The sequence below is a fragment of the Dicentrarchus labrax genome, unplaced genomic scaffold (assembly GCF_905237075.1).
Source record: "Dicentrarchus labrax unplaced genomic scaffold, dlabrax2021, whole genome shotgun sequence".
Classification (NCBI taxonomy): domain Eukaryota; kingdom Metazoa; phylum Chordata; class Actinopteri; family Moronidae; genus Dicentrarchus; species Dicentrarchus labrax.
Window position 1 is genome coordinate 5,637,809 of NW_026136708.1, and position 130,009 is coordinate 5,767,817.

Below are 130,009 nucleotides of genomic sequence, written 5' to 3' on the forward strand. Positions count from 1 at the left end.
TTTAACTGTTTATAGGATCCTGTCAGTGTCTGAGCAAGTCTTGTGATTCAAAGAAAAACCAAAAGTGGAGTGATAAAAATAGTAGTGAATATGGTTATTTTCTGCTCTTCTATGCAATCATGTTTGTGCAGAGCTGCCAGCTCTCACGCTTTCACCGTGTGACACACGGTTTTGCCTGTTTTCACACGCACTCACGCCACACATCCAATTTCTCACGCAAAAAAATTCCAATCTTGGGCCGTTTCGGTCCCCTGCACTTTTTACCGTCCAAAAACAATGTCAGCTATAGTAAACAGAGTCTCATCAAACACTAGGACCAAGAGGAAAACGGCCGCTCAAGTTGAAGCCTGTTACCTTTAGTTTAGACCGCCCAAAAGGTCCTCGATTGGCTCTGATGTTTCTTGTGTGATTGGCCGTCCGCGCTGTCTCACTCCATCTTGCTTGCACACCGGTCTGCTGGAGTTGCCCAGGTAATACCAGAGGTTTCATTTACATTCACGTTTCGGTGTCCATGTGCGTATGTGCGTGCGTGCGTGTGTGTGTGCGTATGTGTCCAGAATGTTTATTCTATATTTACATTTACATTCTTTGCAACCAGTCAAACCAAAAAAGGGAACAGTAAACGTAAAAGTAGTAAAAGAAAACTAGAAGAACTACTATTGGGGGCGCCCGCCGGTTAGCTCAGTTGGTAGAGCTGGCGACTCACATACGGAGTTGCTGCAGCAGCGCGGGTTCAAATCTGACCTGCTGCCCTTTGCTGCGTGTCATCGCCTCTCTCTCCACCTACCATCACTGTCTCCCTACAGCTGTCTCTATAAATAAAGCCATCAAAAGGCCAAAAAAACAACTTAAAAAAAAAAATACTTATGTCCCCACCTCTGAAATCAAAATTTCATCCTTGATCTGAGCTGAGACTAGGTATGTAACAATGAAATATCGTCCAACTGAGTACTCACTCTCTTAAACTTTAAATCTTGAAATAAATTATTTGTTTGGGCGTGTGAACATGATTTAGTGTGGTGAAATCTGTCATAACAAGCAGCAGGAGAGCACCTTGTTAACGTCGTGGTATACTGACTGCTCAAAATATCAGCTCATTGCATTGTTTATTTACTCACAGTTTAATACCATTCTAATCAAAATATCAATCAACCTACAGGTACCTAGGCCAAATCTTAAACACTGGTCTATGAATAAGGCTTTATTGTGATACAGGCAGTCATTTAGGCGCAACAATAGTTTTCTGGTTGAATGTTCAGCTCAAGTCTAGAAGGCCCTACAAGTTATGATGCCAGTCCATCTCCAGTAGGCTGCCCCTATCAGCGGCTTTGGGCCTCCCCACAAACCACCAGAATGCAGCGTACAACATGGGTACAACATCAAATTAATTCCAATTCTCTGATAGCTGAGCCACCAACTTGTGTGGCTGCGTGCGCGGCATAATTTTGGTCACCCCCGACAAAATCTCACTCTAAGGTTTTTGAAAAGTTGGCAGGTATGTTGTGTTACTTTTCTTGGTTGAATGAATGCTGGAATCAGTGTATTTGCATGGGGATAAAACTCAGGAGATGAGATAAAAAAAAGTTCACCCCTCAAAGACGCGAGATGCAATTTGCTTGTGTGCAGGTGAGATTATACCCCAAAAAAAGGTGTTATATAACATATCTCCTCGCTAAGCAAATACATAAACAAAACCACTGACTAGAAAATGTGTGAATGTGTTACAGAATGCAGGAAATTATGTTTCCCACTTCAGCATTTTTACTCTTGAGAGTTAAGGCTTCTTATCTCCATACTAATGTCCCTGCTATGCTCATAACCACTCCTGTCACTTCTCAAATTAAGGGCACTTAGTCACCTGAGGAAAAAAATAAATATAAAAAGCTTTTTCTAAAAAGATGCTCCAGTCAGAACAAAATGAACCTCCTCATTAATTACTTCAAGTTGCCAGGTACGCACATTTTCTCTCTTGAGTACCTTACTCAAGAGGAAAAAATTATATAATGGGGATTCTGTTCCAGCCTGAATATTACTGGCGACCAGAATTTGAATCTAATAAAATATCATTCAACATCGTTCATACAGTCACACTTGGTCCCCTCAGGCCTGTGCAATTGTACAGTCACAGTAATCAACCAATCACTGGCAGCAATTTAGCAAAATTACTGCAGTTTTTCTGCAGCGAATGTGACCAACAGAATAGCCAGAGTCAAAGTGGTTGTAATACACATATCTGTTAATTAGGTGCCAGGAAAAAATAGCTCTGCTTCTGTAATTGCCGCCAATCACAGCCTGTTCTTGGACATGTATATGATAGAGCTAAGATGAAGGTGGATTCATGGGAAAGTGCGATGTAAAACGTGTAAGCCATGTAAGACTTTTCAGCACCTTTTCTTCACTGTACTGTACTATTTAACCTGCGTCTTTGGTGTTCTCAGTCAAAGGAACACAAAGACTAGCTCCAACGTCAAAGGGCACATTTTGAAACGGCCCAATTCCTCAGATAGCCTCAATATACCAGAATTGTATACCATACTGTGATATATGGAATCCTGTCAAGTATTCCACTCTCTGGGCAGAATATACAAGTATATCTCACAATCCCCTTGAGGAGGAGGGACCCGCCTTTGAACAATGCATCTTCATACATATAACCCAGTATATTTTGAATAAAAATCTTTGCTGACTAACATTACATTTTGTTGACCGGGGTGCTTTTTTATGCTCAACCTTTGCTTTTGATGAGGAGGATACAGCCTCCTTCAACTATGCATTAAAGTCATTGAATATTTGAAGTCGGGGTAAAAGATGGAGATCCTGAACATTTCCCTACAATATCTATGTAATTGAAAACTGCAACACTATCTAGTGCGCCCTTGAAGAGGGTCTTAAGCCTAGGCAGCAGAGGCTTGCACGGGTCCAGTTTTGCAAACCCGCACGCGCAGAGCTCAGTAACAGAACTGATCCAATACCCGCAATTCCCTCCAGGTTAAATCCAGACCCAAAATGACCCGTTAATACTTAAAAATAGTAACATGTAGAAATATTAAATCACCAATTGTTGCTACTCACTATGCTGCCGCTGCGTCCACACGGCTAGCTGGGCACAGATGTCAATCCAGTCCTGTGTCAGTTCGCTAAATCCATCTCCACAGGCAGTTTCAACAATCTGATGTCCCAGCATACAAACGTTACAGTTATCTGGGTTACAGCGTCCTTGTCTTGTCTTCCTACTTTGGCATTTTGAGAATTGTTTTCTCAAAAGTTTCTGTCAACGGACACAGAACCTGTGCCGCTGCTGCAGCTAAATGTTTCCTTGGAGAGGATATGCGAGCTTGTGGCTTCCATAGTAAAGGAAAAACCTGGACCCTAATTAGGCTTGATAATATTTAGCTGATTAATATGTTAAATATAGCCAACACAGTTATTTTTCATTCTAGATTTCTCCAGAAAAAAACACATTTTTGTTCTCACCCGCTGCCCGCCCGCATTTAGTACCCGACCCTGTGCAGAACTCTGCTGGGCAGTCTTGTTCTGACTCTGAGGAGGAACGGGTGGTGTGAAAAATGATTTGAGAGACTCCTTGTGAGATATAACCATTGCTGTAAACACGTCAAATAAAGTGAACTAGTCTTACTCGTTCTTTGGCTCGTTGAATACAGTTCATGTTACTGTTAGGGTGTAACACGGTTAATAGGCTTCCATTTTGCTTCTCCAAAGGTTAGGACTGTCAATACCGCTCACTATTGGTCAGTGCAAAAAAATTGCATGGATTTACTTCGCCCCTACTAATTGTCCACTTATTGCAGTAATTCCATTGGAATCAGTCGCTGCAAAACTTCAACTTTTTAAATGCTGGTATGGTGGTTTTTGTGTGTTTAAAATCAAGTTCAAGTAATATCATATAAAGTTAGCACATTTTTATTATTAGACTTTGTAACCCAACCTTGACTGTCTTGTGCAGTTTGTCACCTTCTCTAAACTAATTAATTTTTGAAAGAGAGATAGAATGCAATTTTATACTCCTAACTGCCTTAATTAGCTACTGTGGTAAAGTTCACCTTCTCTCCTCTCTCTTAAGAGAAATCTGCACTCTTGAGGGTTAGAAAAGGTTAGGGCTGGTGAGTAAAGTGGTCAACTACCGTGTGAATGTGTACAAATGTGTGTGTGTGTGTGTGTGTGTGTGTGAGAGAGAGAGAGAGAGAGAGAGAGAGATTAAAGGAGACATTGATGAAACGATTCCTTTCTGTTGGTAAGCATGCAGAGAGAAAACAGACAGTGGGATGCTTGACACCCTAAACCCCTGTGCTGGGTCTCGCCATGGGAGGGCCCTGCGTCGAGTGTGAGTAATTACATGTGTGAGCACTTCGCTGCCCTGTGGCTTCTAAGAATCCCCTTCATAATGATCTCCACAGACAAAGTCACAAACGTACACACACACCAAAACCACATTCATATTGTTTCAATCAGTCTCTCAGGCGTGCTCATTATGGGACTCAAGAATCGATTTTCGTCCGTCCTTGTTGGTTGCGCTCATATTTTAACGAATGGAATGACTTTTCGTGGGTTTAATGGCTGTGATAGTCACAATATACACACTGTAGTTATTAGGTCATTAATCTTCTGTAATCCTGAAAAAACTCTCATATACATCACGTTCTATTTCTGACTTCTTCAAGGAAATGAGGGCAGGATGTGATGCGATTCTTGTCCCATACTGGGCGATCAGATTTGCTTAGGCGAACAGGCCGATCGCAGCCGATTCCTTTACAGTACAACACATCCCCAATGAAAGCACACGTCTCGGTTACACTTAGACAATTGAGGCGAGCTTTCCCCCCTAATCCATAATGAGATTCCTGGCGGTTTTACAATTGATACTGCATGATGAACTTTAATGAGATGCTTTTGAAAAGATGAGCCGAAATCAGCACTTTTGCTTGGATTACAGGCGGGCGGCGTGGAGGAAGAAGAAGGGGGGGAAAAGAATCTTTTGCCAAGTGAGGGGAAAGCCGTATTGATCCATATGCATTGTCTCGTTAATTTTGCTAGAGGTGTGGATTCCTTGTGATCAATATCCAGCGACTGCATCTTTATTCTTCTGCGTAACCTATTACTGTCTCTGAAATGCGAGGCCCACACCACAATTAGAGCTCTGGAGCAGGCAAGGCCAATCAATAGCATAGACGTATGATGTGTACAGCAGGAAGCAATAACTAGTCAGAGGTACAGGGGATATTCTTTCAAGGCTAAAGGCTAATCTGGGTGAATGACTCCACCTTAGTCAATAGTCACCATAGTTCCCTAAAGTGTGGACTTAATAAGAAGTGGAGCCCTCAAGGATTTACCCAATAGGGCTTCAGGCTCCAGGGTCATATGCATCTATCTTGTGCTGTTATGAAAGTAATCATCTGCTGACTTATTTGCCTTTTGCATGATGCACTGGAGAACAAGAGAGGTTACACAAGCTCCCAGAGCAAACATGGCTGAGGAGAGGAGGGTATGAAGGACAAAACACAAACTTTTCCAAATTTAGAAATGCTTAAAAAGCAAATAAGAGAAGTAAAACAAGAGGAAGAAACATTAGGATAAAGGAAATTAAAGAACCCTGTGCTAGTCAGAAAAATGCCCCCCCCAAAAAAAAAAACCCCTCACACACACACACACACACACACACAAAAAAAAAATATATTTTTAAAAAAAAAATAGCAATCAGCCATATAATCAGATGAAAATAAGAATCGTTGTGTTTTTGTTACCTTGGAATGAAACAGTTTTATCTTTAGTCCACCATGTTTCTACAGTAGCCCAGAACAGACAAAACCAAACACCGACTGTAGATAGGACAATTCGTGTTTTCTGCGACTACTGGAGTTTCTCCTACACACTTGGAAGGTGAGCGGTATTCAGTTTGTTGCAATCTGCAACTTCACCACTAAATGACACAAAATCCTACACACTGGTCATTTAAAGCAACATCTATCCAAAACAGTGTGCGGATAAAATGTCTAAATAATAAAAAGGCAAATGAATAGGGAAACAAGTTTCAAAGGTTTAGATAATGCTAGTAATGCTAATGTAATACCCATAATGACCGATCCAAATTTTATATAGTAATTGCTGCTAGTAGTCACTGTGTAAGGTTGTGTTAACTCACGTATTAACACCAGTGAGTTAGCATTAGTAACATTATTTAACAACTGCTTTTTATAAACACTTACACTAGCTGATTAGTGTTTTACTCATCCAGTCACACTCCTTGGCTCAACAAAAAAAGCAACAACAGTTTGCATCAATCTTTTTGAGTTATGGCAACTTCATGAAATTATGTTCAACAAATGTGTTACATTGAGTTAGGGGAATTAGCTTTTCCTCTACAATCAAAGGTGTTGTTAATTACCACTTAATAATTGGTAGCATAAACACATACGTTTAATTGACTTTTTTTCCTCATGTTATTTATGTCATCACAACTTATAAAAAGAATGTTTGCAACTGAAAAGGTTTATCTAAATCAATAAATTAGAACTTTCATCTGCAACCATGCATTTATTTAAGTAGTGACAATAAGTCCACTAAATTACTTTTTAGAGTGCAGCTCTTTGTAACTGAGACCCAGTCTGGGACCCAAGTTGGGCTAGATCCAAGTTAAATTCAGTTAAGCAAGACAGGCAGTCTTAACTGTCAACTGCAGGGGGAAATGACATGTTTTGGATCAGGTCTAATTATCCTCAGGTCTATTTCGGACTGGTTCTGACTGTTTGTTATGGATTGAGTCTCTTCATTTTGGGAAGTTTTTCCTCTGGTGCGTGTTGGACCTGTAGAGACCTCGACAACCAATGCCACCACTATTCCCAACAGTTCAGGAGTCTATAGGAAATATGTCATGATTATGATAATGTTGATAAGCATGAAAGAGCAAACTAATTAGGCTTTTAAAAATGTTGATGATAATATGAATACTGATGACATGAGAGCTGGTTATTAAGCCAATGGCATCATGGTTTTCTATGGGATGATGTAAATGTTTCCATGCAATCAGCGTTGCCAAGCTCAGCTGATGACAGGACTGCAGCTGCAGACTGAGATGACATCGCTGCATAGCTCAAAGCCTCCTCGCCCAGCTGTATTTTCATATCAGCAGTACAGTGGCTGTTAGCATATTAGGCTGTCCTTTTCTGTCACTCCCTGCCATGGTTTACAAGTAAACGGAATGACTATAAATCACTGCTAAATCACACAGCAGAACTAAGATTATGTTTAGAATAATGCTGTAGCTATAAATCTTCCATGCTGCTGACTGGACTAGACAAAAACACCAGTTTATTCTGGGGTTTGTAATATAATTTCCAATTCAGATTAGCCTGACATTGATGGATTGTATCATCATTCTCTCAAAATGCAAACTGACTTTTTTTGTTGACAGGATGACAATTTGACATTAGTTTATTGTGTGGGTGGGCTGTTCTGCCAATAGTTTGGGGGAATAAAAATCAAATTAAATAGATTGTCAGATTTAGAAGTTTTCATTAACTCTGAGAAAAAGTTTGGAGGAGAAACTTTACTGCTTGTCATTTAAACATGTCTCCACATAGTATTATGCATCCCATTGCCTGTGTAGTAACAGAGAAGGAGATTATAGATATTGGTGAATTGTGTATCTAACAGCATACTGGCTTTCTCTTTCTGAGTGCAGAGGCACTTACTGGAGAACAGTGATGGCTGTTGGTCATTTGTATATGGATTTCACTGCCACGTTTGAGAAGTTGCGGCTCTCAGGTATTCACTGCAGCATGAAAAGCAATAAATAGCAGAGCTATCTCACTGTTAAAGTCCACTTACCTCTTGAGGGCCCGGCGCTCTATATGTAAATGAGAGTGCCTTGTAACAAGTATGCACACACACACACACACACACACACACACACACAAATAGGTATTCTCCCTATTTCTTTCATACTCAGAGACACACAAACTTTCACGTGCACACACACTCAACGACAAGTGATTCCAACTGTGTTCTGCCTTAGATGAAAACAAAATACTCAATGAAGTCCTTTCCTCCGGCAGAGGTGGACGCGAGGTGACTGCGTCCTCCTCCACCATTCAAGTGTGATGCCTCTGTTTTCCTCTTGTTTTCCTTTCTTTTCCTCCACTTCACACTGGCTCAGAAACAATTGAATTAGACAGTGTTTGCCAAGCTGTTAATATCCTGAAAATCATTGGGTGGTTTGGAAGGTACGGAGGCCTTCTTTGTTTCCAGATCAGAGTGCTTGCACAAAGCAGGCCTTTCAGCTTTCAATCACAATATTCGGACCAGAGATGAAAGCCAGAACTTTGTTTTCGACCCCACCCCTCTGCAGTGTGGACCTGAAAAGTCTGAAGGTAATGCCAGTTAATCACATACATCAGTCAAACTAAAGAGAAAAGCAGCAATGACCCTGCGTGTCCACCGCTCATTCCCATGGCATCCTCATGACAGAGGGTCAGACAGGGAGCAGCGAAGAAAAACAAACTTCAAATATGGAGTGGGTATTTAATTAACCATGACAACGTAGTTGGGCTTAACGAGCATTTCTTCCCCGACTTAAGTCTGCCAACCATTCTCTGCAGCCTCTCGCAGTTGCTCAGGGAGACTCAACATCTTCACCAGTTAGCCACAAAAATGAGTGGGACGCTTGCCAAAGCTTTGTAAATATACACGAAGATGAAACAGCTCTGCCAACATCCTCCTGGTACACTGAGAATGAAGCTTTAATGAATGTATTTCATGCTAACTATTTTTAATAGAGGCCTTGGTTTCCTGAATGACGGTGCACAGCTGGCAGACATGTGTGGTGCTTTTTATTCCTTCTTATTTCAGGCTGGTACTGACCTCCAAACAATGCTTTACTTCTACACAAACAATGTCCAGCGAGAGTGATTTTATGTTACAGGCTCACAATGAATTAGATTGGTGCCCCACATGTAATAATAGGGGTTAGCTGTGCAAAACATAATTATGACAATAGTCAGGAACACTGTTATCATTGTTTGGCATTAACATGCATCACTTCTGCTAGCTCTTTAGGATGTGAACACTCACATGTGTGCACTGCACTAAACTAAATACTGTTCTCTTTGAGTACAGGAATCACATTAAACATACAGACGTGGCAGAAACATTGGTTCCCTTGCATTTTATTAAAACAGTGTTGAAATGAAATATTATCTGTGTTTGGTTTACAGCGGAACAAAAAAAGAACTGCTTATTCTACAAAGACATTCTAAAATGAATGTTTGAACAAAATCATCAGTATACCCTTTAGAAGTTATTTTGTTGGGATATTTCAAGCCAACTATTGCATTTTAATTAGCATCGCAGCTGTTTCAATCTTATAATCACTCGTGCAGCCAGTTTGAAAGGAGAAATATATTCACTCTGCTCTCTTGTACCACTGCATGCATCACACTGAAAGTGTAAAATGCAGTGAAGTGGTATGAAGAGATTAGAAAAGGGGTAAAAGGTAAGCGTGGTCAACGTTAAGGTTGCAAGACCATCTCTCCGAAGAGCTTGACATTCCTGTGACCACTGTTGGCAATATTATTAAGAAGTTTAAGGCCCATGGGATTGTAGCCAACATCTCTGTATGCGGTTGCAAGAAGAAAATTGGCCCGAGGTCGAACAGAAGGATTTCTTGGATGGTCGAGAAAGAAGGAAAACTGCAAAACAGATCCAAGCTAATCTTCAGGTTCAAGGTACAATAGTTTAAAGTTGCGCCATCACATAACTTAATGTGCATCAGCTGTAATCTGCAAGAGCAAAGCACACTGGTCATACATAGTGAAGCTCACAACACCCTCTGACTCTTTGGCTGTCAGCTTTAAAAAAAAAGGGGGTTTTCCAATATCCATTACTATTTGTGACCCCATCTTAACACAACATTCATTCATGTGTATCACAAATGTAATGTAAAACGTTAACCCTACACACAAACAAAACTGAGAATCTGTACACTGGTAAATAACGGACTGCTGTAGTAGTAAGAAATTCAGCCGAGATGTGTCACCATGTAGGAAAATTTCCCAGAATTAAAGCTGCATTTCTGAGTTTGTAATTACAAAAGCTCAAAACCATTAGGCAGTGAAAATATAGAGATCTTTGTGAGTGAAACTGGTGTCGTAAAGGAGAGCCACACTCTGCAGTCTTTCAAGGGCAGCCGTGTGGCATTGACAATGCATGCTGAGTCTCACCTAGAGGGCAAAGTACCAAAACAGCAACTTTTTTTTAATCAACAGCATGAATTCATTTCTAAAGCCCTCTCCCTACTGTTTTAACTTAGACGTACCTCCTCATTTTTCCAAAGCACAGATCATTAAAATATCTTGAAATAGTTCTGGTAAAAACTGCCCACAGCAATGCAACTGTGACTCACTGTGAGATATGACTTTATTTCCCTTAGCTGTTAAATTAGTTTTTCATGTTTAAGTTGTTTTATTTAGGGAAGCTTTCTGGTTGAGGCCTTTCTCGTAAACTTCAATTCGCCGCAGGCTATCACTTATAAAAAGGGGAGGAAGTGTGCGTGTTGAGATTGAAGCCAGCTATCTCCGCATACAGAACAGTGCTTCACCCTCTCGTTCTGAAGAAATAGGTGCAAAAAAAAAAATCGCTTCATATAAGCGTAATATCCACTATGACAGGATTTAGTGTGGGTGAGCAATTTTAGAGCAAGCTAACCACCCCTGTCTGTCTATCTCTGTACAGCGCTGCATGCAATCGTAGCCCATGCCCAGCTCGATCATAAATGAAAGTGACTTTGAGAGCAAACAAACAAACAGAGCTTAAGTGAATCAGTTAGGCAGAAAGAGGCATGTGGCAGGCAGGCAGGTGATGGATGGTGGCGCTTAGGAGCCGTGGCTTTTGGGTAAGTGACAATGACACACATAAAGGTCCACCATTACCCATTTTAAGATGCGGTTAAAATCCTTATCGACCCGCCCGCCTCACTTGCCAATATGCCAGAGCATCACGCCAGCTGGAGCTAGATTGCAGGCAGGGAATGATTTGCATTGACGAGAACCACTCTCTCTCTCTCTCTCTCACTCACTCACATGCACACTTTATACACAGACAAGTTTATGTGAGCAGGGTTTGAACCCAAAAGAGCAAAGCACCCGTAGTAGCTAATCATTGGCGGATTCCAAATGCTGTACTCCGCTATTCGTCACAAGCGCACTTCAGAGTAAAGTGTGCTGCAGAGTCAAATTAATACCTGACACCAATTTGGTCGAGGAGGCTTTCTTCCACATCTCCCAATGCTGCTACAGACACTCACCTGTGCCAAATAATTGCATGAAATTACAGCTTCTTCTACAGCTTTCTGAGTTTTTCGGCACTTAAACCAAGTTCAAACGTCATGTGAAGCATCAGTGCATCGAGCAGTAAACCACATGGTGCTGGGTGTTGTTTCAATCAGCCAATGACAAACACACCCATCCTATATTTTGATGCATTACTTCAGAAAGTCAGTTACTAGTTACCTCAGAGGTTTACCCCTGAAGGAGTGCAGCAGTGAAAACAGCAAGAGAGTTATCATCGCTACGACCATTCCTGTCATTCTTGAAGACAATCTTACAAACTGGAAACTAGTAAGTGTAATCTGGGTTGTGCTTTCTAGTGTTTCACTGCTTCCTTGAGTGCTCTTAACACTCCTCTCCTTTCTAACCTATAAAAACAGTTCCAACAAACTAGCTGACTGTTTGTGCAGTTTTTTGTTTTTTCACTCTGATAACTGCTGCTGATGAGCTGCTTCGGTGAGGGATGGGTGAACAGCACGAGCAGCTCAGCACTCAAACTAAGACACGAACAGAGTGTTAGTTTGGAATTATGTGGTGTTATTGATGTTAAGTTTAATGCTCTGGATGTTATTTTCTCGGGGGAAGAATTTAAATTAAGAAGACTTTAAAATAAGGCATACACAACCCTGAATAGTGGCTAGGGTTGGAATTTTATGGCATTTTACTAAATCTGTTATGGAACGTCTTCTTACTTAATCAGAATCCTTTTGAACCCTTATCAAATCAATTTAAAGTTCAGCTTTCAACTTTACTAAAGTCAGAAATTACTAAAAGATTTAATAAACGTTCATTTAGTTTGCTGAGAATTTACAGTTTACAGAACAGTTTCAGCTGCAACCTGAAAATGAGGTGAATAGTATAGTTATAGTATAATAGTTGAATTGTCTCACTGAATTAACTTTTTCCTCGCAAAGCAATGCAAATTGTTTCTTTTTAATTACAATTATGTGTTTTCATTGGGATGCCAGAATCCACCTCAGGCCAGTGTGCCTGACAAGTTTCCAGTAAGGCTGTGTCATGTGGAAGACTGAGCCAAATATTCATATTGGGAAAATTACTAGTCTGTCAGTTACTTTGTCAAAATTAGCTCTATGTTGGCGTGTTGGTATTTTTGAATGGGATTGGATTATATTTGTTATTTTGTCCTCAAGTACATACCCATATTAGACAGAAGTTACTTCCTGTCCACCCCCTGAGTTACTCCAACCAACCTCTTTCTCTCTCTCTCTCTCTCTCTCTCTCTCTCTCTCTCTCTCTCTCTCTCTCTCTGTCATGGTTGGATTTCCAAGATGATCTACAGAAAATTACAAACAATTTACCTTCAGCTTCAGGTGGGAATGCAAGACAGATAAAGGGTCTTTCAAGGAGAGTGATGAAAGACACGTATGTTATGTGAGTTTGTACCTACATAAACTGGATAATATGGATTTAATGCCCCAATTTAGCCCCATTAAGATCAATTATAAGATAATTACATTTGGTTTGTTTCATCCGGCCTCAGATTTGTTTAATCTGACGGCGCCAGAGCGTTTGTTAAACAGAACAATCTTGGATGTCGTCGTTGGAAAAGGGCAGGCACTTTAAAAAAAATACTAAACCATGCCCGTAGCTGCCAGTAGTTCCTCATAGGATGCTGACTGGTACTACTGTGAATAGACAGTGCGTAGTCTCAAGCCTGGCAAGATGGATTCTTGCAAGATTTGTTAGCAGGAAGAAACATATTAATTCTGTTTGAAATTTGAGCAATATATGTGTTCAGTCACCTGAACAACTGAACTGTGACTGTATTTAGGAACCTGATGTGTGTCATTTAAGGTTTTTAAAACTTTTAATACTTTTATGTATAAATATATGATATATTATAAATAAATAACTATAGTATAAATAATGTATTTCACTTGCTGTTTTAATTTGCAAGACATGCTTTGATATTATATTTCACTTTATTTATTTGATTTGTAAGTATACAGTAGTTTCATAAATATTCTAAGACACATTTAATGATTTTAGAAACATTATGTAAATTTAAATTGATCTTACTGTCATTTACTTTTAGGAAATGTTTGTGAGTTATCGTTTTTCTTTTAATGAAAGCAAAAGTTTAGAACTTTGTTTACATGTTGTAGCAATATCATGTTTTATAAAAAGGTTGTGTAAATAAAGAAAAGCCATGAATGTAACTAAAATTCAATCCCACCTTTTTAGATAAGGTGAATCAAGTGTTCATCTTATCTAAAAGTGATTTAATATCTGACGTTTATTAAATGTGACGAGTGCTTTCAATGCCAGGCATCAGTGAAGAGTCAATACTTCTGTCTGTCAAACCTTCACTGTTGATTCAAATATATTTTGTTTTCTGGCTAATTAAAAGCTACTTCAAAGGTGAGTGCAAGATGCTTTACATATCTGTGTTGACACACTGAGCCCTTAATGAATCATCCTTGATTTGCTCTGAATCAGCTGCTAATTTCCCTCAAACATAATTAATCATTACCTCCATATAATGCAATTACTATTTTGGTATCCTGTGCAGCATTATTTGCATTAGCTGTCAAGTAGCTACTAAGTTAGATCACACACAGGAGAATTCCCTAGCAAATATGTTAATCCTCATATTGATAGCATATTTGAATTTGCACATATTATATCATCTCAATGTAATGCAAAACTTTCCTGGAACTTTTTTTGGGACTGGTGTTGATTGAAGTGAATGGTAAATTCTGAGGCTGTAGTGTTGTATTAGATTGCATTGTCACTTCTTCTTGAATGCACTGTTGTCCACAGAGTCATGAACAGGTGCCCTGTGCCCTGCCCCTATCTGACAATCCTGCCTGCCCCAAAGTAAATCGTTTCTGTGTGAGTGGGACCGATTCCAAAGGCCCTCGGTCAAGACTGTGGTGGAGATGAAATGGATAAAGACTATGAATAGAGATCCCATTTCCCCACAAGCAAGAGCATGACATACAGATACACGGCGCTAGAAGAAAATCCATAAATGCAAATGGTGTTTTGGATGCACTGTGGTGGCTGCAGGACACAAGGAACTTCATATTATAGCTCAACAAGCTCATTGGTTTGTGAGCAGCCGAGTGGGTGTCGCATTGATTTCTGGCAAATGTCTTGTTGTTGATTTGCTTATTCCAGGGCTTTTTTTTGTTCCGGTTGTCACGTGTTTTTGCTGATGCAAGCCCTGCTAATGTTTTGCACAACCATAGCAGGAATTAGCATACTATAAAACGACAGTATTACCACACATAGGTGTTTCTGTAGTTACTATCTGAACCAGTAGGATAAAAATACTGCAACTCAATATGTGACTGAAAATAATTTGTTTTTCTTTGTCATATATTTAAATTATATATTACCCTTTCTGTCTTTTGAAGGATGAGGCTGGGATTTGGTGCTGTTATATCACCGTTCGACTCCCTTTCTGGCTCCTGAAATCTGAATTTCTGCAAATGGCCACACTCTGCACTTTGGTGAAGATACACTGAGACTATGAATAGAAAGTTCTTTTAACCCCCAGCAACAACATGACACACAGATACACAGTGCCAGGAGAAAATCCATAAATGCAAATACTGCCGTGTTTATTGTGGTAGCTACTGAACAAGGGGATCTTCATATTGAAGTCCGCTAACTGGTTAATACACATGCAGTCCAATGGGTTTCACATTGATTTCTGAAAAATATCCTCGTAGATGCTGATGTTCTTCTTCCAGGATGTTGTTTATCGTCCTGCTTTTTTGACTGAGAGCGATTTCGCTAATAGTCCTGCGCCTAAACCAACCTTCGGCATGATCATTTCAATAAAATAAATCTATTACTTTTATTTTACTTGATTCATCTTGCTCCCATTTGACATCTAGTTGGGGAAAAAAGTTTTAAAAGAGCACCAGCCAGAGCTAAACATATAAGAAAATAAATTCCAAACAAGGACACTGGCCAGAAAATCTCTTTCTTTTCTCACATTTGCAACATCAGAGTTGCCATTGCATCATAGTGTCAAGTCAAAGATATTGTATAATTTTCGTATTTCTTCCTAACTGAATAATACTGGCAACAAAAGGCCAACTTCTCGCTCTGACAGTTTTATTTGTAGAAAAAGCATGTGTCCAAGATGTTATCATATTAATCTGTATTGATTGTGCTTAAAAGTGTATCCAGATTCCCTCTTTGATGTTATCCTTGTCACTATGTAAATAGATAATACCCAGCTCAGGCTGAAGCTCATCTTCTTATATGCCAGTTTCTGTATGGAGAGGGAGTTTCTGTACTGTATGTAATGCATCATTTATAGATCAGAGTGGGGAGTGAGTAGCCTCAGACCAAGAGGAATCTTATGTTTTATTTGGTCTGCGTCTGGCCACCCTCACAATCAGACAGATTTCCCCCAGTCCTAATCCAGTCAGGCCAGTAGGTCATATACAAATGACTGTACAGAGGCACAACCTTATTGGCCGCTGAGGCCTATATGTAAATAACCAAGACACCTGCTGCTGATCTGGAACTGTTTCTGCTGAAAAAATCACTTAAGTACGAACTGGGCGGTATATTTCCTCTAAAATAAGAACAAACCACTGCACTTAAAGGACCAGTGTGTAGGATTTAGATGACGTTGCAGACAGCAGCCAATTGAATACCCATCACCACTCACTGGGTATTTGGCGACAAGAGAATGAGACCAGGTTGCCCAAAAGCACAGGAACATGCACTTTAATGAAAGCCTGTTTTAGGTCTGAATCCCTTCTTAGGGGCACAGAGATGCAGCACTAGAAATGCGTCGCCTGCAAAACCATTGTTTTCTTAAGGTTCTTCTGTTTTCCAGCGTTTTTCTTTAGATGTGCATAAAGGTTTTCAATGCTAGTCAAATCAAGGAAGAGGCAGGCTTTATTACTTTACCACTTTCTTCCTGTTTTGATGGTGGTTAATAAGTCTGCTTGAATCCACTTTTTTCCGTGGTAATATATGATCGCCCGGTTGCGCATGCAGCTCCGCTCCACAGGCGCACCAGCTGTTTTTTCCCGGCGCTCCTTGCCAAAGCGTTTTTGAAGTGGCCGCGCCTGTAGCATTGTGTCTCTGTGTTTATAGTCCTACTTTCACATTGAGTGCAACTCCTTCAAGGGATTCTTGGGACACTTGGTAAACACGAGTCCTGGTCCCATGTTGGCTGTGGTACCTGTGCTACATCCTGTGCTAATCATTGGAAGAGCTATCTTTAGAATAGCTTCATCTACTTGGCCTGTATGTGCTAATAAATGTACACTAATTAGAATAACACTTGGATAAAATGCAAATTTCAACCTACATATAAATACAGAAAGAATATGAAAATATTTCATTCATGGAGACATACTACTTACTAATGTTTACTAATGCATAAGTTAAATGAAAAGTGTATAAATCTACAGTGACATTTACATTGCAATGCAAAAATTATGAGAGAATAGAGAGAAACAAGGCTCTGAAAGTGTGTTAACAAATTAAACTTTGGAATATGTTAGTTCACTTATTTTTTACTGTGAATGTCAGCTAAACTACAATCATGGATTATTTATTGCCACAGTCAACATCTTCTCCACATGCTTGCACATGACCAGTGTGAATGTAATAACTGATTAGCCAGTGCCTGATGAAATGCTTTGGGCAGCCCACAACATTCGTATCTGGGAGGTCTAACATATGCCATCTAAACTGTGCCAAAGTAAAACACTTACTGACCTAAAATGTTCAAGCATGAAAAACAAGTGGCACTCATCTAGAAAAAAAGAGAATGCAATTTATTTCTTCCTTTGACATGTGAAATGACTTTACTAACAGATGCAATTACCAGTGGACTCGACAACCTAAATGAAGTAAACAATTATGCATCAGTTTTTCTCTGAACAAGTACAGAGACGAATAATTACCACGTGTACTGTCTCTGCAATTAAAATATTCCAGAACAAGCATTAAAAAAAAGATATTCAGTGGAGAAAATGATTAAAAGCAAGTGTCGGCCCTTCCCCTGTTAGCACACGATGCAGGCAGAGAGGACTGCAGCACTCTGTGGTGTGCATGAGATGGAATTAGTCTGAAATGCGTACAGAAGTATTGACTGCTGAAACCAGGCTGATTCAGCAGCTGAACAGGTGTTAGAAATATATCAGACAGAATCCATACATATTTAATTTCACTCAGCCATACATGCTTTGCATTAGGCAACATAAAATCTACAGAAGCGTTTGGGCTAATTGCTACCCTGACTCCATGATAACACTGAACACAAAATCTCATCACTTCACCCTGATGAAACCCACCAGACCACAAAAGCACAAACCGAGCACTTTTAAGAGAAGTTAAAGAGCAAGTTGAATTAAATTAATTATTCAAATAAATAATAAATAAACAGATTCTATCATGTTTCAAGAAAACACAAACTATATAGTCTAAATATGCCAACTTCCTGGGCTGATTCATCTAAAATACATATTGCTACATTTCCTATAACTTCCCAGCATTTTGATAGCTTATTTAAATCTATAATGTGTGACAAAATAGCTTTAGAACAAAGTACTGTAGTTTTGAAGCAATGCCTTGGACAAAACATCTTTGTTTTAGTATAGACCCAAAAAATGATGATGAATGATTTTAAATTGTTTCTGTGAAAATTAAATTTGGGATACAAAAATAATCATTCCCACACTAATCACAAATCACATTGAAATACCTCTCCAAATAATCGCAATATGATGTTTTTACCACATCATGCAGCCCTACTCATTTCATTCAACCCTCACTGCCTGATAAACATGCACATCTTTAAAACTCCAGACCATGAGTTTGTAACCCAGGCCCACAGCCCAAAGTGGCAGACTGACATTGCCACGGGGCAAGCATGGCTAAAAATCACTTGATTTTGTTTTAGAATTATTCGTTTCATACCAAAATATACCTGATTTTCAGGTCATTTACATTTGAAGAATCACATGTTGGCCCAGTTCAGACCAAAGATACACAACGAGGCAAAACCTTTTTAGAGCAGAAAAAGTTACAACAGTGTGAATTGACCTCAGCTCGACTCAAGCCAGGCTGATAGCGCTGCCTCCGGAGCATTGCAAAAGTTCCAACTCATCATTGGGAATCTTTGGTCCAAACTGTTTTTTACTTTACTTTTTACACATTGTGTTTAAAAGGACATGGTTTGGATGTAGTTGGGTTATGCTGGAGAACAGCAAACCGAGAGTTGTGTAACTCTACAGTGAAACAACGGACATCATTTTCATCATAATTGATTGGCATGTTGGCAAAACCCAGAAAAATAAAAGACATATTTTGAAAATAACTGTTATTATCTTTTAAGATGAACTCCAACGGGTTTTGTCAAGCTGGAGAAGGATCCAGATCTTTGCCAAAACCTCAAACCAAACAGAACCTCCATCACATTCCTTCATGCACCAAATCCCAGCAGAAACTGGCCTCATTTCTTTGAACAAACGTGGCAAACAAAGTGACGTTAAGAGGGTATCAGCTGACCCATGCAGAAACCGGACGTCATTTTAAACCAAACACGATATTTCTACTGTATGGGGCTCCAGGGCCGTTGTTACCACACAGCTCAGAGCAGGACTGCAATAACCTGCGAGCCCAATTCATCTGGTGTCCCTGTTTTTGATTTATTGGGGCTTTCTGCAAGGTTAAAAAGTTATGGCTGAGTTACTACTTGTCTTCCATATTAATTACATAAACAGAATGGTGTGAGAGGCAGAGATGGGTACTGATATTCCCTGAAGTTGCACAGATCAATCAATATTGATCAACAATACCTTGATGTATGGCAACATCTCATGCCTGAGACCTTGGGCAGCTTGAGTGATGATGGCATACAGAAATGGTGCTGTCTCTAAAACAATTCCCCCCCCAAAATAGATAGGATGAGATTGAGATCTAAAGGCGAGCGCGCACACACACACACACACACACACACACACATACACTTACAAACACATTTGCTCCCCTCATGGTTTTTCCCTCTTTCTTTCTTACTTTCTCTCATGCAAACACTACTTTGTCTCACCACCACATAAAGACAAGCTCTTATGCATCTTTTTTCTCTGGGGTTGGCCTGATGAATATGAAATAAAATCCATATGGTTCTGTCAATAACATAGCTGCCAACACGGCTCCATGACCATTGTAAGTGGCTACACCTCGGGCAATACACAAACTAATGAATAGCGCAAGCAACCAAAACGAAACAGTACTTCATAGCCTCGCCATAAATGAATAAACATGAGTGCGAGTGTGCAGGAATGAAATGTTTACTCATAAGAAATCCTGTTTCACTTAAACACATTTTGGATTTTCATCCTGACACTTCAATTTAACTGGGTGGCTTTTATTTAAATCAAATCAGAGGAGAGGAGGGAAAAAATGGAAGAAAAGAGGTTCAGAGTAAACACACACACATCTATTTCTATACACTCACATGACCACACACACATTCAAGGACAGAGGGGAATTAACAGCAGGCAGAGGCAGGTCTCTCTCCCTGGATGCTTCAGGCTATTTCAGGAGGCTATTTCAGGTCCTCTGTCTTCTTCCTGTGTCTCTTCTCTCCATATATCCATCTGACTGCAGCTGAGGGAGGGCATGGGAGTATTTTTAACACTGTATTTCTCTCAACACCATTTTTTTCAGATGTACCTCTGTTCACAGTTTACCACTTTCTGTAACGCGAGATGTTAAAAGGGCCCTTTGAACTTTAACATTTAGACGCAAAAATAACACAAACATTTGACCAGCGCCGACACACACACAGAGGTTTTTTTGTGTGAGTTTTTTGCATCGTCCTGACTACCAGGAAAGTGTCAAACTCTCCAGAGAACGTAAACATCCGTATGATTTAAAAGTTTATGGGAGCAAAGAAAAGGTGTTGTCAAGATCTTTAGGGATGCTCGATATTGGCTTTTCTGCCGATATCCGATATTCCGATATTGTCCAACTTTCAATTTCCGATACCGATATCACCCGATACCGATATATGCAGGCTTTTTACACCAAAACTGTTGTTAGGTAACAACATAACATATCTCCTATTGTGGAATTAACACATTATGCCTAATTTTATTGTGATGCCCCACTGGATGCATACATAAATGCAACATGGCTTTCCAAATGTAAACACTGTCTGTGCAAAATAAGAGAACAACTTCAACTTTCATTGTATTGACGCCGGTAAACGTCCCATGCTGCGTTCATGCAGGCTCGGAAATGCTGAAGCCTAGAGAACAAACATCGGTTATAAAAACCCGATACCGATTATCCCCAATATTACATTTTTCAGTGAATATTGGCCGATAATATCAGGGACATCCCTAAAGATCTTAATCTTAAAGGTCCACATACTGAATTCATAGTACAAACAAATTGGGGGCAGCAAAAGCACATTCAGTGTCCCTCTGTCCTTCTTTCAACAAACAGCTAATTAGCCAACATATTAACACTGTCAGTAACGTTACACAATTAGTTACCCTTATAAGCTATCACTAAATAGCTAATGTTAGCATTAAGAGGCTAGAAGAGTCTAACAATGGTTGTGAGTTCTGCATCAAACTTCATCCCTTTATTTATGAAGAGCGGTGGAAAGTGACACTAACGTTAACTCTTGCTTTACTTCTATTATGTCACTTCTTTCTTTGCCGTCAAAGACGGTTTTCTTGTGGCAGGGCTATCCCGTCATCCTCTCATGTTGGAATGAGGACTGGATGCTACACTGACTCACTATCGTCTCTTAAGGTACAAAGTGGTATTACGAGACAGGACGGGCCGGGCGAGCTGGTTATTAAACCAACTTCAGTAGATATTTCTGCAACACAATACCTAGATGTCTTTGACATAACATCAAGACTGTTATTTCTTCACATTCTGTTGATATTTTTTGTTCATTTTTGAATGTTGAACTAAAATTCTTACATATAGCTCCTTTAAAATCTTACACTTCTTTCAAACAAATGAAAGTTGTCCATGCAGTGTGTGGCAATTAAACTTATTTTGAATGCAAATCAGCTATTTTCAAGAATTCTTTTATACTAGCTATATCCTAATGCTTTAATGGTTAGTTTTTGCATTCCATAGTTCTTTAATTTTACATTACATTACACTACTTGATACTGTATATTCCAACTGTAGGCTACGTACATAACCTCTCTCTATCACTCTCTCTCATATGTGTGTGTAAAAATTCAGTTGACTGAAGCAGGTTTGACCAGTAATTCATTTTTATTATAAATCAATGCCCAAAGAAGAATATGGCTCAAACGATATCTGTATCGTAGCACAGTGAAAAACATTGCTGCATGACTTATCGCCAATTTACTGCTGTCTGATCCACTTCTTTCATATTCCCTCCATGGGGTTTTAGAGGTATTCACATGTTAAAGGATATTTATAATGAAAAACGCAGAGACTCTGCACTTCCCTGGAATGTATTTCCACTTTCAACTCCTCTTAATTCCAAATCCTGTGTGTGTGTGTGTCTGTTTGTATTCCAGTTTTGTCTCTGTACTCTGCAGCACACCACCGGTTACTTTTAAATGAGAAGCTGATCTTTCCTAGGTTTCCGACTCTTATCTTCATCTCTTATAAAAACTTTGCCCAGCAGCTTATAAAATGCACATTTTAACACCTAGCTCACGCCAGCTCATCGATTCAGTATGAAGCTTTCTGATTCTGTAAATGTAACACCTGCTCCTCTGCTGTTGGCTTAACACACCCCTACTTGTCTGTCCTGCCTTGTTTCTTCTTGGTTCTAGTTTTGCTGTTCACCCCTTCTTTTTACACTGAAAAGAAAATTATGTTGTTGTAGCTTCAGCTGCCGCCAACATTGTTATTCTGAGAAGTTGGTTGCAACCCAGCTATGATTTACTAAACTCTTGGACCATTATTTACTGTCACAGCTCCAGCCAACTCTTAGTCACACATTGTCTTGTCTGCTCTGTGTTTACTCTGCCACATACTAACTCTCCTGTCATTTTGGTTCCAGCCACTCCCTCCTGCCATGCACTAACCCCTTTCACACCATTCCCTATCACCTGACCTCCCCCGCCTACCTGCTTGCTTGTTCCCACTCTCCCTCATCAGCCCTGCATTATATGTAACGGTCCATTTCCCTCTAGTTCCTTGCCAGGAGTCTATTGTGCTGCTGTTTAGCTTGTTCTGCCTGGCTGACCTTGCCTGCAAGATTCCCTGCCTGACTTCTGCCCCTCTGCCTGACCCTTACTTGATAAGTTTGCCTGTTTTGATCTGCTGACTTGATTTTGACTTTTTCCTGTTTTTTGACCATGAGAAAACATGAACTTTTACTTATGCTGCTTGTCTATGAGTCGTGCATCTGGGTTCAAATTCAGTTTCAGTTTCTGTACTGATCCATTACAACTTACAAAAAAAACTGGAACAGTCAACAGCCAAGCTATATGATGCTAATTCTACTACGCTTGATTATTGGTCCCATGCTGTCAAATTTACCAGGGTCATAATGTAATCCTTATTGGGGTTTTGGTGTGTGTAATGCTGAGATATGGTTAAATGATATATCAGATGGCATGCCTTGCTGCGGCCAGTAGGCTAGATCCTTCAAACTTTGCTGCATTTTCGTTTTTCATCTGTTATTATTATTTTATTTTTTTTGCTGAAACATGTGCGTACCTGTGACATAAACATCCTATAGTCACTGCAAAAGGAAGGACAGAATGGGATTCAAATTACCAAATTGGTCCATCATCATCCGGTATTAAGCACACAAAGCCAACAGAGCGCAGGACAGGAGGAGGCATCAACATCGATGAAGCTTGGTCCTCAAATGCAGTCAAAGTGGATGGACTTTTTATAACTATATTATCATCACCGTCTGGTTCTTTCTGTTTATATTACCCCAGATGCAAATTTAAAAAAAGCACTGCAGAAATATTTCTAGGGTGTGTGTGTGTTGTTAAAATACAATCGACTGCCATTTTATAAACTATAAACTAGGATACCTTCGTTGTATGGCAGGTTCACTGTAGGCCTACCTGTTTTAGGAGAATCCAGCATGCATTCAAATAATCATGATAAGCTCAGTCGGGATCACATCATGTTCAGGATAATGATGCAGCAATCAGACTCATATAGCGCTGACATCTGTGTTTCAATGACATTCAACAATGGCTTTGTCATACTGTATGATGTACAGAGACAAATGAAATCTCACACCTCTGGCACATTTTGTTTTTCACTTGCTGTGAGATAATTGGATCAAATAACGTGGCTGGATGAATATGACGAACAGCAGGGTCCTTTCTGGAGTAGTGCATTGGTTTTGTGACTGCTGTCCTGTTCAGACATGTCTTGTATCCAGATATGTCTACATTTGCTTTAGATCAGTTTCTGTTTGCACCTGGCATCAGAGTGTACCTCTCAGATGTCTGTAGAGTGACAAGTTGTGATCACATTTCTTTTGGCTCGCTGTGAAACTGCAACTACTGCAATACTGAAAAGAACACATGCATACGTTTGGTTGTACAGCTGGCAGTGGGTGTTTGGTACCTTGCCTCAGGTACAGACTTCACAACCTTGTCCCAGTTGCTTGGCATAGACAAATTAACTGTATCCAAATGTGTCTGGGACTATACGCAAACTAAATAAGTTGACTAGGCAGTCCTTCACTGTGGTCTGGGACATTTTTATTTAGATTTTGTCCCCACTTGTGTTTTCTGTTTTAAGAGATTTTCACTGCGGTTTTCAGTAATGAGCTCCTCTGACCCTGTTGTCATTAGTTCTGCTGGTATTTGTATTGGTAACATTGAAATTATGGGCACCATGGATACTTATCACAGAAATCCATCCGTAGTTAAGAAATGTAACTTGAAATAAAACAATGTAACCTCATGGTGGCGCTAGAGGAAAAGTCAGGGGCTCACCAAACTCATTAGGATTCGTCCTCTTGGAAACACAAATGTGTTTACAAAATTTAATCTCAATCCATCCAGTCACTAAAATATTTCAGTCTGGACCAAAGTGGTGAGCTGACTGACAGACTGACATTGCCATCACCTAAAGCTACACTGCTAGAATGACAAAAAATGTATTCTTAAATCAGTTTTTCAATATTTAAAATAAACTCAGATCAATTCTAGGATTTAAAAAAAGACTATACTAATCCAAAATAATGACGCCTGCTCGACCTACCTACTGCTTACGAATCTGATCCCAATGCATCATCAGTACATTTAGGTGAAATCACATTTGGACCTGTCTACTTGTGATTAGATTATTCTAGACACATTGTGAGGCTAAATTTGAACAGGGCCTGATGGTTATGAAGATATACATGTTTATTCACACCACAGTCACGTATGGTTCCCTGTAACATCCCTCATTGGTTTAGAAGTCCTCAGTCAACGCTCCTCGTGGGCAATATCAGCTCACACAAAAACAGACGTTGGGTAGCAGCGCCTGGCAGTTGACGGGGGGGCCACAGCTGCTTTATGGAACTTTGCCATTTTTCTTCACATTTCCCCACAGGCTTAGTGACAAGCTGACCAGAAAAGAGGAGAACAGGACGTATTGATCAGTAGCTAAGAGTAGAACAGAGCCACTCAGAGTATCAAACCCAGAGGGGGAGGACAGAAGAATTGGCACTTCTCCCCTGCGAGTGTGAAGGACTCCAGTGGGGTCTTTTGTCTCCGGTCTGACAGGGCCCCTCGGTGCCTCATTACAGTCAGCCCTGCCTGTCTCCAAACTGACGTTTTTAGCTCAGGTTTTTCACTGGACACTTCTGTCTTCTCTTACAGCTCTTGAACCAAATAAACTGTTGACTTTCTGAGGGAGTGATCTGGAGTAAATGTTAAACACTGAGCCATAACACAAAGCAGCCCTTTCTCGGTCTGTCTGTCTGTCTAATCTGCTTTATAGTTCTCAGTGGATTAGGAACAAAGCAAACCACGTACATGTTTGAAAGGTAATCAGCAGTGCTGTACTGATTGTAGCTGTGGAGGGAAAAACTCATTTCATTTCATTTTCAAAGCGGACGGCTCTACAGCACCTTGCCTCGGTAATTGTTACCCACGGAGAGCTGCCAAGAGGTTTGATGGTGTGCCAGATTAGCTGTGTGTGGTTTGTCTCTCACTTGGGCCCACCTTGTACCCGGCCTCTCGCCCAGGCCTACGCTGGCAGTGGCCCCTACCATCTGTTAGAAACCTGGGCTTCGAACTACTTCCCCCTTTCCCGTGTATAAAAAACGAATAATTCCGATAGACAAATGGTAACAAGTGACCGAACCAGACTTGAGCTAGCATCACTAGATCCCGCCACACTCAGTCCTTTCGTCATCTTGAAGAAATCTTAGAATTAAAGGGTGGAATCACCCATACTTTTGAAAAAAAAGTTTCATTTCAAAAACATGCTCTGAACAACCATGAATGAGAAATATTTCTTTAGCAGCCAGTTATGTTCAGTTACATTGCTGGGTCACCTCAACTCCCCCCCGACCTTTTTCCATATGTGTGGAAGTAGTTGTTAAAATCATGTCAACAGTGACCCAGCTAGCAGTTGACCGTTGCTGACCCATTTTACTTGGTTGAAAAGCTCAAGGAAAAAAAGAGTTATTCCCAGAAATAGAAGCATCTAAAAGCTTCCAAACAAGTATAGTTAATGCATTCAATGCTGCAGCTCTGCAGATAACAACCAGAGAGGAGAACCAGAGCAGCGAGACCACAGCCCGGTGAAAACACCAGTCAAGGTTTTACAGCTGAGGTGGTAGGCAGAGGAAAAACGAGAGGTTTGATAAGCAGGGTGAGGTTATGTAGCTCAGTTTTTTTTTTTCTTGTTTCATCAGAAATTCTAATATGCTAATTAACCAAAACATTGAGTATTTAGTCTGTGATTATCTCAGAGCTTCGTTACAGTAGGATTCACTGAAAGCAGTAAAGCCACTGAAATTAATTATGTTGCTGTAGCTCTATTGTCCAGTTTAAAATCTAATCTTACACTGATACTTGTAGTGACTATATAGAGAGTGGGACATGAAAAAGAGAAAATATGTTTTTATTTTGTAATTTGTATGAATGTCAATGACGTTTTGAAATTTAGCTGTATATTGTTAATATATTGTCACATAATACCAGATATTTTCATCATTAATTGTCCATGTTAGACATTAGCAATAATAAAAGAAAAGAGTGACATAAAGGCATCAGTAGTTGGAAGCCTGTCATTTCTAATCACCCCCTGCAGCAGGGTCAAAACATGGGACCTTACTAGCTGCAGTTGGCAGACGACAAGCACGCTTGAGAGACAACAGACAGTCTGGATCCAAAGCCCTCCAGGGAGGGGCAAAATGTGTCAGTAATATTCTCTATTGCCCACGCACACACTCGCACACATGCCCATCCATAGATACTCAACCTCTTGTACCCATCTCCCACATTACACCAAAAAAGCCACACCTGCTCGTCAAAGCCATGGTTTGAAACCACCTGATCACTGGTGCAGATGGATGGTCATGGACAACCAGTATGCCTTAGGAGAGGGGGGACAGAGATGAGCGAGGGAGAGTGTCACTCTGATGTACATGCTGCAGCTCTGGCCCTCAGAGGAACACGTCGGATTTCACAGACAGTGACATCAAACAAGGTCCGGCTCATGTGTATAAAGGCTTCATTTCTCATTTGCACACACTCTTCTAGCCTTTGCAGCTCCTAATTATGTGCATCTAATAGCAGAGTATCATTTATAATTCCTACTCTTTCATTCGGCTATCTCAAAAGCATACTCCCTCCTCCTCCTCCTTCTTCTCCTTCCCCAGTGTGGAGGACAGAGGATGCAAATGTCATGGCTTCCTCCCACCAAAGCCCTTTAAATAAGTTGTAATTATAAAGCAGATCCATGCAGGAGAAGGGCACCTGTTGAAGTTGCATAACCTTCCTTGATTGGCTGGAAAAGTATCAACCCACAACAAGCAATGGCCTAGCATGCACGCTACATTAACTGGTACAAGGCCTATACTGTAGGTACATGCAGTACTACAACAACTGCTACAAAGTGCTACTAATGGGATCCATTATTTTCTTACTGGGGTTAGTTAGAGGCTAAAAGGACCAGATAGTGTTGGATTTGGGGGCGGTTCAACATGGCAGACTCCGTAGAAGAGGACCAGCTCATTTTATTGTGACAAAAACACACGATTCTTATTTTTTAAGGTGATTACACACTACCCTTTCAGAGTGATCTATTGATTTAGCATGCACTCGTGTAACACTGTCAGACTCATGATGGACAGCAAAGAAAAAAGTGTTAAAATCGATGCACTACCAGAGATATCAACTTTTTTATTCCACTCATTCTTCTCCCTTGTCAAAACCTGACACAGTTGTTACCCACAATGCAACTCTACCCCTCGCCAGTTGGAGATTTGGTGTGTCATGCTAGTAGCAGCTAATGTAGCCTCGAGCTGTTGGCCTCAAGCAGAGATGAGGAGCAGGTTACAGAGATCTGGTACGCTCACTTCATTCTAACTACACAACCCCAGATCTTTTCTTTCCATTGTCATTCCATATGTAGTCTTCCGACCCAACTGACGCTGACTCAAGCTCCCTCTGGAGCCACAAAATCCGACATCATTTTGTTTATCAAATGTCTGGTAATTTCTTGGCCTCCAACTCTTGGTGGGTTTGTTGTCCCATCTAGCCCCACCCTCGAACTGCCTAGCCTCAGATGCACATTTATGAATATCATGAAATGCTGAACTGAATAAATTAGTGTTGGTTTTAACGTGTACCAGAAACGCATTCCCTGAGCTGAAGCCATAGCTTTTTTTATTATTATTATTTGGCAGATATGAGCAGCAGTTTTTTGTCTGTTTTTGTTTTGTATTTTATTGTGCATGGACAGTCTATTGACTCTCGCTTGTTGTCTTTGGCATTTGAAGGATATTGACGTCCTCTGTTTGTTCACGGTCGCTGAAAGCAACTACAGATCCAAGCATTCCCCTTCATTTTTCTGCCATCAGGTTGTGTATGTGTGTGTGTGTGTGTGTGTGTGTGTGTGTGTGTGGCATTGTGTGAGAGTAAAATGAAAGACACACACTACACACACACACACACACACACACGCATATAGTGTAGTGTGGTATTTGCTTTCTCCTGTTTTAACAGCAGCCCATAAAAAGTTTACTGAGAGCCCTCCCTTCTGCTTTCATCAGCATATCACTTTGAGCTCCTATTATGCAAATGAAATCACAGCTCTATAAACCATATGTAAATGGAAAACACAAGCATGTCCAGACGAAATTACAGTCATAAATTTGATCAACAGCGCTCTAATAATCAGAACAGTAAGTGAAGCTTTCCTGCTCTGTACTGTTTGGTGAGATCCTTTCCATTCATCAGTGTGATGTGCCAGCCGAGACGTGTCAAATTGCCAGAATTTGAAGGTTGATTGTCAGGATATTTGCTTGCAGCTCCAATCATTTTGTGCCGCATTTCCAAACATCTTTTTCAACCGTTCAAAGTACTCTGAAAATACACTCATGGCAGATAAAAAGGCAGACAGCTCGTGTCCGTCAAATCAGTCAAACATGCATGATTGAGTTCTTCAGCAGTTCCATTTAATCTAAATGGATCTATGTAAAATAGTCCCAGCTGTAACTCTGATGTATTGATCAGCTGGGCACAGAATGATATTCCAAATTACACATAAAATATTTATATTTGAAAGCAGTGAGAGTTAAAAAGCAGCAACACTTCAAGCAGAGAACAGAGTGAGATGGAGAGCTAGATTTAAAGGCCACGTGGGCCGAATGGATCCCGTAAGCTTCTGATGTCCAACAACATTAATAATAAATACAGCCACAAGCGACCATTAGTGGGGTCCGAACCCGTGAAGCAAATGGTTTGGCAGTGGGAAGATATAACTGATTAATCATTTTGGATAAGTGCTACCTCTCTGAGATAGAAACGACAGCAAATGCAGATGAAATGGTGTCTAACAAATTTCCATTTGAAAAATTGCCAATTTTGGTGAAGCCACTGGATGCAATCAAATGTAGTCTTGCACACTCTTAAGCACTACTCAAAATTATTAAGTTTGCTGCTGGTGCTGAATTATGCATTCCTTCTTGTTTGCGTGTTGTTGCGTCAACCATTTTTTTTTTCCAGTAGTGAAAAGTATGAAAACATGATACAAAGACGATGTTAAGGGTTGAAATAACAATAAAACATGATCAAAAGATACAGTTGCTCATGGTCAAATACGCAGTACATGCTGAAAACTAAAATGGTGCAAAATAACTTTTAAATAAGTAGCTTAGGTCTTTGCTACTAGTGAGGAATAAATGTGATGTTACCTAGTTAACATGCAAATTTTAAGCATTTTAGCATGTTGGATAAATTGTAAATATTTTATTTGTGCTCTCTTTTTTGGGTTTCCACCAACTCCTTACAAAAACATCTGGCTCTGACTCTAGCTAGTGGCTAACGTGGCCTTATGAACCCTTTATGCCAATGAGTCTGTCATGTTGAACCGCTATGTTTCTGCAGTAGCCCAGAAGGGACAAACCAAACACTGACTTTCGAAACAGACACTCAAGTTTTTCGCACGTTTCGCAGCCACTGTCGTTCCTCCCCCTGGAAGGAGAGGGTGAAGCGAGGGAGTTGCAATCCCTAGATGCACAAAATCTTACACACTGGTCTTTTAAATGATTAAAGAGAGTAAATATCTTTGAACATACTCTCTCTCAGTCTCAAAATCCTACTTAGAAAAGCTCGCCATTTATAGGTTTCAGTGATGGACTTATTTTGGTGATAAGTAATATAATAAGTAACCCTCCATTAGGGGAAAAATATGCAAAATAATGAAGCAACAGAGCATGAACATCACTGTGTAAGTGAAGGCTTGACAATAAAGCACTGTCTGCTGTAGGTAAACCAGGAGCAGAAAGTCTGGCTGCTATTGTGTTAATGGGCTCTGGTCCAGAGAATGACCTGCCCAGCATGACACTGGTTACTTTAGCTTTCACACAGACTGTGGCCCTGTCACCTTTACAGCAGCTTCACAAGTGACTGACCACTGTGTTTGTGTGTAGTCGGAACAAAAGATGAGAGATTTATCTTTCTATCTGTTGTCTGTAATAACATACGCAGTGATACAGAAGGTTAATGTTGGCACTGAAAAACAATATGCCCTTTTTGGGAAAATTACATTTTCATGGGATTTTAAGCATATGGTTAAGCAAAGGAATTAATATATTGTGATATATGTATTAAGGGTTTAATGGTCAAATGACTTAATGGCTAAATACATTACACCATAGTTTATATCTTAAAGGGTCTTAATTTTTGCAGTTAAGGTGAATTAAGTTTCCATCAGTTCAGCTTTCCTTGTTAAAGGCTTTTTACTTTAAACCCTCTAAATTCCCCTTAATATATTATAATACCTGAATGTATCCATTGATCAACACTGTGCAAATTAAGGGTGTAACTGTAATGTTACTGTATGCATTTGAAGGGATTCTTATTTAATCTGTTATAACACCTTAAATCCACCATGAACATATTTACCAAATATGAATGTGCAAATTAAGGGGAAAATTCTGGCAGCACTAAAAAGCTGTTAATTTATTTATTTATTATTAAATTGGAATTGTATTTATTTAAGGATCTCTACTCTCTGACTATCATAGCAAACATTTTGAATTAGATTTCGATGTTTGGTATGATTTCGGGGGTTAATTAAGGGTATTGTTGTTTCGTAGTCAGCTTTATTATTATGTCCTCACAGGAAATTAGTATTTAAAAAATAATTTTTTTAAATAAGTACAAAAAAAAAGTAACTGCAAAAGAGAAACGCATTTCAGAGCAATTTCGGGAGTGTAACCTCCAGCTATTCAGCCATTTTAATACCTCTTCTTTGTCCCTAGAAGCTCATTCACTCAAGAAAAAACTGTGATGGAGATGAGTTGTGAGAACTGATGTTACCCTCGGGCCTCTAGCTGCCTATTGCTGTTATAATATATAATAAGATTTTGCATATAACCGTGTTCATAAAGCACTGCAGCATTTTATGGACGCATCAAAATCCATTTTGTTTCATAAAAAGACAATCTCCTGTCAGTCTTCTGCTTTCTAAAATGACTTCCTGGCTCTGAGCACCAGTGGGCAGGTCTGAACCCTGACACGTTATTGGCGTTAATGGTTAATCGCGTCCGAAACAGCAGTCTGACCTGGTCGTGCTGAGACACGACGGCCCCTCTAGGTCTCGCACAGACTGTCACCTTTAAGGGAGGGTTCACAGACTTGGCACAGCGGCAAGCGGTCTACGCCCATTTGCTTTCAGCAGTCACGCACAACATGCACGTAGCACCTTCTACAACCTACTTGTTAAAAAAAAAAATAACATCAAAATTCCACACACATATGGCTTAAACATACACAGATGAGAACACAAGGGGACACACAACTGACCACCACCTGCCCCTCACAGACACATACACACACACGCTCTCTCACACACTGGCTCACACAAATCTCAGGCCCTATCTAGCCTGAGGGCTGATCAAAACCACCGTATAAAAGCTGTCTTGGTTCCCAGAACATAGACACTCTCTTTCTCCCCTGAGGCTCCTGAACCGTCCTGCCCTGCCATCCTCCACATCTGAGGCAACCCAGAGATGAAACAGTAATTACTCACATATTGAGGTTACATGTCACATATCAAACAATATGGATTTGGCTAGTTGGGTGTGATCAGATATTGGCCTCGTAATAAAGCGCTCCTCACTGCATTGCACTGAGTTGCTCAGCTCAGAAACGCTCCCAAATACGATCCAATTATGTTCAAATGAAATGTTAAAGTTTTAAGGTTTAAACATATTTTATCCTCCATGCTTTCTATATTTTCTGTAATCCTTTACTCTGTATAGAATCCATGGCCATTTTTTTCCTCACAGGGACTGTTGAAGTTTCATCTCATCATTTGCAAATACACTCACTATTTGAAGGAAGTACATGTTATCATACATCCAGTAATGGAACTAAAAGCATGACGGCCCCACCAAGGTTATTTGGCTGCCATCTCCACACAATTTCAGTTACATCATAGTCTGTACGAGAGGACAATTTTGTCCTCTTTTAGATGAGAAGAACACATTGCCAATTTTCAGCCCATACATCAAACATAAAGACACACTGGATGTAAATATAATTCTCAGTGAACATGGAAATCCAACTGGAAACTAAAGACTCATGGTTAACATGTTACATCAGACAGTTTACTCAGCAGACAGGGAATGTTAAGGCCAATTTTGCATATATACTCAAGATAAGGTCTACAAATAATGTAATTGCATTTAAACTACGAGCCATATCTCACTAATAACATAAAAGCCTTTAAAGTGTTCATACAATAGAATATAACAGTTTTTTTTTCTATATGTCAATCCAGTTTGATATTTCACAGCTTTCCCCATTATTATATCATTTAATAACTAGCCCATATTGGATGTACTGTAAGGCTTTGAAATAGAATATAATATTCATACATATGTTTTCAATAGTGTATAATCGACTGAATATAGGAATCATTACGTCTTTATTACCTTAGAATGAGCTGTTTTTATGTACAGACTAGAGACGGCGTTACAGACAGAGTATGCCATGTTGAACCACCAGGTTTCTACAGTAGTAAACACGGGCTCTAGATAGGGCCGTTCGCGTATTTCGCAGCCACCTTAGTTTCTCCTCCACACTTGGAAGGGCACAGTGAAGTGACAGAATACGAAATTTCAGTACACTTAAACTGAACTAAAGGAAATGACAGGAAAAGAGAGAAAGTGCATACAAATGTGCCCATCTGACAAAAAAACAACACACATGCAAATGTAGCATGCATTAACACACGGCCTCACCAGGTGTATGGAACATATTAAAAACCTGTTTGAAAAGACTTCGATTTATGTTCAGAGGTAATTCTTACTGAACACACGCCCCTGCCAGTAAAAATCTCAGCTCCTCCAGTGTGATGTCCAGTAAAAATAACCTCAGGTAAAAGTAGTGTGATCCAAACTGACAGCCTTGAAACTGTTGGCAAAGTTTTGCATGTATTTCCTCTCACACTGAACGGATGTGAACCATCTGTTCAAATTGCACTTGAAAGCAGCATGCGCCCCCAACTGAGATGAGACCAGATCCAAACTTTATTCTACATATGATCTCTCTCCACCCCAGCAGCCCCGCTGTAATGTTTGAGCATGTTAACACCAGCTGCTGGAATTATGTATCATGCATTTTAGGTGTGATAACACATAAATGAAATGGACATGTGTGATTTTAGGGAGTGACTGCAGACTTCTTTCATCTGGTGCAGTTTGGCATTCACGTTACAGACGTTACATCATGTAGGCAGAGCTTCTTCATAAATCAGCGATTCATAAACAGATTTGTTCATAAATCCTGACATGAGGATTGAGAAATATTCCTGTAGTAGTAAATTTACGCCTGAAACCTGACCATGTGAGTAAATGTACTTCAAAATGTTTTTCACAAATTATCACATGGTATAAAGCAGCAAGAAACTAGCAATCATTTGTTGATGTTTTCAGCCAATGGCAAATCTAGGTTATTTTATTTGTTAATAGGATTAACTATTTAAATATATACATTTAATATAAATATATATGTTTATATGAGAGATCCCAAATGATCTCGAACTGGAGCAGTAACACATTTGTTAACAATCAAAGGTTATAACGTCGCTGACCCCATCTGGAACAATGCCAGGGTACAGACACATTCCCACTGAGGCCACAGTGTGATCATGAGTTTGGAAGAGCAAACTAACAGTTGCTATTTTGTCTCCTCCTGTGCCCTTGATTATACTTTGTGTGACAAACAATGCTCTTTTAACCCGTTTTTTAAATCTGCAACACCTGCTGTCCTTTTTCTTCCTCCCCTGTCATTCACCTGCTGCGTGATCTCTCTAAAGGGAAGCCACATTTGCTGGGTTGTTTTTTCAACGCCACTGAGAATGATGAGTTTCTGCTGATATTAATATTTCATTTTCTTTCTTTCTCTTGTGTACATGTTCTTCGTCCATACTGCCTAGTCCCATTATATTAAATCACAAGGTCCCATGAACATTCCTGCCATTTAATTTGGAGTCATCAACACACTCTCAATCTGAATGAATGATTTTGAGCATTCGCTGAATAGAGCATGTGCTTTTGATTGGCATTATCTGAAGTGCAAATACTATATAGTAGTGCTGTCAAACGATTAAAATATTTAATCGCATTAATATCATAGTTAACTTGCAATTAATCGCACATTTTTATCTATTCTAAATGTCCCTTGATTTCTTTTTGTCCCATTATTTTTTCTCATTTTAATGCTCTCATCAACATGGAAAAGTGGATCGGCTTGCTTTGTGCAAATGTTGTTTTTATTGAAAAATCATCCATTGACGCCTGGCTTTGGCGAGGGGGCGGAGAATTCGAATCAGCTGTGTGCTTGGCCATCAAGTGGTATTTCAGACTGGACGTGCTGCGATGATAGCTCAGTTCACAACGACAAAACACACAGATCACTTTGGTCTTGTGAATGGAACTATTTGGCAACTTTTTAAAAGTAAACTTTCCATTCAGAATATTATTGGCATCCATTTCGGCGTCTCGCGCTCGCCATCCACTCAAAACGTAACGTCTACTGCTCTTAAACAAGTGTGTGTGGCGTGCCTGTCGTTTTGTTTCCAGTCTAGCTAGATCCGGTGTGGTGTTGTAGTTTTTCTAACGTTACTAGTTGTTGCAACAGCATGTGAAAAAAACTACAAAGTGTGCAAGGCCAAAAAGAACGTTAATCTTGCGATAAAAAAATTGACGCTGTTAAAATGGGTGTGCGTTAACGCCGTTAATAACGCATTTAACTGACTACTATATAGCCTACCAGAAATTAATAATGTAGCCTGCTGGTACACGAGGCCCAGAGTTTCAAAGAGTAATCCCATTCAAACAGAGCTCTTGAAGCAGCAGTTGAACAGTTTGGGTAAATTTGTTATTCACTTTCTTGCCCAGAGTTAGATGAGAAGATTGATAGCACTCTCATGTCTGTCTGCATAATAAAGCAGCCAGGCCCAGGATACAGTTAGCTTAGATTAGCATCAGGATTGGAAGCTTGGCTCTGTTCAAAGGTAACAGAATACTAGCACCTCTAAAGCTCACTTTTTATTAATTATTTCTTTTGTTTAATCCATTGAAGTGGAAAAACTACTATTTCCTATTTCTTGGCCATCACTGCAAAAAGCAAGTGATTTGTTGCTTTTGTTACTCATAATTATGAGATAACATATTCATTTGTGATACCTAAATACGCTGGTAGGTGGTAGGCTTTTTTTATCAGCACCCACCACATGCCAGCAGTTTTCCCATTTATCATCTTTATCCTATGCTAAGCTAACTGTCTCCTAGCCCCAGCTTCATATTTAACAGATAGATATAAGAGTGATATCAATTTTCTCATCTAACTCAGAAAGCAAATAGGCCTGTTTCCCAAAACATTCCTCTAAGATACAGACACATACACACATAGAAAATCTTCCCACTCATGTAGGCTAAGTAAGGAAATTGTGTAAAAACTATATAAGTGGCCTATTTAGTTGCAGTTTTTGATTCTTTTTTCCCCACATCCATTTAACAGTTAGTGTTGTGTATAGACAGGGGTAAAAATAGCAGCACTTTCAGCTGCAATCTTAATGGTCAGACCTGTAGCTGAAACTGAAAACAGATGCCTAAATATGTTCCTCCCGCTGCTGTTCATATCAGCCTCTGACAGCAGTTCCTAGAGATAATCATAGTCCGTGAAGATCAGATGGTGAGGCGTTAATGTTGGACGACACCGTTTGGTGTAGAAATGGAGAAATCTTTAGAAGGCAGCGATAAAAGGTGAACAAATCCCTGCTGGGAAGACAGAATGGGATTAGTGCTTTCTGTTGAATGCATTACCAAACCAGCATATTCAAGTGCTGTCACTTTCAAATTAAAATCCTGTTGTATGTGTTTTTTTCCCCCCCTCTAAAATAGCCTTGTGATGAATCCTTATCACAAACCATTGAGGTTACTAAGGTCTAAAGCTGTGTTATGTATGATTTCCAATTTCAGAACCACTACAATTTGTCCCACAAAGAAAAAAAAAACTAAATCAAAACCTTGGGATGGATTTATTGGTTTCTCCACATGAGTCCCGCATACGCCTCCACCCCTTCAATTTGCTTTGTTCTACTGAAGTGCACCTTCATGCTTGCCTTTGCAAATTGCAGTTTTTACTTAACACAACGCTTAATTGCAGGCACATGCTTGAGTGGTCACGGTGCCCATCAGAGGCAAAATGAGTCATAACAGCACAGCGTAGATTATTCTGGAATCAGCAGCCGTGGGTGCCAGGTTCCCACTCTAAGCCCCCTGGTTGCAAACCAGAGCCGAGTCCATCTCTTGGGCACCGGCACCAGATGGCAGAGCCAGTAACAGAGCTGGGGAAATAAGTGGTGAGGAGGAATGAGGAATAGAGAGAGGAAATGAGAGAAAAGTCAGGGATTGGGGAAAAAAGAGAGGATGGAAAGCGCCTGGGTTCGGTCTGATCATTAGATTTCTAAACTCAGACGGCTGCTGATGGATTTGCATAGCCTAGGGTTGGCAGTGGCCCACTTTCCCCTTGCTGTCTTTCTGAAAGACTGCCAGTGCATTCCATTATTTGTGTCAAGGCGGGTTCTGTGATGAAGAAAATAACAGTGCTGGCACATAGTCGGTCTCTCTTCCCCCCCCGGTGTTCACTGTGACTGGCTGATTCCTGAATGCAACCCAGATATCTGCTGAGGAGGGAGGGCCGACACCAAACAGAGAGAGGCAGAAAACGACAAATACAGCGGGTGAAAGAAAGTGTAAACAAGATGAAGAGCGAGAATGTGTTACAGAATGAGAGAGATAGAGAGATCAGTGCAGGACACACACTTTCTACAGGCAGGGCTCGAGGCCTGGCTCCCTCTGAAGAATGGGGAGCCCAGCCGGAGACCAGCCCCCACAGTTCAAAAGGCTTTTGAGACATTACTTTCCTATCTAGCTCTTGTGCTAATGGAATAGCAAGGACACACAGACATGCATCCATATGCGAGATGCTAGCTGAGCAAGAAAGATGGACTGCAGATGTTGAGATATTGAAGTTTCTACAGAGCAATGAATCAAACATTATATATTCTGTCAGTCAACTTATGAACATTGTAGCATAGTAGCATAATAAATAAGCATTTATGTGTTAAGCAAAAAACATAAATCTCTCTCTTTGAGTGTAGTTTTCATAGATGACTGTTTATTGTAATACATTTTTTGAGTTTATTGTATGCAACCATATTTTACACCTTGCACTAAGAGTAAACTAGTAGTTTCACATTATGTATACTTTAGGTACAAAATACACACTATGAGTAAACTATTGTACACTTTAAGTAGACTGTCAGGACAAACTACTCACTATAGGTGCTCTTGTATGTTTCCTTTAAGTATACTCAGTTCAGTTTGAGTATGTGGAAAGTACAGAAAAAGATGATGACGGTAAACTAGTTATGTACTACTGAGATAACTTTACATAAACTTTACATAAAAAACCTAAATACTAACCTGTGACCTACAGAAGTAGAAGTGCACTTGTAAGCTCACTTCCAGTATACTGTCAGTATCAGTTCAAAATACACATTAGTACTCCTGTATGTTCACATTAAGTATGCTTCATTAGTTGTACACTTGCAGTGTACTTGCAAGTTCAATTTAAGTTCCTGTTATGTTCAAAATAACATGAAAGAGAGCACCAGTACATTTATATAGTATCCTTATTCAAGGAAATAGATATATATTTTTGGCTTTATTTTTATAGCGACAGCTGTAGATTGACAGGAACGGTGGGTAGAGAGAGAGGGGTTGACACTCAGCAAGGGACCGCAGGTTGGATTTGAACCCAGGCTGCTGCAGCAACTCTGTATATGGGTTGCCGGCTCTACCGACTGAGCTAAGCGGGAGGCCAAGGAAATATACTTTATGGCACACTTTAATATGATTGTAAACTGGCTGTGTACTTTTATGTTCTACACTAGAAGTGTATTTGCAAGTTAAATTTAAGTTTATTTTTGTTCGAAATAACGCAGAATCATTACACTAGATGAGTATATGTACATATTTACTTTTAATATATCTGTATATGTATATGTGTTGATTTAGTTTCAGTTTAGGTTTGCTTTACACACAAAATAAAACTGCAAATTGTAAGTGCGCTTTAAACATATAATAAGAAATATTTCTGCATTGGTTATGACTAAACCTATGTCGTATATTTTTTAGAGTTTACTCACGTTATCCCATATGTTTCCAACAACTTTCAAACCCAGAAAAATCTATTATTTTATTCAGGTAACAGTACATTTCTTACTTGCCTAACTCACTTACTTACTCATAACACAGCACAGAGTGAGAGGAAGTCAGGAGTTTCACGTCAGATAGAATTTCATCAGCACTGATGGATGTCTAACAATGAAATTGTTTTATTGTTGATTTCACGTGAGAGAGAGCCCAGGTAGCAGAAATGACATATTATATGTTTAGGTATACTTGAGTTACAAAAGGAGACATAGCTGTAGCGTAGTAATATTAGTTATAAGTACACCTAATGTATAATTTGAAGAACACTTACACACTAAAAAGTGTCTACTACCAATATTTACCATCTGCCATTATCCTACGCACTATTAACAAAAGTATACTTATTCACAAAAGTGTACTTAATGATGTATACTTGAAATGAACTAGTTTTTTGTGAAGGGAAAACGTGCTTGTGTTTGTGTGTACTGCATTTACACATGACTGACATGTCAGGCCTTTGGTCGTGTGCCCATAATTTTAATATTTATAATGTCTTATTATTTACTGTGAGTCAAAGCCCCTTCTCTGATATTCTGTGTATCACAGTGGCTGTATTCCTCACAGGAGGCTTTTGCGGCATGAGGCTATTGTTATTCATGGACCAAGGTGTTTTCACTGTCTCTGCATATTTTTAGGGATTTGAATAACCATCCCCCTGTGGCTCAGAATCTGCTGACCTAATGAGCCAACCTGACTGATTGACACAGGAGACCATCGGGGCAGCCATTCATCATCTCCTGCGGTGAATAAACATTGGATATTTCATCCCCCCAATGTATGCTTGATAATGGATCATTTTAATCCCGATGGAAAAGAAGAATCCTATACAAACTGCCAACATGTGCCTGACAATGCCTGATCGTGGTCCCACGTCTTAAATTCACATGGGGAGGGTGTGGAGGCTGCAAAGAATTTCAAAAATATGAAACGGTGATTGCTTTTTAGGGTCACAAAAGAGCTCATTCTACTATAAAATTGCTGGTGGCAATACAAATTGAAGAAGGAGAAATGTTTGTTCTTTCAAAAAAGTAACTTCAGTTGACAAGTTTGAAAAGGCGTCTTTAGGAGAGCGATGAAATGCAGCACGAGTGACAATAGTGTGAGTGAAATGCACTGGATGCTTTTTAAATTGTTTTTGTCACTTGTGTATTCAGAGACACACATCAAGCTGTCACTTAACAAGACTTCTTGTTCAAAATCACTGCTGTTCTGGCTTTGCCTCATAAGAGGTTGGATAGACCCGAACTTCCTAAATCTGGCATTATCCTGTCAAACTGAAGATTAGTGGATAATGTGCATACGCCTGGCCTGTTTTCTTTTAACATTTTGCCAATGTTCAATGCAAAACAAATCTAGAATGAATGATTGGTCTTTCAAAGATGAGAGGGAAAATAGCACTGCAATTATATAAATCCTTAAACAAATTTTACATTGCTTAAGTCGCTTTCTAGGTTAGTGCATGGTCAACTGAAAAACTATTCAAATTGAATAATCTGTCTTTCGCTCCTTTAAAACCCTTACAGTGCTGTAATTTAATTCAGACTTGACCAGATATGGCTTTACATTGTGTAACCAAAGCCAATATGTGTGAATAGTGGAAAATATGTTGGACAGCTATGTTGTATGGATGTTTTGCTGCTGTTTAAAGATCCAATGTGTAACATTTAGAAGGATCTATTAGCAGAAATGGAATATAATATACATAGGTATGTTTTCATTATTGTATAATCACCTGAATATCCAAGGAAGCATTGGGTTTAGATTAAAGAGCAGCAGACCTTGAGACAATCCACCCAGCCAGATCAGCCGGACCGGGCTACCACAGCAGATTCTGTGATTGCCCCAGGGGCACAGGAAGAGCCCCACTAGGAGTCATGCTGGCCCAGCTTGGACTTAAGGCTGTTCCTGGTTAACGTCCGGTCCAGACGAAATAGGACTAAACAGTCAGAGACTGTTTGAATCTTTACAGAGTCCTATTCCATTAGCATCACAGATCAGCACTTGATGGACGGCCTGTGTTTACTTCGATGATGCTTGGTGCTCAAAGTTGATGGTCACTCTTTATGTGAAAATTAAACCATCTCATGCTGTTTACATTCCCTGCAAATTAAAAAAATGTATGGACATATTATTTGCTGGATGTAAATGTATGGATATATGGATAGAAACAACTGTATATCTTGTTTTATTTATTTTATGTTACCCTGTTCTAATATAAATGTAATTATCTATTATGTTCTAGTTGTGTAGAAAAAGAGACGTTTCATTGTACAACCTTGTGTTGTTGAATAAATTGCCTTGATGTTTCCACTCTTAATGCTAAGCTAAACTAACCAGATGCTGGGTATAGCTTTGTAGTTAGCGTCTAGACATGAGAGCAGTATTGCTCTTCTCATTTTAATGCTTGGCAAGAACACCAATGAGCGCACTACTCAAAATGTCAAACCATTCCTGTGAAGAAATCATTTCTCTGTGCGTGACTCTGTATGTTCTGTTTACCAAATATTTTGTCAAGTAAAAAATATGCAATACATCTAGTTTCAAACAGGGTATTTCAGAGGAAAGTGGATGCTTATTTTGAGTCCAGTAATCAGCAGTGAAAAGGGCCTGGTGTACTGCACTTCTGATTCTGCTTAAATGTTTAGTGCAGAGGCTGTGGATTTCAGAAATTACATATAATAGTTGTTTGATGAAGTGGTCATCAACAGTCCTCTTCGCTCCCTTTCATCATCAGCATTTCCCCTTGTCATACACATGTCATTGACACAGTTTATATAGTAAAGCTGGCTCTTACAGAGGAGTGTCTATCATCTGTCAGCAGGAAAATTGTGGTTCAAGGAACAGTTGCTACAATTTATACTGAGACATGGCTTTAATTTAATTTAACAATTTGATGGTGACTGGAGTTTCCTGAAACATTTATGTACACTGTCTGTAGTGCCTGTCTCAATGCTGAGGGTGACTTGAGCACAGAGTTACTTCAGAAACTGCTTAGACTGGAAAACATACAGTAGGCTTGCCCTTTATCTTTGGCAGTTCAATCCAAAAATCCCTTAGGGAGGCACACACCCATTTAAAGGCTGTTAAATAATGATTGATGAGGCATCCTCACAATGAGCGTGCCCCCTTCCACTACTTTGGAAACAATCTGTTATCCCCAAAACACCAAAAGCCGGGCCACTTTGTTGTATTTGGCCCCCTAATTTTCTTGCATCAAGGGAATGGGAGCCATTAGCCATTTAAGTGACAGCAGAGAGCTTCGAAGGGCAAGTTGTTCAGAGATGGAAAGTCCTCATTCTAACTGGAGGTCAGAGGGCTGCTAGTTTGTTGTACCCCTCAGGGGCCTCACACAGAACACTCACATGCTCCCTTTCAAAGATAGCTCAGGAGAACATATGGTCAGGAGGAAATATCAGGGAAAAGAAAATAGCAATTGAACTAGTAGGTCATGTTGTTTACTTTTCAGTTCACTGAATCTATTACGGAAAGTGTGTGCAAAAATATTACAGACTATTAGTCAAGATGTCTGCTTCTTTGTCTCATGTTTCTTAGTTGTAGGCCTTTATAAATAAATAAGTAGCTCTTCAGATTTATTAGTGTGTTCATGCTCAGTACGCTTTTGCAGTTTTGCATCACTTACATGATTTTCATTTTCACATATAAATGGGAGTTTCTTCTTCCTAAAATTATATTATTGTTTTGTTGTTTTATTATGTTTTGTTTTTCTTTTTTATCTGTAAAAACAGTTGATTTTTTGTAAGTAAATGTTGTAATACTCATTTTTGCTTAGACGTTTTCTTCAGTTTATAATTTCTTATCTTTTTTTTAATTCACTTGTTTTCATAGATGAAAAAAAATGAAAACTTAGAAAACAATAATTTTTCACCTGATTTTACAGATAAACGGTAATAAAACTTTAAACTCACTTAAAATTACGTACTTTCATGGCTTTATCATGAAATTGCATCAAATTGCTACCAACTTCCATACATGTCTGCTTCGAAATGTCTGCTCGTCAGTGCTCACAGTTTGCTCTACAGTAACATGCAATGCTTTCAACGCTGGCATAAATGGAGGAAAGTAAAGTGAGCCTTTTGGTTCCATATGTCTGTAATAGTTGATGCAACCTCCAAATGGAAATTGCTTGACTTAGATATGAGGCACAAACAAACTATGGCTTTTCAATGATGTTCTGAGCACAGAGCATGAGCATGGTTTGAATCACCAACCATGTGATCCGTAGGCGACTAGCTCTTGAGCCACAGCCGAGACGCAGCAAAACGTGTTCTGACAGTCATGATATCACTCTTTATTTGGTTAGCCCTTGTGTTGGCAAACCGTACACCCTGTGCAATGCTTCTCTTGTGTCGGCATTTGAAACCTTTTAGGCCGCTGCTAAAGTGAACAGAAAGATGAGATAGAAGGAATGTGAACCATTGATTGAGACAAGCACAGACGTACTACTGAAGAACATATCTGCAAATTGGAGATGAAATCAACAACGAAGATAAATTGCAATTCAAGACAGAGTGTAGAAGCGAATTGATTGTCAGGTTGGTATTTCCATCCCCCCCCAATTGTCGTAATAAATTGTCCACTCTGGACTAGTATTGATGCCCCTCAGCAAAGGTACAGTATTTGAAAATAAGGGAGAGAAATAGAAATAAGCCATAGGAGACAGTGAGAGATAGATAGGAGAATACAGAGGCAGAAAAAGAAAGAATTTCACAGGGAAGAAGAATTACCAGGAGAAAAACAAAGACAGCTAGAAAACAGAAAAAGAGAGAGAAGCGAAACAGTCCCTGCACCCAATAGAAAATCTGTATTGACTTCAGCAGCGTGAAAACTTAAACCCTTTAAAGGATTTTTTTTTTCATCAATGCAACTAACACAGAATGCCCTGACTTATCAGACAAGAGCCCACTGAGCCCTTTGCCCTCACATTACAGATTTCCTACTGAGAGCAAATGGGAAAAGTCGATCCTTTGTTTCTGCTCTCTCTGGGCCTACAAATCTCTTTCTGATCACTGGATGCGTGTGGGGTCTCCAGCATTATTGGGATATTGTATTTCCCTTTACCAGAATTGCTGCATGAATTTGGTCGAACACAGACACAACAGAGAAAGCTGGGAAATGATTCAAAAAAAGATTTAAATAAAAAAATAGAAACTGTTGTCCTAAACAAGTCAGTGTGTTTTTCACCAAATGCATAATATGTAATGCCATTTTAACAACAAAACAAAAGAAATTATCTTTAGTGTCATTTTTTCCCACTGGTGCTCAGTAACGTAATGTTAGTTTTTCATGGTTCTCTCCTGCAACTTGATTGGATGCTGTCAGGATTAGTTCAAACAATGTGGATCTGTGGATTCAAGTGCAAATAAGGGCATACCATCGTCTTTTAAGTTTATATGTTGAACTCCTGACTTATTTAGAGTTGTGTTTCTGGCCACCTGGCAAACATAAGTTAATAATATTCACTATTGTTTCGGTTGGTTTTGCATGGTCTCCGCCAACTGCTAAATATAAAATATTTGACTTTTTAGTTGCAAAATATTCCACTATGTTCAGCAGCTAGCTGCTAACTGTGCCTGCCTGCTGTTTGGTGCTGAGCAGGCTGTGTATCGTTGGGTTTTAGAGCTAAAAGCAGCCGCCTGCTGTTTCCAAAATGGACGCGATAAGCATGCACCAGAACAGTAAAAGCTGAGCTAAAAGACACCATAAAGCTGCAAAACTGCATGTGATCCATTTGTGGGTAGAAGTCATGTCATCCATTGTTCATGTAAAAATATTTTACATTCGACAAGATTCACTTCTGTTTATGATGAAATTAAAGCTGTCGATACACCGTGGCCAAGGGAAATACATCTTTAACAGCCTCCAGTGACTCATGTTTTACTTCACATACTTACTGTCAGTCCTTGTATCACAGCATACTCAATCATTTTATGAATGCAAAATATATTCAGTTCAACCGGCCAAGTAATGAGACAAGTCAACGATTCTGGATTTGGCCTGTAAAAGTGGAACGTCTGAACTCTCGGCTTGGTGCTGGCTGGGTGGTGAAACAGGCAACTCTCACATACTCATGATCAATTCAGCATCCACCCACTCCCAACCACATACCTCACTGCTCTCTTCGCTCTCTCCCTCTGTTCTTCCTCCCCTGCCCTTTCCGTGCCCCCAAACCCCATCCTCTTCCTCACCTCTCACCTCCCTTGTCCTCTTGCATCCTGAAATGAAGGCCTCGCACCCAACCCCCCTCATCCTCGCGCAGCGCACACAAGGCTGTTCTTTGACCTGAAGTCCACGGACACACTGCCTGTCTGATTATGTCAGATTAGCGACTTTTTTGAGTCTCTGTCTCTTTCAGTTTGTCTGTAACTTTGTCTTACTGTGTCTATTTGCTTTGTTAAAAGAGTGCATGGAAGGGAAGGAATCAATGGGATAAGGGAAGAAGAAAATGAGCCCATGGGGAAGGGGCTGACATGATGGCCATTATCGTTGCATGACGGCCAATTATAACCTCTTCTTCACCATTTGTATTGATGCAGTAGACAGGATTTCAAAGTGTAAGCGAAGTGCTGCTTCTTTAATGACAGTTTACAGTGAGTGTTTTTCTTTTTCACAAAAGCTTCCGTCACACAAAGCTAAAAGTGTCAATTTAGCGCAGCATCTCTCAGCCCAAGGCAGTTGGCCACTGCACACCAAAAAGGAGTATGCTTGTCATTGTGGAGCTGCCTCGATGACAGTTTAAAGTAAAAGTTGGAGAAAAAAGGAAGTGAAATTGGAGTAAAGTCTTTTGAGATCAGTATGGTTTAGAAGTTATACTAGAACTCAGTCTGATCAACAACAATTTTGGGGTTTTTATTTTGACAGTTTGAGTTTATTTTAAGGTCAAAGTGCCATATAATGCTGCTAATCCTGGGAGCCAATCACTTCTACTGCTCAAAGTTATTCACAGTAGAGAGAAGTATAAAAACTTGTTCCTTCTTTCTGGACTGAAGTAACATTAGTCACCCTCATGTCAGGCCAAAGTATCAGACCAGAGCACGGTGACCCTGAATCTTTCCACAGGGTTATCTTGACATTTAAATACAAGATGTAATCAAGGGACAAAATCCATGCACCTCCTACCAGTACCCCACTTCTACCTTTCTGCACAGAATGTGTTCAGCTCTTCTCAGCTTAGAGTCACAGAGAGAGCTGCATGCAGACTGATGACGCAGACAGTCTTGATGGTAGATTCACATTCTGCCATTAAGGGACTGTGTGAAAATGATCGGGACTGGGAGGGGCGTATTTAATCTTTCAAAACAGCAAGACAGCAAGACTTCCACAGCATTAATTCAATGTTTGTTGTTGTTTGTTGTTAATAAAAAAACACACATTTTTATTTAATTATATACTATTGGAAAACATGCTAACATGCTCACAATGACGATGCTACAATGCAAGTAAGCATAATGTTTATCATGTTAACTATCCTAGCTTAGCGTAGTAGCATGCTAACTTCTAGTAATTAGCACTACCAAAAAAAGCACTATAGCTGAAGTTGCTGTGAATGTCATTAGTTTTGCAGGAATTTGATGAACCAAAGTATTCCATAAATGTTTTGACCTGATAATGGTGCTCGATCAAAAGATAGGGGATCGTTAAAAGTTGTCATCCTCTGGGGAGCCTAAATATCTGTACAAAGTTTCATGGTAATCCATTGGACTGTTACATTAAATGTAAATACCCATGTCAAAGAATACAGGTTAACTTAATATAACACATTAGAGAAGCTATAGGGTAGCAAAAAATAATCTCTCTGGAGAGATAATGTTTGATTACTAGTAACTATAAAAATCTATTCAGTCTTGCAAAACATACATATTGGTCTTAAAATCGGATTGAATGAGGAAGATAAAGCCCTGAAAGGATTGTTGTCTGTACCCTTATGACTCCCAGTACTCATAAAACCCATCTTTTGTTGACATTCTTTTTACACAAAATCTAAGGGAAGAATGAAATAAGATGGAAAAAAAGTTCTCCCAAAAATGTTAGATTACTACTCCCTATAGCAAAAAGGCAAGGTGATAATTTTCATACAGTCCCTAACCTGCTGGTGATTTAGATAGAGTTGTGTGTTTGTGTGTGCAGACATGCGTGATTGTGCAGCTGACTTTGTGTGAGGAGGGATGAAAGAAAATGAGACATGCTGAAAGACTGTAATAGAGTTGGTTTCTATCAGCCGTTGAGGGCACCTTAATGACTGGAGACACTGAAAATGCAAAATTGGAATTAATGAGAAAACCTCCTAAACATTTACAAATCCTCTTAATATCACAAATTAAAGCTTACATCAAATCACAAGGACTCTATCTCGAACAATTATGATCGCAGGAGTGGTATCATATAATATCACAATTGCCTTTTCTGATTAATTGCCCTCCAGATGTGTACTGCATATAGCCCAGCACTCAACTGAAGGACAGCCACCTGGCGTCTGCAGTGTGCTGTGCAGAGAGCTGCCTGCTCATCACTGTTTGATCCTGCAAGCGCCAGCAAACCGGTGTTTTATCAGGACGGCTAATTATAGGCAGAGAAGGATGTGGAAACGGCATCCTGCCTCCAGAGGAACGCAGCGTGCCCACACATTCATTTGTACACACACGTGCTGAGAGGCATCTAAAGCCTGGCACATGCGTTTGTGTGATTGGGGAGTGCATGTGCATACACAGGGAGAAGTCTGAATTTCCTCTGAGGTTCACCACCATCCATCTATCACGGAGACAGGACAGCAAAATGACACAGCTAACTGCGCTGCTGTGGTTGGTCAGTGACACAAACATTTCTCTGGCCCCAATTTGGGGCCCTTGAACTCTGCGGTATCCTCCCATAACCCTGGGTTTCTCTATTGTAAGGAGATTTGTTGAGGTTGAGTCTAGTTTGGGGAGGTAAACATCTCTCTGGGCTTCAGTGGAAGTTGCTCTTGCATGCAGAGGTTACTCGAGTGCACCTGGGGCTGAGTTCATTTGCTGTGTTACTTGTTGATGAAATCAAAAGGATTGTGCCTTTAGCCATGACACTAACAGGAATGATGAATATTGTTTTGCTATTATTCACGTGGAGTTCTACATAAATTAGAAAACCTTTTGCTGGAGTTAACAGACAAATACAATGGTACATTTCTAATCATCCATAATTTATAACAGCCTAATTACTTGCTCTTTTGTTTATTTGCTTTTTATCTAAAATGGCAAAGAGGAAAATGAATATGACAAAAAAAACCAAAACAAATAAAAGAACAAATTTTTCAGTTTCCGGACAAAATGTCAGTGAAAGTGAATTATTACAGATGAATTTCAGCTCCAGATTCAGTGCTGAGCATCAGTTCATTTAAACTGAAGTGTTTCGGCCTTCAAACATCATCCTATCCGTCTTTTCAGGTTCCTCTTTTATTTGCCAGTCACTCAGCGCAGGTTCATAAGGTCTGTGTGGAGTTGAAATGAAAATAATCCTCAGATTTTGTGTGATTATGTGTGTGCGCATGCATGTTGTATTCTGCTTTCTGTTCAGACACACTCCCAGCGTCTCAAGGATGTCAGCAGACGTCGCTCCATCCTTGGATGCTGACTTCAGGGCACGAGTCATAAAACTGCTACTGCTACAGTAAAGTTTCTTTCACATGCTTTGAGCCCATTTCCTCATGTTTCCTCCATGCCAAATTTCCAGCATGTTGCAGAAGCGCACTCACGTCATATAAATTATTGTAAGTAATTTTCATGGTCATGACAGAGCAGCGAGGGGAACTTGGCTCCTCTTTGCAGCAGAGGCCCCTCCGTAGGGCCCCCGTAGTGAGCAGAAGATGGAAACATTGATGTGTGCCATTCATCTTTGTGTCAGATGTGTGTGTGTGTGTGTGTGTGTCGGCCTCTCTGTGTTTGTGTGCATATGCGCGGGTTGTGTTCTGCGAATACGTGTGTGTGTGTGTGATGTATTTTATTGATAGATGTTCTGACAGCACAGTCGTCTTCCAACCTGTCTGAGGAAGAAGAAGCAGCCTGTTCTGATTTGGGAAGAGCTCAGAAGCTGCAGATGTCAGAAACCAGAACAGTGAGCGGTTTGTGAATCTCTTTCTCTCTCTCTCTCTCTCTCTCTCTCTCTCTCTCTCTCTCTCTCTCTCTCTCTCTCTTTCTCTCTCTCTCTCTCTCTCCTTCTCTTTTTCTCTTCTTCGTTTTATACATGAGCATACAGAGTGGAGGAGAGAACTCGGAAAGATTTTGTATTTACGTGCTCAAACAAATTTCTACCATATCTACTGAATAAATGAATGAATGACTTAAAAGAGGCATTTAAATTTGGCTGTAGCTGCAGCTGGAAGATACAGTGCATATGAGAGCCTCATAAACTCAAAACCAGAAAGATTAAATTGAGTTAATACAGTATGCTAATATGGTAAGGCTAAATGGTAAACGTGATCAAGAGTGATGATCAGATGGATTGGTAACTGGGATTTGCATCATTGTATGCAATGGCAAAAAAGTGATTTTTAAAGGGGAACTTGGCAGCTCGAGCCATTTCTTCGCTGGTTTTCACTTTTGTCGTAGCATGTTTTCTCAACGAGCTCCCCCTACAGCTCTGGGATGTATATTTCACAAAACTGTCGTAAAAAAACTCACTTGCGGCAACCTCCTCCCCCTTTCTACCGCTGCTGATGTGCATTTGTTGCCGGGCAACTTTTTCGTGTGGAGCAATGTCTACCAAGGTGGGTAATACATTCATCGTCGCTTGTTCTTATAGCCGGCGTGGCTAACCAGTATTGAGGGGGGCGTGTGCGTTTATGGGGAATTGCCATTAAGCAGTTTGTGTTTCTCGCTCGTTCTCGCTTCTCACGATACTTCCTATTTCCAACACCAGAACAGGTCATTTAACCATCCAAATGATTTCTAAACGGGTTTATTAAGTTGAAATAGTTGCCAAATTCCCCTTTAAAGTCGCCCCTCCCCTCAAAATGTATCAATATGTTTTTCTTCTTGTTCATAGAGTGTGATGTTTGAGCTTCACTGTGCAGAATGATGGATGTGCAGAGTTTGACGGTAGAAGGAGGGTTTCACATTCATCTGCTGAAAGTGAAAAGTGTCTCTGTGCTCACTCTGATTTTGAGGGGTGGGGCCTACAAGCATGATTTGTGATATCACAAAGAGGTTTGAAGTCAGTCCTGGTCCAGTATGGAATTTATATAAGCCAGAATATCCCGCAAACGACCACTGCCAACCTTCACTGGTGACGTCATTTCGAGTCTGCGCATTAGTGACCGTGGTTGGAGAGAAAGGTGCCAGGGCTCAGCTGACTGATTCTACCAAACATATCAGAAAACACTGAACACCTGAACATACATCAGTGTGATAAGAACTATCTAAAATGTCAGAAACCATCTTAGGGGAAATTTTACTTGACGTGTACATTGATTTTTTTGTCCCATCTGTTAACATGGAGGCGGATGGCTTTATGACATATACTGCAGTCAGCCACCAGAGGGCGATCAATATGTTTTGGCATCACTTGGGGAGCTGTCATGTTGTCCATCTATATATGTTGATAGACTTTACAGTGAAGTAGGAGACATCTTGTGTCCAGCAGGAAAACTTTAGAAATAAAGAAAATTGCATATTCATAGATGGATTTGTTAACGAGGTAGAGGAGGTAGATACATTTTGAGGATTTTTAATGTGGAAATTATACTTCTTTTGTGTGGGAAATATCAGACACTCATGATTATTCCAAGCAGACCAGTTGTATATACGTCTTAATACGTGTCAAGAGGGGATCTTTAAATAAAATGTTGTTTTAAAGTAATACAACCCCACCCTAATGTGGTTCTGGCGTCACTTCATCGTCAACAGCAAGCCTCATTGGTTGGTCCTGCCCCGCAGCAACCACACCCACAATGTGGGCCTGGCCACATCCCCTGCTGCTGAGGTGTCAGTTGAAGTAAATCAGACACTCCAATGTTAAGAATCTGAACATATCTGGGGAAAAACATGTCTCAAAAAACGCATAAAGTTTAAAAAACCATGAAAAGTTCCTGTGTTCAAATTGTGATGTATTTTACATAAAGTATGAAGGTTTCTCAAAGGATTAGAACAATATCTTGTCTTACAATCCAATACTAACACCTAACCCTACTTTATAAATATATTAGAGTGAAAAGAATGAGCTGAATCCCGTTGACTCCATCCATCATTGTGCACCACTCTCATTCAAATAACTGAGGATGGTCATTCTTTTGGCTTATACGGCACAAAAAGCAGAAATGAAAATGATTTTGAAAGCTATCAGCTTGATCAGGCTGGTGAAATTCATTTTATGGTGGACGTCACCATCACTTCCAGCTCCTGCGCTGTTTATCGCTTCATCCTCTTATTTCACAACACAACGAGTTTAATCCTTCTCCTGCCAGCAACACACAAGATAAATAAATCAGGAGGTCGACCTTGTGAACTGATCTGAGAACGCATCTGGACACAAACAACCCAGCTGGTACAAATACAACTGATGCATACATTTAAGCTCTGCATTTTAAAGCTGCAAGTGGCTCAATCCATTTGATTAAAACTGCCAAATTTTGATGTAATTTGTCTCCTTATATCCTGTACACTGCATTTATATAATCACTGAGGCACTCTTGCATACTGTTTAAGTATATCCAAATCAATGAAATTGATTTTGATGCCTAATTACTTTGTTTCAGTAACAGTAATGGGGGTAGCTGAGTGTGTGGGAGCTCTGCCATCTAGAATGAAACCACAAGGATGAATATAAGGAGAGGGGTGAACAGATTTATACTCTGTAAAGTGAGAAAATCAACCTCCTGCTCATAGTTTCCAAAAAATTTTATTTATGATGTCTGCACCATTCAGCTTATCTTTACTAAACCTGTAAATAATTTCCGCCAAGGCTTGGTGTCTCTTTAAAGTATTACACCTTTCACAAATATCAATACATTTCTGTCTGCAACATACTGAATGCCTCAAAAACTCATTCAGCACTGACAGCACAGATTAAATGTATTTGAGTTTGACCTCAAAGAGGTATTTTGAGTCAAGGAAATGTTTCAAGTGCATTAAAATGATTCAAATTCCACAGTGCAAGTAGTCATAAATAGGTTTTTTTGTCACTCGCAGTACATGGCTTTCTCTGCTTGGAGTGAAAATGATTATATCCTTGCCCTTTTGCTCTGTTGATTCAGTTGTAATGAGCTGCTTTAATATGCCCATACAAACACCGGGGCCCTGAGTTAACTGGGTGTTTTGATGTCTGGACCCAGAATGCAAACATGGGGAAATTAATTTCTGTGATAGGCAGTTTTCTTCGGAGGTGGGATTGATAAGAGCAGATAAACACCTTGGAGAGTCAGAAGCGGTGATTAGGATACACAGGATGTAGCATGGATTGTTTTTTTCTGCTTAAAACTAGGTGCTGATGAATACAAACGCACGTACTTGTTCATACACGTACACTTGGAGAGGTGTGCTTCATGCTTCAAAAATAAGCTCCAGATAAAACACCACACGCAAACACATGCATCATGGCAGGTTGTTTGTTTTTTTCTGCATCATGGTTTGTGCTCTATTAACAATTCAAATTCATCTGCTCCGGCCACCAAACTGTAAAAGGCGTATAAACCCCTGATACTCGTGTGTCCTTTTCTAGCTTTCCATTCTGCTACGGTTACATGGCTTGCAAAATCCACCCAAAAACAGAGTAAGAAATGAAAGCCTTTTATCAGCGCAGCTGGTGCCCAAATATCCCGTGAAATAGTATTTAATATTCCGTCCTGCTTCCTTGCCCAAGAGATGCCACCTCATTTCCTTTGTGTTGCTGTAATTCAGAAAGTCCGGCCTACATGTGCTTAACTTGGAAGGCTCCTGCTGCTGGTTTTAAAGTCTCTTAATTCACATATCACTCCTCCAGTTTTAATTGGCAGTTATCTAAACTTCACTCACTCACAGTTATTGTGCAACTGTAACTACATGGCATGCTTGTTTCTCCACATCTTAGGAGCAGCCTGTGTGAGGCTGTAATGAGAGAGACACGTTTAAGAAATTTGAAGGATTAACATCTGTTTTGCTTTTCTTAAACCAAAAACACAAGAGAAGAGTGGAAGAAATGGGGCTGAATTGCTAACCTCTGTTACCTTACCATTACATTAACCAGGGACACAGTTGAGGAGCGTTTCATTAGTTTATAGTGTCATTCGTTTTCTTTAAAAATAAAAGGCCCATACCCAAATCCATCCACTGAAGCTGTTCCTGGATGCTCTAAATATAGCAGTTCTGTCTTTATATTTGATGTGTTTCAGGTTTACACTTCAGCCAAACTTGTTACTTAAGATAGCAGGACATTTGCCAAACACATCGGTCAATGTTCAACCTCCGAGCCTTTTCTTTTGTAACATTAGAAGTGAAAACACACCGGAAGCAAGTCAGCCTGAAACATTCAAAAGTCAGCTGGTGAGTGTTGTTACCAACTCATGGAGCAGGAGTTAGTTTAATTAGCTAGCTGGGTACAACTGAAAAAAATCTGCCATCAAAAGCTGTCATTTCAAATAGCAGGGTTCCCAGCTAAGCTGCCAGGTAATGTTGAAGGCTGCTTTTGTCTACCTCTGTTTAAAAAATTATTCAACATTTTTAAATCGTCCACTGTTACCATTGTACACTGCATTATGTCAAGTGCCAAGTGAGAATGGGAAGCTTGATAGGCCTTGAAACAGTAGCAGCCTATTGCAACACAGAAGTCTTTCTTTAAATGCCTTTTCATAGATAAGGCAGGGTTACGAAAATACAAAGCTTGTGTTTGATTAGAATTATATTGAGTGAGAAAGGGGACTTTAACTTTATTTCAAGCAACATCATTCACTAATTCAGCCGTTCAGTGTCACTAACCTTGAGCCAAAGCGCAGAGAGAGCACAATAACTGCTGGGCATGTCAGTTCTAAGACATTTGTGAAAGTGTCACAGTGTATGAGGAGTGAGTCAGTGATTCATTCCATGTCTGACTAATGTCACTTTCATTAGTGAAGTGAATGGGGGAGGTCAAAGCAGAAAGGTCACTTTTGTTTTTTCCCTAGAAGACGTGTTCTGTAGTGCCTTTACGATCTTGGAGTCTGTTTATTACCTGGATGTAACCATGCAAACCGTACATTTTATTTCAGCTCCTTTTGTTGATTCACCGCCTCTCAAAGCCCTCCCGTGTCTGTTTTGTAGAGCTGTTAACAACACTCCTACAGTCTTAGTGAAAAGCATGTGCGAGACCTATAACTATCTGAAGGCAATGGGCCAGTGAAAGGGATGATTCACGTCGACAGCAGAGCTCATATCACCCAGGGTGTAAAAGGGACATCGCTGGAAAGGAACGTACCATAATACTAATAACGTCTGGGAGAATGATGTGTTTAGCATAAGGCAGAGACAAAACATGTAGTAGAAAACTCAAGTATGCACAACATAGACACATATCATGCACACAACTCTATTGCTCCTGCACACACACTATTTCCACAGAGCCTGCACAGGACACCTGAATAAACTTTGCTCAAGGTTTAGGAATAATAGCTCCGTGCAATCCTAATATCTGCACCCATACCTCCATCATTTGAAAACCATTATATTTGAACTGATTTCATAAATATGCTCTTATCCTGTCTGGGCAGTAGGTTTACTGAAACACGAACGACTTTCTCCCGAAGCCAGAGAAGGTGAACACATCCACAAACCTGTTACCACTTAGGCTGCTTTTTACACCTTATTTGGTGCAGCTGAATCAAATTCTGGACTGTTTGTGCTCTTGGTTTTGGCTCACGTTAGAAGTGGAGAACGCTCCAGTCGAATCAGATCTGCATGAAACAACAGCGCCGCAGCCTAGCCTGACACACGTGATTTCACGCCACTTTCAAGTGAATCCTGGAGAGGGCAATTTAAGGTGAGAATCCAATCAGAAAAATGCACTGTCTCTTACAAAACCCATAATAAAATTGATTTACTGATTCTTTTTGGCTGCTGTAACTTTCCTGTACTTGTCCAAATGCCTCCCAGATCATGACTTTGTAGTTTTAAAGTCACAGCAAAATTAAAAATAACTGCCAAATATGAACTATTTGTATGCCCTTGCTTTTTATTTATAGTACTTAGTAGACAAAGATCCGTTTTTGGTGGTTACAAATCATGTGTGAGCAGGCATAACACAAAAATCCATCTATTAGTACAATAACAGCTCGGGACATGCAGCTTTTCGAAGTTCAATGACTTGCAACATCATGATAGCAGTAACCTTTTCCATAAGACACAACAGATGCATTCCTGTGCTTGTTATTTTACCCTTTTAAGAAATCCATAATTTTTGACAGCTGAAGATTAATAATGTTTTGTCCAATAAACAGCTGACCTGAGCAATCGTGTGACTGATTACAAATAGCCTGCTTAAATGCCGTTGTCAGTTGCTAATGGGAAAAAAGATGGAGCCAATGAAAAACTGCAACACAACTTCTGATTTGGGCCAATCCAAGCAAACTAGGTGAGAAGAGGTGAAGCTGTAAAGATCCTTGGAGAGCGCAAATTTAATATCCACAGAAATGGAGAATGATGCTAGGAGAACCGAAGTGTGAGAAGATTCAGGGATATTCTGGAGATGAAGGCATATCGGCTAATAATGATTAAAACTGTTTAAAAACGTGGCTGATTTCCTTGTGAACCTCAAGCAAACACTTGCGTGAAGTCACAAAATGAGGCTGACTTGCATTTTTTATGGGAAGACGAGAAGAAGAGTTTTAACATCCAAAGACATCACTGGACAGTGAGTGTTGCGATTCGTGGTACATTTTTACTTTGCAGCTCTCCAGGGAGAGAGCAGGTAACTGAAGAGTGATCATTGATTATAGAGTAGATTTAAAGGGTTCTGCTGATTATCTGCATAACTCAGGATTCAGACCCAAATAATTCACTGCCCACTCAGTGACACAGCTGCCTCAGAGGAGTTCAGTTCTGTGTTGGATGAAGCTCTACTGACACCTAGTGGCATTAAATAGTAAAATCAGGGTTGAAACAATTCACAAGCTTTCTGCTTTACCTCAGAGAAAATGCTGAACTGGATGAAAAGTTCACTTTCTTTACTACTATGAAGTAGTAATTCCTCAATTTAATGTGAAAAGTGCAATCAAAAGCTTAAGCTTAAATAAAGGTACAGAAGTAGAATCAGCTAAATGTAGTAACAAAAGTAGATAGTAGCAGCTGCAGTAATAAATATAGATTGTAGGATTATTATGAAGTGAAACCGATTTTAACAACTGCTTTACCAAAAAGTGGTGTTTAATCTGCAAAAACCCTCTGCCTTGTGAAGGCATTTCTGTCAGTAATTAAGTCCTGAAACCTTTATTTTACATTAAATAGTTTATAAAATATTCTGGATATATAAATTGGTGCATTTTGAAACAAGACAGAATATGGCTATACTGCCACTCTAAATGTATATAAAAGTAAAAGTATTTCAGAAAATTCTTGAAACAAGTTTATTTGTGCAAAAACAAAACTGAAATATTCATAAGCAGTAGTTTTAACAATATCTCCCTCTGGTGGAGTAGATGTATACAATTGCACAAAATGGAAATACTCAAGCACAATAGACTAACTCAAAACGGTATTTAATTACATTACATGAGTAAAATTGCTCTCATGTTCCACTACTGTAATGCTGAAACCATGGATGGATTATGAGAGCATGTGCACAGACATGTAACAGGCCCCCAGTGGTCTACCAGTGCCCATTGAGTAACTATCAGATCAGACTTACCATCAGCAAATAAATACTGAATGTTGCAGGATCAAGATGAAAAGTAACCTGTTACTTTCCAACAAGAAATGTAAATATCCTCACTTTAAACAGAAACAGAGATTTTGGGCCCCTGGACCCGTGCCAAGCTGACCCACAGTGACAGTGAGCCAACATGCACAGTACCCGACTCCAAAGCAGCTGCATTCAGTCACTGTTAATGTTATCACTAACACCTGGGCTTTTCCTACGATGACATGTGAACATGTATAGATCTTTTTCATAGCAGCCATTTTGACAATTAGTAGGGTAAACACAGGTGTTACTGCTGACACTAATTAAGGTTCACTTCCATTTAGTGTAGCAGAGCCTTACCAGTGAGCCAACATGCACAATAGCAGACTCTGTCTGACATGAATGGGACAGAACATTATTAATATCATTGGTAACACCTGTGTTTGTCCTAATATGTCAAAATGGCTGCTGTAAAAAAAAAAAAAAAGGTCTATTCTGTGAAAAAGGACTACATGTATTTTCCACACTTGTAGGTTTTGTACAATTCATATTGTACTAAAAGCATAATGGCAATAAAATCAAAACACTAATACAGACACAGTATAATTCGATATTGAGAAAGACTTCGGATAAACTGTAGTTTCAATTGTTAAATTTGGCTTTTTTTCCCCCTTTTTTTTAAACAACAAATATTCTTTTGTCTTAGTTTAAAAAAATAACATTTTAACGAGGACTCACCAAATAACAATTTGTACAGTAAAACATATGTAAGCTTTTTATTTTTCCATAATATGAAACATAAACAGTAGACCTATGAGGGAGACGTAGTCAATAAAACAAAATGTGAAATGTAGCCTACTAAAATAATACCGTTTGAAAAAATAAAGAGTAATATTAGACTCAAATGTAGCGTTATGAGCTCTGTACTGTACACTGTAATGTAACTATAGGCTATCTGTGGACGTTACGTACGGGCGGGAGGAGGGGGGGGGTGCACGGCACTTCCGGCTCTGACCGTGCGGAGGGGACGCGTTGAGGTGGGCGCAGCATCCAGAGATACAAAGAAGACGGCAACAATGGCCGATATATCGCTGTATCTCACTACCGTTAATGTGTCGGTAGGACAGACCATGGACGTGGAGCAGGTCGGTGCAGTGCTGTCTCTGTTACAACCTCTTTATAATGACCATAGTGAACGCTAACCCGCTCTGTTTATGGGGCTAATGATGTCGCCCAGTGCCTGTAGCTTGTTGTCACTGTCAGCTGTGTCATGTCGCTGTGGTTGCTCCTGATATTGCACTAGAGATATTTTTCACACAGGTTTTACCCCACCTTAAGGCTGCATTGACTGACTCCCTTATGAAATACATTCACACACACACACACACACACACACACACACACACACACACTGTCTTAATGTTTGCTTGTGATGTCTTCCCAGACTCAGAGCCCGGGTAAAGACTTTGAGAGTGTGGAGCTGGGGGAGCTGGACAAGAGAGAGGAGCAGCAGCAGAGGGAGAAGGCTCCTCGCAGGATTATCCATTTCTCCAGCGGGGAGACCATGGAGGAGTACAGCACGGACGAGGAGGAGGGAGAGGACAAGGAGCCGGAGAGGAAAGACCTGCTGTCCTCCCCAGTCGATGCGGTGAGGGTGAGGAAACGCCGGAGGGACGGGGGATTTATGTGTGAGGGTACAAGGAGCTAAATGAGGACAAGAGAGCATGATGGAGGGAGAGGGGATTTGTGTTTCAAATAAGGAGGGATAGGAGACGTACATATAGCGCTGTACACATTTAACAGTGTCCTCTTGTATGTTTGTGTGTTGCAGTCTAAGCTGACCTGGGGTCCATACTTCTGGTTTCACATGTGGAGAGCGGCCACGTCCACCATCTCAGGTTTGTTCATTAACATCATTATTGACAACCTGAGGGACAGTGGGCCTGTATCATGAAGCAACATGATCTGTTGCAAGAGTCAGACGAAGTTGAACTTGCTTTGTGATACAGGAACCTTGTCTCTGAACACTTACGCACACATTCCTTACATCAATGCTGAAATGTAGATTGTTTTTAAAAACGTTGCAAGAATTTTTCCCGGTGTTTTTAAAATTAAATATTATGATGAATCTGTGGACTCTATTTAGGAAAACTCTGTCTAAATTTAGACAAATCTGAATAATTAATGCTGCTGACAACCCAGGATTTGTGAGGTTAGCAGAGGATGTAATGTCTTAAAAAGATGAAATGGTACTAAAATCACAGAAATATTGAGTTTCATTCATAATGTAAACTGGAGATGTTGTCATTGATTAGTCCAAACAGCGTACTGCTGTTCCTTAGCTAAGGATATTTCACTTGTATTTTATTGTTTGCACATTTATTTGTTTCTAATTCTTTTCCAGCCTGTGACTACCTGGGGGAGAGGATGGCCTCCCTCTTTGGGATAACGTCAGCCAAATATCAGTACGCTATCGATGAATACTACAGGATGAAGAAAGAGGTACGTTGCGCTGAGCTTCTGTAGTTATGAAACCATGTTATTGTGATTTTTGTATGCGGTATACCAGCTGATGTTATTCCTTGTGGCGTCTGCGTGTCAGAGGGAGGAAGAGAAAGAGGAAAACCGCCTGTCGGAGGAAGCAGAACGATCCTTTGACCAGCTACAGGCCCAGGGAGATGAAGACGAAGCGATCACCGTGGCAGACGCGCTGGAGGTGGCCGCTGCTCGCCCTGATGTGATCTATCAGGTTGAGAATGAAAACCAGGCTCCATCAAGCACCATAATAGTCCCTGCGATTGTCACGGCAACCTAACCCTATCCCTAGAAATGTGTTGTTGTTAAAGAAGGAACCGCGTCTTGTTTCACCAAGCACCGTTTGATTTGTGTACGACACAGCTTTAGATGGGCAGTGCTGCTGTATTGTGGTTGTTTGGCAAAGAGCAGTAGTGGTGGAATGACTCCTCTGGTTACTAAGTGTCCCTTTGCAACAGTGTAGCAACTGATAAAGTAACTGCTGATAATGGAGCAACATATTTGGATGACAGGTGTCATGAAAAACATACAAACATACAACAATGACACAGAAAATGTTACATTATTATCTGCGAATGCATAGTCTAGTTGAAGTAATTAGCGCGTCCTTTATCCATCCTTTTATCAGTTGCCACAGCAGCCTCCCGAATCTGAACGACTGCTATGGAGTGAAGGTTAAATGTTGCTCCCCTGTGCCTCTGACAGACCAGACACTGTGCCTAAATCACCAATACAGCCAAGTCAGTGACAGATCTGGACAGTGCATATATTTGAAAATGATTGACTGGTCAACTGATTGATTTCAAATATTTGACGGATGATGTACAACAGCTGTTCTCGTCCACATCTGGTCAAACTGGTGCATTCTTGATACACCTGGCTGCACCAAAGAGCTGGCTATTTTAACACTCCCTCACCTGTTCATTTGCTCCATGTGTTTTTGTATTAATGCTTATTAAGCTCGCATTGCACTCAGTGTCTGTGGGGAAGCACTGAGCTGATTAAGCCTTGGTTATGAAATCATCTGTGGACCACCTGACTGACATTTTGTCAAAAAAACCAATGAAAACGGGTTTAGGTGTCCTGTGTTGCTCTTATTATCTGCCTTATCTACTGTGGACATAAGCATAGTAGATGTGGTGTATATGCCTTTGATAATGGCAGGGAGCATTGTTACACTAAGTCTGTATAAAGACTTGTAAACTTACATTTTTAACGGTTTTTAGTACAACTTTTGATATTTATGTATTTATTTAATTGAACTCACAAGCACTTAATTTAAGGATTGTTTTCTATTGATTTAGTAACACTGTAATTAACTGTTAATAAAATCATAATTATCGTCTGACTTTTATACTTGTCTCTTTGTCCCTTTGTCAAAATATTATTTTATCAACATTTCAAACTGGTTTCTAACGGGTTGAACAAGTGTAAAATCTTTATTATTTTGCTAAGTCAATGTTGTGCCTTTCTGTCTGCTCGTTGAAGGACTCACAGTGGTGCTACAGTGTGAGTGACGTGAGGGGTCGTCTTTGTCACTGGCAACAAAGAGCCTTGTGTTGTTGTGCACGCAGACTGCCCTGAGGTCAGAGACCTTGTCCACCCCGCTGCACAATGTGTCCTTTCTCAGGTCAGAGTGGGTTTCTGTGGTCCTGAACGACCTCCACAGCAGTCACACCGCCTCAACGCTTCGGACTCCCACAACAGTCAGACATGCCATACTCAGAATGAAATCACTGCCTCATGCAAAGGAATGGCTGGAAGGTTAGATAGTGGAATGCATGTAATCACTAAGACGTTGGCTCGGTCATAAACTACTGTTACTGCATTTCATTTGTTACAGCAACATGAATAGGTTTTTTTGTTTCATAGTACAATACATCTCCCTACAATGCCTCCATTTTTATTGTGACGTCAGATATCACATTGGTTGTTTTAAAGATTTGCACACTGCAAAAATCCCAATCTTAAAAAAAATAATTGTGTACAATTATACATGTTTTGTTTTGTCAGTGCAATGAGAATGAAGCAAATTGCTGCATTAGAATAAAAAATTACCTCATTCTAAAAAAAGTATAGATTTCTCTCAGCTGTTTTAATCTGATAGCTTGAAATTTGGGGGAAATATGTTCATTTCGCTTTCTTGCTGAGAGTTAGATGAGAAGATTGATACCAGTGTCACCCCTGTATGGCCAATATGAAGCTACAGCCAGAATGTATTAGCTTAGCATAAAAACTGGAAACAGGGAAAAAGCTAACCTAGCTCTGTCAGAACATAACAGCATTCCCTACCACCACTACTAAAACTCTGCTGTAAAAAAGCAAACTATTTCAGGTTTTGTCTTCATAGTCAGGCAAGCTTCTTCACCCTGTTTCTAATCTATATGCTAAACTAACTAACTATACAGCTACTGGATCTGACAACATATTTAGTGTCTGTCAATCTACTCAACTAACTCTCAGTGTAAGCTAAGCTTGAATCATTCTTTTCTTTTAACTCAAGGTACTCTTACTAGCTTTTTTAACTACATATTATATCAGTGTAAGCAGTTTGCAGTTGAAAGCTCTGGAATACATTAGCAGGCAGACTTTGATTTAAGATTATTTAGTCAAACTACTGTTTCAATGGTCAAAAATAACTTGTGACAATGTGGATAATTTTATCTTTGGATATTTGTAGTACAATAGATATTTATTCTTTATTTGGGCTGTGTCTTTGTTCCTGATTACTGTGCCAGAATTCTGCAAGTAATTTAGTTTGTTGTCAAGTCCCAGCATCATTGTTTTCTCATTTTCTTCAACACAAAATCTACACTTGTGTGGTTTTACGCAATTTTGTGATATTTTCAAAGGAATAAGTGCTTGAAACAACACAAAATAAACCAGTTTGTCAGTATTTCTGTAGTTAATCACATGCTAATGGAGTAATGATGGAAATGTTTGTGAGTGTTATGATTACAAAATCCTCCACTTTCTGGAAGTTGTATATTTGGACACGCAGTGCCTTTCAAATTATGCAAACTCAAGAACGAGAGATTAAAGCAAGGCCTGCAGCTGGACGATGCTCCATTTGGTGGCCGCGTACATGTCGCACCATGTCATTATGGTGATGACATGATGGGACAGCTCATCTCTAATAGTCACTTGGTGAAGTCAATCCATGCCACCACCAGACCACACAAGGCAGCCTCATACGACATCCAGACTGACAGACAATACCACCCACTAACAGCTTGCACATCCAAGTACAGAGCCATGAGACCCTGCCAATAATTCCTCATGCTGCTATACATAATTCAGAAATGCAGAATCAGGGCAGATTTTTTAATTATGCTTCCAGATCTAGATGAATATTTTTGTAAGTAGTTAGTAGCAGTTGAGATGTGAGCCTCAAGGCGAGGCCAAGTCAGCGTTCTTCCAAACATGCTGTAATTGAAAATAGACTTGTTGGATCCTTCAAAAGCTGCTCTTGGCTGTTTTTATCTTTATTATTTATTTTTATGATTTTGGGTCTGTTATGTACATACTTAAATCCTCAGGTCGGATTTGTGTTTCTGATGGCATACAATATCGATTTTTCAAGAGTTGTATGATCCTAAAATCTGATATATGTAAGGTATCAGTTAACTGTTTAAGATTTAGTTTTAACTAAATTAACTGTTTTAATCTATACACAGGGTTAACTGACCTTTTCTTGGGCTGTGGCTGATCATGAGTCTAATGGTGACTGGACGGTCATTTCTTTGATTTGAATACATTTAGACCTAAAAAAAAAACATCTGTTGCACCAGACCACCATGTGACTGATCTGACTGGCACTGTCTTCAGCAAATGTTGCTTTGTGATTTATATATTTACCACAACAGTCATCACTATTAAAAAAAAATAAAGGATAGACTGAGAACTTCCTGAAATAATCCTGCTGACATGGCGGAATTTATTTCGGAAGAATGTGGGTTTGGAAATTTGCTTTAAGTTAAAAAAAAAGTTGTCCTATATATAAATTATCTGTGAATAATCTTTGTGTTTTTACTCTACCTTATCTGATTTTACACATCCTTAAAATGGTAGTGATTGACTGTAATGGTGAGAGTCAGGCTTAGGCCCATCAAAGGATTTTTTTCTTTTGCAGCTTGGAGAGGAGTTCACTTTCACCTCTACAGTTTGCACATACTCTATCACTGCTTTGTTTTTTATATTTCTCTCTCTCTCTCTCTCTCTCTCTCTCTCTCTCTCTCTCTCTCTCTCTCTCTCTCTCTCTCTCTATCTATCTGTCTTTCGGATGTCCTGTGCACCAAAGTAAACTGACGGCCTGAACATTTGCCTTCGCTGCTTGCCAGCAGGCAGATCTATGTCACGAACCAAATCTCAACCAAATCATGAACTAAATCGTAGCAGCTGTTTTACATTGATTTCAGCTGTGTCAGCCCAAAAAGTATTGACTGCATCCACATTCAATAGACTGTAAAATATGCAGGATTAATAACTTAGAAAGCCTGGAAGGGTTCATTGCCTGAATTGGACCAAGAAAGGTACCAGTACCCTAATTCAGTGCAAACCTACCCCTAACCCTAATCACAACATACCCTCACCCTAATCCTTTTGCTTTTTTTAAAATCAATTTTCAGCGCTGTTTTCTCAACTTTAAGCTAGATTTACTTTCCCTGCCTCTGACTGTCATTTTTTTCTAGAACGAAGGCAACAAACACTTGCCAATTAGAGGCAGGGTAGGTCGGATATTGGCAGAATGCCAGTCAGAAAAAAAAAATCAGGCGTTTGACTAGTGTTTAGTGGTGCAAAAGGGGACAAAAAATAAGAAGTGCCAGTACTCAGTACCAGCCCATTTCAGGCACTGGAGGGTTATTACCTTCGTAATTAGGCATGGGACAGTGGAGACACTGCTAGGGAGTTAGCTGTGCCCCAAATATACCTATACAGTAATTTATATACAGCTGTTCAGTTTGTGGCAGGGATTCATATTTTTATAATACTATCTAGCCATTATGCCCACTTCTTCTTTTTAAGTTACTCTCCAGAGTCTGTTTTGGTTGGTTGAGAAAAGATATTCAAACAGGCATAGTTCTGCTATCCCTAGTGAGTCCACTAGAGGGTAGCACTAGATTTAACAGGAGAGACCAGCTGGGGTTACTATGGGCCAGTGGCGCCATTCAAGTTCAAACAATGAATGTAAATAGAGTCATTTTGAACCAAGTCTGTTGACGAGTTTAGGAAAAGTTTTTAAAAAAATTCTGACAGTGTCACAGGAAGTGTGGAGTAAAGCACATAATGATAAAAAAAAAAAAAATCCTTATAAAATCATAAAACAATGTTATTTGGATTATCATGTAATGAAGTGCATGTTGATTTTTTTCTGTTAGAATTTGAGGAATAACAGGTTTGACTGAGTGTCCTTCATTGGTGTATGGCACCAGCCGTCTGCAGTGGTGCAGCAGAGAGGAAACCAAGTATCTACATTAGCAGTTTCCTTCAGGGAGGCATGAGACACACAGCAGTCATCAGGCAATCTGTGATTAAGAGGGAAAATCCAGAGTTGAGAATTCACAATGCCATTCCTTGTGACTTAGTGTTTACTGGTGTGAGTGAGACGAGTGTGTGTGAGTGTGTGTGTGTGTGTGTGTGTGTGGTGTGCGTCCACATGTGCAGTAAAGGGTCCGTCCCAAACTTCAACGATCGTGTGTCGATCCCCCGCCTGCGTGTGTCCACGCGTCGGCCTTGAGCTGTTCTGCTGCTTCAAACATACCTGACATTTTTGTGAGCTTTGAGTGGTGGGGAGTGGGGGCAGGGAGGTGTTTTTAGCGTTGTGGGGAGACCAGTTTAGCAAGCATTTTCACTTCTGTTTTACTACAAGGTGGCACACAAGTCTAACCACCTCCTAAAAATGTACTACACCACACCTGACTGCCATATGTGCTGATGCATCTCGGTTATTCATCAGGGCCGCATGCTGTTTAGTCACCCACAATTACAACAATTACAAATATTTAACCATGGTACAGTGTTTGCTGCAGATGAAAGATGCCCTGCACAACGGTCTAGTAACTGCATGGGGATTTTTTGTGTCATAACCCAGAGAGGTACTAGATAAGGTGTTATATCTCTACAATCGAATTTCCTCAAGATTCACTTTATAAAACATCAGTACAGCTGCTCCTCAATGGTAAAAGAGATCTGTATAAAAATGGAAACAGAGACAGAGGTGAGGGGGTAAAGACACAGAAGGACAGTGAGACATATAGAAAGACAGAAGGAGGGAGGATGATGAGAACAGCAGCAGCCCCTTTGATGTGGGCCTCAGCAGGGCCCTGTGTGTCTACGACGAGGCAGGTCTGCTGAGGGAAGGGGATTTCCAGCACTGCTTGGTCTCCTGTCTCACCCCCTTAGCCTTTGCTTCTTCCGTGGGCTACAGCTTAAAAACACAGACAGCCCGTTTACACCGAGACAAAGACTCTAAGGCCAACTGGAATGACAGGCATTGGCATTATAGTGATAACACACTGTTTTATTACCACATCCCTTTGGGGGTAAAGTTGAGTAGAATATGTCAGATGGTAGTTTGTGGGTTGCTTTGCTGTGGAGCATTAAGTTCTTTTTCTTTAGGATTGCATGCTACATGATGATAGTGTGGTGATTTTCTGAATATACTCATACCTCTCATTAAAACATCAGTAAAATAATCCTAAATAATCATCCAATCCCTTGATATCCCCTCAAACACACACAGGCACATGCATTCTATGTGCATGATCATAATCTCTGTTACATTACTGCTAAAGCTCTTCTGCATATGTTCTCACACTCGCAGCTCACACTCCGCTCACTCTGTCTGTCTGCACACAGTGCCCTTTACACACCCAAACACACATGCACACGCCCAAATGCAGAAACTTGCACTTGACTGTCAAAAGACACGCACACACACACTGGGTTGTGGAAAGTCCCTGGCACTAGCTGCCTCCTATCTCTGCTGCAAGTTTGCTAGTACAGGTGGCTGCTACAGTGACAACAATGCCAAGACAATATGGCCTGTGAACCTACGCCACCTATACTGCAGCAGCTGCTGATTGATTGACCTGCTGTTTGTTAGAAAAAAAAGGGGAAATTAAATGCAGATGAAAAAGGGGGCTTTCAGGCCTTGAAATTAACCCCAGCCACAGCTAATTCTGGCAAGCTCAAGTTCACATACGCACTTTGCAACTTTTTCCAACATGTATTCAATCACTCTCCCCTTACACTGCAAAACACACACTGTGTTTTTAAATGCACAGGAAGATTTTTGTCCATGTCTCGCATAGTTTTGGCCAACAAGACCCTCACTGTAGTTAAGAATGTTTTGAGCTCCTGATGTTTCTTTTGCTCTGGCAGATGCAAATTAGTCTCTCGATGCCAGGCTGTAACTGCCCTTGAAATTCTCTGCAGCCTGTCTCTGTATACATTTTCTGTTTTTGCTGTTTTCTGTCAAACACTTTATACTTTTAATTGAGTATTCACTTTTGGTGTTATTTTTTAGCCCTTCTTGTCTTTATGCTATTCTATCGCTCTTTGTCCTCACTGTGTGGGACAGCAGAAAATCTGTGGGCCTGACTCAGTTTATTAAACCTGTTTTTAAACTGAGTCAGGCCCACAGCTGGGGATGGTTTTCCTGCTAGAAAATAGAATGAAATGAAAATTAAATCTCTGTGCACATTGTATATGGACAGTGAAAACCTGAAGAAAAACATGTCCACAAGGTCAGTGTACTGTATGAGTCAGTTCAGTTCTTTCTTCAAAAGAGGCACCTGACGGTATCTCACCCTTATCAGTGTTTTCTCTGATTTTCAAAAACATTCTGACTCAAGCTCCCGTCAACCATCGACTAGTGGAGTCAGCGAGCCCTTGATCACTACCTTTCTTCTCATCTGGACATGAGTCACGACTGATGGATGCAGGCAGTTTGTGAAAAGTCCCTGTGAGGAACTGACCTGATTTATTTTGATATACATACTCTATATCAATAACAGACTGATAATGACCTCAAGTTATGTTGTTTAATGGACATATTTGGTTTTGTTGTTTGCATTTTGCAAACAGAATTCTGGCCAACTTTCAGTTTAGGCTTGTGTGTGAACTGTTTTGAAAACGTTTTAACTTCTTATGTGTTTAGGCAAATAAGAAAAACTGTAATTTCACACTTTTTATGTACTTCTATCAGTCAAATGGAAAGAGAATGAATTTAAATGAGGGGTCGGTCCAGGAGGGTAGCCATGCAAAATGACCACAAAGAGATTAAAAATGACAATAAAGAGACACAACACAACACCAAAGACACATAAAACAACTATGAGTTGCAAAATGACCAAAGAGAGATGAAAAGGAATCACAAAGAGACACAAAACGACGAAAAAGACACATAATACAGCTACAAAATGCAAAAGTATGTAAAATGACCATAAACACACGTCGTTTCCACTTGGAACAAGTAGCAGCGGGTCTGATTAATTTGGCCTTTTGACATTGTTTGAGAAAGTTTGACTGGTGTTTTGTTTTGCAGGGTGGAGGCCCGCTCCCTTTTTTCAGAATGGCTTATGTAACTGTTGGTCAGAGCAAAACGGTAGTGAAACATCCTCTGCAGAGTAATGTGCCTGTATGGGTGGAGTGTTGAGCTGCAAAGGACACTGAGGTCCAGATGTATACTTTAGGTACTTTCCTCTGTAAAGAGCAGTCCCCCAGTGTCTGTCACTCATGTTCTCACATCTGATATACAATGAACGGCGTGAACAGGGGTTTGAAACAAGGAAGCAGTAAATATGTCAGCCCCCTTCTGAGTCATTGAGAAATAGTCCAGCTTGTGGCAGTCTGTGACAGAAATAACAGAATAGGTACTGTAGTTTTTGAGACAGTCGTGGTTTAATCATTCACAGAAAACAAGAACATAGAAAAGTAGTTCTGATAATAGACAGACTTCTGCTTTACAGTTGCCCTCATTTGATGGTCGTGACACCATATTTACGGTCATTTGAATTTGCTTTGGGGCGGGGCCTGTTTCAATTGTTGTAGGCAAATCTGTTCATTTTTGACTAAACTTAAATGTGAATGAAAAAGAATGGCACAAACTATGTAAAGCACAGTGGCCCTAAGCAAATTAGTTGTGTCAGAGCAACGTACTCTCTCTCCCTTTTATGGCATCATACAGCACTCAAGTGAAACTCGTGCTGCTAGCAAACAGTCACCAATTTGCACGTCCAGCAGACATGGAGCAACATTAGCATTCATTTAGAGTCGTGATTCGGGTCAACTGACAAATTCCAGCCCTTTTAACTCTGCTTTTGGTTTGATGGTTAATATCTGTCTCTTTAGCCTGTAAGTGATCAACTATGTTCAACAGCTGGTCGCAAACCTTGCCTGTTCGCTGTTTGGTGCCATGCAGGTAGTGTGCAATGGGTTTGCTGAAAACGGCTGCCTGTTGTGACTGGAAATGATGCAGCTGAGAGTGACGAGATTAAACCAAGACAGTAAAGTTGTAGGCTCCAAAACCAAAGCAATGAACTAAAAGATGTGAAAACACTCCAGAGAGCAGAAGGAAACTGCAAAGTTGGGTCATAATTCTCTGTTGTTTGCGTTACTATAAGCAGCCCCTTTCAACATGTTTTAATACAAGATTAGAGCAGCTTTAAACTCAACAACAGACATAATGTTAATACCAGGAGCAAAAAAGGGCATAATAAATATTATATATATAATATGCATTATCTATGAGCCTCTGGAGTGAGTGCAGAAGGCACAGCACAATCACTCATTGTGAAACTCATTCATTTCTATTGTTAGACAGTTAGACTAATCTTGAAAGGAGAACATGAGCTCAGGTATTTAAGATGCTGTCTGGTACTTACATAAAGTTACAAAACACAGTTCTGTTTAAAAGACTGCATGTGTTTCAAATAGCATTTCTATTAAACACAGTGTTGTGCAGTAATGCATTACAATATTACAGTATTAATATTATTTTTCCCATTAATGAGCAATGTAACTAATAATACATTTAAAAAATGCTATTTTGAAGCCCTTACCTGCGCTGCACACAAATGTGCACATGCAAAGTCTGAATTTTGGAGAGAAAGGACGCAATTACCAAGTTTGTGGAGTGTAGCAGTAAAGTAATTACTTTTGGCAGGGAGTAATAGGTAAAGTATTATTACTTTTGAAAAGAGTAATGAATAATAAATTAATTTTTTTGAGTAAACATGACCTTTCTTCACTCTTATTCACTGACTATGACAACACTGGGCCTCCAAAAAGGAGTATCAGAGGCAAATGTCAAGCAAATGTGAAGTGTGTGAGTCTTCAGGGAGCGGTAATGTCACATGACAGCCCGTGTCAAAGGGACAATGGACATCACCAGCATAAACACACAACATGATTTCAAAGGATAATGCAGGTCCTGACAAGTTACTTGATGCTTTTGATGCTTAACATCCCAAACTGTTGCCGTCACTGGAGGAAGGAGAGAATGTGAAGAACGCCATGTCCCAGAGGAGGAGGTCACGCATCAGGGTGCATCTCGGCGTAAATCAGTGTCAGTCAGAACATCTTGTTCCAAGTCCTGAAACCCTAATACAAGGAAAACTCCCAACATCCTGGAGGAGAGGAAACTCCCCGCTTTTGTTGTGCTCTGGCTTACCCACGCAGCAGCCAAACAATAGATATTTTTAGCCCAATGTTAAATTTAACCCACTTACCAGCCCTGTTAAAATGAAATTGCTATTTACATTTTTGGAGGCCTATTTTGGCAAGCAGAAGCCTGTCTCCTGCTCACTGTTTTGATAAAGCACTTGTGGCTGAAATCTTTGCATCTTTTTCTTTGTCATAGTGGAAGACGTTGTGTGGTGAGGTGCACTGAAAGCCCACGATACCAAATACAGCCTCATAGCTAAGTGCTTGTTATGGCTGTGCCTCATACGCAGTACTGTATATTTACAGAAAGACTTGGCTCTTTTATCTTCCCTTTAAATTTCCTTCAACACAAAGGATCCCACGCCTTCTGGAGTCGCTACCAGACCAGCCTGTTTGTCTGTCTGTGGGGGAAAAGAGTTCATGACACACACAGAGGGGGATATGAGAGGAAGAACAGAGGGAGGCAGTCAACCAACTCATTGTCCCGAGTTGAGGAATCAGCAGGACAAAATATATGGAGACACGCAGTGAGAGAGGAATTCCCCCAGAAGTTCAAACGGTTGCAGATGTGCGCCTGGCCGACTGCTACTGCACACATCTGGGCCAGAAAGCTTCCCCGCACGCCTCCCCTTCCATCCTTTGGGCCTTCCATGTCTCGTCTTCATAACACTGCCCCCTGCTCTACCCTGGAGAAGCAATTAGGTAGAACACATGGCCGGTGTAAACTACTACTCACCAGGCAGCCAGTTCGCCAGCTGCGGCGGATCCACAGCGGAGCGTGTATCATGGGAGGCCTGAAAAGACCATTATCTTGGCGGCTGGGAGGAGAGATTTGGCGGAGGGAAAGTTTGGGGGATTTCAGAAGGGAGTGATGTGGCCTCAAAGTAACAGTGCTACTGGAGGTCAGCAGTAGTCCGCCATCTCTGCAAAACTGCACCTTTAACATAGAGCACTGCAGGGTTCGCACATTGTCAAAGCTTCATTTTCATTTCTTGAAACCACTTCTCCAAATAAAATGGCTTTCTACCATACATGCATACATACTTACATTTTACTTTGAAATGCATAAAGCCTCTTCCGTGAGACTAACTCCAAATTAAATTAAAAGAAGTTTATCAAAGAGGTGTGAATGAGTAAGCGTGCATGTCTGTTGTTAAATCTGTACAGCATGTCCTCTTGAACTGGGAATATTCCCAGCTACTATGAATGATTTCATAATTGATCTGAAATATCTGTCTGACACACACTAGAGGCATCTTCAGCACTTCTCACCTGGCACACACTCGTTGTTTACCTCTTCAAAAGGAGAGTCAGTCAGACTTGTTTATGCTCACTCAGAGACAACAGGCGCTCCACCTAGGCCACATGCATACACCCGCTGTGTACGCATGCGCAAACACACACTAGTGGGAAATTCCCAGCAAAAATTCCACTCTAGCAGTCCTCTGTGAGCACATTCCTGCGTTCTTCATAACATCTCGCTGCTGAAATGAAAGTCGAATTTACAGTTGTGGGGCAGTTTTGAAGATCCAGCGTACCCTCAAGCTAGCAATAAATCTTCATAGAGTGTGGATATTGCATGTAAGCTTATATCCCTGCTAGATTTCCTGGATGCAGCTCACTCTGGGAATGTGGGGGAGCATGAAAGAACAGGCAGAGTAGAAGGGAGAAGCAGGAACAAGACACCAAAGGACTGAAGAGAAAAGTCATTCTTTAGGTGCTAAAATTGTCAACACAGTTAGATATTTCCCATTCATTAATTGGATTCCATCTCTAAATAGAGTCTGTGTTTTACCTGAGTGCAAAATAGCATGGTGACTAACCATCAGTCATATCAGTTGTTCAATTTTTGGGAAAGGTTTTCTCATTCCAAATTCCCCTAGCATTCCCTGAAGTGACTTCACGGCTGAATATGGTTATTTATTTTTGCGAATCCCGTTTGACTATCTAACATAACCAAATAAGATCGATGAGAGCATGTTTTCCATTTGTGGACAATGTGGACACTCAATTAATGAAAGCATAAGTGTGTTAAAGGGGGAATTTTTATAGGCGTACAGTAGTGTGCAGAAAATGAGTCATGCTTTTTGGTGACTTGGATCAGTCTCGATCCACAGCGCGCCACAAGCGTGTCTATCAAGCTGCGGTCTCGCTCCCACTATTTAGTAATACAACAGTTTTATTGTTCTTGTTGGTCTTTCACATATTGGTTGGATGTATCTCTTTCATCATCATGTATGTAATGGTCCAAATCACAGTTGGTTTGGCCACTGCTGCATGGTACAGTTGGCATTGCTGCAATGCAGCAGGGAGTTTCCTCTCTTCTTAAGCCATCAGAAGATTACTGACTCCACTCTGTTATTACTGTGGCCACCAGGAAATACTGGCCTCCAAAATTACTCTATAGATGTGTTTTCCAGGTTTTGTGTCTGCCATCCCCCCCTATACCTGGAAAATCTCTTTAGTTCCCAATGGTAGGATATTACTTTAATTTGTCTAGAAAGAAGTGCCACATTGATGTAGATACTGTCTTAATGCTGTTTTATCATTTTTAAAAATTAGTCTTTTAAAGGAAAACCTAGCCAAGTTAGCTTAGCACAACAACTAGAAATGGGGAAAGCTATCCTAGCTTTGTCCAAAGGTAACAACTTTCACTAACTTTTCCTGCAGGATGTAATATCACATATACATTTGTTTACAGGAACAGGCTAGGTGCTAACATTGGCTAACTTCAAACAATATACAGTCTCTCATCAGATGGAAAGTTGCGGAAACGCATTTATAAACCTGTTTGTGTTCTTATAGCACTAAGCAACAATTGAGTAATATCACTTGCAATATGTAGCGACCAGCTGGTGAACACAGTGGAGCATTTAGCAGCTAAAGAGCCTGATATTACCCACAAGAGACCAGAGCAAAAAGGAGAGTGGATATTCCTGCGCTGACCAACAACACATCTGCAGCTTTTGGATGTGTAATAGGGAATACTGTTTTCTAACATGTTAACCGTAACCAACTCCACATGTTCCACTGAACCCAAGTGGCCAGAGAATCAGTTAATACTTGAATTTAAAAGATCAACTTTTGTTAAATCTGCAGGATTACTGAAAAACTTAAAGTGAACTAACTGGAACTAACTATTGGGATGTGTGCAGCCGTATCCATTGGTGTAGCTTTTTGTTTTCTGGTTGGAGCTCGACAAAGCGAAAGATGGCTACAAAGCCTGAGGGCAAGGGGTAACGTTGCACTTGCTGTCAACGCGTGAGTAAAACCCTGCATGTCTGGTTTGCACGCTGCTATCAAATGATGGGCATTAAAGGTACACATAATGAGATAGCTCAGAAAGGAGGCATAATTGACTGCAGAGGATGATACAGTGAGCGGGCTGTGAGGCACCGCTGACAAAGCTCACCAGTAGAACCTGATAGTTAAGGCCTGTCTGAATACGCCTGTTGGTGAGTACTAAGAGTCACTCTGCAGGGTTCTTAGCCTCAAAAGACAGAGAGACTAAGAAAAAGAAGAAGAGGTTTTGGGTTTCCTGCTGCCCTGTGGCACAGCGGAGTGAGACATGTTTACTTCCTCAAGCGGGTGACTTACTCATGAGAATGTGTAAGTTCAAGTTGTTTTTGTAGTTTGAAGCCCCCATTTTGTTTCAAGCCAATGACACTATCCATGTAACAGCAAAGCTTTGTGGTTATATTTAAGAAAAAGAGGAAGTATTTTGGAGTAAGCTGGCCCAAACAGGCTATTGATCTCACCCACAACTCTGACAACTGTGGGTTTCTTTGCATATTTATAACTCTGTATTACATTACAGGCTGCGTGCAGACAGGGAACGCATCTAATTTAAATTATATCTGTGGATATCATTTGTGTTGTGTCTAAGCCGGGTATATCATGTACAGGTTATTTAAGGCTTTTTCGTGTGACATTTATAGTAGGATATGTGGGTTAAAACCACGGATATCCCCCCCACCCCTTCCATTCTGGCTCTATTGTTACCGCAGACACCTGTTCTTATATGGTTCACTCCGAAAGACCAACCAATGGGTCCCTAGTCAGCTCTACATTCACACTGCACGCCTTAGCACTCATTCTGATTAATTGCTCAGATCTGATTAAATTAAATTGAGGCCCATGTCAGATTCCACTGTGAACAGGGCCCGGCCCTGGAGTGACCCTTGTGACAAATGTCAGTCTATAGTGATGTTAAAGCCACGGGAATTCTGATATGATTCTTCAGACTGAGGTCATACTGCAAAAATCAGACCTGTATCTTATTTGGACCACATATGAAAGTAGATTCTGAGTGAATCAGAATTGAAAAAGATCAGATTCTATGTGATTTGTGCTGTTAACACATGCAGAACGTCATGCAGATCTGAGTCACATATGAGCAAGAAAAAATACGATTTTGGTATTTTTGGCCTACAGTCTGAACGCAGCCTTGTTCATAAAGTCAGTTCATATACTGGAAAAAGGAAAGATGACAACATAGGAGAGGTGAGATTGGTTCAAAAAGAGGACACTGCCTAACTTTACTGTAAAGTTCTGATTACCATCACGATAACCTTACACCTGGGACTATAATGATTGAATACACTGTGAACCTTTGGCTGGATTATTTAACTGATTCAACATCTCTGGACTGCTTGAGAAACCAAATGTGCATGTGATAAACCATACAACTTTCCACACAACTCTACGCCTGTCTCTGACAAAAAGCAGAGCAGGCACATGTCGGAGCATACAGTGTAATTGCACAATCACGATGACTTCTACGGGCAGGCTACTTGTATTCAACCCTTGCCTTTTGGCCTTGGTTTAAATAAACTGTAAAGTCAATACACCACATGCTAAATCGTCCAGCTGAAACTCATCTAAATCAAACACTGCGGTATCTACATTTTAACCGACTGTATAAGCATTATAATTCATCAACCACTTTACATAAACACTTCTAAAGTTACTTCACCTTGTGGAAGAAGCACACGCTGGGACCTGTCACGTTTCCCACAACACCAATGTTGCCAATGGTCATCATGGACTTTAAATGATTTCTCACCAGCAGAAAATAAAACTGGGGTAGACCCACTGGTTTAGATAAATGGCTCCAGTATTTCAACTTTACACTAGGTTACATACAATATAAACAATATCAGTGTGAAATAGGGACACTGGCAATTTTATATATGAAGGTTAGTTTATTTGCAACAAGGACTTCTACTTACTCTGTGAAAACAGTTGTGTAATGTCGTATGTGACTCTGGAGTTTAAAAAAAAAAAAAGACATCATCATCATCATGAGATCATTTTTTAACATAAAACCTGTGTTACAAACTGCAGCTGTATTGTTTGAAAGAAGTGGGCAATTGGGAACTTATGGGAAATGTGTGAATTCTTTGTTTTTGGAGTTTACTACTAGGGACTAAAAATCTGAATACCTCAGCTAGTGCTGCACCAATTTTGACTGTTCTTGTTTAAATCTGCCTCTCAGAAGTCCCCTTCATGGAACACCCCCTTAAAATATTAAATCTGTATATTCTACTATCAGCTTTACCCCTGATTCAACACTCAACAGCCCCGTTTACCGTTTACACAAATAATGTGTGGATACATTATTTGGAGACATTTGTTCTACATACCTTTGCATTTACAATTGCTATAAATAAGTGTTCTCATTATCTTGTTTCCGCGTGCATTCTGTTCAGATGTCAATATGCAAATTAGTTTGGTGGGGCTGGCAGACTTGTCAATAATGGGTCATAAATGATGCCTGTTAATGCCATGAACAGGCATCATTTATTTTTAAACCATATTTTGTAGCTACTCGTACTACTTGTAGTTTTTTGACGGACAGCTTGAGCTAGCAGGAAGTGGTGGAGTTAGGTGACCTTTAAACTTGCAGACCTTTTTTTTTCTTGTGGTCACACTATAAAGATTGCATTTACAACTTGGTTTGATCCTTTCATAATGTGAGCCAGACCACCTACAGATGTTGTCTGGACAACCCGATCGCATTCTAAACACACTGCATGTATTTGCACCTTGCATTAACATGTGCTTTTCCTTATCACAATGTTAATGCAGGTAAGTAAATGGGACAACAATGCCCACTGCCGACTGAGGTATGAAGGAGGGTGGTTATATATTTATTTTATTTTTATTTTCTTATTTCCTCTAAAATACATTTCAGTGTCATTCATAAGCTCTGACCTTGTATTTGCATTCTTTCCGCATCTGCTGTGAGTGAAATTGCAGCCGTTGTGCAAGAGCTGAGATGTGTTTTCCTTTCTGTTAGAAGTAAACTACAGTAAGTTTTGTTTGATGTTGTCTCCGTAGGTCTTACCACATCCAATATTTAGCTGGAAGATGATCACAGCAGTGCTGAAGGGAATTTGGTCATAAAACCAAAGATATTACCCTAATAGTACATGAGTGGGGATTTGGTCAAGATATGCCAAAAATACAGGCCAACAGCAAAATTCACTGGCAGGTAGTTCAGTAAATAAAAAGTGTATTAAAGAAGACTTGACTTATCTGGCATCTGACCAACTCATTGAAGCCTGAGGTACAAAGGAGCTGGAGTAACACATTTTCTAATGGAAAACAATACTAGGCTGTGTTTTCCAGTTTGTGTGTCAATATTCAGTTTCAAACAGGTGAAGTGAGGTGAGTTTTCTCAGAGACTCAAACGGCAGTAATTTAGGACATTAGATCAGGAGATCAGGGCTTGTTAATATAAACCAGGTGTGATTTTATTTTAAAAGGCCTGGCATCTGCTCTGTGCTGCTTATCTACCCTCTCTGTGTTGAGTTGGAGATGTGTAAAGTAGTACTTAAACTAAACTAGCTTAGTTTTAAACCCCAGTGCCACTTTACCACCCTAAATTTGGGTGTGTTCTGCTGTCTCACTGTTATGTAACCGATCCTCAATGACAAGATTCTGTTTGCTCTTAATATATATATATACATACTGGGATTTCCATTTTTTAGGTCTCACACCTTAGGCATATTCTCAAGCATTTAGTGCACCGCCAATAATTGCAACTCACCTTGAGGCTACTGTGTAACCATTGGAGTGTTTGCAACATGACAAACCACCAGATAATTTACAAGGAACAAGATGCAAATTCTAAGGAAGATGTTTGCAATAAAAGGAAGCCAGCACGGCATTGTTATCACACACACGCTCAGTAGATCACTTTAGCATCACTCTGCATTTTAGATAAGGTGTTCCTAGAAGCTGCCTGCAGTATTCAGGTTCTTAGAAATTGTGTGCTGTAAAATTTGATGATTTTCTTTTTTATTTGTAAGATAAATTAGGTTGTATGGATTTCATGCTTTTTTAGCGTAAAATAAATGTATGTAGTGGTTCTCGGTACAAGGTTTGTACCGAGAACTGCGTAAAAAAAGAATGCTTTCAGAGAAACATTTTGGGGAATTTTTTTAAATACTTGTATAAAATGTCCCCATTTACACAAAGAAACGCTGTTTAAAATGTTTTATACAAAATGAGTCCAAACTACAAATGTTTCATTTGACGTTATGAGGGTTTTCTCAGAAAGGCTTCATCATCTAATGTTTCCCTTATTGCCTAACATCTAAACTTCTGTGCTTGGAAAACATTAGCCAGAATGTGGCTTTGCAACGTGAAAAAAGTATTTTCATAGATGGTGGAGATCCCCCTGCGCTCCAGAGTTCAGTCCCACGCCTCGTCTCTTAGATCCGGGGGTGGGGGTCTTTCTGGTTTCAAATGTGAATACAGTGTGCAAATGCAGCGCCATTACTGTGCGCTGAATGAGCTTTTGCTTTTGTAGAGTAAGAACAGTAGCAGGGGAAAGAGAGAGAGATAGAGCAGAGGTGGGGAAGAGGACAGGAAAGTGGGAGAAAAGTGCGAAGTATCAGGTCAGAGGGGCGCTGGCGGGGGGGGGGTGCTGTCTAGGTTGTATATCACCTCTCAAAGGATGCTTTAGCATTTTATTGCTTTGCCTTCATTTTTATCAAAGTTTTATTTAACCCTAATTAAACCGCAAGAATGTGTTTGATAGATTACAATTTTTTAAATCAACATAATCTAAAGTACTCAACAGTGACTGTAGGATGTGTTCATTTTGAGTTAGTGTTTATGTTTCTGCAGCCCTGTTTAGTAAGAAGGAATACTTGTGGTTGTGCAGGAGCAGACAAACATTTTGCAATACTGGATTTTGCATTATTTAGATGATTCATTTTATATGGTGTGTGATCGGTTCATATATCAGAAATGTGGTTCAGTGGTTAAACAGAAATACTCCCATGTATGTCATCTATGGTTATGTGACAAACTACATTGATAATACCATGGCAACCGAGGACCAAAGGGACTTTCTGCCATAAAACCATATCTGAACATTTTATAAGATGATACCTGGCATGGCAGACCTGAGATTCAACTTGTGCTTATCCTGGATCACTGATACCACAATGAGTAGCCGTATGAGTCATTATCTAAAAGTCTCACTACCTTATAAAGAGGAAGCTTATACATCCTCTATTCAGCTGCATTAGATACCTGCAGATGGAGGGAAAATCCCTGATGACACACGCACAGTTTTATTTTAGTTTTTCAGGAACAAGGAAATTGGAATTGAGTGATTTTGTTCTACAAAAAATGCTCTATTGTAAAGATGGCATCATTTTCACTTGGCTTGTTATGTGATAGGGAAAAGTAAACCTGTCATATCATAAAATAATCTGTTTTTAGCTTCTCTGTGTAGCTTGTTGGCGTCTAAAACAGGAAAAGAGAAGCTGCTCCGTTTACACACTCTTAGAAATTTAATAGGTACTGTATTACTAAATGTTAAAGTAGGGAGCCAGCGTTTACACTAACAAGACTACATACAGTTAATATACAGTGTTAACATAACCCCCTTTACTTAAATAGTGATCAAGATGGTACATTCATTTATGTGTCAATTTATATGTAACAGCACATAATACTCAGTGGTGGGTTTGTACTGAATTGCATTATTTTGTGAAGTTTTCCTGAAAAGAAATAGCATGAACAATGTAGCGTGCTTTCCAATACAACACTGACTCATCAGCTTCCTGACACATCTGAAAGACAAAAGTTAAATATCATAAGATTCACATTGGTAGCACAGGTCTTTTTCACAGCACAAATTTTGACTTGACTTTGTCATAGCAGGAAGGAAGCACAGGTGGAAAGAATGACGTTGACAATGGCACCTTTCCACGTAAGTGTTCCAGTAAGCCGGCATGTACAGGGCCCTTTTTCATGGTACTGTTCATGCTGGCTAACTGTCACACTCTCATGAGCTTACTGAGACGCTTGAACACAACAGAGCCATGAGAAATGTTAACAGTAACAACTGTTCTATGACAGGCCAGAATGTCTGCCTATATCTTAGACTGAATCCCAGTTCAATACTAAATATTAACTGTAAACAATATCCACTATATATTCATAGTACTGTTCAACTGTTTGTATACAGAATGTCAACATAATTATCTGTTTCATAATAACAGGAAATGATCCCTCATTGTTTTGCTTCACACAGGCTGCACTGCAGTATGTGTAAAGAAAAACATCATAATTGCAAAGTTCGTCCCTCTCTTCTGATGAATATTCCCTTTACCACAAACTGGACCTGCACATTTTGATGAAGGTGACTTTACTAATGCTTGGGGTCAAGTAGACCCCTTAGAGGTATAACTAATTTAATTTAACCAATAGAAACCATTTTAAACCTGTAATGAGCAAACTGTTAAAGAAAAAAGCTTCTCAAAAAGGTTTCTTGAAAAACAGTATGTAAATATCATCAGCAAAATGTACATATCAAGAGTTAGTGTTATTATTACATAGCCTATTATAATATTGGATTATTATTCTTATTCTTATTACTAATGCATTCAAGTGTAAATAGAATTGTTATATTGAAGTTGGTCAATGTTTAGCCAACTTGAACTACTTTATTTGGATGGTTAAGCTTACAGTATTCAGTATAATTTATGATCATGTATTTTAAATGTAAAATATCAGCCTGCAAACAGGTCATATCTATAGCTGTGGATGAACTGCAGCCAGTGGAGGTAAACAGTGGCCTATGTTTGCTTGTGGAGGTATAAAGCTGCATACAGTACAGTAACGTTACTTAAGTACATTTTATTTACCTTTTTACCACGCAGGTGTTCTCTGAAGACACGGAGCGTTAGTTTTATATCACCATGGAAACGGAGCAGGCCTCTCACACCGGATGAAGTTCCGATTCCCTCAGTTCAACTTCCGGGTGGAAATATTGTGCATGAAGTAAAATCTGCTTGCAAATTCATTTGGACGAACTTCTGGGCCAACTTAAGCTTCTGAGATGTCCCGAGGCTCGAGTGCAGGGTTTGATCGACACATCACCATCTTCTCTCCTGAAGGAAGACTCTATCAAGTCGGTCAGTGTGTGGATCTGTTCGGACGAAAGCCGGCTCGTAGGCTTAGGCTTGTTTGCTAGCTAGCTAAATGCTCTGTCATGGTTCGCTTAGCTTGGCGTCTAGCTGATAAATAACAGCCCGCCGAAACGAAAGTATTATAATATAAAGCCATGAAAGCCGTACCCGTGGTGTTCCAGTCGTCATTTTACGTCTGTTTTACTGCTTCTTCAATTAAACAAAACAGCGCGAGTCAAACTGGTTAGCTGGCTAGCATGCTAGTTAGCATGGTTAGCATTACAAGCAAGCAAGCTGATTCATTGCTGAAAGTGTCAACTTGTTATTGACTCAAATGTTACGGTTGTGGGAAGCTGGTGTTGTGTTTCTTTTTGTGAAACTATCTTAACCATGATAAAATGTTGTGGCAGTGACAGAAATTGAATGTATTTTGATAATACGGCGAATGTTGTTTGGACTTAAAGGGAAAATCCACCCTACAATATAAACCACATGCATTGTGTCCATAGTTTGCAGTTGAGTTTGAACTCGTGGTATTGATCCAGTCTCCTCTTAAGCTGTATTGGACACAGACCTTTTGTTGATGTCTTCTGATAAACGACAGTAAGGAGACAAATCCTGAAATTGTTCCACAAGCAGTAACAAAACAAAACAAATCTTTATAGCTGCATTGTAATACAGAGGGCATTCCCCGATCAGCATCACTCATTCACATACAGCATCTCAATCCAAACTTCTGTGAGCCCACAGAACCAGTTAATGATTGGATGTCAGTCGACCAATCAGATAACACGTGATCAGCTGTTTGCTTGTGTTCCTGCTGAGGTAGACAGCTGTGTTTGTACATATGGGCTCTACTGTTCTAAATCACTGGATGCTGTGCATGTTTGTTTGTTTTACTGTTCCCTAACCTGCATTGTTGTTGTCAGATGAAGATGTACTCTTTAAAGACACCCTCTTCTCTTGCTTGTTTGCAGAATATGCTTTCAAGGCCATAAACCAAGGTGGACTAACATCAGTAGCAGTCAGAGGGAAAGACTGCGCAGTTGTTGTAACACAGAAAAAAGTACCGGTGAGTTCACATGTTGACATCAGGTCTTTGTTTTCATTCCAGTGTGAGCATTGAAAACTCTGTGGTGAATACAGGCTGCATCCTCCTGCACTGATAACACTTGGTTTTCCCCCCCTGTATGTGACAGCATACATATTGACAGTTAAATGTGTTCACTGTCCACTGTTTACATGTGGAATTGGATTTGTGGCAGCTCTGTAGGGTTCAGTCATTTGTTAGTGAGTGAATGTACATCCCGTGTCCATATTCAGTTAGTCTAAGAAAAAAATCAATACAATGTCCCTCAGTTTCTCTCCAAAAGTCAAGTCAAAGTCAGCTTTAATGTCAATTCTTCACATGCACCAGACATACAAGGAATCGAGAGGACGTTTCTCATTCACCCACGGTGAAACACATTAAGTGCACAGGCACAACAGATAAAACATTTCCTAATACTAAAACTTAAACATTCAATTTCACAACAGACAATAAAATATACACTAGAGAATCTTAATTTACTGGGGTCATGCATCACATTTTAGATGTATATTAGAGGTTAATCAGGTCAATTGTTTAGTAAGTTTGAAAAATGTTGAAATATTGACAGATGTGCATCATGTTATAGAGCTCAGGGACGTGTTTTAGATTGTTTACATTGTCTAACCAAGACTGTTGTTTTTAAATTCATAAAGTTAATTTAATACTGGATACTGTTGATTATTATACTCTTGATTATTTTGTCAAATGTACCTTTGAATGCATCCAGAGGGGGTGGTGGGATGTGTCTCCTGTATGCATGTAATGTTTTTATGCATTGTAGGGTATTCTGAGGGATGTCACGAGAACCAATACTTCGGTACCAAGTCGATGCCAAAATTTTGATTTTCTGTTTTTCTACAGTAGCAATGGTAGCAAAGGTACTGAGGATGCTTTTCTTCCAGACCTGAGAGTGCAGCATATACGCCTAGAAATATTCTAGTAAGAAGAAGGAGAACATGTAGACAACGGTTACAGGTGCAGCTGTACAGATGTTTTACTTGTGAAACTTTTGTGCACAGCGCTCCGTCATCTACTCTCTCCTCTGTGTGTGTTTGTGTGTGTGCAGGAGCTCAGCCCTGCCTGCAGTGAAACACCGCTGCAGGCGGGGCTAAACTCCTGGTCAGAGGCGGCACAGAGAGCGGTGGAGCCACACACTCACCACACCACTGCAAGTGCAACAAAAGCCCTGCGAGCAAAAAGCAAATAAGTCTTATTTATTAATGTTCTCCACACAAAAGATAACCGGCGAGGAGAATGAACATTCAGCAGAATACAGTTCATTCAGGTAACTCAAATAAAGGCTGCACGGAAGAAGCACTCTAAAGGACACTTTTAAAGGGAGAGAGAAATTCCCTCTAGAAAGCTACAAGACCAAAAATAATTGAGGGTTGAGGGTATTTTGTTTATTATTTATTTAGTATAAAAATATATCATATATTCAATCTCAATATTAAATGGGGATTGGGGCAAAAACTTGATTAGGACATTTTTAAAGTGGTATCGAATTGGTATCGACAATTATGGAATTACATTGGTATTGGTATCGACGACAAAATTTCTGATATCGTGACATCCCTATTCTGATCCCATATATACCCCAAAAAACTTATTAAGTTGAAGTGTGAAGTAAATCTTTTGGATGCAGTAACGGTTTCCGAAGATGAGGCCACTGTCCCTTGTACCACATTCATTTATTTTCTATCAAACTATTATTCCCTTTCTTCTTTGAAACAGGACAAGCTCCTGGATTCCGCGACAGTGACCCACCTTTTCAGAATAACAGATAATATTGGATGCGTAATGTCTGGGATGACGGGTAAGAAAAAGTGTCAAGAGTTAATGCATACTGTTAGCACTGCTTATTATTAGTACTGTCTTTTAAATTGTTTTGTATTTTCAATATAAAAGATCGTAAAATCGGATTGAAAAGAGGAAAGTAAGTGTATACAAAAACCTGCTTGAAAATTGGATTTTGAAAAATAATGTTCAGCACAAGCACTGCAATAAGTGCAATCAGTTTCTTTTTTAACTTTTTTTTTCGTAGGTTGCCTTTTTAGCAGCATGTTTTTATTTTCTTCCAGTTTTTCTCATCACTTCCTATTACTCAAAGCATTTTTTCAGCGTTGCTCGTTGTAAACTTTCCACCATTCTAAGCTTTGGTGGTAGTTTGCTCCTGGAAATGCAGTAATTGTTCAATATATGGGAACAAACTTGGTGAAAACTAAAATACCTCTTTTTAAAAATACCTCTTTTAAAAATCCCAAGTATTTACAGTTCAATTGAAAGTGGTGATTCACATTTGTCATCTCTGTTCTCCTCAGTCACTGCGTTTACTTAAGTTGATGGTTCCTCTTTCCTAAAAGTCTTATTTTTGCCATGAGAGCAGCTTTCTGTGGATATCATTTAAACACTGCTCTAGAGATTTAAAGTTCCAATATGACTGTGTGACCGTTAAATGGGTGCTTTGAACACATCAGTCACTTTTCCCCCCTTCTTACTCTGATCCCTTGCAGCTGACAGCAGGTCCCAAGTTCAGCGAGCTCGCTATGAGGCCGCCAACTGGCAGTACAAGTACGGTTATGAGATTCCAGTTGACATGCTGTGTAAGAGAATTGCTGACATCTCGCAAGTCTACACGCAGAACGCTGAGATGCGACCACTGGGCTGCTGTAAGTATATTAAGCTGCAGTCGGTTAAGGGTCGTGACGGTTAAGTTGTGGGTTGGGTGTGAACTGAAGTCAAATGTCGCCATCAGAGTCCTCACTGATGCCCGTTGCCTGCAGGTATGATCGTCATTGGCGTAGACGATGAGTTTGGACCCCAGGTGTACAAATGCGACCCAGCAGGATACTACTGTGGCTTCAAGGCAACCGCAGCTGGAGTGAAGCAGACAGAAGCCACCAGCTTCCTGGAGAAGAAAGTGAAAAAGAAACTGGACTGGACCTTTGAACAAACTATTGAGGTACAAAAAAAAAAACTCAGGTTGATAAGGGCGGAAGACGAATGTGAAAGTGACCTCACAGGTGGTTTCCAGCTGTGTGGCTTCTAATTTTATAACCTTTTTTTTTTTATGTCAAGTACATTTATTATTAGAAGATATAATAGAAATGTCATAAACACAATCTTATCTCCCCTTTTTTTCTCTCCCTCAGACAGCAATCTCCTGTCTGTCAACTGTTCTCTCCATCGACTTTAAACCCTCTGAGCTCGAGGTGGGCGTTGTCACAAAGCAGGACCCCAAGTTCAGGTAAAAGGCTGGCAATGCATGGTGGTCTGGTATATACCACTTCTGTTGAAATGACCCCTGTAGCATGAGAATAGCAGTTCACCAAAATTATTTTGTTTATTTCGTTACTCTAATTCAGCACGATGTATGTCTAAGTGTAGTATTTTAGTAAACAAATTAGGCCCAAATTATCCCCCATTCTCACTTTATTGTGTTAGAGTTGAGGTAGCAACTTACTGTTATTTTGATTAATGATTAATCCGCCACCTTCTTCCTGAATTAATTGATTTGTTGTCTCTATAAAATGTCCATAAAACAATCCAGCTACTATCATATATGGCAAAGAAAAGCATCAAATACTCAAATTTGAGAAGCTAAAAGCAGCTATGGCTTGGCATTTTTGCTTAAAAGATAACCTTAAAGTATCCCTAATTTCCTGCTGAACACTGATGAACCCCAGCTCTAGTCCGGGTTCAGGTTCTGGTTCAGGTTCAGGTTCAGGTTCAGAATCATGATCCAGCTCCCTGTCTTCTCCCTCCAGGATTCTGACAGAGACTGAAGTGGACACCCACCTGATGGCCCTGGCAGAGAGGGACTGAGCGAGCAGAGACGCGTCACCTGTTGGATTAAGTTAGAGCATGATGGGATATGCAGTTCCCAGAAGGAGACTGGTGTTATCTTTGTTTGCTGTACATTTACCCCACTGTTTCATTCAATAATTAAAACAAGTTTTTGAGTAAAATAACCATTGTCTTTATACCTTTTTATTGTGAAGACTTTATGCACACAGAGAAGTTTGCAATTTTCAAAAACATATTTAAATATGTATATAAATATATGTATATTCTGATCATGTTACCAGAAGCCTGGGTTTCATAAGGCTGTGTTTTTAATCTGTCAGTTGAATTTAGCAGCAGGGGAAAATGTTTATGGGAACATGAGCAATGCAGAGCTCTACCTCTGAGCTTCCTGTTGTGGCTCTGAATGCACTAAAATCACATGACATACCGAAGTGCTGTGGAGAGGTTATTTTACTACACAGTGATGTAGACCTGATTGACCTGATTTTTCTCCTCATCTTGGAGCATGTAGCATGTCAGAAATAGATTTACTTAACTCACCGGATATACCATACAAAACGAGTAGTTTCTCTTCGCGAAGGGAAAATTTGTTTCCCCCTGAATACTTCAGCATGACAAAGCTGACATATGGCCTCATATAGTGTGTGTGTGTGTGTGTGTGTCTCTCTCAAGGTGGAGAAACATTGACTAAGAATTCTAGTCAGTGTCCAGCCCAGCATTCAACATTGGTTTTGTCATCAGTGTATGATCAGAAATGATGATGTGCTGTCATTCTCAGTCGCTTTAGACCACTTCCCATCAGTTTCATCACATCACCTCTCGTCCCAACTTATCTGTTTCTTTTTGCTGCCATTTACAGAAACAGAAATCCAGCTACAATGTCATGGGTTTTCATCTCAAAGGCAGTGATAATCTTTAGGAATCTCTGCTTAGATTAATGCTTAAAGCCTCTGTCTCTTATTTAATTTCCATTATCCTTGAGAAGTAACAACCTGGTCCTTGGAAAATCCCCCACAGTCCTGCTCAGGTCTGTAACCTTGTTAATGTTTACAGCCCTGAGGACGATTACAGGCTGGATGCACTATACACTGCCATTAAACCTAATCAGGGACAGCTTCTGAGTAGCAGTTTCAGGTAATTCCTTTCTGAAAATTTCCAGACTGCCGTGCACAGATCAGCTGATCAATGGGTGAATTACAGTGAAAGTACATGTACTCAGTACAAATTTGGGTTACGTTACTTGAGTCTTTTCTTTTTGGGATACTGTTTTTTAACTTCTACTCCACTACATGTATCTGATAGCTTTAGTTACTAGTTACTTTCTGCAAACAAATCATACAAAGAGCTTGTAAAATCTGTTTCGTTTTAAATTAAGGCACCCAATAGTATATGGAAGTACAGCTGAAACAATTTATCAATTGACAGAAAATGACAATTTTTATACATTTTTAGTGAAAAAACATTTAATGGTTCTAGCAAATGTGAAGATTTGCTTCTTTTCATTAAAATGTTTTGAGTGTACTTTGAATCATTTTGAGGTTTGAACTGTTGGTTGGACAAAACAAGCACTGTGAACGTGTCACTGGGTAACTGATTAACTTTCTTAATATTTTCGGATAATTTTTTTTAATATTTTTTGAATTTTTACAACCCAAACATTAAAACAGTAAGAAATGAATGAAGAAATAAATTTTTTCCATTAATAGAGAAAATAATCCTATACAAAATAGTTCAAACTTCACTCCAACCAACTACAGCAGTTAAATGCTACTTTTACATTATTGTACGAGTAATAATCTTATGATATAATATATAATAGTAATAGGGGACATGTTTTTATGTATTCAGAACTTTTACTTTAAGTTATTTTTTCTTTCTTTTACTTAATAATGTCAATGCAGAACTTAAGTAATTTAAGGATCTGAATACTTCCTCCACCGCTGCAGCTGACAGGGGAATATTGTACTTCCCACTGTTGTTAAGTTTCCTGGTCATGACAGGACTGATCTAACTCTCTCTGGCACGTTCCCATTTTGTTAAAACACATTTCCTCCTTACAAAATTTCCTTGGTATTTCTAGCTGCTGTTCAGCGGCAGTACCAGGGTAGGGTGGAATATTTAAGCACATTATGTTCCTCTTATGCTGCCCAGGGACTTTCAACGCGGTGACTCAGAGACCTGGTGACCTCGCCCCAACAAGGAAATCCCAGACTGTTCCAAGTGGCTGAGTGTGATAGTTTTTTGTCTGTGTGTCTTTCACAAGTCTGGGGCGATGACTGTCTCCCTCGTCACTTTGTGTAAGTGAGAGATGATGCTTTACGATGCGGAAAGGCCGCGAAAGAGTCATCACATGGTAGGAAAAAACACTCATGCGAGAAGCAAATACACCAGTCAGTGCTGTTTATATTCATAAACTTATTTTTATTCCAAACTATTTTTTGTTAATAGTGTTTAAATCCACACAACATATGTACAGGTACAAAAATAATATCTCTGTATTTACAATATATTACAAACGTCTGGTATATACAAATCAGTATATATTTATACAGTATATAGATGGACTATACGGAGGTCTTGGTCTTGCTGTATTATGGTTTTTTGGTGCAGATCATTGGGTGATCCGGACCGGACTTGACCAGACTGTACGCCGTCTTCATTCATGTTTGTGATCCCAGGGCCAGCACCCGTGGACTTCGACCTGGACGGGGGACGTGGACCGACTCGTCCGTCGTTGTGGGGCCGTGGCTGGGCAGCCCAGTAGCAGCTTCACTGTCGTTCACTCCACCAGCAGAGGGATGCTTCTGTTTACTTTCCGAACTTTATGTCGTCGTATAGCTGTGGGGAAAGAAAATAAAAACACGTTAGGAACCCGTACCATAAAGACGCCATTATATGAAATCTTAAGCTGATGTTGGACCGTGGACCTTAAATCAGAAACTGACCTCATCCTCTGATAGGTCCACATCCTCCATATCGCTCTCATCTGAATCGCTCTCGGGCAACTCCCTCAGCTCCTGCGGTGTCTTCTCGTACAGCTGGCAACGGATCTCCTCGTTCTGGCGTCCGTAGGTGAGGTGGTACGCCGTGAAGCCGCCATAGTTAAAGCAGTTAACGTCGGCACCGAGGTCAACGAGGCAACGGACCAGTGTTGGGTTCTGGAGATCCACAGCGAGGTGGAGCGACGTCCGACCACTGCACTGTTCCTATGGGCAACAACATAAAGGATGGTTAGGCTCCAACTGCTTTTCCTTCAGACATCACTTTGTGCAAAAAGTTTAAGCTGGCTGGCTTCTGAGGTAATGACACCTACCTGTGCGTTGATGTCAGCGCCCAGCTGAACAAGGTTTTCCACCAATGAAATGTAGCCGTTAATGGACGCCAAGTGGAGGCAGTTATGTCCTGTGGAGAAGGAAATCAAGAGAAACTCAGTTAACAACCACATTCAACAACTGCTCAGGCGAAACATGATGTTTGTGAGTGTCTTTAGGGGGGCTGCTTAAACTCAGTAATTACCATTGTAGTTGGGGAAGGACATGATGGAGGTGAGGTGGCGTTGGCTGTTCTGCGTGATGACGCCGAAGCAGGTGAGGGAGCCCTTCTTGCAGGCGATGTGCAGAGCTGTGTTCCCACTGTCGTCGGCCAGCAGGGGGTCCAAGCCGGCCTTCAGGAGCCTCTCAACTAACTGGGGCTGCTCTGTGATCACTGCCAGGTGGAGGGCAGTCTGGAATGGAAGAAAATATATATTTCATTATTACCTTGACTTGAAAGCAATTTGTTTTTAAGATGAGGAAGGTAGATATAATATATCTAGATATCTAGATATCTATATATATATATATATATATATATATATATATATATCTCTAGATATAGATATATATATCTCTAGATATAGATATATAGATGGCTGATTGTGGTTATTACCTGTCTCTGGTGGTTCTGTACATTGAGGAAGGGGTGATTGTGAGACAGTTTGATCATCTGGAGGGCATGGTCTGTGGCTTCATGAATGATGGCCAAGTGGAGAAGCCTGTTGGGTGACAACAGAGAGAGAGAAGTTAGTTAAAATAGTGCTTTTAAAAAAAACTAAATACGCACGGAGGAAATAGTTCCAGCCCAATAAGAAAGAACAAAGCCAGAGCAGTGGAGCGTTTCGCAAGAATGGAGTTTTGTCGGGTTATTTCCACCAGTTGTGGCTTGACACATCTGATGCTTTATCAGTTCCTGGCAGCGGGCCAGGGACTTTCCTGAACTCGCAGAGCGGACTTTAGCCCCGCCCAGACTGCGCTCTCAGCCAAAGTACACACACACACACACGCGCGCACAGAGTACGCACTGTGCTGCACATACACAATCTCTCTCTCACACACACACACACACATACACACACACACAGTTAAAAGGCCTCTTGTTTTCGTGCAACTCTTGACATTTCTGTGCGTATTTTTTGCAGCTTTTCCTATCACTGCAATGCATTGGGTTTGAAGTTAAAGATGCCGCTCTCTGGTGCACAACTCTCACTTAAAGTTGCGCAGAAGGATGAAATTTGCAAGTGCGTATTTACATTATTAACAATCCACAAAAAATTCAACTTACGTGTCACCATCCTCGGTCACCGCCGTTCTCCAGGGCTCGTATTCCTGCGGGAGATCCTCGCTTACGTTCACGGTCATGTCCTCGAACTCGTTCACCAGCTCGTCCTCCTTCAGGGAATCCAGGCCGCTGTCAAAGCGGTCATCTGGGCACGGCCCCATTTTCCCGTGTTTGGGCTCCATGTTGTCGAAGTTATAATCCATTTGGTTGTGGTTAGATACTCTGTGGATGTCCATATTGATTTTTGGCGACTGTCAGGAGAAGTAGCTCCGTCTCTGTCGGGGGTCAGGGAAGAGTAGTGCAGCTGAGGGAGGTGCGCTGGGTTTTAGAGCTGTGGGCTGGGCGGGGCCTCGGCGGGGATTTCCAATTGACTTATCTTAGAAAAAGCGAAGGGAAATCACACCGAGCCGTGCTTTTGTGAGAAAAATCCCCCCCAAAGAGACTCAGAATGAAAACTTGTAGTTTCCTATTAGACACCTATTGTCACCTGTGATGTAGGTTAGGGACCATGATTGATTTCAATGAATGAGACATGATGGGCATGAATGAGAGAGAGACTGCCCCTGCTAGGCTCTTGAAGAATTCCCTTCTGCACTGGGGGAAATTATGTGTTTCAAGTGGCTAACCAAAGTAGCATATATGTTCCATTTATTTTCCAACATGAATTTAAATCCGTTCACAAAGAAAATACATTCAAATTTCCAATATGAAGTTCAAAATGTATAGTGAACTATGACCCACACCAACACTAATAACCACACTGTGTTTTTGTAGAACTGCTCTGAATGCTGTGGCTAGATAGGGCTATATTTGCTTCCTAAGCACTTTTAAAAAGGTTTGCTTCATTTCATCATTAGTCTAGTCTAATCTACATGTGTAATTACCACAGAAAGTAAGGAATACATTTCACTAAACCATAATGGTTGGTTGCTGAAGAAGAATTTGCAACATTACTTGTGTTCCACTCAGTAGCCTAAGAGCTGTTGGGTTGGAAAAAGAAGTAAACACACACGATATGTTCTGGTTTGTAGAATTATGTGTTTTTTATTCTACTTAATATATGTATTCTCTGTCACCATCAGATACTTTTACAGTCTCAAAAAAGTTTATTTTAATAATGTTCATTAGTATGATCCAATCTATCAAATATGTCCCCAGCCTTTTAGCCATAATATGTTTTTAAAAAATCATGTTTTTGTGACCTACATATTAATGGGATGTGCATGAGTGAAAATAGAGCATATATTGTATTAAATCAAAGATGCATATTCAGGGGGTCAGACACAAGAAGGTGGCAGGGTTTCCACACTTGTGTCTGTACATGATTACACTACAAAGTACCGGGGAAGAGGAAAGATTCTAAAGTTTCCTTGTGGAGACTCCCATATGAAACCAACACTGCATGTTCCACAATAGGATGTTCTGGACTTACCCATCTAACATTGCACATCTCTAACACACCCCTGGAGGTGAAATCCTGCACAGATTACTAGCTTTGATCCTGGAAAACACTGAGCTAAACCATGCAGAAAACACATAAACTTACTATGACATTTGGTAGGAATTTTGAATATTTTCTTTGTCTTTTTCACACCAAGTCTTGTGACTTTCTTGTGATCTTGTTTTTTTTTTTTTTTTGCATTTGTCCCACATTTCCTTTCAGTACTTAAAGAGGAAATTCCTGTCTGTTACACAACATGGTAGCAAAGTGCGTGACAGAGCTACCTGTCTGTGGTCCCCCGACATTTAAGATAAAATTCCCAGGATCATTTCTGTTTACACTGCAAAAGGTGGGCTTGGTGAAAACATAGCAACTGTATCCAAGAGCAATGAAGCATTCACACCTCTATGGGGCGGTACTCAGCTGAAATGACGTTATACAAACCAAACACAGACACACGCCCGGGCCGTGATGTCACTATGCAATGCATTCTGTATCACTTGAGTGTCTGTAAGTGTGCGTCACGTCACATCACACAAATCCCACTAGCATAAGAGTGACACAGAATTCCACGCATTCTTTCATCTCTTCCGAGTATCATAGTGAAGCATCTGGGGACAAACTGTTCTTGCAGCCCTGTGTTTTTTCTCCTGTTGCAAAGATTGTGTGCTTGTGTTTATATATGGTCAGATATTTACCACACATAGGAAAAACTGGGACTTCCACTTAACATCTTTGAGAATGTCTTCACTTTTTTTTTTTTAGGCTCTGCAAGTGCTCCTGTCTGCACTTGCCATGTGTTTACCGCTGGTTGCTATGGACACCAACCGCTGTGAAAGCACTGACGCCAGCTCAGTGTCAAGTGCTGTACATTGCCCTCTGTCTGCATGTTGGAAAAGTACCACTTATCTGAGTCAGTATAGTGCCTCAGGGGCCCTCACACCCTGTTGGTTCAGTGCTTGAGTCATGAAACTCTCACATTTTCTCAATTGACCAACTAACACCAACCTCACCCTGCATGCTTTGAAAAAAATGGGTTGTTTCGCTGTGCAGCTACATTTATGTGACAGTTTATTAGGTACAAGAAGCTAATGCAACAGTCCTGCAATACATTTGATCACTATGTGATCACTTCAGAGTCTACAGTTTATGTTGTTGTTCAGCTGTATAAAGTGGTGTTTCTACCCTCATGGTATAAATGAGAGAGGACAAAATATTATTCACACCCCTCAGCATAATGAAATGCAGTTCTGGAGCAGCACACACAGCAGACTCTAATATGACCATGCATTCGAATGAACACTTCTCTAAAATACTTTGAACAAAAATTCAACATTGTAACCTTCATGAAGGTAGGATTAATTACAGAGCTGTTGTATTATTGCATTAGTAATAGTTAGTAGTATAAGTATCAAGTTGAGAAAAAACCTAAATATTTTATAAAGCAGGTTACATAATCATAATATTAGTTTAAAGGTCCAGTGTGTAAGATTTAGTGGCATCTAGTGGTGAAACTGCAGATTGTAACTAGCTGAACAGTGCCGTCTGTATTTGACGACCTGGGAATGAGTATGGGCTGTGAAGTCTTTTGAAAAAACTACCGTGGCCACGTAATTCTCAAAAATCCCAAAAGGCTCTACCTACAGCCAGTGTTTGGTTTGTTCCTTCTGGGATACTGTAGAAACATGGTGGTTCAAAATGGCGGACTCCATGGAAGGCAACCAGCGTCGTCTATAGATAAAAATGTCTCATTCTAAGGAAACAAAAACATAACAATTCCTAAATTCAAGTTTAATTAATTATTTACTAATGAAAACATACCTATGAATATTATATTCCATTTCTGCCAATAGATCCTCCTAAATGTTACACACTGGACCTTTAAAGGAAACTTTTATTATTTTCCATGCCTGCATTTTACAGTAATAAGTACCAAGTAGATGTAAGTGATGGATACTTTTTTCCCCTTTTTTTTACAACGACGGCTCAGCAAGGCGTAAAATACTGCTAATGAGGAAGTCGGGGGAAAGAGAGGGAAAAAAGTCAAACTACTAATACTGAAATTACATCATGGCTAATTTTTGAAACTGAAACACTCGTAATTTCTGGAAAGCATTTACTATTTGCACTTAAGGGAATAGTTTGACATTTTGGGACATATGCTTTTTCACTTTCTTGCCTGAAACCACTCTCATGTGTAGTATCTCGTATGGTAATTATGGAGCTAGAGTGAAGAGACGATTCGTTTATCTTAGCATAAAAACAGGAAGCACAAGGAAACACCTGGACTGGATCCGTCCACTGTTCAAAAATATGCATACGTTACAATGTTATATCTATTTTGTTTAACTGCATGCAGATAGAATGTGTTAATTAGTAAACTTTATGTGGTATAGGTAGACATATTGCTTCAAGATAACCAGGCTAGCTAGCTGTTTCTGGCTGCTTCCAGTATTTGGACTTTTGATCCAAATGAATCAAATTCTGATAAAGAAACAAATCATTTCGCAGCGGTTGATGCTCAAAAAATATTTTTACAATGCAAGCTTATGGGGAAGTATTTTTGGGCCCTGTGCATCATGTGTGGACGCTATTACTGTCACGACAAAGTTTGGCCCCCGTGTCAGATTGGCTTCAAAGCCCAGCACTCTTCCTGGGGGCCTGAGGATGCTATGTACATGAATTTCCCTCGGCTTGAATTTCCCCCGGGATAAATAAAGTATCTATCTATCTATCTATCTATCTATCTATCTATCTATCTATCTATCTATCTATCTATCTATCTATCTATCTATCTATCTATCCATCCATCCATCCATCCATCCATCCATCCATCCATCCATCCATCCATCCATCCATCTATCTATGTTGAACTGCCCAGAGCAATAGAACGGACAAACCAAACACTGGCTGTAGATAGGGCTTTACCATGTGTGAACCTATCGTGACGTCACCCATTGGTTTGAGCACTGCTTCAAAGCCTTGAGTTTGGCATTTAGACTTGACAGTTAGAGGACGCCAGAGCGAGCCAGCAGAGGTCACGTACTGCGAGCTGATCTGCGCTTATTGGCAGTGCAGTTTTGACTCGTTTGTAGCAGGCAACAATGGAGGCTCAAGTGGTCACACACAATCTCATATTACAGATAAACAGTACACTAAAATATGTTTCATCGAGAAATAGGCAACGCCTAACAATAGTTTGATCTGAGTTTCAGGTAGCCACGCCCAAAAGCATACGCAGCTTTATATAATTTGTCTATTTGACTCTAAATTGGGCAATAATTTACTTAATGTGAACATGACAATGTATCGAAGAAGACATGAAACTAGTAATTGAGACCATAAACTCATCAGGAAACTGTTTACTGAGCTCATAGATTAAGTGATAAATCGGCTCATTCTCCCTCTGTCCATTATATATACTGTCAATGGACCGTACACATTTTTCAGCTTCCGTAGAAAACACATCTATGAATAATATATTTCATTTCTGCCAATAGGTCCTCCTAAATCCTACACACTGGTCCTTTAAGAGGTGCTTGTTTGTGTATTTGCAGAGAGCCAGCAACCTGTTTCCATCTGCTTCCAGTCTTTAAATTATTGATCCTCAAAATGTTTTAATCTATTTGTCGAAGTACAACTATAAGATAAATGTAAATGAAATAGCAGTGAAAGAATATTTTTATTGTGTTTCTATGAATAGATGGTGACAGTGTTTGAGACAACCAGATAATCTCATTTTGAATCTGTCATCTATGTCAGTAGCTCGTATCAGTGATCTGCTCCTAGCTCAGCTGTCTAAAATAGCTTCAGCTTCACATGTGCAGATATCATTCATGACAACTTCACTCCTGTTTCAGAAGGAAGCTCCAATATTACAGTAATCACTCAGTGGACAGTAAACCTCAACCAATCCATTTCTTGCGTGGGCTCGGTGACACAGCAGTTGTACACCCAGAGTTTATACAAACTACACCCACTTTATGTTTTCACAATGTGTGGCTTGATGTAAAAAAGGAGTATTTTAGTGGGCTATGACAAGTTCGTGCATGGATGTTTTGCATTGGCTTGTATCAAACAATGGGTAGGCTTGCTCACTGTTTAAAGATATGAGTCAAACGGTTTCTTGGTCAAAGGGACTTCACCACAACCATCTATGCTGTATGTGCTTGTTATCTCATGTAAATACATAATGTACATTCCATTTCATTCAACATGATTTTAATAGAGCAGAAGACATGAATGAAGATCATAGTGTGTGTGTGTGTGTGTGTGTGTGTGTGTGTGTGTGTGTGTGTGTGTGTGTGTGTGTGTGTGTGTGTGTGACCTTTCTCATGCCCTTATCCAATGATCTCAGTCATCAGTGAGTAGCAAGGGAAAAACTACATGGAAGTTCTAGTGCTGTGTGTTTTTCACAACAAGAAAAAAAGCTGTACCTGTAAAAAGACCAGAGGTATCCCCTTTCTGTGGCATGTGAGGGTCATGGTGGTGTAGAATGAGGGAAATAGTGTTTCAGACTCTTTGTTTTGCCATAGCTTCTGAAAAAGTGACTGAAGACATCTGAGACAGGTTTGAAACTTTCAAACTGAGGTAAAAAACTCTGAGATCCTCCCCTTTGTAGCCTCAGTTTCACGCTGAATGTGCAAATGCATATTTTTTCGGGGAAGCGTGGGTGTTTTTCGAAGAAGGGGTAATACCTTTATTTCCGTCCCCAGGCATTCCCACAGTGTTTTATACGTTCACACACACAAACACAAAGGGGTTAATCATATGAGATATGATCTGTTGTCCTACTGCTCTATTGCCATCAGGAATCTCTCACATCAGTCACAGTGACACCATAGGATCATGGTTTTTGGTTAAGTCATATAGCAGCATGGAAACACATTGAAGGGTCAGTTTAACAAAATCACCCCCCCCCCCCCAAAAAAAAACATATTTCCTCACTTAGCCCTGGTGCTATCCAACTCAGATTTTGGTTTTATTTTTCAGATGTTTCGAGAGATTTGTCTCTGAGATTTCAATTTTTTAAGGTAAAGTTCAATTGGGGGGAAATACTTACTTTCTTGCACTAAGTTAGATAAAAAGATCGATACCACTCTCACGTCTGAGCAGTAAATATGAAGCTTGAGTCAGCAAGCACTTACCTTAGCTTAGCATAAAAACAACAGCTAACCAGAAATTGTAGTTTTTAGACTTATGAATCAAACAAACTAGGTAGATATCGTGTTAGTTAATGAGCTTTAGAGGTTCTAGTACTGTAGGCAGAATATTCTTTACCTTTGGAGGCTGGTTGTTTCCCCCTGTTTCTTTATGCTAAGCTAAGATGACTGGCTGTTAACTATAGCCTCATATTTAGCATATACATTCAAGTGTGGTATTGGTTTTCTAATCTAGAAAGCAAATAAGCTGATTTCCCATCCCTTTTAAGCTGATATTGTGATCATATTGTGAAAAAACCCTGCTCAGCCCCAGTGGAAACTTTGAAAAGAATCACGTCGAAAGGCAGTTAAAGATGATAATGAAATAGTAAGCCACAAGGGTCAGAGGATCTGTGCACATGTACAACCAACAGCTCTGTAATGCAACTAGTTAAACAGGTTTAAAGATGATCATTAAAATCTGAATGTAGTTTTATAGGTGGTTAGCAGGGGAGGACTGCTAATGTTGGGGATTTACAAACACTTTGCTTGGCCTCAATTCAAATACTTGCTGCTGCATATTGAACAAGCTAGAGATGTAAGTGATTTTTGGGCATGAATAGGGGGAGCTGCAGTAGTTCAAAGGAGATAAGATAAAAGCATCCGAGACCAACTTCAATTTGTTTTTTTATAATAATTTTTCAATGGTAGGAAGCAAGTCGAGTCAAGAATTGCAGCATTAGGTTTGTTGTGAAAGATAAATCACCAAGATTCTTAGAACTCTCTTTCAAATGAAGCCACAACAATATGAAACTGTTTGAAAGGTTAAAGTATTTTTGAAACTGCAGAACTAACATCACACCAAAAGATAAAACGTATGGCACCCAGCCTGTGTAAGAAAGTATGGTTACATTGATTACATGTTGTTATCACAATCCCGACTGTCCTGTGAGTGCACATGCAAAGTGGTTAAGACAATACAAATAATACTGTGCTAGAACTTCTTCCAGGCTGCCTTTTTAGTACAGCTTTAAGTAATAAAATTGGAGGAGACTTGGAAAACATGCCAGTTGACCATAAACTGTGGTTCACTGTTTGGTTGTACTCTCATTCTTGAGTTTCTCCTACATTCCTTTGTGTGCAGCTTTATTGATAGCCCAATGTGTCAGCAGTCTGGACTGTATGAGACTATGAGAAAAAAAAAAGCTCAGTATTATGAAATAAACCACAAACAACACAGACTTTCTGCAATCACACTGTTCTGCCCTAAATAGCCTACAAATTAGACCAGCAAAGTTTCCTGACACACTTAGAGCAGTGTGAAAATGGATCTGACTGGCACTGTGCAACACACCACGGAAATAGTGAGGCTGTAAGACAAACCGCAAACTGACTGAACAAAATCTTTCACTGTTTAATATTCTCATATGCATTTGTGCATTTTGTGAGGTCTGAGCAGGTCCCCTGTCAACTTTTTTGCCGAAAAAAAAAAATTCCAGCTTCTTGTTTTATCTGTTGATGACAAACCACATTGGTTTGACTTCATGTTCATTTTTTCAAGATGAAACGCGAATAGGGCAACATATTAATGATAGCACTGGGCATTTTTAGAGCATTCAAAAATAGAAAGCATTTATGTTTATTATTTGTGTTCTTTTCATTCATCAATGTATACGTACATCCAGTGTTAAATCATGCTCCTTTGATGACTCTAAAGTTGCTATTTTATCATTGTTATGAATTCTTCCAGTTTCAGACCTAGAATCAATTTTACTCTTCAGGAATGGATTCAACTTTAAGAACTGGGAGCTATTGTTCAACCATCTAGCAAAGGTCATTACTGCCCTCTTGTGGTTGAAACGTCGGTGGACCTGTCAGTTGCATAAAATGCACTAAAAATACCCACAAATAGGAGCATGCAATGTGGATAAAGTCCTCTCTCAAAGAAAATGTAATTTTATATTGCTATATAGTACATTTTCTGGAAAATCAATTGAGAAACTATAGGTAGGATAATCAGACAGGAAATTACTATTACTATTTTTTTTTTTTACTAATCCAGCTAATAAATGTCTGGAAAACCAAGATACTTTATTACATTGAAACAACAGTTGTTAATATTTACATACAGAACAATGGTATAATATACATAAATATTAAGCATAATTACCTATAGGTGTAAATGGTATGGTAAAATCTCAAGTCAAGTCAGTTTGTATTTATACAGCCCAGTATCACAAATCACAGTCTGTACAGAAAACAACCCCTCGATTCAAATAAGGAAAACTCCTCAAAAACAACCCTTTAACCCTTTAAATGGAGGAAACCTCAAGAAGAGCCACAGAGGAGGGATCCCTCTTGCAGGACAGACACAAATGCAATAGATTTTGTGTGTACAGAATAGATTTTTTAAAATCACAGTATGTACACATTTTTGATATGACAGCTGAAGACAGACAGGAAAGGGGGACAGAGAGAGGGGATGACGCGCAGCAAAGGGCCGCAGGTCAGATTCGAACCTTGGGCCGCTGCAGGAAGGACTCAGCCTCGGTACATGGGTCGCCAGCTCTACCCACTGAGCTAACCGCCGGTATGTACACATTTTTAAGACAAAAATACAGATATATGTAGATTGTAGAACAAAAATGAAAAAAATAGATCCAGGACAACGTTGCAACAATAACTGTAAATAAAAAAATATATCATCAGTATATATCAGTTATATTCCCCAGCCCTGTGTGCACAATAGATTCAAATCTAAATGTTTTATGTGATAAGTCAAATAATGTATGAACGGAAATCTAGGATAAATCTACATATGAGCAGATATCTGTCTTTAAAAACAAACTGATTTGAACAGGAAAAATTCTGCTTTTAAAAATGCTACATAGCCTTACATAATCCCAGAGATACAGAGGGGTCCTCATACAGGTTATGGTGTTTTCAGGCACAATGTATTGATATTTATATGGTCAAATGACTGGTGTTTGCATGTAACTTCATTTAACATTCTGGCCATACTCACTGTGGTGTGCGTGTATTATACAGCTTTAAGTAAACCCCAAAAAGCAGGTTAAACATATAAGAAGTACAAGATTAGAACTGTTTTCTCTTGACTTCTTTCCTAATCATTTCTGATTCAAACTCAGTAAACTTATGAATGTTATATCTATATACGTGTGAACCACCAGCACTATAAACTAATCCCACACTTCCATCTGTCCATCACACTGTTAGACACCACCACAGCTGCAGCCTCCACCCACTCCTCAGTCTGTCCATCAATGCCACCCAGGTGAGTGAGAAGAGAGTCAAGCAGCAAGTCGTGACAGCTTTAACCCCGGGGTGCTTGAATCATCTGCCAGTCAGCTAAGAAAGGCTCTCTTGCACCTCTTCAACATATCACTGCAGCTGTACAGGGTGCCTTCATTGTGAAAAGCTCCTGTCTGCTTCCAGTGCCAAAAAAAGGTATTCAAGTTCTCAGACAGGCTGTGATGATGGCACTGACAGCATGTATTCAATATCTTTGAGTCTGGACCTGCAGGACTAACACATGAGTCAGCAGTCAGCACATATGATACCTCCTCTGCGGTATACTACCCACCCACCTCAACATCTTCAACAGTATTGTCTCCTGTAGATTTAGTCTTGATTTAGTAACAGGACAATAATCCATAGAAAGTTACCACTTTCTAATAAGCCTCCCTTTATAAATATAAATTGTAAATAATGCCTTCATGTTTAATGATTAATGTTATAGACTAAACCATTTACTAATGCTTTATTGATCAGTTAGGAGCCATCAATAACAACAACTTTCAGATGGCCAGGTTGTACAAAATCTTTACCTTTTGAATGGTAATTGATTGTGTTTTCTAATAACTGTTAGTAATCAATAAAGGACAATAAACCATCAAGGTTGCAGTTGTTAATGTTAAATGTTAATAAATCATTAATGAAGGATGAAAGTGTTTGTCGCTTTCTATTAAGCCATCAGCAAAACCGTAAGTTATCTGCAGTTCTAAATGTTAATAAAAATGAATAATGGGTTCCTGAAGGTCCATTGTGTGGGAGAAACTACAGTGGCTAGGAAACTCATGCAAAATGTGAGCACTCCTATCTAGAGCCAGTGTTTGGTTTGTCCATTCGGGCCTACTAAACATGTCGGTTCAAAATGGTGGACGTAGATCCTTCTAAATGTTACACACTGGAATAACAATATCCCAATATAATAATCCCAGTATGCAGTTGTGAATGTTATTGAATTCAGGTACTGAATGTCCAGGGTCACACTGCCCATATAAAGCTCTATAAAGCATTAGAAAATGATGTATTAACTATTATTAAAGCTATTAGTTACAGCTTACAACACCTTTAAAATGGCGACTTAGAAAGTAATACCCCATAACACATGAATGAAATCATAAGCATAATTGTGCTGGTAAGATCAAAAGATATAAGAAAGAAAAGGCCTCATAAAGGCACCTCACAAAAAATAATAAAAGAATGACATTCCCTATAAAGGTATTTATATGATTTGATTATTATTATTCTGTTGGTTAAAGAGTCTAACATGTATAATAAGTAACACGTAAATGTAAAGTATAGCATAAAGTAAATAAAGCATTACATTCAGGCCATCAGACTTTCCATATACCTAAAAAACATAACAATGTAGGTATATACCTGCACATACAGTAGGGCCTATGTGTTCGTTTTCAGAAAAAGTTAAAGAAACTACAAATCCCTAAACTCTTTCCGTAGCAACCATACCAACATCTGATTGGACAGACTCAGTAAAGCTCCGTGTGATTGGCCGGCGGTGGCCATGTTTGTATTACCAGCTGTCTAGATGCGAGCTAGCTAACCGGTTAGCTGTCTGAGGTACATTTACCTTTTTATTGGGGCTGAAATTACCGAACAGCCCTTCCGCCACGTTAACGCCGGCTTATCTGGACGTCGCAATGCCGGTTCACTCCCGGGAGAAGAAAGAAAGCAACCACGAAGAAATGGAGGTGGATTTTCCCGAGCAAGACGGCAGCAGCACGGACGAGGAGGACACCGTCAGCTCGTCCGTGTCTGAAGATGGAGACAGCTCGGGTAGGAAAAAATAGGCCTTAAATATCAACACACAGCTCAGTTCATTAATGTCACATCTGTCGGACCTGGCTTTGTCATGATATGCGGTTAATGTTGAAAACTTTGACCAGGGAGGGGTGGAGACAATGTACAGCAAGGGGTGGAGATGCTATGATGGTAGACGGTGATGGTGGTTGGTATTGGGAGGTGAAGTCAAAGCTGTCATGTGTTTATGTGAACAGAGATGGATGATGAGGACTGTGAGAGGAGGAGGATGGAGTGCCTGGATGAGATGACCACCCTGGAGAAACAGTTCACTGACTTGAAGGAGCAGTAAGTTCCTTCCCCAAGTTGTTTCCACCCAGCCAGCCTTCACCTACTGCTGTCTGCTCTGAACTAACACTGCACTTCAAGGCTGCTTGGGATATTCTCTCAGCATCCTGTTCTCAAGAGACACACACACACACACACTCAATGTTGTCATTCTGCAGACCAGTGAGAGTAGGGAAATCTGATTTTTTTGCAACTCATTCAAATTTCTTACCAGTGTTTGGAAGTTGCACACAAGATATTGTTAAATTCTTCAGCTCAGTGTAATACATACACATACAGTCATGCCAGTGTAGGTCCATTATTTGATGAGCTTTGCCTCCTTATTTCAGGCTGTACAAGGAGCGTCTGAGCCAGGTGGACATCAAGCTGCAGGAGGTAATGGCCGGCTGTGCCCAAGAGTACCTGGAGCCTTTAGCCAACCTGCAGGAGAACATGCAAATCAGGACCAAAGTTGCTGGTGGGTCAATGTAATATTCCATAATATTATGGAATATACTTAAGTATATATCTGGAAGTGACTATCTTTACATGTCAGCCACCTATGACAAAGAGGTTTTTTGTTCATCAAAACAATGAACTATATTGGAAAAGAGCTAAACACAGCATGTGTGTTTGTGCTATATAGACCATGAGATTAAAAAAGGTATCATCTTTCCTGCTGCCTGTGTCAGATTGATTTAATGTTTAAATGCTTGTGACAGGGATCTACAGGGAGCTGTGCTTGGAGTCAGTGAAGAACAAGTATGAGTGTGAGATCCAGGCTGCCTGCCAACACTGGGAGGTGAGAGGTCAACGAATGAGTCAGAGCTTATGTGAGGGTTAGGTTTGCATGTTCACGTCACACAACACATTTTGTCCAACCAGATTTCTGCCTTTACAATGTAGGAAATCCACTTTAATTTTGGAGGCTTTGGCTTTCGCCACAGTGTCCACCACCTAAACAAACTGAATTTAGTCCACTGCTTCTGGAGATGATTTCTGATGGTGGTTTTCCGACCAGTGTGTTTTGACTATTTGTTTCTGTCTCCCAGAGTGAGAAGTTGCTGCTGTTTGACACTGTGCAGAGTGAACTGGAGGAGAAGATAAGACGATTGGAGGAAGACAGACACAGTATTGACATTACCTCAGGTACCAACTAGGGCTGCAGCCAACAGCTGTCTACAATAATATTGTTTTGATCCATTCATTCATCATTTACTTTATAAAATCTATCAGAGGTTGGACAGGGACATCCTAAAGTCTGGCCAGCATCCATAAAGTCCATAGTATTCAGTTCTTATTGTTAGGAACTAGAGTAAAGCATTCCTCACATTCATTTTTGTTCATCAGTAAATAAATATTTGGTATTTGGATGTTTAGAACAATCAGTATAACAATTAATCAAAACTGGAATCTGTCAGCTGTTGAACCTGTCAGTTAAATGTTAAGTTAAGAAGCACTAACATGCCTACAATACGGGTACAGTTAGTAGGGTTGATGAATAATAAGTGATCTATAAAACAAATTGAAACGTGAAGAGAATATCCTACAGAAGGAAGCGACTCTCCTCTCTCTAACCTGTCCTCTTTCTCTTCCAGAGTTGTGGAATGATGGATTGCACTCGCGGAAAAACAAGAAGAAGGACCCATTCTGCCCTGTCAAGAAGAAGAAGCCTGTTGTTGTTTCCGATATCCTTTTCCCTTTGTCCTGTCCTTGCCTTATTCCTCCCATCATTCATGTGCACCACACTTTGCTGCAGCGCTTCACTGATGTACTGTTAAGACAGATTCTTCCTTAACCACTCTATTACGGCCTTATATCGTCTACATGCTGCAAGATCTCGATATTCTTGAAGACTGGACAGCTATAAGAAAGGTATTTTGTAAACAAACAAAGTTGTCTCTCTGTGAATGTGTCTGTGATGTGATTTGACCTTTTTAGTTGTGTCTGTCCCCACCCCCACCCCCCCCCACAGGCGATGGCATCACTGGGGCCACACAGGGTGAAGGTGGATGGTAAGAGTTTCTCCTCATCCTTGGTTACAGTCAATACCTGGCTGAGTGCAGCCATCGACCCGCACTCACACAGGAGGGGTTGACTCAATACTTTCAGCTAAAAGTGCTCAAGTTCATAGTTGAAAAGGAGACAAATGTTCCTCTCCTCATCTGTCTTTGTCCCTCTCTTTTTATACTCTGTGCTGTGTTTCTTTTAAACTTGCACCGTCCCTGTCTCACTTCCTCGACAACTGATGTCGTCTTCACTCTCTCTGCCTCCAGTCCCTGCAGTCAAGCCCGACAGACATCACCATGTGGCCCGCTCCGAGGACGGTCGGCTTTTCTATGACAACCAGTGGTACTGCAGGGGGCAGGCCATCTGCATCAACAGGAAGGACGAGTACCCGACTAGGTGTGTGTGTGTGTGTGTGTGTGTGTGTGTGTGTGTGTGTGTGTGTGTGTGTGTGTGTGTGTGTGTGTGTGTGTGTGTGTGTGTGTGTGTGTGTGTGTGAGCAGAGTTAAAAAGCTCTGTAATAATGAGAGGGAGTGATGATTCTGGTTATAGCATGTATGAGTTATTGCTCTAGATGATGTGTGTACTGGCACATTGTGTGAGTCTGTGACTGAGTATGTGTTTGATCATAGATGGATTTTAATCAAAGAGATTATGTGAGTATTTGGCTGAATGATTGTGATTCTTTGTGCATCCTGCCCTGTGTGTTGTCAGGACAGGCTGCTCAGTGAATAGAGGGCATGCATTGATCAGTCACTTTCTCACAGTGCAGCACTGACAGTGGGAACGCAGATGCACACAGGCGGCTGCTATGAATTAGTACCAGACAGTCGGTGGACAATAAAATGTAGCCAGAAATGAAGTTTCCTTCACAAGATCTCAACCTAACAGAATGCAAACACAACCGGGCCTCCCGTTCATTTGAGGCCAGGGTAGGAGTGCGAGAGCTAAGGAGGGAGTGGTGGTAGAGTTATTGTCTGATTATTTCACAGCGCCCCCACACAGTATGCACAGTCTATGTCACAAAGACAGAACTGTTATTGTCAGATTTATGTAGCTGTGAACACATATGCTTCTGTTTTTATAAATCTCCATCACATGCACAAGCCTCATTTCCACTCCCACAGTAAGCCCTACATGGATGTACACATGACATTTGTGCATTAAAATACCATTGCCTGTTACACTATTTTAAAGCCCTGTCAGTGAAAAGTACTGCTATACAGTTCGGTCCCATCGACAAGGTTTTCCAACAGTACCACAGTATCTGTCATTGTATCCAAACCTTTTGCATGGCTGTGGCTGTTTACACCACCCATTTCAGTCATTTATTTCAGAATCAGACATACTTTAATAATCCCGTGGGGAAATTACTTACTTCATGTACCTGTAGTAGTAATTGAGAAGTTATTTCTCAACCACCAAGAGCTACACTGTTTTAAAATAGAATTGAATGACCTAAACACAGGGAAGTAGTTGCTGTTGATCACACAAAACATATACCTGCTTTTTACAGAACGCTGTGTGTACTGCAAAACAGTATTACACAGTCCGTGGCTGTTAGAATAATTTGTTTTGTTTTTTTAGTTTCTGTCTCTCACTGTATTTTTCATCTCCACCTTAATCACCCTCTTAATGCTGTAGAATACGTGTGTGCACGGTGTGAGGTCTGGTTTTGATCGCAGTTTGTGTATAAGAAGTGGCATATTCATGTTTTTCATTGTTTACACATCGAGCCTCCTTGCCCCTGGTCATATTTGGCAACCTAATCACATTCACAAGCTTCTAATGATATTCAGGATGTCTGTGATCATGTTTGTAAAAGATTTTATTACATGTTTCAATCAGGTGTCATTAGTTAATGTTACTCAGCCTTTTAGAAAAGATTGCTTCTCTTCTCTTTAGCCTTTGGCTGTCTGTGAAAACAATATCTCTTTACCACTTAAGCAAGAGTTTTCCTTGTTAATCTTCCCACGTAAATACTTGATGGCTGCTGACTGTTTGCCTCTCATGGTGGAGTGACCGTGACAGTGATTGTTACGTGCACACCCTCTATGTTGTTTCTGAGGAACACAAATTGATTGTGCGATAACATTGCTGTATGTTTGTGTCACGCAGTGCCATCATCACCACCGTCAACAACGATGAGGTGTGGTTCAAACGGCTGGATGGCACCAAGTCAAAGCTGTACATCTCCCAGCTGCAGAAAGGCAAATACACTATCAAACACTCGTAAAAACACAATGAAACACACACACACACACACACACACACACACACACACACACACACACACACACACACACACACACACACACACACACACACACACATATAGGAAAAGACCATCATCTCTGCTGTGTTTCTATTTGTCTCCTTTCCGTGTGGTATCTTTCTACATTCTTGCCATATGTACAGTCACACACACACACACACACCTCACTTTACTCCCTCTGCGTATAAGTAACAAAAAAGAAACAAATATCAACTGACGCTTCGAGTCTAAGGAGACGATCTTCTCTGTAAATATGTATGTATGTTGATATTATTGACAAGGTCACAAAGTGTCATTTTCTCTGGAAAGGAGACAATGCAAAGTGCTGCTAAAAAATACAGAAGGGCGAAGAACCGGAGCAGTAGCGAACTGTGAACCGCAGAGCTCAGTCGCCGTGCCTTTCTGAGACAAGACGATGCCTAGGCTAATGGGGGTAAAATAAAAATAAAAAAAACTCCCGAAGTGTGAATATCAATGCAGTGAAGCCTTACTCTGTACTGTGTTAGCACCCAGAGGACTGAAGCGGGTCAGTGAACGAGCGAGTGAGAAACCCTGATCCAGGTGAGGATGCCGTCACCAGTGAGTTTCATTTGCCTCTCCAGATGCACCCGTTAAATTTGAAATTTCATGCTCCATAGAGCCTAATAATTCTGTATTAGGATCCCCTGGGAGCCCATTTGAGATAATGTTTGATTTAGTAAAAGCAATTGCACAAGTGTCAATATGAAAATGCAGAATGATTAATCAATTTTGAGTAAATGATTATATTATGAACATAATGAGATGAAACTATTCTCCATGAAAACCCCAGGGTTTTGTTGAAACCCACTTGGGGAGCCACTGTACTAAATGATTTCTTGATGTCTTGATGTTTTAGTGTAATATTCACAGCGATATTTTAAGTTCAAACCAAGTCCAACCCCATGCACTAAGCAAAACATTGAACTGTGTTTAAAAGCATACAGTAATCGGAGGTGCCCTGTATATAGAGATGAGTGTATGTTTTGTGTTTCCTTCACTGTGACTCTTCCCTCTGTCTCCTGTCGTGTTGCCATGCGTCTGACAGTGCCTACAACTTATCATTGAAGGCAGGATCCAGGCCCACATTGCCTCCGATTTTTGTAATTCATCGTGCCATTTTTCAGGTTTTTTTGTCTTTATTCGGCCCATGTTGTGTGTGTGCTATGAATATAATAGCTGAAAGGATTGGTTATTAATTCCTGCAGTGTAAATGTCACACCTCTGAAAAATCTAAAATATCTCCTGTTTCCCGTCCTCTCTTCTTCCCTGTGCCCCCCCCCTCAACTGTCACTTCTCTCTCCTTATTCTCTTTTGTCTTCCTCCTTGCTGTCAGTAAAAATGTTCCTCAACGTTGACGTATTAACAGTACAATGAGAAAGCAAGGTTAAAGGAGTATTTCTGTGTGTGTACAATCCGTCCAATCGAACCTTCTTTGTTTTTGTATATGACGCTTGATACAATGGAGGGGATGTTGCTGTGTGTTGTATTTATGGTTCTTTTAAACATTGCATACATACTTCAAAGTATTACCTGCCAATAGTATTGTAAGGAGAGGTGATGCAACATTATATCATGAACATAAAGTGTCTGTGAAGCCTGATGTGGCATTCACTGAGTAGAACTTTAGAAGTTTTGTTTTTAATTTCTGCTTTGTTTTTAACTTTTTTTAAATGAATTTTGGTTCCTTTCTGCATTAGAGGTAAAAAAAAAAAAGGGAACCTGTCCCGTTGTGCCAATGCATGTACAGCTGATTAAAGATTTTGTTTGTATCATTTGAAGAGAGTCAAACCTGCACATATACAGTTGTTTATATGTAAATGAGAGCAGGGAATGTTAACTTGAGTGGAACAGTGTTTCTGCTGTGCTTTCTGCCTGCCTTTCCAGCAAAAAAAAAAAAAGAAGAAGCGCCCATGCATTTAGGTGATTATAGTATCAACCTGCACTCCTCAGCTTGACTCAAACTAATTTCCTTTTTTTGAACTTAAGAGCTTTGGATAAAAATATCTGAGCTTTGCATAGAACTTAAGTATCCTATTGGATTTGGCCTAGCATGCACAAAAAAGGCTAGATTCAATCTTATATAATACTCCAGTGTACAAAGAGAGAAAGTCCCTGACAGTGCTCAACCCAAAGTCACCCCTGAGGTTCGCTGAACCCAGGCTTCACTCCTTAGTGACAATAAAAAAAGTGGCTTATTTGGAAGAAACATGCTGAGCTAGTCCTATTTGATAATGGCTTTTTGGTCTGCTGTGCTGTTCAACCTTTCAGTCACTTCTGCCAGAGGGACACTCAGTAGATTAACACCACATACTGGTATCGATTCAGGATCGACGCTGATGTACCATTTTGTACCCCCTCTGCCCCTCACCCTCCATCCGCCTGGCCTCGGGCCTCTGCAGACACCTCATGCAAAACCACTGCAACCATTGATTGATCTATTGGGAATATTGATCAGATGCGGCAGTGTAGCCAGAAATTCAAATGAATCAATTGGAATGGCTAATGTGTTCAATTTCCACTTTAGGTAAAGCTTTATAATCCAAACTGGAGTTTTCCATAAATATTATTGGCTATATTTTACCCCATGGTCACACTAGGTGAACACCGTGAAGTTTACGAAAGAGAATGTATCTCAAAATCCACCAATCAAACCACCAAATACGCCCTGCTTGCACATCCCCATTGCACTACCACGTTTCTGTCCAGAAGGTGTCAGTAGTGCTCCACAGTGCAGAGGAAGCAGCCTCTGCACTAGTTGGGAGGGGGGGAGGTGGTCTGTGAATCTGGGGCACCCTGCTGCTGAAGCCCTCCAGCTGATGGGAGAGGGAGAGAGAGAGAGAGAGAGCGAGAAAGAAAGAGGAGGGATGAAGGCACAGTTTGATCACAGCTCGCTGGCCACGTCTGCTACCGCAACAGAGAGGGAGAGAGGAAGAGGAAAATCCCCATCACCGCGTCAAAGGCAGCAGCAGCAGCAGCAGCAGCAGCAGCAAGCAAGCAAGCAACAGGGCTGTCTGTATCTCTACACACCATGCAGCATCTCTGTAGAGCGCTCCTTTAATCTGCTTTACGCACTCCTGTGAACCTGTGCGTGCAACCTTGTGTATATATGAGTACAGTCAAAAATGATGTAACATGCTCCTTCCCAACATGCACATACACTGGTATATAACTGCAAAGAAAAGGGTTTCCTTGTTTGATTTCTGTTTAGAGATGATGCTGGGTGAATGTGGATGCTGGCCCCTGAGTTTCTGGCCATTTTCAGCCCCATCCATACTTAATGAGTAACCAGAACTGGAGGGTCATTGGGACGTGTTTACTGCAACACTGGGGCTAATTAGACCGTGAAAGTGTCACACTGTGCTAAATTCTTAATATCCCTGCCCCCCTGTGTGATGTATGAGCGTGTGCATCGCTGTGCATTTTCAAGAGAGTGAGACTGTGTATGTGGATCTCTTTGTGCATGCATGCATGTTGCTGTGTGCCAGGCCCGTGCGTGGGCGTGTACCTTTGATGCTGATTGTATAAGAGAATGTTAAATGCATACATCGGTAAGTGAACATCAAAGGGATGAGGCAAGCTGCTCATCATCAGGAATAGACGAGGAGCAAGACGAGAGCGAGGTGGATTCAAACGGAACGTGCTGCAACCTGTGATCCAAGTGAGCCTGGTATCACCTCTCTAGGTGTGTCAGGAGCAGTGGCCTTGAATTCAACATTAGCACTCAGGGTATAGCCGTTCCTACATCTTATACTGTCTATACTGTTTCTTGTCGCATCAAGTTGCTGCTTCTTTAAAGATAAGCTTTGCCTTTTCCGTGGGTATCTGAAAACAAACTGCAGCTGCAATTGTGAAAGTAAGTTTAGATGCTGCCTCTTGTATAAGTAACATTTTATATATAGGTCATGGCCTAGACACCAACCATTAATACTGTAATCTATTACACATGAGTTAGCTGACTGGATGTGTTTGCAAGTGGGGCACCACATCCCACAAGATAAAACTCCTTTACATTTCAAATTTTAGTTACTGAGTTCTTTCATATGCATGTCAACCTTCACCAGAAATGTCTGTTTTCCACACAATTGTTCCAGTTGTCAAGTAAATGCTGACAAACAAGATACTGTAATAAATGATTCACTTTTAAGAAACTCAAGCATAAATGAATACACTTTTTCTCCCACAAGGTGACAAATGTCTGGTGAAGAAAAATGTCAAATTCAAGTTTAATAAAACAATGCAATCACTTAATAGTACATCCTAAATGACATTTATAATGTTCTGGGAAGAAGGTGCATTACTCAACTTAAAATGGTACTCGTGATTGAGAGTTAGCAGGAGAAAAAAGTCTGTATCCAACTCCAGGTTACCAAAAGGTCTGTCTTACGAGGAATCTCTAGTTGCAAAAACACACCAATACAGGTTATGCACACATAACTCAGACATTCAGTATCTACCAGATACTACTCCTGAGTATTCTTCTGCCAGCATCATGTGTCGACTGCCAAGCCCTCTTTTCAATGAGGTGCAAGCAATGATTTGACTTCAAGTGTCTTCACATGATGGAGCTCCATATTTGGTAAGGACATAGAGCTGTGTGTATTAGTTGTTCTCAGGACTGTCTGGTCCTATGCATGAGACACCAGCCCTATTCCTGTTTAGACTGGTCTCCCAGCAAGTTTGGTAGGGTACATGACAATCATGGCCTCCATCTCCAACTTCCTAGACTACACGAGTGAACAGGAAGACTGACATGCTGTGCCATGGCATCCATCCTCTCAATGGTGCATTGTCACTGTGTATTAGCATCTGCAACGTACCCCTGACCTCTCACCTGTGTCCTGGTGTACAAAGGCTACTTTCTGTAAGGAGAACAAAGGACATGGAACAGCATGTAACAATATCTTCTTTGTGATTACGTTAGCAATTACAACTAGGCACATTTTGGTATGTCTCTAACGACAGGAAAAGGTATCAGCAGAACCCAGAAACTGTTTCTTATACAGGGGCTGAGATGCTGCTGAAATGACAGTTGTACCTACTGTCACATCCAAAACTACTATTGGAGTATCTCAGGTCTGGCAGGTATGAGTCCCTATATGTATGCTGAGGTCTTCCTGGGTGTCCAGCTCTGTCCTGACTTTTTGGTGATCAAAAGAACCAGAAAGGTGGCTATTACCGAGTCAGTTCAAATCCAGCATGGCAGAGAAGTGACAGCCTTAGACTGCCATGCCTCATAACAGAACACCCACTCCTTACCTACTCTAGATCACCCACCCTTCAGAATAGAAATGTTTTTTCTTGGAACATGGCTAAAAAGGCACATTTAGCCCTCTATTTGATTCTGTAGAAAAGGAAAAAGGAAACCACCTGCAACCTCTTGGACTGAACAACAGTCTTATATGTTGAGGTATTGTTGCTAATGTAAGATAAAATCCCCAATACTGGTGATTGTTGTCACATGTGAATGGGATGACTGGCACAGTGCTCACCTTTGGAGCAGCCTCTCAAGGCTTGGATCCTGAGATGGAAAGGCTCCATCTAGGATTGACTCCAGCAGTGATAGAGAAACATCCCAGAAAGCAGTCAGCCATTTCTGTTTACAAGGCAAATGGCTGGGTTTTCAGAAGCAGTGTGAAGAGAGGGAGTGGACCCCAAGAGCTACCCAGTCTTTTCTGTTCTCTGTTTCCTGTCTGTCACATTCCACTATTGAGGTGTATGCATCAGTGATCTCTTCTTGTCATGTGGGGTTTGGAGAGAGTTTATTTTTAACCACCCTCCACTGAGTTCGACTGAGGCAGCTGCATCCTGTGGTACACTCCTCTGCCCTTCAGTAGAAATTGCCAGTTTATACCCATTGGACAAGGGCTGTTATCCATCAAGATAGTGTTGTTGTGTGCTCTGACAACAGCTAAGAGAGTAAATAAGTTGTGTGCCCCCGTACCACCCTAACTGCATGCTTAGTCGAAGGAACTTGAGAGGTCCTACCTTCAGACAAAACCTTCCGTTTTAGTCAATGAATATTAAAAGTTTGTTTGGGTACAGGGTGGCTCAGTTTCAGTGCTTTTTATTCTCAATCCTATAAGGGAAAGTGAAATGAAAAATCTGTGTCCTGTGTGAGCTTTGCCATGATATGCACTTTGCAGTTCACTCTGCGGACAGTGTTGTTGGTAAACCCCCTAAGGCTCACCCATTGGCTGTACAAGGGTATCTTGGAAGGACCCCCTTGGCTGTCTGTGTACATTCAACAAGAAGCGTAACTGCAGAATTGCTAAGAATCTGTTGACGACATATGTATGTTAGTATCAAGGTTGTGGCCCTGAATTTGTATCAGTTTTTATCTTTTGGATGGTTTAAATGACATGTGAATGGCTGTGTAAGCTGCTGTCAGCCAGCTCTTCCTCTGTCTTCTATGTGAAGAAGAGGTTAGGTCTTCCTTACCTCAAAGATTCCATCTCAAAGCTATACAACATTCCCTTCACATGCCAATCCTCAGCCACCGTTAAACCAGTGCACTAATTGGTCTGAAGATGTCAACATAGAAATAGAGACCGAGGTTTGGCTGTCACTTTTGAAATGGGTCAATGCAGCACTATTTGTGGAGTAAAGTAACTCGCATCTATGCTAGCACTGATCCTTCTTGTGATGAATGTCACCTAGAACCAACTAATCTCACCCACATGTTTTGGACTTGCCCCGCCCCATCTCTATTCTGTCTGTCTTTGACTCACTCTTAGCTATTACATATGGTAACACCCCCATATTTTGGCTACCCTTCTTAGAACATGTCAGGTCCCTTCAGCTGGATGCTGTACCTAATGGCTGAGCGACTCCCTGTCCCGCACCAACATTTACCTTATTCTACAGAACGTTTTCTTTTTTTTTTTTTATCCAATCATACTTGCAAGGGTGTACTGTATTGCTGCTGGTTTTTGTGTTGGGAATTCTACAAATTAATCATATACATAAAATAGTTGAGGTGTACCATTTAATTATGCTAAAGTACTGTTCAGTGAACAGTTGGTGCAGCCTTGTCAGTTGGAGTAGGATACTGCGCCCTGTTGCACTTTCCCCAAGTAGCTTGTTTGGCACCTGGTGAGTGCTGCTTGCCTACATGCAAATGTTGAATGCTGAGATCCATGATGACAAGTGGCCAAGCTGTTTGTCTGAGCCCTGTTTGAAGGGTTGGATGTGTATCCATCATTAATATTCCTTCCAATAAGCTAACGAGTAGTCAAATGTGTGGTGATGAAAAGAAGAAATAACAAATTGCAAAAGGTTTGATAAGATCTGCAACCTGTTGAACAGCAGGAATCGATGACATTTGAGCAGCTGTCATTTGTCTGGCCTATGCTGTGATACTAGAAAGGCTGAAGCTTCAGGCCTTTGCCTAGAACCCAAACATCATCCACTCTGCCTCCTTTTAAAGTTCATTCCTATCTCCTAATAGAGCTGTGATGATCTATTTCTATCATCTATCTTGATTTTCTCCTAGACTCAATAGCTTGAAACTGAGGAGCTCCAACAGACTGGCCAGCCTGTATGTGTCGGGTTCGTTTAGCTGACCAGACGAGGTGGCAATATCACCTTCCAACTCCACACCCACTGTCCTCGGACACCATACAGTATCTCCTCATTATGTCAGGTCTGATATGCAAAGTAGCGCCAGCAACCACTGTAGCATAGCAGAGGCAGATGGGGGCGATGTTTTTTTTTGTCTGTGTATGAGTGCGTAAGAAAGGATGTGTTTATGTCCTTCTCTGTCTGTATTTGTGTCTGGATGTGCTGCCCAGCCACTGTTGTGATTTTACATAAAGAGAGTATCGAGTTCAGCATCATCTCCCCAAGCCTATAAACACACACAATTTATCCGCCTCTTTCAGGCTTACCCTCAAGTGCTCAGTGCAGGCTCAATATGGAAATGTAGTCAAATGGCCAACTGGCATCAGTGACAGGATAAGAGACTACAAAGACTTGGTAGTTAGGGAGATTCTCCTGCATCAAAATTTAGATACGTGCTTCCTTTCTTTCGGGATATGGGTTGTGTTTGTTTACTGTATAAAATATGCATGCGTACTGTATATGTGTGTGTAAACAGAGGCACATATATACATTTTTCAGTTGGAAGTCCACTTGAATGTGTGCTGGCCTTGTTTACTGCATGTGTGTATGTTTGTGCTGGACGCAGATTCAGTGGAGTGAGAAACAGAAAGCTCACCGAGCCATTTGGCTGCTGTCCTAATTGGCTGTGCGCTGTTGACAGGATGCTGACAGAGCACATCGCAGAGACAGGTACTCTGTTTCTCTCTGTTTCATCTTCAGGGTTTGTGAAAATATTTCCTCTGAGGAATTCCCTACTCTACTCATTTTCAAGCATGAAAAAAACCTTAAGTGGCGCCCTTTGACAAGTTACAAAGCTTGTTGTTTTTCTAGTGTTTGGATACAGAAAAAGGGAATGGGCAGGCTGGAGAGAGGCCAGCCTTAATGAGACGGTTCTCTGCTTCTTATCGAGCCTGGGTGGTTTACTGTTTGGTGACCGGCTTGGCTTCTGTGCATGTGTGTGTGTGTGTGTGTGTGTGTGGACAAATACACACATGCACTCACACCTATGCATTTTTATAGACATAAATGAGCATTCACACAAACATATGGGGATTCCTTTTAAGTATCATATTAACACGTGCACCTATATAGACACCACTGCCAAGTGCTAATTGGCTTTGCTTTTAAAACGTAGAAAGACAAACATCCTGGGTTCAGAGGACCACTCGTCATAATGGCCTCTGTGAGGAACCACGCATGCACACGCTCACACAGGGCTGTTGATTGACAGCAAAGACTACTGGGAGGCAAGTAAAAGAGGGGGAGGGGACGCAAGCCACATCTGAAATGAACCATGGCTAAAGATGGGAAAGGTTGGTGCTGCAGGGTGCTTTTATCCAACACTTTACTTTGATGGATCACAATGATATCACTTGATGCACTTCTGTCGCTCCCTGCCTCTCATTCATAAATACATTTACTGAATCTTAGATCCCTTCAGGTGTCTTTTCACTTTGTGTACCCTTAATGTGAAGTTATGTCATACACTGTATGCCTGTAAGAGTTGTAGATGTGCTTTACTCAGTCAGCCATGTTCGCAAAGAATAACACAGAATCATCCTGTCCGCCAGTCTAGACTCCAAGATAAAGGAGATGCTTTTGCCAGCAGGATTGTGGAACACCTTTCCTGAGCTAGGTTAGCTAAATGTGTTATTTTTATTTTTCCCAGGTTTGTTCTACTCTAATAATTTTTACACTGCGATTTTACATGAAGCAACAGTAACCCCATTCTAGAAAATACGATCACAACATTTGCTTTTTCGCTGCGAGTTAGATGAGAACATCGATACCACTCTCATATCTGCCCATTTAATATATGGCTCTAGCAGCTGGTTAGCTTGGCTTAGCACAAAAAGTGGAAATAGGGTGAAACAGCTATCATGGTTCTGCCAGAAGTTGACAAAAAACCCACCTCTAAAGCTGCCTAATTAGCACCTTATATCTCGTTCTAGTCTGCAGAACAGGAAGAGCAGGATAAACTCCTGGTATTCCGACTTGGGAGTGTTCACGCATTATTCTTATATTATAAGATGGTTACCCCCACTGCCAGCCTTGCAGTCACACCATTTAAATAGTGCAAGACTAAATTAACTTGCAAAAACAGATACATAAGTGTTGTTGATAATGTATTCACTACATTAATAGATCATAAAACTAGTTGTTCATTGCAGCCCTAAAATAAAGTTAATTATTATTATAATCTAGACTTTATGTTATGATACCAGAACATAGTTATCTCGAGGAATCTTCTAGAAAAAGTGTGAGACTGATGTTTTAGGCTCATGGGAGGCTCAGCACTGAGAGGAGCTGAAGCGTCCTTAATGTCGTCAACTGGAGGGAGAGTTTAAAAGGTGAAACTGCTGTGGGGCTGAGTGCAGGGAGGGGAGGCTGACGGGAAGCTTAGGCCCATCAGGGGATGACCACATTTTAAAGTACAGTCTGTGTCTCCTTTCCTTGCTCCCTCCTCTCCAACTGCCTCTTTAATGTTACATCACTTTCCCCTTGCAGTAGGTTCCCTTTCTGTTACACTCGCTTTCACTCCTGAATCCTAGTCTCTCTGCACATGTTACATTAATAGATGTAGCCTGTAGTTGGGCTCTAAATTTTTTACCTGTGTTGTGCATGATGCACACTCGCCATCTCGCAAGTATGTCTTCATTCCTAACTTTGTAACGACTTGGCAAACTACAGTAATAACAGACAGCAGCTTTCATCTGTGTTTCTCTCTTCTTTTTTTAATCAGATAGTTCACTGACTGAAAAGATGGCTTAGAGAGGAAATGATTCGAGAACCAAACAGGATAAGCCAGAGAGTTTACCTCATGTTGCTATAGATAGGTTTAGCATTTTGAAATATTCACGTGACGTTCAAATTTTAATAAAGCTGTACTGCCGGAACTGTTGAAACCAACTGAGCAAATAGCATATGACGTGTGTGATCCCTTTTGAGATGTGTGTGCTTTTGGTTTTCATTGGGACATGTACCAACCAGCAATGTGTCATCTGCCCATGATATAACAACTTGTGCAATCTGTGATTCCATTAAGGGAAATATAAAGAAGATAATATTAAACCAATAACATTAAATATGTGTTTGTGTGCATGTTCATTGTTGTTAGCCAACAGTGTCTTATACTTAGGAAACCGTTTGGGGTTTGCCACACACGCATTAACATAGTTTAGCACAAAGAGTTCCTTACAGAGCATTTCCAGGAATGATTTAAATAGCTATAGCCAGCGCATTTGCCCCAGTGAAATGCAGTTCAATGAATTTAATTAGTTGTCTATACAGATATCCACAACAGTTACAGTGAAGCAGTGTAGTGGCTTGCAATCATTCCGCCCATGTCAGAATCCACTATTTTTGCATGTTTTCCATTGACATAGGCCTCTGTTGGCCACAGCCTGATCACAACAGGCAGTTAGTCATTTCCTATAATAGCTGTTACTATATTTACTATATATGTACTTTATTTATCTATATAAGCGCCAACCTTAAAGGGCCAATGTGTAACATTTAGGAGGATCTGTTGGCAGAAATGTAATATAATATTCATAGGTAGGTATGTTTCCATTAGTGTATAATCACCTGAATATAGGAATTGTTACCATTCATACCTTAGAATGAGCCTTTGTTTTATATCTACAGATGCTGCGGGTCACCTTCCATGGAGTCCGCCATGTTTTAACAGTGGCTCAGAAGGGAAGGGTATTTCGTGGCCACCATAGTTTTGATCTGCAACTACACCTCTAGTTGCCACTAAATCCTACAATTAGGTCTGCTGATTATCTTCTCGATTAATCAGAAGAAACTAATTGAAAATTGCCCATCACAATTTCCTGAAGGCCAAAGTTATGTCATCCATTTCTTGTTTTGTCAGACCAACAGTCCAACACCCCAGAAGTATTAAATGTACCATCCTGCAAAACAAAGAAAAGCAGCAAAAGCTCAAAATTAGAGTTGTTATTGTTATGCCATTTTTGCTTGAAAATGACTCAAATATCAAAGCAGATGATGATAGCAGCATGGATGTTGGGATATTGGGACTGAAACTGATATTATTAGATGTGTTGGCATGAAATTCGGTACAGACATTCATGATCCCCAGAAGATGAATCCCAATGACTTTGATGATCCCCTGATGTTTCAACTATTGAAGTTAATGCCCTGAACTTTAGTACAGATATTCATGGTCCCCCTACAGGGTATAATGATAACTTTTGATCCTCAGATTTTTCCTTTATAGCAATTATTAAAATCATTTTTAATGTAATTTGGTTTATGACCAAATACCTGCAAAGCTAATGACATTCCCATCAGCCTCAGCAGTACTTTGTGTTTGCTGCTAATTAGCAAATGTTGCTGACACGCTTAACTGAGATAGCAAGCATGGTATACGTTTTAAACACCAGTATGTTAGCTGAGCTGTTAGCTCAGTTAGTTGTCATTGTGAGCATGCTAGGGTTAGCGTGATGACAAAGCACCACTGTGCCTAAGTACACCCTTGCAAAGCTGCACGCATGGCTGCACACTCTTAGTCTTTTTGATTAATAGTTGCAGATTAATCAACTAATTGTTTCAGCTCTGCTTTGTTTATTTACAGTAATACAAACTGTTGCTGACGTTGCTCAAAATGAATCAAGCTTAAAGGATTTCTCCTTGCAGAGACCTAACAAACGGTTCAGAACAGCAGATGTAAAGACTTGCATCAGTTTTATATCAAAACAGTGACAGGAAGTACACTTGTATTTGCTTTGAGATCCGGTATGTTGATTCTGTCTTCTGAGCTATGCTATCACAAAGATCTTTTACATAAACCAATTAGTGTAATGGAAACCTGCACACAGTTCAATTTCCAAAACTGACTTCCTCTTGTGCTCGTCTCACCCACAGTTCCCTCATAATGCCACATCAAATGCACAGCTGTGAGCTGAGCAACGCTGCCAGGGGATCACAAAGTACAGCAGTAATACGAGGGTACTTGTCAATGTCTGGGCCCATAGGCTTGGCCTCGACACAACTCTCCAAAGCTGACATCAGATTGGCTGTCATCTCCGTTTATTATCAAGACTCTGCCTCTGTACTGTGGAAGCTACTGTAGCAACTGCGAAGTTGAAAGGCAGGTGTTGAACACGTGGTACGGAGCCATCTGAGGACATGATGAAGAAGCACTGACTCATAAACACAAGAGAGAACACAGTGTGAAATTGTCCAAGTGCTCTGATGCCCCTCCAAATCAATTCATTAGGTTGTGCAGAGGTCAAGCTCATTACAACTGCAGCATGTGTGCGGTTGAAAGCAGGATAATTTGAGAGCGAAGCAGCTGTCCAGATATGGATTCATCACAAATAATCCAAACTCACCTACACATTTGAACATCAGCCGACTCATACGCTGGACAGATGCTGAATTGTGACATACGAACTGAGTCCAGATTGCTGAACAAAGGACCTCCAATGAAGGAAAAGTGAAGATGTGGACCACAGCATTCAGCAGCCAGACCGTGTAAACATGAAAGCATGTAGGTGGATTCGGGTCCGTGCGTGTGCATGTGCGTCCGTTTCGACATTTGGATGTGCGTGGGCAGGCGGGATGTCAGAGAAAGAGAGAGAAAGAGAGAGACAGCAGCATCGCCACGCATGCATACTGTACAGCACGAGTGTACTTGTGTGTTTTTTGCACAATGGGGATTTCTCGGCGCTGATCTCAGCAAATTCTGTTGCGTCTCCAGCAGTGTTGGCCACATGAATATTCATGAGGTCCTCTTGTCTTTGGTAAAAGCCTTGTGTTGTTCCACAGAGGGCTGGTCTGGTGGGGGGGGGGTGCTTTGTGTGCACTGCTGAGGTGGATCAATGTTTCATTGCAGGTTCACCTTTGGGCGTCTGGGAGAGCCGGGGGAGGTCGCGTCAATCAAGACTGTGTCGAAGCTTTAGCATTTTGCATACAAGTGTGTGTTCTTGTTTCTGTCTATCAAAATCAGTTAGTGATGCGTAGAAGGCACGTGCACTGGTGATTATGTGATCTATGTTTCACCTGCTATCTGATTTATTTCTCAGGTATCTGTATGCGTAGTAATGATCTCTGCTTTACATTTAGAAAAAAGGACGCACACACCATGTGAATGTGTTGAAAACCAGCCCTCCAGCTCGCTATTTATAAATAAGTAAATAGAATTTTCTGTCCAGTAGTGGCCCATTTGCCTCAGCCCAGCCCACTGCCTTCAGCTGTGTTTTTTCCTTCACATGGTAGTCTGTAACAAAACACACACACACACACACACACACACACACACACACACACACCTCTATAACCCCTTTGGCTTTACAGGCCTACTTTAACCTCCGGCTGTAACAGCGCCGGTATGCCTGCATCTTCCATTCTTATGTAACCCTCAGAAGGAGGGCAAGCAGAGGAGCAGGCTCGCTCTGTCTTTATGTGCTGGCTTCATTGAGCCTCAGTGATGCCCAGGGGTGCGTGTTAAGCCCTGCAGACTGCGCGCTGGAACATACATAAAGACAGGGCGCACTCAGAGCTACCTAAACCCATCCATCCATCCACATACATGTTTAAAGTGGAAATGAATAGGATGAAGTGTCTGCGTCTTTTTATAAGGAAACAGTCTGTTCCTTTTATCTGTTAGTGAACTAATGCAGGGGGCTGAGGGAAGGCTGGGAAAAAGGGCTTTTATTGTGAAATAGATGCATCCTTTAATGGGTTAGAGAGTGAGGGGGAGAGAGAGAGAATACACGAGCAAGAAGATGCCGAGAAAAGCGAGAGGAGGCACTAATGGAATCCACCATCATCCAATCATTTTCAAGTCCAAATAATTCCAATAGGCTTTTTATAGCGACAAATTTTACTCTGCTTCTGAGGTGATTATAACTGTACACAGTCTGATGTAACTATGCCTTATTATGGCATAATAATAATATGAGCGAGCACAAAAAGGTTGAGAGCCCGATTTTCCAGTGGGGTTATTAAGAGTACACCTGCCCTCATTAATGTTTCATCAGGTCAGGGCTAACAGCAGCATCACTAGAAAATTCCAGCTGGTCTGAAACACCCACATGAATACCAGCTATCAGTGCTGAACAAAAACTGCATCTGTATTACAGGTTGTCCTCATTAGGGCCCGGGTTCAAACTGCACTGGGCCCCTTCTGTGTAGAGCTTGCTTGCATAGAGTTTGCATGTTCTCCCCAGGTAAACTGAGTAGGAAACTAAATTACAATAGGTGTGACTGTGAGTGTGAATGTGTTTGTGCAGGGCTGAGACAATAATCCTTGACTATTGGCAGGAAATGAACCGATTTAGTAATGAAACACCAAATGTTTGCTGCCTCTCAAAAGTGAGATTTCTCAGTTTTATATCACTTTAGATTGAAAAACCTTCGAGTTTTTAACTAAACACAAGCAATTTAAACGCTTGTGTGTGGTGCCTTTCTTGCAGCTGTCTGACAGTATTAAAGAATAAACATGTGAAATTATATAAAAAAATACAAAATAATTAATAATTAAAGTAAAAGCACAGCGCTGCAACGCATTTTTAATTATTGATAATCTTATGATTATAAATCAAGCATTTGGTCTTCTGTCAGAAAGAAAAAATGGCTTTCTTGACTTCTGAAAGCCCAAGACTTGACTTATTTTCAAACAGTTCCATGGTAGAATCCCTGCTGTGCAACAGTCCCATTGACAAATACTTGCTGAAGTATCAATACGATGGATGATGTGTAACGTTAATTTAGTTTGTTACAAACTCGCGCCACTTCCTCCATTTAATTCCTCTCCTGTTCCTGCCTGAACCCGCCTTCATCCTAGTCCTAGACGACAAAGATATAATAGGAATATAGAAGCTTCCATTTTTTCAAATTCTGCAAATATCTCCGGTAGAAAACAGTAGTTTTCCAGTATGTGTGTGCACAGAAAGAAATCAGGTGATTGTACACAGCCCTGGCTCTGTAAATGGGACACAAACAAGTGGATTGAAGCAAGCCACACAACACTTATTTGTTGTTCCAATCAGGATTTGTGTGTCAGGCAATGTTACTTTCCCACGGACATTCAGCTTACATTCTAGGTTATCATGATATGCTGTTGTTGTGATGTTCGTACGTGTACTCTACTTAGGAACAGTTTGCTAACCCACAACATAGCTGACGTTAGTTATATTACTTGCTATGCAATTATTTGCACTATATCATGGTATTTCTCATGATAGTGGATTTCTTCAGAATCGCTTACAGAACCTTTAATTCTTATATCCTTGCAAATGAATATAATCAAGTTTTATTTAACAAAAGAAACCAAAGCACTTAAAAAGCTCGTGTAGCTGCTTTTAATACTCGGTGCTATGAGAACATTTTAATCAGTACCAAAAAATATTGAGCTTCAACACCCAGTTCTACTGCTGCCATCAACTGGAGTTTGCTGCTCACTATACTGCTGGGTCTCATTATCACAGTGACCGTGGTCCTGCTCGGTGCGTCGTGCTGGCTTGGGCTCTTTGCCCATTGGCCTCTATTTGCCCCTCTCACTTGTTGCCCCTCTCCTGTGGCTAAGCGTGTGCCTCCAAATGTTGGCCTGTCGCTGCTCCTGCCCTGAGCTGAGCTCTAACCACGGCCCGGTGAGTGCACCTGCCCTCACCAGGCTACAGCTCCTCTATTATTCATCAGCCATCTCAGGTGACCTCTCATAAACACTCTGTTATCATTTAGGATCCAGTGTCTCATTAGCGGTCCATTCAGGTTCCTCAAATATTGCTTTTGTGACTTCAGCAGGCCGCCACCCGCCGGCTGCCCTCACCCGACCGATTGATCCTTGTCCGTCTGTCATTTGCCAGCCAGCACTGTCGAGCTCTTGTGATTGGCCCTCGTCGGAGAGGTTGACTACAGGTGCTCTGGCAGAAACTGAAGACGCCTCGGCCGGTGGTGGCGAGTTTCAGCAGGCCACTGCCGTCGTCTCAGGTTTTCATCTTTAAAGTCCCCCGCAGATCTCCTTGGTAACCTGGATGCACATCCCTGGCCCCCCATATGCCAGGCCCAGTAAAGCTGTGTGACTAGAGATCGAGGTGGACGAAAAGGACAAGTGAGATGTGTACTTAGAATGCAACTCTTCATTAGACCAGAGGAATGTAGAATAAAAGTCTATTTTTAGTTCAACAAGCCATCTTGCCTCTTTGTTTAGCCTTTGACCCTCCATTAGTACTGGACTAGCTTTATTGGGACGAACCTTTGTCCACTTAGATTGGGCTCTCAACACTAAATACAGCAGCTCCATTACTATCCAGTTTCCCTTGAGCAATGTAATAAAGCATGCTCTGATGCTTTTGTATAGCCTCTGTGTGTGTGTGTGTGTGTGTGTGTGTGTGTGTGTGTGTGTGTGTGTGTGTGTGTGTGAAGAAAAGTCAAAGCGTTATTCTTGGATTTTTATTCTTTGTACTTGGTATTGGTTAAGAAAATGGCAAAAGTTTATTTTCCATCCTTTTTAGAAGACTAAAAAATATCTTAAAGGACCAGTGTTTAGGATTTAGTGGCATCTTGCAGTGAAGTTGCAGATTGCAACCATTTGAATATAGCTCAGCCTTAAAAGCATGTAGGAGAAAATACAGTAGTCAGGAAATGTGTGACCAACTCAAAAGGCTAGGCTAATCGAGAGCCAGTGTTTGGTTTTTCTGTTCCGGGCTACCGTAGAAACATGGTGGTTCAACATGGCCGACTCTGTAGAAGAGGACCCGCTCCATCTGTAGATAAAAAACGTCTCATTCTAAGAAACACAATGGTTCTCATTTTTGAGTGATTATGCACTAATGTAAAGATAGGCTACCTACGAATATTCTTTTTAACTTCTGCCAATAAATCATCCTAAATGTTACACACTGGATCTTTAATATACCCGCAACTAATGATCATCCCAAAAAAAAAAAAATCAGTAATACCACTGTACTCATCAAGTAAACTCCTAAAAAGCATTCAGATGGGGCAAGAAACACAATAGTTCAGACGATCATACAGGTTTTAAAGTAGCACTAATCGATATATTAATATAAATTATGGATTAAATAATTACGTGTAATATAAAAGTGGTCGCTCATAGTGACAAACCCGCAGAGAATTATTATTATGATTTTACCTTTTAATTACATTGGCTTAGCTAATCTGGCGAAACTGTTGGTTTACAACCTGTCCGATCATTTGAGTGCTAATTTCTTTCCCTGTCAGACTTTGCTGTGCCGCTGTGTTCACTAACTATTTTATTTAGTACAATGGTATAATGATGAACCGAATTAATGCCTGAAAAAATAAGCATAAATTAAAATCTCCTCCCAGATTTAATGGCGTTTGTGGATGTAAGGAGCTCATTTGATGACCTAGAACTAGCAGCTCGCAGCTTTAATTTTATCTCTCCCTTTCCAGCTAATTATGATGTACTGTACAGACTACTGAGCAAGAGCAGGTCTCTTCCACACATATAAATACACATAAAAGCAGTCATGCACACCCTACCATATTTGATGATTCCCCCACTATTTTGATGTCGGGTGGCGCGGCCTTTATTTGTCTCAGTGTCAGCTAACTCTGGGCTTTTGTTAGACGCTCTACTCTCTGCTACAGTGTTTTCAAAAACAAGCCAGAGAGGCTGCTAATTAAGGGCCAGGCTGCTGTTTGTATTTAACGAAAGAATCCTCCTCATTAGTTTGCCAGGCAGTAATTAGAGAGAAAACGGAGGGAGAGAGAGTGAGGAAAGGGATGAAGAAGTGACTGACTCTGCTCAGCACAAGGCACTGTACTGTACATCAGTGAGAGGTTAATGACAACTGCTTGACCAGTTCTCTAAGTTTGATGTTATCTGTGCTGCAAAATTTACATCTACATCTTTCTGATCATGTTCATGCCAATGCATGGTATATATTATTCTAAGAATGACAAAATAATCTCAACTAGGCATTAAATAGCAACATATAACAACAGGGCATACAGAATAAAGAATCTGAGGGATTGGAATCCCTGAATTGATTAGAGAGCTCTGATGGAAACTGCTTTCTTGCCTTTTGTCTAGACAGCCGAGCAGACAGAAGCTCTGAGCCCAAGGACTTCAGTAAACTGCACAAACAGCAGAACATGATGGTTTTTTAAATTTCTAAATCTGGGCTACTGTACAAACATGATGGTTCTTTGTGATTTTCAGGTGATTATACTATATTATATTAATGAAAACATACTGAAATAGATCCTCCTAAATGTTAGATGGAAATAAAAGAAAACAAGTATTTCACCTGCAAAAATAAATTTTATCAAAGGAAAGCTCTACTTTGAAGGATTTTAGGAGAAATGGAGAAATTTACAATATACAGAATGTGTGGTTACTTAACCATATAGACAAGAATGCTCAGCTCTCATTTTCAGTTTTTCACTAATGCTTTTTAAGGTTTAAAAGGAGCGGTAAAAAGTCTGATTAATCACTTTCCGTCCAACCAAAGGCCCTTGTTTAATGTGATGTGAACCACTTAGGGAAGTGTTTTAATGCTGCCTTGTGTGATTGTTTTTAACCCCATTGACTTCCATTTACATTAACTGCTTCTGTTTCGATGTAAGAGTGAGCCAAGGTCTGACAGGCCTCCCAAGCTCACGGTGACTCACTAATATTTCTCGAAATTCTTAACCATCGCTTTAAATTCTCAGCGAAGGCTCATCAAAGGAGGATGATGGCATAACTATTTATATCAAGGTAATTCTCTGTTCTGAATCAGCCCCTGCTCATCACTGTGGCAGGGGTACGTTGGTGTGGGGAGATGAGGAGATGGAAATCATCTTTTGGCTGGGAAAACCGTGCTCTCGCTGTTTCCAGTGGATAGGCGGCCTCAGCTGGCCAATGAGAGTGGACTGCAAGCCGCCCACCTGGTGACTAGGCCTCTGTGTGGGAGGACACGGCGGAGAGGACACTGCTGCTTTCCAGCCTTGTCTCTGTGGTTGCATGTACAGACACACTTTCATATGCATAAGGCCTCGATACCATTCTATGCCATTCAAAGCAAATAACTAGGATTGCTCATCTTCCTCTCTTAATATAACACATTTGCTCTGTAGCATGTGTGCTAAAATCTGATGGGTCTTTCCTCAACATATTTCTAATTGACAAAATAGTCAAAGATTTGTGATTTTTTTTATTGGTATCTGTTTTTCATAATCAGATTCAGCAGTCACCACAGTCACTTCTCCAGCACCTTGCTGTATATGTAGTATGCTTTTCCAGTATAATATTATTCTTTGTGCACTTTCAGAATTAGGGATTTTAGAAACAGTTTTCTCTGAGTCTCTTTAATCCATTTTAAAAATAATAATAATAATGACAATACATTTTTTTATAGCATTTTAAAAAGTATCGTTTTAAAGGCAGTAAGTGGGCCACTTGTGAGCAGTAACAAGCTGTAAACACAACATTAGCATATTATCACCTTATAAAGTTGTTGCTTTTCTGTCCACCTGGTCAATGTCAGTCCAATATTCACTCTCCTCATAGCTCTGTTTTGGTCTCCACCAACTCTTGAGGAAATATCTGGCTCTTTAGCTGCTAAATGCTCCACTATGTTCACCAGTTATTTGCTAACATTGTCTGTTTGCTGTGAGTCAGGTATGGTGGGTCAGTCAGTCCAACACATTGGTTCAGACTGAAATATCTCAGCAACTTTTGGATGCATTCACTCATTGCGGCCAAGTACTTGCAAAACGAACTATACTTTGCATGTTGTAAATGTTAGCATGCTACCACGCTAAGATAAGATGGTAAACATTACCTTCCAAACCTGTCAGCATTGTCATTGTGAGCATGTTAGCATGCCAGCATTAGCATTTAGCTCAAAGCAACATTGTCCATTGTGCTGCCTCAGTGAGCTGCTAGGATGGTTGAGCTGAATGATAAAAAGCTTCACAAAACTTGAATTAATTATGCATTATCTCATTTTATTAGATTCCATTACACTGTGCATGTGTTCTTTTAAAGTTTAAATTAGTAACATACTATATGACCACATGACAATGCAGGTAAATACAAATGATTATCTTTGAAAGGCCTCTTTTCTCTGTGTCTTGGTGCTCTCGGTTCTATTTTTTTGTTCTGTACAATAGCTTATATGTTCTATTAATTATCTGGATCTTTATCTTTGGATTAAAGACCGGAGTATTGATAACTGTACAGGTTAATTTGAGGTCTTGGCCGGATTCTAACCTGTGCCTCCGATTTCAGCTCCGGCCTGTCCTATGAAACGTGTTCATCTAGGACGATGCTATTGTGCAAAAAAACCTTCGTGTGTTGTTGAGAACAAGGCTTTTTCACTTGCTGACAGTCGGCCCCCTGTCAATCAACACAGCTCTGGATTAGCCCGCGCTGACGGTTGGCTGACCGACCCATCCTGGGAACGAATGCTCTGCCCTTCCCTCACTGTCGCCTGTCAGCACCTTTCACATACAATATTATACAAATGCAGAGCCTCTCCATTCCCATCACATTTCCCCCCGCTGTCTCTTCCAACTACCCCTTGACAGCAGGTTTTTTTTTCACCCCCACAGCATAAAATGTGGCCAACGGCTCGTCACAGCAGGACAGAAAAAGTCTGAGTCGGCTAGTTGCCTCAGCTTTCTTTGCTCTCTAATATACTGTCAATGCGGGAAGAAGGACAGAAAGAGAGAGGGGAGAGGAAAACGGAGAGGTAGATGGGGCTGAGGGGTTACACAAGCATGACGAACAAATAAGGGATCTAAGCATAAACCAGGCTGTCACAACACGTTGTCTGTCTAATTGAATTGTTCCTGGCAGCCCTGAAAGAGCGCAGACCATTTTAAGCTTAGCTTTATTGAATTATTAAATCAGAAAAGGAGGACGTTAACATTTAAGGGAACATTCTCCAGACTTGTTCACCGAGGGAAGAGGGAATGGTATTGTGACTCCCTGACTGTACGCAGTCTAACAAGACTTGAAACAAGATTACTTCTGAAAATTGTATTACTCCGAACTGCGTCAGCATAGATTGCCATGTCTACATTACCTAAACCCCAGCCTATTTGCACTAATGACTTCTTTTGTGTCAAGGTACATTTGAGCCGTTTGTGTTTTGCTCAGACAGTGCGTATATTGGTAATGAATAATTGAACAGTCGGGCACATGTGCGTAGATTGTTATGAGAGTGTGTGCCCAAGTTGATGAATGTTTATATGTGCGCATAGAGGAGGGAGGGGGTAGGAAGTTTGATTTTATGCCATGTCACACAAATCTGTCGTCCGGGACAGCGGGGCAAGTTGTCGCCATTCTCACTTTCATTTGCAGCTACTGTTGCATTTCCATTGCGTACTAATATGTAATTTATAGTATACATCCATCAAGGTCAGGGGTGCATTTCAAGCATCATCCCTCGTGCCCATTTGGGCTCGGAGTAACAGCGCTCCCTTGGACGTCCTTGCCCTGTCTCATCTGCAATGCCTCCCCCAGCACCACTGCATTATGTTGCATTTGCATCATATTGCCTCTGCATTGCCTCTGCAAGACTGGCCCCCTATTCATTACCCCCCCCCTTTCTTCTTTTGCCCTTTTATATATCCTTCCCTTTCCCCCCGTCATCCCTCTCTTCTGTGTCAGGTTGGTGCCAATCAGTGGGGGCTTGGCAGTGAGCTGTTGTGCAGACGGGGCAGGACATGGCTCAGTAGGTCTGCAGCAGCAGCAGCAGCAGCAGCAGCAGTGCTTGTGTTTGAAGTAAAGGTAGTGTTGGGTATTGGCAAGGAATATGCAATGAATGAGCCCAGGAAAGATTACGTTGCGGTTAAAAAAGGGGGGGGGGGGAAAGGCAGGGGGTGGGGGGGATACATCAGTGGGAGGAAATCCCTAGCAGGAGGATCCCAGCTCAGCGCTTTCTCTCTCTGACATCCCCCCCTCCCCCTTTCTCCTCCTTCCATCCCTCTGCTTCGTTTTTCCCTCCCTCCCCCTTTTTTTCCTCATACCCCCTTCTGTATCTCTTTCCTGTCTCTCTGGATTGGTCTCTCTGCATTGATCTTTCTTGCTATTTCTCTCTCTTTTTTTCCAGGCCGGCGGGTTTCATCCCCATTGGAAGAGTTGCTGATGCAATCCACTGCCACTAAGCCCCCCCCCCCACACACACACACCACACACACACACGCCTGCTCATGTGTATATATGGTGTGTGCGTGTGTGAGTGGGTCTATTTGCTTTTTGCATGTGTATGCATTTGTTCTGCATGCAACTGTGTGTACATCAGAGGGCCAGGGATATCCGGAGCAGGGGAAATATAAAGCTTCACTGGCCCTCTCACCATCACTTTGACAATATCTCTCGTCCCTGCCTGAACAATATGCATTTCAAAGGAGGGTTTTGGGTGTCCGGATGTGAACTCCAATGCTAAAGGTTGTCCTTACAATGCTGATAATGGTGGCTGGTATGTAGATAAGCCCCATGGTGCAAGCGGGCCCCATGTCGCAAACAGGTCCATGCGTGCTGGTACCTTTACCCAAGGGGCCTCATGTTGATGCACGGGGTCTCTCAGCCAGCCGACTGCGCTCCTGAAGCTCAATAGGGATCAGGCTGTTCTGCCAGGTCGTTATTAAAGGGCTGTTTGTATTGCCTGCTGTTTTTTTCATTAGCAGGAATCTTATATCATCGCCTCTGAATATTGCATGAGGTTCAGGGAGGCTTGGTTGTCGTGACACCGCCGTAATATTTCACAACAATCAAAGATGGATGAGCCTATTCTTCTAGGTAAATAGAGGGAGGCCTGGCGCCGATGAGAAAAAAGCCCAAAGACGGTGACGGTGACACTGAAGCACCGTAAAGGGGGCTGTAGAAAGAAGAAGAAGAGGAAAAAAAAACTAGAAGAGTGATTGGAGTCCATAAAAATGAAAATGCACTGTAAGACAAATGGAGCAGGCAGAGATGAGAGAGCAAGGTAAATGAGGGGGAAAGAGAGAGGGAGAGGACAAGAGAGGGAGACAGAGCGAGAAATCAAGACGGAGGGAATGACAGAGTGAGGAGGATAAAAAAGCGAGAGATGGGGCTATTAGAGGTTGAGAGAAAGAGTTAGTGAGAGACCCACGCTGCTCCCAGTAATTGAAAAGGCACCAGGACTGATTTAGAGGGGAGCTTAGCTGGGTTTGTTGGGGTGGCGGGTGGGGGGACACGCTGCATTGCAGAGTACGAGGAGCAGGAACAGCCAAACCCCCTGCGGTGCTTTGCTCCACCACCTCTAAAGTCGTCATTAACGCAACACGGTGAAAACGACCCTCCAAGGCCCATAATAAGCAGTGAGGCTGCAAAAACATTATGGCTAAATCCATACAAGCTAATTACTGTAGGTGTCCCTGCTTTTCTGGCATGAATAATAC

The 130,009-nt window shown here is 40.5% G+C and overlaps 4 protein-coding genes and 1 long non-coding RNA gene across 6 annotated transcripts; 3 read left to right on the top strand and 2 right to left on the bottom strand.

Moving 5' to 3' along the window:
• The first annotated feature begins 57,625 nt into the window (after positions 1 to 57,625).
• On the top strand, positions 57,626 to 60,511 carry zgc:153383 (uncharacterized protein LOC751751 homolog). Of its 2 annotated transcripts, none has more exons than XM_051408945.1 (5): positions 57,626 to 57,767; positions 58,067 to 58,276; positions 58,454 to 58,520; positions 59,027 to 59,124; positions 59,225 to 60,511. In XM_051408945.1, exons 1-5 carry the CDS (start codon positions 57,699 to 57,701, stop codon positions 59,435 to 59,437), a joined length of 657 nt encoding a protein of 218 aa, XP_051264905.1. In that variant the 5' UTR covers positions 57,626 to 57,698; the 3' UTR covers positions 59,438 to 60,511. The 2 variants fall into 2 exon arrangements, with proteins under 2 accessions (XP_051264905.1, XP_051264906.1); XM_051408946.1 differs by having other exon boundaries at positions 58,067 to 58,270.
• An 18,104-nt stretch (positions 60,512 to 78,615) lies between these two features.
• On the bottom strand, positions 78,616 to 80,091 carry LOC127368314 (uncharacterized). The gene is made up of 2 exons (XR_007885612.1): positions 79,998 to 80,091; positions 78,616 to 78,920 (listed from the first exon to the last, which is right to left on the bottom strand). It is a non-coding gene; the product is annotated as an uncharacterized LOC127368314 (long non-coding RNA).
• LOC127368311 (proteasome subunit alpha type-6) lies at positions 80,088 to 85,322 on the top strand. The gene is made up of 7 exons (XM_051408944.1): positions 80,088 to 80,267; positions 81,239 to 81,333; positions 83,086 to 83,167; positions 83,865 to 84,020; positions 84,135 to 84,313; positions 84,504 to 84,598; positions 85,119 to 85,322. The coding sequence occupies exons 1-7, from the start codon at positions 80,192 to 80,194 to the stop codon at positions 85,174 to 85,176; spliced, it is 741 nt and encodes a 246-aa protein (XP_051264904.1). The 5' UTR covers positions 80,088 to 80,191; the 3' UTR covers positions 85,177 to 85,322.
• Positions 85,323 to 87,558: 2,236 nt separating this feature from the next.
• Positions 87,559 to 90,063, bottom strand: LOC127368310 (NF-kappa-B inhibitor alpha-like). Its single transcript, XM_051408942.1, has 6 exons — positions 89,758 to 90,063; positions 89,086 to 89,191; positions 88,675 to 88,882; positions 88,472 to 88,560; positions 88,104 to 88,364; positions 87,559 to 87,996 (listed from the first exon to the last, which is right to left on the bottom strand). The coding sequence occupies exons 1-6, from the start codon at positions 89,988 to 89,990 to the stop codon at positions 87,967 to 87,969; spliced, it is 927 nt and encodes a 308-aa protein (XP_051264902.1). The 5' UTR covers positions 89,991 to 90,063; the 3' UTR covers positions 87,559 to 87,966.
• Positions 90,064 to 101,157: 11,094 nt separating this feature from the next.
• On the top strand, positions 101,158 to 107,808 carry LOC127368309 (breast cancer metastasis-suppressor 1-like protein-A). The gene is made up of 10 exons (XM_051408941.1): positions 101,158 to 101,436; positions 101,658 to 101,748; positions 102,078 to 102,205; positions 102,450 to 102,529; positions 102,780 to 102,876; positions 103,326 to 103,415; positions 103,538 to 103,602; positions 103,703 to 103,742; positions 104,004 to 104,133; positions 105,853 to 107,808. Exons 1-10 carry the CDS (start codon positions 101,301 to 101,303, stop codon positions 105,968 to 105,970), a joined length of 975 nt encoding a protein of 324 aa, XP_051264901.1. The 5' UTR covers positions 101,158 to 101,300; the 3' UTR covers positions 105,971 to 107,808.
• The last annotated feature ends 22,201 nt before the right edge of the window (positions 107,809 to 130,009 follow it).

What these genes read in the sequence shown, in the direction of transcription:
- LOC127368311 (XM_051408944.1), top strand. Translation starts at nt 80,192, where the DNA reads ATGTCCCGAGGCTCGAGTGCAGGGTTTGATCGACACATCACCATCTTC. An exon ending in AGGAAGACTCTATCAAGTCG is followed by an intron (nt 80,268 to 81,238) that starts GTCAGTGTGTGG and finishes GCTTGTTTGCAG; the next exon opens with AATATGCTTTCAAGGCCATA. An exon ending in GATGCGACCACTGGGCTGCT is followed by an intron (nt 84,021 to 84,134) that starts GTAAGTATATTA and finishes CGTTGCCTGCAG; the next exon opens with GTATGATCGTCATTGGCGTA.
- LOC127368309 (XM_051408941.1), top strand. Translation starts at nt 101,301, where the DNA reads ATGCCGGTTCACTCCCGGGAGAAGAAAGAAAGCAACCACGAAGAAATG. An exon ending in ACACAGGGTGAAGGTGGATG is followed by an intron (nt 103,743 to 104,003) that starts GTAAGAGTTTCT and finishes CTCTGCCTCCAG; the next exon opens with TCCCTGCAGTCAAGCCCGAC. An exon ending in AAGGACGAGTACCCGACTAG is followed by an intron (nt 104,134 to 105,852) that starts GTGTGTGTGTGT and finishes TGTGTCACGCAG; the next exon opens with TGCCATCATCACCACCGTCA.
- zgc:153383 (XM_051408945.1), top strand. Translation starts at nt 57,699, where the DNA reads ATGGCCGATATATCGCTGTATCTCACTACCGTTAATGTGTCGGTAGGA. An exon ending in AGACCATGGACGTGGAGCAG is followed by an intron (nt 57,768 to 58,066) that starts GTCGGTGCAGTG and finishes ATGTCTTCCCAG; the next exon opens with ACTCAGAGCCCGGGTAAAGA. An exon ending in GGCCACGTCCACCATCTCAG is followed by an intron (nt 58,521 to 59,026) that starts GTTTGTTCATTA and finishes ATTCTTTTCCAG; the next exon opens with CCTGTGACTACCTGGGGGAG.
- LOC127368310 (XM_051408942.1), bottom strand. Translation starts at nt 89,990, where the DNA reads ATGGACATCCACAGAGTATCTAACCACAACCAAATGGATTATAACTTC. An exon ending in TACAGAACCACCAGAGACAG is followed by an intron (nt 88,883 to 89,085) that starts GTAATAACCACA and finishes CTTCCATTCCAG; the next exon opens with ACTGCCCTCCACCTGGCAGT. An exon ending in GTCCTTCCCCAACTACAATG is followed by an intron (nt 88,561 to 88,674) that starts GTAATTACTGAG and finishes CCTTCTCCACAG; the next exon opens with GACATAACTGCCTCCACTTG.